General features: G+C 44.9%; 1 protein-coding gene and 1 long non-coding RNA gene across 2 annotated transcripts; one reads left to right on the forward strand and one right to left on the reverse strand.

Moving 5' to 3' along the window:
* Positions 1-2697: 2697 nt before the first annotated feature.
* Positions 2698-18816, forward strand: TMEM179 (transmembrane protein 179). Its single transcript, XM_040332704.1, has 4 exons — positions 2698-3041; positions 10382-10519; positions 12363-12441; positions 17916-18816. The coding sequence occupies exons 1-4, from the start codon at positions 2737-2739 to the stop codon at positions 18093-18095; spliced, it is 702 nt and encodes a 233-aa protein (XP_040188638.1). The 5' UTR covers positions 2698-2736; the 3' UTR covers positions 18096-18816.
* A 13514-nt stretch (positions 18817-32330) lies between these two features.
* LOC120920570 lies at positions 32331-79822 on the reverse strand. The gene is made up of 3 exons (XR_005744740.1): positions 79461-79822; positions 36827-36938; positions 32331-32855 (listed from the first exon to the last, which is right to left on the reverse strand). It is a non-coding gene; the product is annotated as an uncharacterized LOC120920570 (long non-coding RNA).
* Positions 79823-144179: the final 64357 nt, after the last annotated feature.

Below are 144179 nucleotides of genomic sequence, written 5' to 3' on the forward strand. Positions count from 1 at the left end.
GGACAGGAGAGGGGAGGTGCAGCCAGGTGGACAGGAGAGGGGAGGTGCAGCCAGGTGGACAGGATATAGCAAAGTGGATAGAAGAGGGGGGTGCACCTAGGTGGAGGGATGGAGCCAGATGGACGGAAGATAGGGGTGCAGCCAGGTGGACAGGAGAGGGGAGGTGCAGCCAGGTGGACAGGAGAGGGGAGGTGCAGCCAGGTGGACAGGAGAGGGGAGGTGCAGCCAGGTGGACAGGAGAGGGGAGGTGCAGCCAGGTGGACAGGAGAGGGGAGGTGCAGCCAGGTGGACAGGAGAGGGGAGGTACAGCCAGGTGGACAGGAGAGGGGAGGTGCAGCCAGGTGGACAGGAGAGGGGAGGTGTGGACAGGAGAGGGGAGGTGCAGCCAGGTGGACGGTAGAGGGGTGGTGCAGCCAGGTGGACGGTAGAGGGGAGGTGCAGCCAGGTGGACGGTAGAGGGGAGGTGAAGCCAGGTGGACGGTAGAGGGGAGGTGAAGCCAGGTGGACGGTAGAGGGGAGGTGCAGCCAGGTGGACGGTAGAGGGGAGGTGCAGCCAGGTGGACGGTAGAGGGGAGGTGCAGCCAGGTGGACGGTAGAGGGGAGGTGCAGCCAGGTGGACGGTAGAGGGGAGGTGCAGCCAGGTGGACGGTAGAGGGGAGGTGAAGCCAGGTGGACGGTAGAGGGGAGGTGCAGCCAGGTGGACGGTAGAGGGGAGGTGCAGCCAGGTGGACGGTAGAGGGGAGGTGCAGCCAGGTGGACGGTAGAGGGGAGGTGAAGCCAGGTGGACGGTAGAGGGGAGGTGAAGCCAGGTGGACGGTAGAGGGGAGGTGCAGCCAGGTGGACGGTAGAGGGGAGGTGCAGCCAGGTGGACGGTAGAGGGGAGGTGCAGCCAGGTGGACGGTAGAGGGGAGGTGCAGCCAGGTGGACGGTAGAGGGGAGGTGCAGCCAGGTGGACGGTAGAGGGGAGGTGCAGCCAGGTGGACGGTAGAGGGGAGGTGAAGCCAGGTGGACGGTAGAGGGGAGGTGCAGCCAGGTGGACGGTAGAGGGGAGGTGCAGCCAGGTGGACGGTAGAGGGGAGGTGCAGCCAGGTGGACGGTAGAGGGGAGGTGCAGCCAGGTGGACGGTAGAGGGGAGGTGCAGCCAGGTGGACGGTAGAGGGGAGGTGCAGCCAGGTGGACGGGAGAGGGGAGGTGCAGCCAGGTGGACGGTAGAGGGGAGGTGAAGCCAGGTGGACGGTAGAGGGGAGGTGCAGCCAGGTGGACGGTAGAGGGGAGGTGCAGCCAGGTGGACGGTAGAGGGGAGGTGCAGCCAGGTGGACGGTAGAGGGGAGGTGCAGCCAGGTGGACGGTAGAGGGGAGGTGCAGCCAGGTGGATGGTAGAGGGGAGGTGCAGCCAGGTGGATGGTAGAGGGGAGGTGCAGCCAGGTGGATGGTAGAGGGGAGGTGCAGCCAGGTGGATGGTAGAGGGGAGGTGCAGCCAGGTGGATGGTAGAGGGGAGGTGCAGCCAGGTGGATGGTAGAGGGGAGGTGCAGCCAGGTGGATGGTAGAGGGAGGTGCAGCCAGGTGGATGGTAGAGGGGAGGTGAAGCCAGGTGGATGGTAGAGGGAGGTGCAGCCAGGTGGACGGTAGAGGGGAGGTGCAGCCAGGTGGATGGTAGAGGGAGGTGCAGCCAGGTGGATGGTAGAGGGGAGGTGAAGCCAGGTGGATGGTAGAGGGGAGGTGAAGCCAGGTGGACAGGATATAGCCAGGTGGAAAGGAGGGGGGGGTGCAGCCAAGTGGAGGGGGTCATACACCAGTGATAAGGTCTGACTGGAAAGCCCTCATCCCAGCGCTCCCCCCCCCACCACCTGGCAAGTTCTTACCTTGTTGCACTTCTTTCAGCTCCATCCACATGCCAGGCAGCGGTAAGCAGTTAGTGTCAGAAGACCTCCTCCAGCTCCTCCCACGTTCAGCTGATCATTCGGTTCCACCATAGGCGGCCGCAGAACCTTGCTGGCTTTCATGTGCGGGAGGCGGGTCTCGGTAGGTGGTGGTGCACAAGGCCTCTTCCTCTGCTTCCCTGTCCCTCCTCCGTTCCTGGCGTCCTGGTTGCCAGGTGACCGTCGGCCGCGCGAACACCGACTTCCTGTTTAGTGGCGGCCTGGGTTGCCATGGATCGACTCCTCCCACCACCACCCAGCATATGCGGAAGTCAGCGGCCGGCGTTAGAACGCCAGCGCTGCATGTTAGAACTCGCGGCCGGCTCTTCATCCCCCAGACATGCAGCCCAGCAGCCCGGCGGACCCCGGCCCACCGGGCAAACGCCCGGTCTGCCCTATGGCCAGTCCGGGCCTGAGTGTGACCCCCCATACAGGACATGTAGTGTGACCCCCCATACAGGACATGTAGTGTGACCCCCATACAGGACATGTAGTGTGACCCCCCATACAGGACATGAGTGTGACCCCCCCATACAGGACATGTAGTGTGACCCCCCCCATACAGGACATGTAGTGTGACCCCCCATACAGGACATGTAGTGTGACCCCCCCCATACAGGACATGTAGTGTGACCCCCCCCATACAGGAAATGTCATGTAGTGTGACCCCCATACAGGACATGTAGTGTGATCCCCCCATACAGGAAATGTAGTGTGACCCCCCCCTCTCTCTCTCATCTCTCCCCTGCTCTTTCTCCTCTCTCTCTCCCCCGTTCTTCTCACTGCGCATGCTCGGTGTGGCTCCTGGCGGTGAAGATGGCGATGAACAATTTCCTCTTCGCTCAGTGTATTCTCTATTTCCTGGCCTTCCTCTTCAGCTTCATCGCCGTCATCCCGCTCTCCGAGAACAGCGCCGACTTCCACGGGAAATGTCTTCTCTTCACCGAGGGAGTGTGGCTGAGCGGGAACGTGTCCCTGGAGACCCGGGAACATTTCACTGTGGAGGAGTGGGGACCGGAATCCGCCTGCAGGTTCAGCGTCTTCACCGGACTCCTCTCCCTGCTGGCCGCCGCTCTGCAGGCCTGGAGGTCCCTCTTCCTCCTCTGCAAGGGACATGACGAGTGAGTACCGGGGAGGACCGGAGGGGGGCCGGGGAGAGGACCGGGGAGAGGACCGGAGGGGGGGGGGGCCGGGGAGAGGACCGGAGAGGACCGGAGGGGGGCCGGGGAGAGGACCGGAGGGGGCCGGGGAGAGGACCGGAGGGGGGCCGGGGAGAGGACCGGAGGGGGGCCGGGAAGAGGACCGGAGGGGGGCCGGGGAGAGGACCGGAGGGGGGGCCGGGGAGAGGACCGGAGGGGGGACGGGGAGAGGACCGGAGGGGGGCCGGGGAGAGGACCGGAGGGGGGCCGGGGAGAGGACCGGAGGGAGGCCGGGGAGAGGGCCGAAGGGGGGCCGGGGAGAGGGCCGAAGGGGGGCCGGGGAGGGGACGGGGAGAGGACCGGAGGGGGCCGGGGAGTGTGTGGGGAATGGATGGAGGGAAGTAGGATGGACCGTCTGAGATTTCAGCACCATGGACAGCGATCACCTCCTCCCTCCATATACAATGTATCTCCTCTCCCTTCTCTCTCCATTCACATTCAACTTACATCTCTCTCTTTTATCTCTCTTCTTTCTTCTCCCCTCCTCTCTTTTCCTTTCTCTCCTGTCTTTTACTTCCTTTCCTCCACCCCTCTCTCCTTCATCACCCTCTCCCCTCCACCCCCTCTCTCCTCCATCCCACTCTCTCCTCCCTCCACCCCCTCTCTCCTCCACCCCCACTCTCCTCCATCCCCCTCTCTCCTCCATCCCCCTCTCTCCTCCATCCCCCTCTCTTCTCCATCCCCCTCTCTCCTCCATCTCCTCTCTTCCCCACCCCCGTCTCTCCCCCTCCCCCTCTCTCCTCCATCTCCCTCTTCTCCATACCCCTCTCTCCTCCACCCCCTCCTCCATCCCCTCTCTCTCCTCTACCCCCTCTCACCTCTATCCCCTTTCTCCTCCATTCCCCTCTTTCCTCCATTCCCCTCTATCCTCCACCCCCTCTCTGCTTCACCCCCTCTCTCCTCCACCCCTTCTCTGCTCCACCCCCTCTCTCCTCCATCCCCCTCTCATCTCCATCCCCTTTCTCCTCCATTCCCCTCTCTCCTCCATCTCCTCTCACCTCCATTCCCCTCTCCTCTCCATCCCCCTCTCCCCTTCATCCCCCTCTCTCCTCTATCCCCCTCTCTCCTCCACCCACTCTCTCCTCTGTCCTCCTCTCCCCTCAACCCCCTCTCCCCTCCAGCCCCTCTCTCCTCCATCCCTCCACCCCCTCTCTCCATCCTACTTTCTCATCCACCCCTCTCTCCTCCATCCCACTCTCTCATCCCTCCCCCTCTCTCCTCCACCCCCTCTCTTCCATCCCCCTCTCTCCTCCATCCCCCTCTCTCCTCCATCCCCCTCTCCACTCTCTCCTCCATCCCTCTCTCCCCTCCACCCCCTCTTTCCTCCATCCCCCTCTCCCCTCCATCTCCCTCTTTCCTCCATCTCCCTCTTTCCTCCATCTCCCTCTTTCCTCCATCTCCCTCTCTCCTCCATCTCCCTCTCTCCTCCATCCCCCTCTCTCCTTCACCCCCTCTCTCCTCCATCCCCCTCTCTTCTCCATCCCCCTCTCTTCTCCATCCCCCTCTCTCCTCCATCTCCTCTCTTCCCCACCCCCGTCTCTCCCCCTCCACCTCTCTCCTCCATCTCCCTCTCTTCTCCATACCCCTCTCTCCTCCACCCCCTCCTCCATCCCCTCTCTCTCCTCTACCCCCTCTCACCTCTATCCCCTTTCTCCTCCATTCCCCTCTTTCCTCCATTCCCCTCTATCCTCCACCCCCTCTCTGCTTCACCCCCTCTCTCCTCCACCCCTTCTCTGCTCCACCCCCTCTCTCCTCCATCCCCCTCTCATCTCCATCCCCTTTCTCCTCCATTCCCCTCTCTCCTCCATCTCCTCTCACCTCCATTCCCCTCTCCTCTCCATCCCCCTCTCCCCTTCATCCCCCTCTCTCCTCTATCCCCCTCTGCCCTCCACCCCCTCTCTCCTCCATCCCCCTCTCTCCTCCACCCACTCTCTCCTCTGTCCTCCTCTCCCCTCAACCCCCTCTCCCCTCCAGCCCCTCTCTCCTCCATCCCTCCACCCCCTCTCTCCATCCTACTTTCTCATCCACCCCTCTCTCCTCCATCCCACTCTCTCATCCCTCCCCCTCTCTCCTCCACCCCCTCTCTTCCATCCCCCTCTCTCCTCCACCCCCCTCTCTCCTCCATCCCCCTCTCCACTCTCTCCTCCATCCCTCTCTCCCCTCCACCCCCTCTTTCCTCCATCTCCCTCTCTCCTCCATCTCCCTCTCTCCTCCATCTCCCTCTCTCCTCCATCTCCCTCTCTCCTCCATCCCCCTCTCTCCTTCACCCCCTCTCTCATCCATCCCTCTCTCTCCTCCATCCCCCTCTCCACTCTCCCCTCCAACCCCTCCTTCCCCCACCCCACGCTCTCCTCCACCCCTCTCCCCTTCATCCCACTCTCTCCTCCATCCCCCTCTCTCCTCCACCCCCTGTCCCCTCCATCCCACTCTCTCCTCCACCCCCCTCTCACTTCTACCCCCTCTCTCCACCCCATCTCTTCCCTTCACCCTCTCTCTCCTTCACCCCCCTCTCTCCTCCACTCCCTCTCTTTTCCACCCCTTCTCTCTCCTCCACCCCCTCTCTCTCCTCCACCCCCTCTCTCCTCTCTATCCCCCTCTCTCCTCCATCCCCACTCTCTCTCCTCCACTACATCCTCACATATCTGTTTCATTGTTTGTCCTGGTTCTTCTCCATAAGCCTGCCTTATATTGCAGTCCGTGTAGAACCATTGGGCTCTTGCACTGTGTTTGCATTTATTTCTATTGCCAGTCACATAGCCAGCCTTGAGCTGTGAATCTGTCAATGCGGGCCTATGTCAGAAGTGCTGATATGCCTAAGAGAATAATCTGGCTCTCACAATGATTAGCTATACTTCAACTCAAAAGATCAATAGAATTGTGGGCAGAACCACATTTTCCGTGCCACCTTGAATCTGCTCCCAAGCAACTGATATTTAATAGCCTGAGGGGTCATGTTCTTCATGTGACCTATGGCCATCCTTAAAACAGTCAGACTTTTAGTTTCAGATTAAGTATGGAATGGCTAACACCCTTAAACTCTTAGGCCCGGATTCACAAAGCACTTACGCCGTTGTATCTCGAGATACGCCGCGTAAGTGTAAATGTGCGCCGTCGTATCTATGCGCCGTGCCCACAGAACTAGATACGCCTGAAAATAGGCTTCATCCGACCTACGTAACTTTCCTACGCCGGCGTATCGTGGGCGCATATTTACGCTGGCCGCCTCATTGCAAATATGCAAATGAGGGAGATACGTCGATTCACGAACGTAGTTGCGCCCGGCGCATAATATACGCGGTTTGCGTAAGGCTTACGTCCGGCGTATAGTTATTCCCCATGTATGAGGCACAACTCAAGCAAAGGTATGGATCAGGGAACAGCCGTCGAATTTTGCGTCATTTACGTAGTACGTGAATAGGGCTGGGCGTAGGTTACGTTCACGTCGTAGGCAGTGATCCGTCGTATCTTAGGCTGCATTCACACCTCCGCGACAAAACGCCCGACGCCGGACGCTCGTGCCGCTGGAGGGGAGAATTCCCATTGCTGTCTATGAGATGGTTCACATCTCATAGACGCCGTACGCCTGCCGCCTGAAAAAAAGTCCCGGACCCTTTTTTCAGGCTACATTGGCGTTCGGCCATACAAAGCAATGGGAAAGATTTGTTAAAAAAAAAAAAAAAGTTACACCAATCGCGGCAAAATACGCCGCGTACGCGGCGTTACTTGTCGCGGAGGTCTGAATGCAGCCTTAGGGAGTAGTTTCAACGTGATTCTGAGAATGCGCACTGGGTTGCGTCCACGGGACGGCGCATGCACTTATAGGTGGCACTGATATGCATCACTGATGGGCATTCATAGGCGGCACTGGGCACTCTTTGGTGGCACTGATGGGCACTCATGGGTGGCACTGATGAGTACTTATGGGTGGCACAGATGGGCACTGATAGGTGGGCACTGGGCATAGATGGGCACTAAGAGGTGGCACTAATGGACACTGAGGGGTGGCACTGATGGCATTGCTGGGCATCATTTCAGCCAGTGCCCATGTTGCCAGTCAGTGCCCATTTGTGGGCACTGATTGGCATCGATTGTGTTCATTCTTTTTTCTATTGTTTTTTTTTTTTTTTGCTCTATTGTGCACCGGGGGGCACTCCCTGGTGGTCCAGTGTTGGCATCCGAGGGGGGCAGACGCGAGTGAGGAATCAACGGCTCTTCCTGTTTACATTGTGATCAGCCGTGGTTGGTGACTGACTCACCGATCGCCGCGCTGCGCACCCCCATGGGCGCGCGCCAGCATGAAGACCTGCAGGACGTCAATAGACGTCCAGTCAGGATTTCACAACCACTTCCCGGACGTCAATTGACTATTGACTGGGCGGGAAGTGGTTAAAGAGGAAGTAAGCACCCTTAAAAAAAATCTGAAAAAAACCCCTTCAGGAAATAGGCATAATGAGCTAGCATACTAGCTCATTATTTATTACTTACCTGAGATCATAGCCCCCGAGCGGTGCTCGTTCCTCACCTCCACCGCCACCATCTTTCCCTGGTGTCTTCCTCGTATCGCGGCTCCGGCACTGTGACTGGCCGGAGCCACGATGATGTCACTCCCACGCATGAGTGCAGGTGCCGCCACTAACAGCATGATCGCTGTTAGTAACGGCACGCTCAGTGCGCCTGCACGCCGTAGACACTGGTGCAAGTCTTTTGGAAATATGGAGATATTTCTTGCACCTACAGGTAAGCCTTAACCACTTAAGACCCGGACCATTATGCAGGTTAAGGACCTTGCCCCTTTTTGCTATTCGGCACTGTGTCGCTTTAACTGACAATTGCGTGTGACGTGGCTCCTAAACAAAATTGGCGTTCTTTTCTCCCCACAAATAGAGCTTTCTTTTGGTGGTATTTGATCACCTCTGCAGTTTTTATTTTTTGCGCTATAAACAAAACTAAAGCGACAATTTTGAAAAAAAAAATGCAATATTTTAAACTTTTTGCTATAATAAATATCCCCAAAAAAGATTAACATTTTTTTTTTCCTCAGTTTAGGCCGATACATATTCTTCTACATATTTTTGGTAAAAAAAATCGCAATAAGCGTTTATTGATTGGTTTGCGCAAAATTTATAGTGTCTACCAAATAGGGGATAGTTTTATTGCATTTTTATTAATATTTTTTTTTCTAGTAATGGCGGTGATCAGCGATTTTTATCGTGACTGCGACATTATGGCGGACACATCGGACACTTTTGACAGTTAAAATGATACTGGCAGTAAAGGGGTTAACCAGGAGGGGGGTTAAGTGTGCCCTAAGGGAGTGTTCTTACTGTGGGGGGCGTGGCTGTGCGTGTGACGTCACTGATCGTCATTCCCTATGACAGGGAACAGACGATCAGTGACAGCCACACTAGGAAGCGCGGCGATCGGGTCTGCTGTTCCCACGGGGGCAGTCACGGAGAAGAGGACCGTGTCGCGAGCGCGCCGCCGGCTGCGTGCTCGTGACCCACGGCTGGGATCTTAAAGGGGACGTACATGTACGCCCTTGTGCCCAGCTGTGCCATTTTGTCGACGTATATCGGCGTGTGGCGGTCCTCAAGCGGTTAATCTAGGCTTACCTGTAGGGTCTGTAAGGGTTTACAACCACTTTACGCCTGCAGGAAGTAATAGGACATTGTATATATGGCAGGATCAATGGGTATTTTCTAGAGGTCGACCTATATATAGGCAGGCCGATATATCAGCCGATATTTGGCCGTTTTGGAGAAATCGGCATCGGCCGATTTTTATCCAAATTAGGCCTATATTTAACATGTCCACTAGTGGTGCCACGGATCCGGAGCTAGGTCGAAACCGTGGCCTTTCCTGATGCTGTGACCGCGGCGGCAATCCGCGGATTGCTGCCGCGGTTACAGCATCAGAAAAGGCCGCGGCTTCGGCCTAGCTCCGGAGCCGCGGCCATCTTGGTACACCCAGCGCGGCGGCCCTTCTCTCTGTTTACACCCACAGAGGAGGAGGGGCCCGCGCTCGTGGGACACACACCTCTCTCTGGTGTCTGTACTACGGGGGGGCAGAGGGGGGGTCTGTACTGAGGAGGGGGGTGTCTATACTGGAGGGAGAGGGGGTCTGTACTGAGGGAGGTGACACTATTTTGTTTTGCACCAGTGCCACCTGCCAGTGCCAATTAGTGCCACTTGCCATCCAGTGCCATCTGCCAATGCCACCTGCCAGTGCCAATAACAGTGCCACCATCCAGTGCTAATTAGTGCCACCTTCCATCCAGTACCATCTGCCAATGCCACCTGCCGGTGCCAATACCAGTGCCACCATCCAGTGTCAATTAGTGCCACCTTCCATCCAGTGCCACCTACCAGTGCCAACTAAAGTCACCAGTGCCACCTGCTAATGCCAACCAGTGCCATCTGCCAGTGCTAACTATTGCCATCCAGAGCCAATTAGTGCCACCTGCCAGTCAGTGCCAACCAGTGCCACTTGCCAGTGTCACCTGTTGGTGCCACCTGCCAGTGCCATCTGCCAATCAGTGCCACCTGCCAGTGTCAATTAGTGCCACCTGCCAGTGCCACCTGCCAATCAGTGCCATCTGCTAGTACCATCTTTCAGTGCCAATTAGTGCCATGAGCCAGTGGCACAAAAAAAAAAAATCGACCTAAAATATCGGCCGCAAAAATCGGCTTTATATATCGACCAACGGCTGCCCCGATTTCTAAATATCGGCATCGGCCAGAGAAAAACCCATATCGGTCGACCTCTAGTATTTTCTGTACTTGCTGAAAATGATCTCCGCCCAAAAAATGTAAACGAATGCAGCCACCATATCTGAGGAATGGAAACTAAAATATTTAAACCTTTTTGTTCATGGCTTTAGTTGTGCTTTAAGTCTTTTTTATAGTCCTCTATAACAACATCAAAGACAAACATGTAGGACAGCTGTGTACTTTAATGACGGTAGGTAGGTGTTGAATCCTGTCTTGTACGTGTTTGTGGCTGAGTGATGGGATACATGGTTAGAAGATGGTTTAGGATTTATGATGTAGAATCTCATTAGAGTATTTAAGTGACAAGGATAATGAGGCTCGGGCAGAGTAATCTCAAGTCTTCCCGTCTCTCCTCGGTGTTATTAATTAAAACAGATGTCTTAGGAGAGCCCTTATTCCGGCTCTGCGCTGGCTGGATGCTGCGTGGAGCGTCTGCTTATGGCGTTCTTTAAGTTTCCCATGAGTTATATTGCCTTTCTTTCTTTATTACAGCTCTTTCTTTTACACCTTCCTAAATATGCTGATCAGCTCCTTTGTGGTTTTCGTTACCTTTATTGCCAGCACCATCGTCAGCGTTGGGTTTAACATGTGGTGCGACGCAATTACGGAGAAAGGAAGTATGCCCAACAGGTTGGTACAAAAGATTTATGGCTGTCCTTTTATGTAGAGTTGAAAATGGAAAATTCATTTTATAGCAAGTCCACAGTTTTTTTTCATGTTTTTGTGGACATATGTGTGATTAGAATCAAATTGAAGTAAACCCGTCCCCAGATAGCAATAATATTTTGTCTGTTCACTTGCTGCACATTTTCACCGGCAAGTTGTTTACTTGCAGAGCACTTGAAGCACAAGTTCTAGTTGACACTTTTCCAGTTTGTAGCAATTTTGCGTGGTAAGTTTCTAGCAAGTTTCTAGCAAGAGCAAAGTTGCAGTGGAAAGTCTACAGCAATAGCTCTGTAAAGTCACAGTGCCCCCTGTGGTGGGATGACTATTGCAAAACATAACTGAACCAGAACTTGCAGCAGATTTGCAGAATGTTTGCCAAGAAAGTTGATCTGGAGCCATGCAATGCGGACTTGCTGCAACTGTGCATGAAACTTGTGAAGCCTGGCAAGTCTAGCAATAGCTTAGCAAGTCATTTGCAAACTTGCAGCTCAATTGCTTGCTATCTGGGATAGTGAGGAAAATACAGGCACTGCCAGTACTGGCCTTCCTCTGGAAATGCTGGTTGATTAGACAACTAATGCCTTCAATAGTTTGTATCATTAACCTGGAATATTATGTATATCAGGAAGGTTGGAGAAAAGTCAGAAGTCTCGATCTATATTTTTTCATAGGCTAGTTAGTGCCAGGAGGTCAGCAAAGGAAGCCTCCTCCATGTATCTCTCATGACATGTCAATTTCTCTGTTTTCCCTCGCTGTGTGTCTTTGGGGGTTATTTACGAAAGGCAAAATCACTTTACACTACAAGTGCAAAGTGCACTTGAAATTGCACTGAAAGTTCAGTCGCTGTAGATCCGAGGGGGGCGTGCAAGGAAAATAAAAAACAGCATTTTAGCTTGCACATCTTTCCCTCAGATTTACAGCGACTGCACTTCCAAATGCACTTTCAGTGCAATTTCAGGTGCACTTTGCACTTGTAGTTTGCACTTGTAGTGCAAAGTGGATTTGCCTTTCGTAAATGACACCCTGAGAGTCACTGACTCAGAAACAAGTAAGAAGACAAGAACCTCCTGACTTTTCTCCAACCTTCATGATAGGCATACTTCTTCTGGCTTGGTCACTCAAACTATTAAAGCCTGTGGTTCTACAGTATAACCAGGTAACTAGTATTTTCAGAAGAAGGTAGGCAGTGACAGGTCCTTTAATTCTATTAGGAAAGGTTTGCTTTAAATCACCCTGGCATTGTTCTGTACTGTCAGCACTGCAGTCCTTATGGTTAGTATTAAGTCTTACTAATCCCAAAAGCGTATCAACGGTCACTCTCTGGCTCTTTACAATTAATTTGATTCCAATCCTTTTAAGTGAAGATTTACCGGACTATGGGGGTTATCTACGAAAGGCAAATCCACTTTGCACTACAAGTGCAAACTACAGGTGCACTTTAAATTGCACTGAAAGTGCAGTCGCTGTAAATCTGAGTGGTAGATCTGAAAGGAGGGGAAGCTCTGCTGATTTTATTATCCGATCATGTGCAAGCTAAAATGCTATTTTTTTTCCTTGCATGTCCCCCTTGGATCTACAGCGACTGCACTTCCAAGTGTACCTTCAGTGCAATTTCAAGTGCACTTTGCACTTGTAGTTTGCACTTGTAGTGCAAAGTGGATTTGGCTTAAGTAAATGACCCTATGTGATGTCAATACAAAATAAATAAAATAAAGTAGTGACCCCTAGTGGGAGTATTGCATATGACACCAAAAATATATTATATTTACTTTCTGGCTTATCTTATATGTTTTTTCATTTTCCAAAGCTGTGAAGAACTCCAGGACAGAGATCTTGAACTTAACCTGGAAAATTCCTCTTTCTATGACCAGTTTGCAATTGCCCAGGTAAGTAGCTAACAAAAAAACAAATATAACGTTTGTAAATCCTGTGGACTTTTTTTTTTTTTTTGTCTCTCCAAATACACATATATGGTATGAATTGGTAAATAGTAGAACAGAAATTACTGTATTTGCCAGCGTATACAGTAAGACAACTGGGCGTATCAGGCCCTGTACACACGATAGAACATGTCCGATGAAAACGGTCCGCAGTACACACCATCAAACCGAAATCCCCGCGGTGACGTGGCGGTGACGTTGACGCCGCCACGTCACCAAACCAGGAAGTAGTTAGGTGTACTAACCAGCGGACATGTCGGACAGACGGGTTTCCAGCAGATAAGTTTTAAAGTATGCTTTAAAACTTTTGTCTGCTGGAAACCTGTCTGCTAGGCTGTACACACGGAAGGACCTGTCCACTGAAACTGGTCTGCGGACCAGTTTCAGCAGACATGTTCAATCGTCTGTACAGGGCCTAAGACGACCCCCTAATTTTCCAGCTAAAATGTTGGTTTTGGTATATACTCACCGTATAAGATGACCCCCCCCCCCTCACTGTGCCATTGCCTCACTGTGCCATTGCCTCACTGTGCCTGTGCCTCACTGTGCCTGTGCCTCACTGTGCCTGTGCCTCACTGTGCCTGTGCCTCACTGTGCCATTGCTAAACCGTGCCTGTGCCTCACTGTGCCTGTGCCTCACTGTGCCATTGCCAAACCGTGCCTGTGCCTCACTGTGCCATTGCCAAACCGTGCCTGTGCCTCACTGCCATTGCCAAACCATGCCTGTGCCTCACTGTGCCAATGCCAAACCGTGCCTGTGCCTCACTGCCATTGCCAAACCATGCCTGTGCCTCACTGTGCCATTGCCTCACTGTGCCATTGCCAAACCGTGCCATTGCCTCACTGTGCCTTGCCAAACTGTGCCATTGCCAAACTGTGCTATTGCCAAACTGTGCCATCGCCTCACCTCAATTTGCTGATCTTCATTCCAGAAGTGAGTCAGACTGCGGGCGTCCATCTTTTAAAATCCGCTCCCCCTCCTCGTGGTGTTCCGTGATAGGCGTAACAGTCAGTTTCCCAGAAGAGCCTGTGTTCAGCGTTCCACATATCACGGACGTCCTCTCGTCCGAGGACGCGGAGGCTTTCACTTTTGGTTGGAACTCCGCTTTAACATTCTCACACCCTCCAGGAGAGCTAATATAATCTAATATATTGCTACCAGCGTTAAAAGCAGGCCTGCCTCCCAATTCTTTGCACTTGGGCTTATTAATAGTGGAATCCAATATCCACACTCTGCTGGACACTTCAGTGTACATTCCACACTGTGCCTGCATTTTGGAGCCATTCATAAAAGGAACATCACGGGCGTCCTATGGATTTCCCTATGCATGATTGACTGAGCTCTAGTCCTCCTTCTGCTTTTTTTTAAAAAGCAACAGTGTGGCTGTGGTAAGGCTATACCATACTTTATAAACAAGGCTTAATTGGGTTGATTTACTAAAACCGGAGAGTGCAAAATCTGGTGCAGCTCTGCATAGAAACCAATCAGCTTCCAGTTTTTTTTTCAAAGCTTAACTCTAGAAGCTGATTGGCTGCCATGCAGAGCTGCACCAGATTTTGCACTCTAGTTTTAGTAAATCTCCCCCTATGTGTCATAATTGGTGTAGTATAGATTCCCTGGGAGGTACCTACATTTTACTTCTGTAACCAGTTTAGTATGTTTATGTTGCTAACAGGTTATATATAACACTTCACCAGGATACTTTATCTTCACCGTGTATTTTTTCACTTCATTTTACAAATGTATGTAATTCCACTATGACACCTATAGGTTAGTAAAATATTGTTACAAGATTGAGTGACAAAGATTCTGACCTTGTGAAAGCATCATGTTCTTGAAAACCCCATCTCATTTACCCAATTTAAATGCAAATAGCTGGTATAAAAGACGCGCCATTGATTTTCTAAGGGCTCCATTCATAGATTTGCAAAGTTGCCTTTTGAGAGTATTACCTTCCAGTGGTATCTTCTGATATGACTTTCAAGATGACTTTTAAATTTCATTTAATATATAAACAAAGGCTGACAGACCTATTATTGCAAGGCTGCTTTTAATGTCCAGTCTTTCCTTACCCAACGCCTTTGTGTTTATTAATTTAACAATGGGTGAGAATCAGAAATTTCATTTAGAAATATGTGTAGTAATACACGTCACTAATACATTGAGTTGGAATTTCTCCTGACCAGACTATGGCCCAAGACAACTTGCTGTCCCAATCTGGGTTAAATCATATTCCTATGGCAGTGAGGCCAGACTATAGAGAGTAGAGCTCCACGATTCTGGTCAAAATAAGAATCACAATTTTTTTGCTTAGAATAAAGATCATGATTCTCACGGCATAAAATCTTTCACATTATACAAAAAATAAAATAAAAAAATTGGGCTAACTTTACTGTTTTTTGTTTTTTTAATTCACTAAAGTAATTTGTTCCAAAATATTGCATTTGACAGACCACTGCCCAAATACAGTGTGACATAAAATATTGCAATGACCACCATTTTATTCTCTAGGGTCTCTACAAGAAAAAAAAAAAATATATATATATATATATATATATATGTATATATATATATATATATATATATATATATAATGTTTGGGAGTTCTAAGTAATTTTCTAGCAATTTTTTTTTTATTTTAACTTGAAAACAACAAATCTCAGAAAGAGGTTTAGGCCCAGATTCTCATACATTAGCGTTGCTCCTGGGCAGCGTAATATATGAGCTCTACGTTACACCGCCGCAGGTCTACAGGTTTACAGCCTGATTCTCAGAACACTTACCTGTAAACTTGCGGCGGTGTAGCGTTAGATTGCTCAGCGCAAGCCCGCCCAATTCAAATGGGGCGGGCACCATTTAAATTAGGCGCGCTCCCGCGCCGAGCGTACTGCGCATGCTCCGTCGGGTAAATTACCCGACGTGCATTGCGCTAAATGACGTCGCCCCGACGTCATTTGCCTAGATGTATACGTAAATGGCGTCCAGCGCCATTCACGGACGTCTTACGCAAACGACGTAATTTTTATTCAATTCGACGCGGGAACGACGGCCATAGTTAACATTGGTTGCGCCTGCTAATTAGCAGGGGCAACCTTACGCGTCGGGTACGCTACGCAAACGACGTTAATTTGCTGCGTCGACCTCGCGTATGTTCGGGAATCGCCGTACTTACCTCATTTGCATAGAGGACGGGGAAAAGCGACGATGCGACACCTAGCGGCGGGAAAAAAAATTACTTTTAAGATCTGACAGCGTAACAGCCTTACGCTTGTCAGATCTAATGGGTATCTATGCGAAACTGATTCTGAGAATCGGTCGCATAGATACCCGGGGCCAGATGAGGTGTTACGATGGCGCTAATGGTGTTGCGCCGTCGTAACGCCTTTGAGAATCTGGCCCTTAGTGTTTAAGTGGTTAGACTTTTGTAATTTACATACAGAAGTCTATTCCTTTGATGTAAAACACACATTGATACAATGTTTAGACTTCATGTTCTACTGATACAGAATGTTGTCATACTTGGCAGATTGCCCAGATTTTTTTCCCTTTCCTTTGACTGCTGAGAGCAGAGAGCATTCTCTGCATACAAAAGATCGGGAAATACTTTGTCAAGATCGCAACTGGGAAAATTATCGTGATAACGATTCTTGCCGATTAATCGTGCAGCTTTAATAGAGAGTGATCATATGATCTCAGACCCTACACAAAGATACCATGTTACATATTGTAACATTTGTATTATTCTGTTTGATCAGCTGCAGATCAAAGGGATGCGTTTCATCTTCAGATGAAGTCAGGTAAAGCAGCTGACAAGTAAAAAAAAAAATATTTTTTTAATTAATCTCTTTGTTTAACCCCTTATTAACTGTTAGTTTTTGCTAAACAGCCCTAATTAACTCCTCATTCTCCTTATCCATTTCATTATTAATTTCATGCTGATTTTTTTTGCTCGTTGAGATTTTATTAACTATTAATATTTAAACTTTTTTAGTTTGTTTGCTTTGTTAATATTTTTTTTACACATGTAACATATATTTACATGTTTCATGCTTAAAAAAGGACAAAATAGAAAAAAAAAACTTTATTTTCGTTTGTAAATAATTTTAGTGTAATTTTAAACAGGATAAATTGTGAAATAAAATGCACACTTTTTATCTGCAGTAACACTTTTTATTTATTATATAACACTGGAAAAAAAATCATTGTTTTTTTTTTTCATTTTATTACATTTAAGGATTGCGAGAAAAAAAATTGTTGCAAGACATCATTTATGGAAAGCCTTGTTGGTCCTTAAAAAATATATATGTATGACCTTGTTATAGTAAAGAGATTGTAAAGGCTCGTTTTAAAAAAAAAAAAGTAGAAAAACTAACATGTTATACTTACCTCCTCTGTGCAGTTGGTTTTGCACAGAGCAGGTCAGATCCTCCTTTTCTCAGGTCCCTCTTTTGCTGCTCCTGGCTCCTCCCTCCTATTGAGTGCCCCCACAGTCAGCAGCTTCCTATTGGGGCACTGGAGCCGAGTAACACCTCTGTGTGTCCATTCTGACACGGAGCCCCGACCCGACCCAGCCCCCTCTCTCCCCTGATTGTCTTACTGAATTTGATTGACAGTCATGGGAGCCAATGGCGCTGCTGCTGTGTCTCAGCCAATCAGTAGGAGTGTATTGGAAGGCTTAGACATTTGTGGACATCGCTGGAGAGAGTTGGGGCTCAGGTAAGGTGTTTTTTTATCTTAATGCATGGAATGCATTAAGATAAAAAACCTTCTGCCTTTACAACTCCTTTTAAGTTATGACAAAGCTATCATTGAATAAACAAGTCCATAGCAGATATGTAAAAATTGCTCTGGTCCATAGGGGTGAGAAGATGTGAGAAACAAAGTGGTTAAAAAGCTTTGAAGGAAAGCTAACATTATTTGATATACGAGGTGTGTCTACAGAGTTTAGTGAATATCTCAATAGCTCAATGGCAACATAGACCAGGTGTATGCACATGCACATGGCTATGCAGAGAGCGCGGAGTACACGTGACCATCAGGGTAAACCCGCTGAGGGCAGTCGAACGTAGTCAGTGTGAGGTAGGGTCAATGGAGCAATGAGTGAACATCAAGTTCTGCCTTAAATTGGGGAAAACAGTGACAGAGACACATGAAATGTTGGTGCAAGTGTATGGGACAGATGCCGTGAGTAGAAAATGTGTTTATGAAGGAAGCGACTGAGGATGAGCCACATTCGGGTTGGCCGTCGACAAGCAGAACCCCAGACATGATCGAGCAATCGGCAACTGACTCTATGATTGATGGGGAAGGAATTGGGCATTAGCAAGGACATGCTGCGCACCACCATACGCAAATATTTGGGTAAGCGAAAGATCTGTTCCTAGTTTATGACGAACTGAAATGTTTTTTCTTTTTCTAGTTTGGTCTTTGGGCTGCCTGGCTTGCGTGGCTGGGAATTTCCATCCTTGCGTTTTTGAAGGTCTACCATAATTATAGACAGGAGGACCTGTTGGACAGTCTTATTCAAGAGAAGGAACATTTGATTGGAAAGTCGTCATCTAGACATTCTATGCATGAAGAGAAAAGTGGAGTGATATAACCCAACAAGAAAAGCCATAACACATTGCAACATTTTGAAAATGAAAGCCTACAGTGTATCCTTTAATTTGCTTTGGTTCCTCTTAATTAGTTCTCATAAAAGGGGCACAGTGTTTTTTTCCTCTTTGCAAATAAGCTACCATTATTTGGCAATGTGCAGTTGGTCCTGTTAAGAGATCATGCCGGCCACATGGCAACAAATCATATCAAGTGTTTGCTGAGATAGCTACATGCTTTCAAGTTAAAGTGTAAAAGGTTTGTCCACCTAATGGTGATATTTTACTAATAGGTGGAAATTAGTGGGCTGGGTAGTGCCCTGGCTTCTTATATGTCATAGATACTCCAACACTGAGATCTTCCTGCTATAATGTCCCTGACTCTGCTTCTACCCACTTGGGCGTTCCCACTATCCTCTGCGTGTACCAGCTCCTTCTGGAACATTCTGTGTAATATAAAATAAATGTTACAATCCAACAGGGAAAGTGGGAATCCCTTATATTGCCCACAGCAGAGCCAAGAACTCGCCACTGAGAACTCCCCAATCGAGTCCCAGAGAGATAAAAAAGATTATCAGGTGGTTTACCTCTCCAGAATCTACCCCACGACAGGAATATCAGTGTTGAGTGAACTAAGTATTTAAGTAATTCAGTTGTATACAAGTTTGATTTAAAACTTTTTTTTACACCTAAGGCCCCGTACACACGACCGAGTTTCTCAGCAGAATTCAGCCAGAAACTCGATCAGAGCTGAATTCTGCCGAGAAACCCGGGCGGGTGTACACTTTTGGCCAAGGAAGCCGACGAGGATCTCGGCGAGGAAATAGAGAACATGTTCTCTATTTCCTCGTTGTTCAATGGGAAATTTCGGCTCGCCGAGATCCTCGGCGGCTTCACAAGGAACTCGACGAGCAAAACGATGTGTTTTGCCCGTCGAGTTCCTCGGACGTGTGTACGAGGCCTCACAAGGTAAAGGCATAATGTGCTAGTATGCACCGCATACTAGCTTATTTTGTTAAACATACCTTAACCTCCCTGGCGGTATGATTATTTCAGAAAAAAGGTGCTGAAAGCGGTACCATTATTTCCAAGGAAATTTGGCGTTTTATACTGTAGGTCTGTAATTTTTAGGAATAACTCACTTAAATCTGACCAAACAAGAGTCTAGTAGGCATCCTGGGTATGACATTTTTTTTAAAACAAAATTATAATATAATAAATAATTATAAATAATTATAACAAATAATAATATAATTATAGAAAAAATTATTTAATAATGTAATCAACTCAAAATCACTGAAATTTGCTCAGTTGCAGAATTGTCGCTGTCATTACTTTTATTTTTTTATGACGAATTTCCCCACAAATCGCTATCGCACAATTCTGCAAGTGATTATAATTTATTATCGCTGTTTTCTAGCTGCTCTAAAACCATTTTTGACATAAAGGGACACTTTTGGTTGCTATGGACAATCTACAGTTTGCAGGCAGAAAGAACAGTTTTTATTATATAAAAGTACATGCAGGACACTGGGCAGACCACTAGGGACAAGGGGGTGTGTATTTTTTACATACAGTACTGTAATCTATAAGATTACAGTATACTGTATGTAATGTGTTTGTTTACGTTTTTGAATTTGGCGCCGTTTTCCGCTCCCATGCGTCGTAACGTCACAGGGAACGGAGATCGGCGGCACAGGAGGACACTGTGTGAATCGAGCGAGGTCCTGCTCGCTCGCACAGCGCGGTGGCATCGCTGGATCCAGGGACAAGGAAAGTAACTTTGTCTGCTTCTGCAGCGAGGCAAGCCCGAGTCTGACTCGGGGTTACCGCTTTTGGTATGAAAATCTCACCCCGAGTCAGACTCGGGAATACCGCTAGGAGGGTTAAAACAAAGCCCTCCCACGCTGAGATCTCAGAGCTGCAGTGGGCTTCCATCTATACCTGTCTTGCTTCTGGGTTCGTGGGCTCCGGCTATGTGACTGGCTGGAGCATGTGCATGGGAATCGCCGATTACGGCATGGGGCTTGGAAGGAATGGCACAACTGTCCGTTACTTCAGAACACAAATGCGCCAGTGATGTTCTCTTTCTAAGTCCGTCGGAATTTCTGACTGAAAAAGTCAGATGGGGCCCACACAGGGTCGGAATATCCGATGAAAAAATTCCGTCTGACTTTTTTCATCGGAAATTCAGATTTGTGTGTACGAGGCATTGGAGATGTATGTAATTCTTAATATATCCAGCAACCTGAATGTGCTAGTATTATAACAATGTAAGATGTTTATGATGCGTTTCATTCGAAAGAAGCAGCAATTTTGTGCGCTAGATCAAATCTTACACATCAGGCCCCGTACTCACGACCAAACATGTCTGCTGAAACTGGTCCGCAGACCAGTTTCAGCAGACATGTTTGGCCGTGTGTTGGCCCGAGCGGACCATTTTGGGACGGATCGGACAGGTTTCCAGCGGACAACTGTTTCCCGGACTTGTTTTAAAACAGTCCGCTGGAAACCTGTCCGCCCGGACATGTACGGTCGTCTGTACAGACCTACCGTACATGTCCTGCCGCCCGCATCCCTCGCATGCGTCGAATGACTTCGACGCATGCGTGGAAGCATATTTAAGGCGGCCCGCCCACGTCGCCGCGTCATTGTCGCGGCGACACCGCGTCATCGACGCGGCGACACCGCGGACACGCCCCGCGTAATGTTTACGCGCGGGCTTCTGTTCGATGGTGTGTATAGCCATCGAACAGAAGTCCCCGGGCAGTCCCCGGCCAGACATGTCCGATGGAAACGGTCTGCAGACCGTTTTCATCGGACATGTCCTGCCGTGAGTACAAGGCCTAAGAGTACAATGCCAAATTCTCATGAATGTTGGCTCACAAAACAGAATAGCTGCTTATTGATGAGCTTTAAAGTAGGCGAGTTTGTGTTTAATGTGCAGCTACAAGCACTTTAAGATGTATAGATGAATTTACTATAACAACTTGAAAATATGTATTAGCTTGAAATATTCTGTTACTTTTACAAAAAAAAACTTCAACAAACTGCCAACAGGTCAAGCCAACAAACAAGAGCAGGTTTCTGCACCAGCTTTTAGTGCCAATGATCTGCTACTATCCAATGGTTCACATCAGCTCAAGCTTTGGCACTTTCCGGTAGTGTGGGAGCTTACAAGCTTTCTCCTGCCCACCACGCTGGAGATGGGGAGGGTTAAGGCTGTACTTCAAGAAGCTTTGCTTTCAAGTGATCCAGTCACCAATCTCAAATAAAACATATTCTGTAGAGAAATATGTAAATACATAATTCTTCTGCTGCCCATACTACCAAACCCTGCTCCATTAATGAGGAATCGTTGGGTGGAGTTTCTTCTTAAAGCGGAGGTCCACCCGAAATTCGTTTTTTTAAATACTGCAGCTGCTGACTTTTAATAAATGGACACTTACCTGTCCAGCGCACCCGCAATGTCGGCGGCCGAGCAATCGCTCATCTCTCGGCTTCCCCTGCCCCCATCCTCGGTGAGGGAATCAGGAAGTGAAGCGTTGCAGCTTCACTGCCCGGTTCCCTACTGCGCATGCGTGAGCCGTGCGGCGCGCCCTCACTGATCCCCGCTGTCTCCTGGGACCAGTGTGTTTCCCAGAAGACAGCGGGGGGTGACACGAAGGGGGGTGACTCCTGTGGGAGTCTATTCCCGGAAGTGGGTGCAAATACCTTGTTCAGTTTCTATTGCGGTCTATGTCCCTGTTAAGGCGATTCACCCTCTCTATTTGTCCTGTTTACTATTATCATTGTAAGTGAAAATAAAAAAAATCCCAAATTGGGTTGTCCCCAGAAAAGTAATGGAGGGGGGATCTCCCAATGGGCACACTAGTTTTGGTGATCTGGGGGTCACCAAGGAATTCCATTAATTTTCAGGGATTTCCTCTGACTTCCTGTTTGGCCATGGGACAGGAAGTGAAGGTAAATCTCCCCAAATGGAACACAGATGGCCAAATAAATATCTGATGGGGGTTATGACCCTCCCTCGCTCCATCCAAAATGAAAAAAATAGTTTTGCCTATGGTTATACTTTAACATGAATGTCTTCTGCTGCACTCTGGATAATTGGTTGATTATGGTCATGGGACAGTCTAGAAAACATAGAATCATTTGTCAATCACAGCACAGGTTAATTGGAAGGGCATGGGCAAAGAAAAGGGTCACTTTAAAGCAGAAGTTTACCTATAACAACTTGATAAAAAAAATTATGAAACATTAGTTCTACGTTAATAAATTTGCTACCATAATTAGTGTGTGCGGTAAATAGCCTCCAGAATTGCTTCCGTTTTGTCTCGTTGGAGGCTGCCATTTTGTTGAAGCCTAGAGCAGTCACTTCTTTATTGAAAACTCTCCACGTCTCTTTAGTTTAAAAAAATATATATCACTTTCTACAATTAAAATGTGTCTTTTTCCAGCCTTGATTGTTCTTGGCTCAGATAGATGGGAAGGCTGCTGTAGCTGACCGTGCTAAAGGAGAGAATATTAGGGAGATCCTTCTAAGCTTAACACTTTTCTGTCTCCCTGGCAGCAGAGTTTGTCCTGTCACTTCTCCTACTTTTTTGTTTTTCCTCCCTTATCTGTCCTCCATCGGCACAGTCTTGTATTCCCCCCCCAACTCAGTAAATCTTAAAACTGTCAGCAGATTGGCCTCTAGTGACTCACTGATTGTAGGCACAGTGCAAAGAATAGGGAGCAACTGAGACAGACAGGGACTGCCCCCTGCCAGGACACACTAATTAGCGCTTGTTAAAATGGCCGTTACTCAGCCCGTGTGTACCAGCCTTTTTTGTTTTCTTAAGATTCATACTTACCTCTGTGGATGGAGCATCAGACCGAGGCTGCAGCTGTCCCCCAGCGTCTCTGCACTGAGAACTGAGCCACCGAACACTGCCGATGGCTCGGTTTTCACTCCTCCCCAAGCAGAGAGATTCTGACTCTCAGTCAGCATCTCTCCTGCTCTGATCCACTGCGCTCATTGGAGCAATGAGCTGTGGAGGGGCGGGAAGTGGCTCGCTGAGACTGCCTGTGACAAACCCTCGTCCTCAACAGGGCCATTAATCAAGGCAGCTGGCGGATTCTGACTTGGGAAGTCGGGATGACACGGTGCCTCGACTGATGGCAGTGATATCAGGGGAGAGCGGACATCAGACCACTCTCCGCTGAAAACGGGTCACAGGAGTGCAAAGCATTGCACTCCTGTGACCCAAAGGAGAAGCCCAGCCTAAAAGGCTCAGGCTGGACTTCTCCAGGGTTCCGCGTTAAGGAATTCTTTATTGCGGAGAACACTTTGTTATTAGATTAAACAATGGGCGGCTACATTATGCATGCTAGTTCCTTGGTTTCAAGAGCCTTGCACCAAAAAACAGCCAGCACCAGGCTCCCGATACTGAGAACAAATGTAATGCAGCCACACGCCTTGCCATTTGCAAAACCAGTTATATGGCATTGATGTACATAACCCTATTAACAGTGCATGCAAAAATAACTATACCGTTTAGGTGGCTTGGTGCAACAGCTCTGCAATTATGCGTGTGTGCCCCCCCCCCCCCCCCAAACCTGTCTATAAAATGTAAATATTTTTTATGTATTGCTATTTGCTGCCAAAAATGATTTGTATGGCTTACACGAAGAAATATATATATATATATATATATATATTGCATATCTTATAATTATCTAAAACTCAGTGATTCCAGTCTTTAGAAACGTGTGCAAAAATGATTGCAAAAAAACTTTAAGGTGAAGGTTATGAAGACAAGTACTGCTGGTGGCCCATAAAGACAGCTGGAGCAGAATATGAAAATCTGTTTCACTTGTGCTCCAGTCAGGTGGCACATTTTTGAATGTAAAAGTGTGTAATTGTTCAGTTTGGGCTACGACTTCCTTTCATTCCATTTTTATTTGCTCCATTTTTCACCAATCAGCCTATTCTATCTATCTATCTATCTATCTATCTATCTATCTATCTATCTATCTATCTATCTATCTTTACTTTTGCCGTGTACACACGATCGGTTAAACCAATGAGAATGGTCTGATGGACCGTTTTCATTGGTCAAAACCGATCGTGTGTGGGCGCCATCGGTTAGTTAACCATCTGTTAAAAAAAAAGGCAACTTGTTTTAAAATTAACCGGTGGATTCCTAACCGATAGGACAAAACCGATCGTTTGTAGGCACGACCATCGGTTAAAAATCCACGCATGCTCAGAATCAAGTCGACACATGCTTGGAAGCATTGAACTTCGTTTTTTTCAGCACGTCGTTGTGTTTTACGTCACCGCGTTCTGACACGATCGTTTTTTTAACCGATGGTGTGTAGGCGCGACGAACCATCAGTTAGCTTCATCGGTTAACCGATGAAAACGGTCCATCGGTCCGTTCTCATCGGATGGACTGATCGTGTGTATGCGGCATTTTATTGTTGTGTTGAACTTGAATTGTTTTGCATAGTGTTATACAAAATTATATACTTTGAATGACATTTGCAGTTTAATAACCATTGCTTCTAAATTTGGATCTAATGCCGCGTACACACGATCATTTTTCGGGTTGTAAAAAACAAAGTTTTTCAGGCTCTAGAAAAAACAATGTTTTTTTCAACTTGATCATTAAAACGGCCTTGCATACACACGATCGTGAAAAGAAAATGCTCTAGCAAAGCGCGGTGACGTACAACACGTACGACGGCACTATAAAGGGGAAGTTCCATGCGGATGACGCCACCCCTTGGGCTGCTTTAGCTGATTTTGTGTTAGTAAAAGACGATTTGCGATTTTCTGTCTGTTACAGCGTGATGAATGTGCTTACTCCGTTAGGTAAGGTAGTTTTACCAGAATGAGCGCTCCCGTCTCATAACTTCTGAGCATGCGCGGATTTTTCACGTCGTTAAAGCCCACACACGACTATTTTTTATAACCCGAAAAACGACAACGTTAAAAACGTCGTTAAAAAATAGAGCATGTTCGATTTTTTTTTTTTGCCCGTTTTTCAGAACCCTAAAAATGCTCTGAAGCCCACACACGATAGTTTTTAATGACATTAAAAAAAAAAACATAATTTTTTACAACCCGAAAAATGATCGTGTGTACGCGGCATAAGGCTGACCTGTTTGGTAAATGTATGTTTCTGGTTTTGAATAGAGTAGGGAAAATCCCTATCAGATTATTTTTGTTGTCTGCGTCCTTCTGGGGAAATTTCACTTTGATTCTTATGCTAGAGACACAACAAGAGGTGTGTCTGGATTGGGATCTGAATCCACAGCCTTGTCTCTTGTTTCTGGTGAACCTTTAAATCTTTACTCCTCCTATGAACTTCCTATTTAAGTCATGTCTCTGCAACTTCCTGTTTGCCAGATTGTTGTGCTCTCTCCAGCCAATATCTTGCCCCTTTGTGTACTTGCAGCTGTCCTTATTTCCACTACCACTTGTTACCGACCTTTGGCTTGTTTCCTGACTATGCTTCTGCTTGATTACTACTTACTATATTTGCTACTGGACTGCCTGGTGGGTTGACCCCCTGAAGACCGCAAACTGGCACTAACGGGCAGCAAAGCCCTTCTCCACTATCGGGAGCACTAGTGAACACAGGTTAGTGCTTAGACCTTGCAACTTGGGTGAGCTTGCATCATCTGCCAGGGTGACCTGTTTGTTTACTTATCCTGATGGTCGATGGGAGCTTCTCAACTGCTATAGCTAATGGTCCCATAGCCAGACCCCGGACCGTGAAAAAGTCAGAGGAAATCTTCCCAAAGTGAAGTAAATTACCATCTTGGGCCCCATGCACACTGGGAGTTTAGTAGTGGGCAGAGGGGCACAAGTGCACCATCCAGATCCCATGTTAGCAGCCTGTAAAAGGCTAGCAACTGCTGTGGCTATACAGGGATGGGTGGTGCACTGAGCTGTACGTTGGTTTAGTGCAATGTGTACCCTGCGTGCACCACTGAGTACACAGTCCAGCCCTATTTAGCCACAACAGCTATCAGGCTCTCAAAGAGTTTTACAGGCTGGTGACAGTGGGACTGGATGGCACATCCATGCCTCTCAGGCCGAGGATAAATACCGGGCCCCCATAAACTGGGATAATCGCCCAGTGTGCATGGGGCCTAAGTCATCACCAAACTATTTGTCCTCATTAAAGCCGGCCATAGATGGATCGAATTTCGGCCAGTTTAGCAGGATTCGGCTGAGATTCCATCCATCTACAGTATGGACAGGCTGGTTGTACTAAAGTCGATCATTCAGCCGCTAGCAGCAATCATTGTGTTCTGCCAGTAGGGAAAGCTCCCCGCCGGTGGAACACAATAGCGCAGCTATTCCCCATCAACACTGACTCAAGCTATTTTTCTTTCTTGCATCCATGTTGGAAGGAAATAAAATTGTATAAATGATTAAATGATTTCCACTTCCACACCTGCCTACTCTCATTGCACATCTAGATTTCTCTTACTTTCCTCTATCAGTGACTGGTCACTAAGATGGATAGAGGGGTGACATCCCCAGTGGGGACTCAGACAACAACAAAAACTTTTCAGAGGGTCTAACCCCTTAACACTCTACCCACAATTAAGAAAAAAAGGCTGTCTCTTTACATACATTTGAAGATTCCTATATACAGGGGATCAGGTAAAAGATGGGTTGACAACATATAGCAGCAATGGTGACCAATGTACAGGCGCTTTTGCTGCGCTCTACTAATGCAGCCCTATAAAAAAAAAATATTATTGTGCGTGTGACATAATAAATTTATGACATGTTTTTTTTTTTTAACGAACTTTCAAGCATGTTTTGTTAAATAGCACATATGATTGTACCGCTGCTATATTCTGCTACAGGCTTATTCCTGCTCTCAAAAGAATGCATTGCTTCAAGACAACCGTTTCCTATGATGATATTTTGAACTTGTATTGACCAATAGTATTTATTTTTGCCTGTACAAAAGCTGGATGTAAAGTATTCTACATGATGATTTATATTTAGGAATAAATAATGACTAATAATAATGGCTGTTTTGTGTTGATTTTTACTTATCAGTATTGTTAATCATTAATTAATTTGGTGGAATTTTATATTTCAAAGGGTTTTTGCACATTAGAAATGAAAAGAAGCTTCAATGGGAGTTCCACCTTTTTGCAAAAGCAAAAACAAACAAAAAAACAAACAATAAATGCACCCATTTTGCAAAACACAAAAATGGGCATTTGGTATTTTTTTGCATTTGAGGCCCTGTACACACGGCCAGGAATCCCGTCTTTTGAATGGCAAGAACGTGGTGATGTCACTACGATGAGCCGGCACTCTTCACATTCGATGCCGTCGCCACCATCTTGCTACACCCCACACTAAACTTGTATGCTACCGCGCATGCGTCGAACTCTTATCGAGCATGCGCGGGTTTACCTGGGACAGGTAAGCATACAGACGACCGGTTTTCTCGGCAGGAAACACTCTGCCGGGAAACCCGACGAGAAAATAGAGAGCAGGGTTCTCTATTTTCCCATCGGGATTCTCGGCTGTTTTCCTGTCGGGAAAACTGCTAGGGAGCATACACACGGCTGGGATTCCCTGCCAAATGCTCTCCTGGCAGTTTTCCTGCCAGGAAAACCGGTCGTGTGTATGAGCCTTGAGACTGCAAAGCATTGAAGTGCAACCAGTGGATTATGGTGCAATACTCTTTCAGAGTCTTCCTCTAGCTTGGGTCTCTATCATAGTAAACACTTTGCGGTTACGGAGTGGAGGAAGTATCAACAAACTAGTCCTTTGGACTACAGGAGAGTCAGGACACTCTCTACGTTGCAGATAGAGAAAGGAGCTGTGTGTTAGTGGGTGTCCTGACTCTCCTGTAGTCCAAGGGAGGGGGCGAGCACTACACTCCACACCAGGGCGAAAGCCTCGCATTACTGTGTGGAGTTACAGACAGGAAGTGAGGATTTCTCAGAAGAAATAAGGACATTTAAAAGCAAAATCTAAGGATGAGGTATCCGACCGTTTGTATGCTCCATCGGACATTTGTTGTCGGAGTTTCCGCAGACAAATGTGGGATAGCATGCTTTAAAATTGTCCGGCAACAATTGTGCTATTTATTATAGCAACAAGTCAAAAAATTTTTTTCAAAATTGTCGCTCTTTTTTTGTTTATAGCGCAAAAAAATTAAAACCGCAGAGGTGATCAAATACCACCAAAAGAAAGCTCTATTTGTGGGAAAAAAGGACTTAAATTTTGTTTGGGAGCCACGTCGCACGACTGCGCAATTTGTTAGTTAAAGCGACGCAGTGCCGGAAGCTGAAATTTTACCTGGGCAGAAGGGGGGTATATGTACCCAGTAAGCAAGTGGTTAAATGCCACGGCCTACCTGAGTATTGTTGGTGACCATGTCCATCCCTTTATGACTACAGTGTACCCATTTTCTGACGGCTCCTTCTAGCAGGAAAATGCACCATGTCACAAAGATCCAATCATCTCACCACTGGAAAATGAGGTCTCTGCACTCCAATGGCTTCCACAGTCACCAGATCTCCATACAATAGAGCACCTTTGGAATGTGGTGGAACGGAGGATTTGCATCATGGATGTGCAGCTGACAAATCTGCAGCAACTGTGTGATGCTATCATGTCACTATGGAGCAAACGTTCTGAGTAATGTTTCCAACGCCTTGTTGAATCTATGCCACAAAGAATTAAGGCACTTCTGAAGGAAAAAGGGGGTTCATCCTGGTACTAGCAAAGTATCCTTAATATAGTTCCGGTGAGTGTATATGTATAAGAGAACTTAAAGTGGTTATAAACGCTTACCTATACCCAGTGGTGTGACTAGCCTCTGGTGATACACAGAGATTTTAACAAATCCTCCTACATAAGTTGTACCTGTTTATCCTCAGCCATCTCTCCTCTACAGCCTCCGAAAGCACACAGTTTACACAGCATTCCTGAGCTTCCAGAGGTAGGAGGTGTGGATCTGATGTGACAAACTGTACAGCATAGAGCTATGAGCTTAGTGTAATCTGAAACACGAGTGGAGGGAAAGCCCGCCCCTCCCCACACACAGAGTCTCAAAGGGAAACGTTCACAGCTGAGGCTGTCAATCACCTTCTGTGTGCTGAGGGGGGACGGGACCATCCCCCGAATTTGTCGGGTTTGACATAACCTGTCCAAAGTGACTCATGCAGATAGCAGAGAAAAGAAAGAGAGAGCATAGAACAAACTAGGCTTTTTTTGAATGAGACAAGTACACACTATTCCTACATCTTTAGTCACATTGCTTACAGGTAATGAAATATGTCTTATGTTGTCTTCAGTGCCTGTCCTCATCCTGGCTCCGAGTTTCCAGTGATGCAATGTTAATAGCTTCAAACATACAGATTTAGTAACTCTCCCCAACCCCCCGGTTCACAAGTCACAAGGTATGCCAACCTCCTGAACCTTACTATTGGCCCATTGATTATTTATTTGAATGGATTAACCATTTTCGAGCCGGGAAGGGGGGGGGGGGGAAGACCATTGTCAGCGCAGTGGTACCACGTGACCCCCACAGTCCTTCTATTTATACTTCTTGGCGTTCCTCTTTAATGTACAACAGAAGCCTATGGACTAACCCGAGACTGCCTAGGAAGCAACAGACTGAAGCATTATGTTGAATCGAAATAGCTACTGAATAAAAAAAGTGCCAGATAAACATTTTCAGGACTGTCGATTTAATGAAATAATTACATCATAAATTGCGGAGTGAAAACTTGCCGGGTTTATGTTCCGATTAAACTTTATGGATTTTCAAAGAAGCAGCTTTCTAATTTATTTATGTGCAGGATTGTCTCAGCTACTTTGCGTTCTGCATTCAAATGTAATATGATGTAATGTGATGCAGGAACGGATTCTTTGGTTTGGTGGCTGAATTTGGAAAAATAAAGCAGCTGTAGAAGACTTACCTTCGATTAGTGCCCATGGGTATGGTACGGCAGGATGTCTACCTCCCAGAACCTTATAACGAATAACAACAGAAATTGACCCCCCAAAAGGTCAAAACAGGCAGCTTAAGAGCCGGTTCACACTGCGGCGGCACGACTTCGGGGGCGACTCTGCAAGTTGTCCTGAAGATGACTTCAGAGGCGATTAGCAAAATGACTTCTGTATAGAAGTCAATGCAAATCGCCCCGAGCCGCCCCCGAAGTCGTACAAGAACCTTTTTCTAAGTCGGAGCGACTTCTGTCCCTCCTAGAACGGTTCTATTGCATAGGCTGAGCCGCCTGACGAGTCGCCCCAGTGTGAACCGTGGCACCCCCTGCTTCTCAATTCGCGGCAGCCCCCCCCCCCCCAGGGGGCCCATGCCTGAAGCTATGTATGGGGCCCCATAATTCCTAATAAGACTGGTAAGAGTCTTATCTCTGCAGCAGCTTTCCAACAAATAACAAAGTTAAAAGACTTTGGAAGTATTAAAGCCAAAGCATCAACAAGTTCATATTCTCCATATTCTTACCAGGAATGTTTTATTTTAAAGTGAAGCTTTATTGTCAAAAAGCAATTAAAGTGTAAGTATGATGTATATTAATTAACAGTTTTTAAGGTATTTTCTGTAATGTTAAAAATAATTTCTGATGCGACATTTACATCATACATGCACTGCATACCCATATTATCATGTTAAATAGAGATTTATAGATTAGCCACTACATAGATTCTGCCTAATGGTGGCCATGCACAGCAATACTTCATATACAATTGTATTGTCAATCGATTTACTGACCAGGAGAAAAATATGATCAGAAAGTCGAAAGATCGTTTGATACACCATACCCGTCTTATCTGTCTATCTAGTTTCCTATGATCTGATTCTCCTTCCAGACTGATCAGAATCATTTTGATTAGGTTGATCAATATTCTCCAAGTCGATTGATGACACGTTGGGGGGGGGGGGTACTAAAACTGGTGCACACAGAATCTGGCTGTGCACAGTAACCAATCTGCTTCTAACTTCAACTTGTTCTATTAAAGGAGTTGTAAAGGCATTCTATGAACCTTCTGTGTGTAGCAGCCACCTTTAGCACCCCCTAATTACTTACCTGCACCCCATCTCTCTACAGCGATGTCCACGAATGTCTAAGCCAGTGGTCTCCAAACTGCGTCCCTGGGGCCCAATGATGGGGTGCTATTCCTCCCACTGACACCAATGATGGGGTGCTATTCCTCCCACTGACACCAATGATGGGGTGCTTTTCCTACCACTGATACCAATGATGGGGCACTATTTCTCCCACTGATACCAATGGTGGGGCACTATTTCTCCCATTGATGGGGCACTATTTCTCCCACTGATGGGGCACTATTTCTCCCACTGATGGGGCACTATTTCTCCCACTGATGGGGCACTATTTCTCCCACTGATACCAATGGGCAGCACAGTGGTGCAGTGAGTAGCACTTTCGCCTAGCAGCAAAAGGGTCGCTGGTTCGAATTCCGACCACGACACCATCTGCCTGGAGTTTGCATGTTCTCCCTGTGCCTGCGTGGGTTTCCTCCGGGTACTCCGGTTTCCTCCCACACTCCAAAGACATGCTGATAGGTAAAATTGAATCTTGTCAAAATTGGCCCAGTATATATATATCTGTGTGTATGACTGTGTTTCCCAAGCGTGTCACGATCCTACGGGGTAAAATGACCGCACCAGCCAATCAGACTCTGGCTGGAAAAAGCGCCCAGAGGTGATTCACTTTGCATGAGTTGCACTATACAAGTCATTCATTCACCAATGATAGGGCACTATTCCTCAAACTGACACCAATGATGGGACACTATTCTTCCAACTGACACCAATGACGAGACAGTATTTCCCCCACGGATATCAAAAATAGGGTACTATTCCTCCCTCTGACACCAATGATGGGGTATTTTCTACTCCCACTGGCCACAGTCCAGCCCCCAAGTCTGAAGGACAGTAAACTGGCCCTTTGTTTAGAACACAGGTGTCAAACACAAGGCCCATGGGCCAAATCCAGCCCTCCAGGCCATTTCATGTGGCCCTCGCACCTCTCCTGCAAATGCAGGAGAGCTCCAGCCCTCCTCTGGTCCTCCTCCAGACCCTTACTTTCTGCTTTCAAGCCATGCTTTCAGCTTCTTCCAACACAATAAGGAAAGGGGGGTGCACTGTGATGTAAGGGAGAGTGGGGGACTTAATTTCTGATGGTGGGGTGGCTCTTGACATCTAATGTAAAGGGAAGGGGAGTATAACCTTTTTATTTTACACAAAAAAATATAAATAAAAATGATGTCCCTTAGTAACACTTTAATCTCTCAGGAGAAAAGAGACAGAATTGTCCATATAGCAGTGGAATGAAACAGGATTGTCCTCATCCTTATCCACCATTGATCGGGTGTAGTCCATTCTGCTGCAGAAATGATCCCTATCACTATTAGAGTGATTACGTCCTCTGTTATATTTCTTGGATTTGTTTCTATTTTGTAAAGAATTTCGAGAAAGATGCGTTTTTTGTTGTTGATACAATCGCTCAGTTTTTTCCAGGTTACAAGATGTGGAAATATTATTGTTGCTTCCTCAACAGATTCCAACAGATTGCAGCATTGTGTTTTAGGCGGAGAATGAAGATTACGAATCTCGATTTGAAGACGCCGAAGCCCAGCTGCACGTGGTGACAATACAGAAGAGCGATCATGATCAGCAAAACACAAACGGCGATTATCAGGAGCGACAATACGCCGCCGGAACAATGGTGGCTGGCTGCAAATAAAAGCAGAAAACAATCCTTAGAAACAAGGCGAAATTACAATGTAATCAGGAAAACAAAAATGTAAAATCATTTGATAGAAATGCAATTCTCAGAGTACAAGTCTTGATTTTGTGTAGGGAGTTTTAAAATGTAACTCCACCCGTGAGCAAGATTTCTATAACTGCTTTCTGATTGTGTAACTGATTTCCCCATGTGTCCCTTGTGTTGTAAGTACAGTGGTACCTTGGATTACGAGCATTATTTGTTCCAGAAGAATGCTTGTAATCCAAAGCACTCGTATATCAAAGCAAGTTTCCCCATAGGGATCAATGAAAACTCAGATAATTTGTTCCAGTGTCAATGCTAGTATATGCAGTACCGCATGCGGCCAGAGGTGGGGACGTGTTTCTGAGGTCTCCGAGCAGCTCCAAGTGTCTCCGAGCGCCACCGGTGCCCCTGTACCTCTAACCACTTTTGGTACTGCACACCCCGGAGGCTTGGATCCTGCTCGTCTTGCTAGACAGTGCTTGGAAACCGAGTTAGGATTTTAAAAACAAGCTTGTATTGTAAACCGCGTTACTCGCAATCTGAGCTTTTACTTTACATATTTACAAAATATTCTATACACACAAACCAGGTTTTTTGAAGGTCTCTTTAACCACTTACCTCCCGACCTACAGCAAAATGACGGGCGGGCGGTGGTTTAGTTAACCTGACTGGATCCTGTCAGGATGCACCGATTGTGTGCATGCAGGGCTGCGCACTGGCACGATCTGTCACCCGCCATGTCCATGGGACACAGCCGATGACCAATCCGAGTACCGGCTTACTGCTAGTATCATGTGACTGTGAATCTATTTATTATTTGTTTTTGGTTTTGTTTGACTAATTGTGTATTATTATATACTATTATGGTATGTTTTGTCTTTTGAATCGTGACAAAAATAAATCCCCTGAGGAAGCCTGTAGTGGCGAAACTTGTCGGGATAGAGACTATACCGTCACCACTTTTGTAAAAGGAAAAAATAAAAAAACTCCCTGTGTGACACAACCTAAAAGACAAGTTGCTTTTTTTAAAAATAATTTTAAACTTTGTTTGAATAAAAATGTGTTTTTATACATAGATTCCATTGGGGCAGATTCACGTAGATCTGCGGCGGCGTAACGTATCGCATTTACGTTACGCCGCCGCAAGTTTTACGGGCAAGTGCTTGATTCACAAAGCACTTGCCTGTAAAGTTGCGGCGGCGTAACGTAAATCCTCCGGCGCAAGCCCGCCTAATTCAAATGATCCGGGTAGGGGGCGTGGATCATTTAAATTAGGCGCGTTCCCGCGCCGAACGTATTGCGCAGGCGCCGTCCCTAAAATTTCCCGATGTGCATTGCGGTAAATGACGTCGCAAGGACGTTATTGGTTTCGACGTGAACGTAAATGGCGTCCAGCGCCATTCACGGACGACTTACGCAAACGACGTAAAATTTTCAAATTGCGACGCGGGAACGACGGCCATACTTAACATTGGATACGCAACCTAGGGGGCATGTTTATCTTTACGCCGCGTATCTCTTACGGAAACGGCGTAAATTTACTGCGACGGGCAAGCGTACGTTCGTGAATCGGCGTAGCGACTCATTTGCATATTCTACGCCGACCGCAATGGAAGCGCCACCTAGCGGCCAGCGTAAAAATTGCACCCTAAGATACGACGGCGCAGGCCGTCGTATCTTAGGCATGTTTAAGTGTATCTCAGTTTGAGAATACATTTAGACATACGACGAGCTTAGATTCGGAGTTACGTCGGCGTATCTACTGATACGCCGGCGTAACTCGTTGTGAATCTGGCCCATTGTGTCTATGGCACAGTTAAAATCCCATAAAAAAACCTTCCTGTATATATTCCCTATGCAGGGATGTTGGTGCCTTTATGAGTTTGTCACTAATCCATACCACAACCCATCATGTGACAGCCATGACGAACCACAGCAGGTCACATGACAGTTGGATGGCTTCCTTTAAAGCTAGCTGTGATTGGTCAATTCGTTCACATGGTACAGACAGGACCAATCACGGCCCATCTGTACCATGTGATTAGCTTTGACCAATCACAGTCAATCACAACAAAACAGACAGACTGAATCAGTTTCATTCAGTAAAATTCTTGCGTATGACTCTCTGCTTAGTGCCGGCCAGGGTGATGATGGATCATTTACAGTCAAAGTAATAGGTGGCAGACTTGTGTTCTTGTGAATAACAGTGCTTATCGTGGAGGCAAGCATCATCATTCACACATTCACAACAACACAAGCCACCAGCTATCACCCTGCCTGTAACAGATCCATCAGAGACTCTCATATATAAGTGATACAAGGAACGTGTGCTGGTATATATCAACTCTGATATACAGTACAGACCAAAAGTTTGGACACACTTTCTCATTCAAAGAGTTTTCTTTATTTTCATGACTATGAAAATTGTAGATTCACACTGAAGGCATCAACACTATGAATGAACACATGTGGAATTATACATAACAAAAAATTGTGAAACAACTGAAAATATATTTCATATTCTAGGTTCTTCCACCTTTTGCAGCAGACACATCTCTAGAACTGGTAAGAGGAGACTGTGTGAATCCGGCCTTCATGGTAGAATATCTGCTAGGAAACCACTGCTAAAGAAAGGCAACAAGCAGAAGAGACTTGTTTGGGCTAAAGAACACAAGGAATGGACATTAGACCAGTGGAAATCTGTGCTTTGGTATGATGAGTCCAAACTTGAGATCTTTGGTTCCAACCCCCGTGTCTTTGTGCGACGCAGAAAAGGTGAACGGATGGACTCTACATGCCTGGTTCCCACTGTGAAGCATGGAGGAGGAGGTGTGATGGTGTGGGGGTGCTTTGCTGGTGACACTGTTGGGGATTTAATCAAAATTGTAGGCATACTGAACCAGCATGGCTACCACAGCATCTTGCAGCGGCATGCGATTCCATCCGGTTTGCATTTAGTTGGACCATCATTTATTTTTCAACAGGACAATGACCCCAAACACACCTCCAGGCGGGGGAAGGGCTATTTGACCAAGAAGGAGAGTGATGGGGTGCTGCGCCAGGTGACTACCTCTTGAAGCTCATCAAGAGAATGCCAAGAGTGTGCAAAGCAGTAATCAAAGCAAAAGGTGGCTACTTTGAAGAACCTAGAATATGAAATATATTTTCAGTTGTTTCACACTTTTTTGTTATGTATAATTCCACATGTGTTACTTCATAGTTTTGATGCCTTCAGTGTGAATCTACAACTTTCATAGTCATGAAAATAAAGAAAACTCTTTGAATGAGAAGGTGTGTCCAAACTTTTGGTCTGTACTGTATATAGGTGATAAAAAGAACACAGGCTGAGATATAAAGACTCGGATGCAGACCTGGACTGGCTATAGGGCACATCAGGCATTTGCCCAGTGGACTAGGGCCACATGGCTGTATTCTCTATGGAGGGCTGGCAGCTGGCACATGGCTCTTTGGGCAGATGTCATATAACACACACTACAGAGAACATGTGAGTGCAATTATTGCTGTTTTTATTTTTGTCAATTAAGAAGTTAACTGCGCTAGGAATAGGATTGTGCTTCCCTGTCCTTTGTTGTATACACAGATTACTCATAGACCTTGTCCAAATCTTAAAGGGACAGCTACACCATGGCTGGAAGCTTTTGGATTGCACATTGCTGGTTCTTTGAGCAGTATCACACAGAAATACCCGACACACACACAGTGATAGGGGATCACAATGCTGAACTCTATGAACTACGGTAAATATGTTTTTGATTTACATAGAAGAACAATTACCAAGGACTGAAAACTACATTTTATCTAGGTAGGGGGAAACGGCTATGCACGTTTCAGTAAGCTCTATATTGCCACCTGCTGGGTACAATTAGATATACGTGAAGATACACTAACACATTGCTATGTATTGTTTCCTTACCATGCAAGTAGATTACCTCTGGATCTCTAAAACGCACCCTCCTTTCCGGTTTCTGATGGCCATTAACTTCTGCTTTATCTAGAGGCTTCCTTCGTAAAATTGATGACGGCATCTGCAAAAGAGCATCACAGCCAGGGGATTCAACCTCTTACAGACTCAATGATATCCTACAACTAAACATTTGTCATCTGCTGTATATGTAACCTTTGCCATAAAGCATGCTGATTGAAAGGATTTAAAGGGAACCTGTCATGAGAGAGTCATGGAGGTTGCCATTGCTGGCCTCTGCTGTAAATGCCAGCACATTGGCCATCACTCTGACCCCTATGCTTCAAGACTTTGAGTAACTGACAAGTACAGCTGTCGCCAAAAGTTTTGAGAATGACACAGATATTAATTTTCACAAAGTCTGCTGCCTCAGTTTTTATGATGGCATTTTGCATATAATGTTATGAAGAGTAATCTTATGAATTGCATCATGTGTAGCCGGAAGTGCGGGTTGGAACGCAGTAAACACCAGCACTTCCGGGTTACAGGATGGGCGCGATAGGAGAGCCAGGGGCACCTTACCAACACAGATCAGATGATAGCGATTGCCCGACCCCCAGGAACAGGGACCTGGAGGGAGAGATACGATGGTAGGTTTTTTGGCCTGAACTTGTCTTTGTCTCTTTCTGGGGTGACCTGGACACTCTCTGGCTTGATGATGTATATGCATAGGCGTGCACACAGGGTGTGCCAGGTGTGCCTGGGCACACCCTAATCACACTGTGCTGCACAGATTCTCTGTCTTAAAAGTGAGACATCAGGGGTCTGTTTAGACCTCTGATATCTCACCAAAGCCCCCACATGGAGCTTCTAAAAAATTGTACATAAAAAAAATAATAATAATAATATATTATTAAATAAAATTGTGAAAAATAATAAAAAAAGTTATGATAAAAAAATAAACTACATCAATTTCTTCCCTACTGACACCATCCACTGAGATTATATATATATATTTATATATATATATATATATATATATATATATATATACACATACACACACACACACATGTGTTTGAGCTTTGGGTGCACACCCTAATGCCATGGTCTGCGCACACCTATGTGTATATGTATGAATATATATTTGTAACCTTTACCAGAGGGAAGAAAAAAGAGAGAGGAGGGGGGGGGGGGGTGCCATATTGATTCTAACACAATATGTATTAAAGTGGAGGTTCACCCAAAAAGTTAATTTTTAATCTTAGATTGATGCTCATTTTTTCAAGGGGAATCGGGTAGTTTTTTAAAAAACAAAGCCGTACTTACCGTTTTAGAGAGCGATCTTCTCCGCCGCTTCTGGGTATGGGCTGCGGGACTGGGCGTTCCTATTTGATTGACAGTCTTCCGACAGGCTTCCGACGGTCGCATCAATCGCATCACGATTTTCCGAAAGTAGCCGAACGTCGGTGCGCAGGCGCCGTATAGAGCCGCACCGACGTTCGGCTTCTTTCGACTACTCGTGACGCGATGTATGCGACCGTCGGAAGCCTGTCGGAAGACTGTCAATCAAATAGGAACACCCAGTCCCGAAGACCCGGAAGCGGCGGAGAAGAACGCTCTCTAAAACGGTAAGTACTTTTTCATTTTTAAAAAAACTACCCGATTCCCCTAGACAAAATGAGCATGAATCTAATGTTAAAATTTTTTTTTCAGGTGAACTCCCGCTTTAAGCTATTAACACTCCTATGAGCTATAATAGATTGTACAATATGCTGCACTATGTGTAGGACAATTTGCTCGGTCTGCTGGTTGGCCACTTTCTACTGGGATGTGAACGTGGGAGTTCCGTCCCTCTGGGTGTAGCAAGCAACATCAGATGTTTTTTCACCTTAATGCATAGATTGCATTAAGGTGACAAAAAAAAATCATTTACAACTCCTTTAATTTTAGCGTGTGCCACCTCACCCCCCTATTTATAATGTAGAAAGCTTAATGTAAAAGCCTTTGACACTTATGAAATGCTTGTAATTATACTTCAGTATCCCATAGTAACATCTGACAAAAATATCTAAAAACACTGAAGCAGCAGACTTTGTGAAAATGTATATTTGTGTAATTCTCAAAACTTTTGGCCTTGACTGTAAGCAGAAAAGTTTGACCTTTTTCAATCTACATATTTGTTCTAGATCAGTGACCTGCAGAATAATAAAGCCAGAGGGTCCGGGCTACAGCCAGACAACCATGGGCTCATAGGGTTAAGGGGGGGGCGAGTGACCCCCCCTGGAATCGGCAAGGGTCTGCCATGCTCGCATCTGTAGCTGTGCTGACTCTCTCTGTGTTTGTGCAGTCGGCTCCACAGCTGTTGCAAGATCAGTGTCACGGAGCTTACAGAGCTCTTTACTGCCACCTCTGGCTGCTTCCTGTATGTGCGCCCTCGTGTTTGCTTTTCTGCCTGTAATGTATTTTCAAAGGGACATGTGGAAACAGGACTTGGGAGAAGGAAGACCACCGTGACCTTACAAGTGGGGGCTGTGAGTACAAGTGAAGGGAGGAGGCTGTTTGTGTACAGGGGGGGGGGGCTGACATATATACAGATGAGCGGGGCAGCTGAGTGCATACAGGTATGATCAGTGAAGGGGGGTGCCAGATATAGGAAAGATCATATCATCTGCCCTGTCCTGTATACAGCTATATACACCCATCTTCCTTCCTGTATTCCTCCATCATCACTGACTGCAGATATACATCATCTGTCCTGTATATAGAGCTGTATACACCCACCTTCCTTCCTCTATAAACCAATATCATCCACCCCTTCTATATACACTTCGGGCTAGATTCACATAGAGTTAGGCCGGCGTATCTAACTCAGAATCTGCGCCAACCTAAGTTTAAGTGTATTCTCAAACAGAGATACACTTAAACCTATCTAAGATACGACGGCTTGCGGTCGGCGTAGAATATGTAAATCACTAGATACGCCTATTCACGAACGTACGCCCGGCCAACGCAGTACAGATACGCCGTTTACGTAATGCATTATCAGGCCTAAAGATATTCCATCAAATAGCTGGAATAGTAATGTTAAGTATGGCCGCCGTTCCCGCGTCAAAATTAGAAAATTTTACATCGTTTGCGTAAGTCGTCCGTGAATAGGGATTTACGTCCACGTCGAAACCAATAGGCCCGTGCGGCGTACGTTGCCGCAATGCACACTGGGATATGTAGGAGGACGGCGCATGCGCCGTTCCAAAAAAACGTCAATCACGTCAGGTCAAACAAAATTAACATTAAACACACCCCCTCAGCCTATTTTGAATTTGGCGCCCTTACGCCCGCCCGCTTTAGGCTACACCGCCGTAACTTAGCAGGCAAGTACTATGTGAATCATGTACTTGCCTTGCTAACTTACGGTGGCGTAGTGTAAAGACGATACACTACGCCACCGCAAAGTTAGGGCGGGCTATGTGAATCTAGCCCATACTGTACACCCTCTGTATTGTACATTTGATCAGCACAGTGAGGCTGCATATCATGGGCACATGCCTGCGCTTTATGGGATAATGACTAAGCCCCTCCCCTCCCCTTCATGACATTGTCAAAGAAGCGGAGCATAGGTGACCGTAAAATTATGCCCCCCCCCCTGGAAAAAGTTCTGCGGACGCCCATGCAGACAACTAGCATTTTCAGAAGGAGGCCAACCCCTGCGCTTCTCCCATGATAGCCTGACATTAGATGTGTTTATTGTCACAGTCGCACACTGCCCCCCGTAGATCCAGTTTTAGCATTTCATTGCGATGTTAACTGTAACCTTTTATTACATTGGAATAGAACGTTTTCCTTCCTTTTTATTGTCCTCTAAGATGCAATAAATTTAACATTTGCTTTCAAATGGCTTAAAAGCGTACGCTCTGGATCACAGTGCTAATATCGTACTGTCAGAGCCATTTCCAAGTCTCATTTGCTGAGATGGAAAACATGCATAAAAGTAATTCAGCCCAGACAGAGTTCCCTTTAAGGAGATTACCTTTGCTGCAGGACATTTGGTTCGGTTCAGTGCATTTTCTGCATATTTTTCACCTCTTTTTCCCAGTTTCATTTCTCTTTTTTAATATTCTTTTTTGCCCTCAAGGACCTTCACATGTCTCTTCTGCTATTTTTTTATATTAAGAATTCTTACGATTCCGCTTTAGCTTAAGCAATACCTTTAAACAATTCCATTTTTAATTTCTGTGATTTTTTTTTTCCATTTTCATTTTCTAGCCTATTCTTGGCAGTCAGATTCAAGTGCTTGTGGCTGTAGATTCATATTCAGGATAGGTGGTATAATTAAATCAGGGTACGCTTGTATGGCACTGGCTATCTCTATTGCTATCATGAGCAGTGGACAGCCAGTTATTATAGGATGTAAGGAAAAGGAACCTTGGGGCAGATTCACGTACCTCGGCGCATCTTTCCGCCGGGCGCAGCGTATCTAAAATACACTACGCCGCCGTAACTTTTTTTTTTTTCGAATCCTCAAAGAATTCGCGCCGTAAGTTACGGCGGCGTAGTGTATCTTTGGCAGCGTAAGGGCGCGGAATTCAAATGGATGTAATGGGGGCGTGTTTTATGTAAATACGCTGTGACCCGACGTAAACAACGTTTTTTTTTAACGGCGCATGCGCCGTCTGTGGGGTTATCCCAGTGCGCATTCTCAAAATGAAACCGGAACAAGCCAATGTTTAAGACGGTTACGTCATTCTATGCAAATCCCTATTCGCGAACGACTTACGCAAACGACGTAAAAAATTCAAAACGCGAGGCAGAAACGACGGCCATACTTAACATTGAGTACGCCTCATAATAGCAGGGGTAACTATACGGCGGAAAAAGCCAAACGCAAACGACGTAAAAAAATGCGCCGGCCAGACGTACGTTCGTTGATCGCCGTAACAAGCTAATTTGCATACACTACGCGGAATTAGACGGAAACGCCACCTAGCGGCCGCCGAAAAATTGCACCTAAGATCCGACGGTGTACTAAGACATACGCCTGTCGGATCAATCCGAGATGCAGTCGTATCTTGTTTTGTAGATACAAAACAAAGATACGACGCGCAAAATTTGAAATTACGTGCCGTATCAAGAGATACGCCGGCGTAATTCTTTCGTGGATCTGGCCGCTTGTTTACAAAGGCTTAAAGTGATCAACTTGTAAAACAACCCATTCAGTTTAAAATAGAAAAGAAAGGCAAACCATTTTTGTATAAAAAAAAACAAAAACATTATACATACCTTCCCCCCCTTTTGTTTTTGATAAGTGATCACATTCCCTCTGTTCTCAGCTGCATAAGAGCTGGGGAAGGAGAAGCAGCAGTACACTGAGCTTTCCAGTGAATGGCTGTGCAGTGGGGGCGAGTCAGGGCAAGTCTAATCATTGGAGGAGAGTACACTTAAGCTCCCAGCATAGCTAGAGAACTGATCACGGTGTTCTCTCCTGCCTAGTGTGGTCAGTTTTTAATAGGAAAGCAGAGGGCCTGACAGGAACACCAAGAGGGATTGTACATAAAGTAAGCAATACAAAGAGAACAGGATACTTTATCATACAAGTACATGATACAGCAGCCACATATCAGGAATATGAAGTGTTGGGGTATTGTGATAAAAAAGTAAGCCAACCAGTGTGTAAGCAGTAAGTGAGCGAATGCCGGCAACCTGCTCTGAGAGTTGACATTTAATGTGCTAGGCCAGCGTTCTCCAAACTGCGGCCCAGGGGACACATGCAGCCATTGCTTGCATTTATCAGGCCCTTGGGGCACCATTTCATCCACTGGCTCCATCAACAGGGCACTATTCCTCCCACTGACACCAACAATGGGGCGCTATTCCTCCCACTGACACCAACAATGGGGCGCTATTCCTCCTACTGACACTGATGGAGCACTTTTCCTTCTGCTGACACCAACAATGGGGCGCTATTCCTCCCACTGACACCAACAATGGGGCACTCTTCCTTCCACTTACACCAATGATGGAGCACTATTTCTACTACTGACACCAACAATGGGGCTCTATTCTTCCCACTAATACTAATGATGGAGCACTATTCCTCCCACTGATAGGAATGATGGGCCCTATTCCTCCTACAGACACCAACGATGGGGCAATATTCCTTCCACTAATACAAATGATGGAGCGCTATTCCTCCCACTGACACCAATGATGGCGCACTATTCCTCCAACGGACACCAACAATGGGGCACTATTCCTTCCACTGATACAAATGAGGAAGCACTATTCTTCCCACGGACACCAACAATGGGACACTATTTCTCCCATATTACCAAAGATGAGGCATTTTATACACTCACTGGCCACAGTGTATGCACAGTATAACGGCGCTCGTAGCGCCGTTAGTTTGGATTTTTGCCATGACAACAGGCGGCGACGGAGGAAAGTCCCGCCCCGTTGTCATGACAATGTTATGCCAGAACACAGGGCTTTCTTCCCTATTGTAAAATGGCGATGTGGTCCGCCTTAATCGCGCCATTTCCTGTATGGAAATAACATGATTTTTAGGCACAGTAATGCTTAGAGACTCCTGGGAAATGAGTGTCATCATTTCCCAGGAGGCAATGGGGTCTTAGGACAGGAAGTTTTGAACCACCGCGGACTAGGAACTAGGAAGATTACGAAATCTGCCTAGTAACAGTCATATACAAGTGAGTAAAAAAAAAAAATTTAAGATTTTTTTTTTTTTACATTAAAGGCAAGCTGTTAATAAAAAGTTTCTTTTTAGGGTGGAACTCCGCTTTAATGCCTGAAGCTGGGTTAACACTGCAGCACGGATCGACTCACAGCAGAGGTCCGGTGCATCCTATTTCACTGTTTCAGGTTCGATTTCGGTCCAAAGTTTTGGCTGAATTTGGAGATGTGTGAACCGGCTCCATTGAGAGACGGTCACTGACATGCAAATTAGATGTGTGGAAACCCGCATCCAATTCCCAATAATGTGAATGCAGCCTAAAGTAAACTGGCCCTTTGTTTAGTAAGTTTGGAGGCCCCTCTGCTAGACATTTATTTGTACCCCATACTTCTAGTATATAATGAGCTAGTAAAGGGGTCCAAACCTTAAGCCCTGTACACACGACCCAGATTCTGGTCAGGAAAAAAAACGTTGTTTTTCCTGACGAGATTCCTGGCAAGAATCTCTTGCTGGCCGAGTGTACAGATGTACGATTCAAAAGAACCGCCGTTCTTTTGAATGGCACGAACGAGGTGACGTCATCGACTACGACGAGCATGCGCTCGTCACATTTGATGCTGTCGCCACCATCTTGCTTCACCCTACCTATGCCTTGGAAGCTACCGCGCACGCGTCAAAGTCATTTCGAGCATGCGCGGGTTTCCATGGAGAGGTAAGTATACACACACTCGGGTTTCTCGGCAGGAAAACACTGCCGAGAATCTCACGACGAGAAAATAGAGAACATGTTCTCTATTTTTCTCATCTAGATTCTGGGCAGTTTTCTTGGCGAGAAACCTGAAAGCCTCGTACACACGCTCGGTATACTCGGCAAGAAAGCTCTGACAGCTGTTTTCTTGCTGGTTCTTGCCGAGAAAACCGAGCGTGTGTACGAGGCTTGAGTGTTTTCATTTGTTCACATATGTTATCATTTCAATTTTCAGCGTGGCATTACACACAAATAGCTAGATTCAGGTAGGGGCGCGCAACTTTAAGGCGGCGTAGCGTATCGTATTTAAGCTACGCCGCCTTAAGTCAGAGAGGCAAGTACTGTATTCACAAAGTACTTGCCTCCTAACTTACGGTGGCGTAGCGTAAATAGGGCCGGCGTAAGCGCGCCTAATTCATGTTAGGATGAGGGGGCGTGTTTTATGTTAATGGGGGGTGACCTGACGTGATTGACGTTTTTTACGAACGGCGCATGCGCCGTCCGTGTACATATCCCAGTGTGCATTGCGCCAACGTACGCCGCAAGGACGTATTGGTTTCGACGTGAACGTAAATTACGTCCAGCCCTATTCACGGACAACTTACGCAAACGACGTAAAATTTTCAAATTTCGACGCGGGAACGACGGCCATACTTAACAGTGACTAGTCCAGCTATTTGATGGAATAACTTTACGCCTGAAAACGCCTTACGTAAACGGCGTATCTTTACTGCGACGGGCGCACGTACGTTCGTGAATAGGCGTATTTATTCATTTACATATTCTACGCCGAACTCAACGGAAGCGCCACCTAGCGGCCAGCCTAAATATTGCACCCTAAGATACGACGGCGCAGGCTGTCGTATCTTAGCTAGGTTTAAGTGTATCTCAGTTTGAGAATACACTTAAACTTAGGACGGCGCAGATTCCGAGTTAGGTCGGCGTATCTACTGATACGCCGGCCTAACTCTCTCTGAATCCACCTAAAAGTTTAGATAGGTTTGTATATTTTTTTTATGCCAGCTGGTAGTAGGTTGTCTTTTTCTAGTACTGACTTTTTCACCTTTTGAGTTCACATCTAAGGCAGGTCATAGACGAGTCCAGTCATCATTACTGTGCCAGCTGCGACATACCATTTCTATGCCACAATCAAAAGTGCCTGATCCATCATGCTGGATTTTGTTTAGAAGAATAAAAAATACAAATGATGGCACAATTGTATGCAGCATTTTCATTTTTTTGATTGTCAGAACAATCGTTTTTTGACTCATCTATGGCCTGCCTAAAAATTGGTTAGCCACAAACAGATACTTCCATATACAGTCCTCACCTGCCCATTACTGGTAAAAGTTCCTTGGACAAACTAAAGTGTTAGGCCTCGTACACACGATAGCTTAAACAGAGGACAACAGTCTGATGGACCGTTTTCATCGGTCAAAACCGATCGTGTGTGGGCCCCATACTGTAGGTTATTTAACCATCGGTTTAAATTTAACCGATGGATTCTTAACCGATAGGTCAAAACCGATCGTTAGTAGGCACAACCATCGGTTAAAAATACACGCATGCTCAGAATCAAGTCGACGCATGCTTGGAAGTAGGCATGTGCATTTTGTTTCGTTCCGAATCGAAAAATTCGGACAAATTTTTCATTATTCGGACATTCGGGTGCATACGAATTCCCGAATTGTAATATTAACGAATTTAACCGAATCCGAACGAACGTTTTTGAATCGAAAACCCGCGGACGAAATTCGATCGAATTCGAAAACAAATTCTATTCGAATCGAATTCGAAAACAAATTCTATTCGAAAACAAAAAATTTGAATGAAAATTTAAAGCAAATTTGAATCAAAATCTAAAAAATATAAATCGATTTCTAAAAAAGAATACAATAAAATAGAATATAAAATGTTATAAAATGTAATCAAATACAATAGAATATGAACTGTCTTCTTCTATCTATCTTCCATTTTCTGAAATTCGAAATTCATATAGAATGAACTCAAATTCGAATAGAAAAATATTAGAATAGAGTAGAATAAAATAAATAAATAAATAAATAAATAAATACGGTATATATATATATTTTATTATTCTACTCTTCTGATATTTTTCTATTCGAATTTGAGTTCATTCTATTTGAATTTCAGAAAATGGAAGATAGATAGAAGATAGATAGAAGAAGCCAGGTCATATTCTATTGTATTTGATTACATTCTATTAAATTCCATTCTGTTCTTTACTATTCTTTGATTTTCATTCTATTGTTTTATTATTTTATATTCTATTTTATTGTATTCTTTTTTAGAAATCGATTTATATTTTTTAGATTTTGATTCAAATTTGCTTTCAATTTTCATTCAAATTTGTTTTCGAATCGAATTGTTTTCGAATTCGATTCGAATAGAATTTGTTTTCGAATCCGATCGAAATATTATCGAATCCGGTCGAAATATTTTCGAATTCGACCGGAATTTTCGAATTCGGTCGAAAACGAACGAATTTAACACATGTAATGAATCTAACTTAACGAAATTAATTAAATAACGAATTAAAACGAAACAAAACAAATTTTTCCCTTTTGCACATGCCTACTTGAAAGCATTGAACTTCGTTTTTTTCAGCACGTCGTTGTGTTTTACGTCACCGTGTTCTGACACGATCGTTTTTTTAACCGATGGTGTGTAGGCGCGACCGACCATCAGTCAGCTTCATCGGTTAACCGAAAAAAATGGTCCATCGGTCCGTTCTCATCGGATGGACTGATCGCGTGTACTGCCAAACTACATCAGACAGTATCATTTAAGGATTTTAAATCCCTTAAACAGACTTTTTCCTAATTACGTTTTAAGTAGGTATTATTTCACTGTTCATTCATGTGCTGAAAGGACATGTCTCAGTGCTGATCGAAATCAGACTTCAGGGAAAATCCATTTTACTTGAGTGGCATGTAAAAATGAACATTTTTTTTTAAAGTAATAAAGTTTAATTACTTTCGAGAGTGTAGTTACCCTTCAAGGTAAAAATGATCAATTTATCTGTTAAAGTGGGCGTTAGAGCCCAATGAAGGAGATTTAAGTAAAGACAATGCAAGTGTCAAGATCTGATGCCAGTATAAAAGAAATGCTCAGTATTGATAATGAGATAATGAGACATATTATATATTTCATTGCAACCAATCGCATTTCAGTTTACTGATGTTAAAGCGGGAATTCACCCGAAAACTTTTTTTTAACATTAGATTCATGCTCATTTTGTCAAGGGGAATCGGGTAGTTTTTTTAAAAACGAAGCAGTACTTACCGTTGTAGAGAGCGATCTTCTCCGCCGCTTCCGGGTATGGTCTCCGGGACTGGGCGTTCCTATTTGATTGACAGTCTTCCGACAAGCTTCCGAACGTCGGTGTGGCTCTATACTGCGCCGGCCCACCGACGTTCGGCTACTTTCGGAAAATCGTGACGCGATAAATGCGACCGTCGGAAGCCTGTCGGAAGACTGTCAATCAAATAGGAACGCCCAGTCCCGCAGCCCATACCCGGAAGCGTCGGAGAAGATCGCTCTCTAAAACGGTAAGTACTGCTTAGATTTAAAAAAAACTACCCGATTCCCCTTGACAAAATGAGCATCAATCTAAGGTTAAAAATGTACATTTCCGGGTGAACCTCCACTTTAAGGTAAAGGAAAGATCAGTTCTGAATGGTTGATGAAGGATGGTACACTTTGTACACGTTGCTCTTCGTTTTTTTGTTTAGAAACCTGAATGGGCAAGGTTAAATGGTATGTCAGTTCTAAGGATGAACTTTTCTTATTTGCTCTCTTTTTGATTTGTTAAATATACCATTAAAGACATTTAAAATCTTCCTATCTGGACTACAATTTTCACCTATATAAGATGTTACATGGTTACATAGTTAGTCAGGCTGAAAAAAGACACAAGTCCATCTAGTTCAACCAAGGAAAGAAAAAAAAATCATACAATACCATATACACAATCCTATACCCACAGTCAGTGGCGGACTGACCATTCGGGCCACATGCCACTAGGGGGCCCCATCAGGGTTGCCAGCCTCAGTAAAACCAGGGACAGTATGTAAAAATCTGTGTTTTTTTTAAAATCCCAAGATTATAGCTGCCCCGCCTCTCCGGTATGTTTTCAGTGTGTGTATGTGTATTCTGTGTGTATATATACTGTGGCCCAGATTCACAAAGCACTTACTCCGACGTATAACAAGATACGCCGACGTAAATGCAAATGTGCGCCGTCGTATCTGTGTGCCAGACCCACAAACAGATATGCGCCTAAAACCAGGCTACACCCCGCCGACGTATCTTGCTTACACCGGTGTAGGGTGGGCGCACATTTAGGCTGGGAGTATGGTGCCGCTCCCATTGATTAGCCATTCAAACATGCAAATGAGGGAAAAACGGCGATTCACGAACCTGCGTGCGCCCAACACCGGTCGAGGTGCGCGTAAGTTGTACGTCCGGCGTAAAGTTATTCCCCATAAAGGAGGTGCAACCCAGCAGCAGACATGCAAAGGTCTGCACCAGGGAACACAAGCTGGCGTATTTTACGTTGGACGTGTGTCTGGCTTGGCGTAGGTTACGTTCATGCCGTACGCAGTGATCCGGCGTAGTTTAGGCAGTTGTTCCGACGTGGTTGTGAGCATGCGCAGGGGGACGCGTCCACGTCGCGGTGCATGCGCAGTTCGTGATAGGTATCTGTCTGGCGCTCAGCCCATCATTTGCATAGGGTCACGCTTCATTTGCATGGGTCACGCCCACTTCCACCTATGCCGGTATACGCTTTCGAATCCTACGCTACGCTGGCGCAGCGTTGGGAGCAAAAGCTTGCTCAATGCATTGCTTGCCTCTCTGCGCTGTGTTGGCGTAGCGTACATTGGTTACTCTACGGCGGCGTAATGTGCGCCTGATCTCTGTGAATCTGGGCCTGTGTGTCTATATTGTGTGTCTGTGTGTGTATACTGTGTATGTATACTGTATGTGTGTGTGTATTGTGTGGCCCCATAATCTATTGCCTAGGGGCCCCATAATCTCCAATTGCCCGGGCCCCCATGAGTTGGCAGTCCGCCCCTGCCCACAGTTGATCCAGAGGAAGGCGAAAAATCCCAGCAAAGCATGATCCAATTTGCTACAACAGGGGAATAAAATCCTTCCTGATTCCAGAAAGGCAATTGGGTATTCCCCGGATCAACTTTACCTATAAATGTTAGTACCCAGTTATATTATGTACATTTAGGAAAGAATCCAGGCCTTTTTAAAAGCAATCTACTGAGCTGGCCAGAACCACCTCTGGAGGGAGTCTATTCCACATTTTCACATCTCTTACTGTGAACAAATCTTTCTGTATTTGAATATGAAATCTCTTTTCCTCTAAATGTAAAGAGTGCCCCCTTGTCCTCTGTGATGACCCTAAAGTGAATAATTCAACACCAAGTTCACTATATGGACCCCTTATGTTCCCCCTTAGTTCCTATAATCTTTCCTCATAGCTGATTTCCTCCATGCCTCTTATCAGTTTGGCTGCCCTTCTTTGCACTTTCTCCAGTTCCCTGATATCCTTTTTGTGAACTGGTGCCCAAAACTGAACTGCATATTCTAGATGAGTTCTTACTAATGATTTGTACATCGGCACAATAATATCTCTCTCTCTGGACTCCATACCTCTCTTAATAAAGAACAGATTTTGCTTGCTTTTGAAACTGCAGCTTGGCATTGCACTGTGAACCCAGCCTTACAAATCAAAGGGATGAACTTCTCTCTGGAAATGAAGTCAGTTTAAAGCAACCTGTCAAGTAAGCTATTAAATTGTTCCTCTGTTTAACCCCCTATTAACCCTTAATTTACTCTAACCAGCCCTATTAAGTCCTTATTCTCTTTCTCCAATTAATTATTATTTTGATGCTAATTTTATTTTTCTGTTCACTTCTATTTTATAAACTATTTATAATTCAAACTTTTTGTCGTTAATATTTTTACACCTTTATCATATTTTTACATGTTTCACATTGAAAAGAGTGCAAAATTGAAAAAATGCTTTGTAAATATTTTTTCAATGCTTTGTATCATTTCTGAAGTGTAATCAAAAAAGTTATCGACGAGTACTAAAAAAAAAAAAAAAGTACCGGTACTCGATGCATCCCTAAATGTGATGTAACCCAAAGTTCGGTGGTTGATTCTTTTGTTTTGTAGATTTTTGTGGTTAATGTTAGAGTTATGTTACATTAGGATTATGTCCTAGGAGGTTAAATTGCATCCCCTGCCCACATTTTTTACCTTTTGGATAGAGTGGGCAAGGGTTAGACTCTGAATTAAGGACTCCATTAGAGAGATTTTCCCTGCACTTTCTACCCCGGTGACAACTTGTTTTTGTCTGTGTCCCAATTGGAGAGAGCTCCCATCACTTCCTGTCAGAAAACCTCCAACAATGACACAGAAAGCAAGACAAAAATTGCAAATTAGGTGAATGCTTGTGTTGTTATTGGTATTCCCTTAGCAATTTTTCCCTGTACACACGGGCAGAATGTTGGAGGACATTTTCCAGTACTAAAAAAAAAAAGGTACCGGTACTCGTACTTGTAGAAAAAATGGTATCGGTGCATCCCTAACTGTGACACAACCCAAAGTTTGGTTGGTTGATTCCTGAGTGACCATTGCCAAATTGACATAAGAGCTTTCTGAATCCGGTGTTAAGCCTCGTACACACGGGCCAGAATCTCGTTGTTGTGTCTCTAGGATAAGAATCAAAGTGAAATCTCCTCAGAAGGACCCAGACAACAAAAATAATCTGATAGGGGTTTTCCCTACTCTATTCAAAATCAGAAACGTTTAGCTATACATACATTTACCAAACAGGTCAGCCTTAAACCTCGTACACACGACCGAGGAACTTGACGGGCGAAACACATCGCTTTTCTTGTCGAGTTCCTTGTTAGGCTGTCGAAGAACAAGGCAAGTTTCTCCATTCCAGTCGAGGAAATAGAGAACATGCTCTCTTTTTGGCTCGTCGAGTTTCTCAACAGTTTCCTCAACGAAAATGTACACACGGCCGGTTTCCTTGGCAAAAAAAATATCTCCCAGCAAGCTTCTTGCTGTTTTTTGCCGAGAAACTCGGTCGTGTGTACGAGGCTTAAAGCCTCGTACACACGGGCCAGAATCTTGTCAGGAAAAAAACATTGTTTTTCCTGACGAGATTCTTGGCAAGAATCTCTTGCCGCCCGAGTGTACAGACGCTCCTTTCAAAAGAACTGCGGTTCTGCATGTGCTCGTCACATTCGATGCCGTTGCCGCCATCTTGCTGCACCCTACCTATGCCTAGGAAGCTACCGTGCGTGCGTCAAAGTAATTTCGAGCATACGCTCGGGTTTCTTGTTGGGGAACAGGCCGACAAGAATCTCAATGAGAAAATAGAGAGCAGGATCTTTGGGCCAGATTCAGAGAAGAAGTACGCCGGAGTATCTGCTGATACTCCAGCGTATTTTCAAATTTGCAGCGTCGTATCTTTATTTGTAATTCACAAACAAAGATACGACGGCATTTGGCTAAGATCCGACAGGCTTACGGCTTCGTATGCCTTCGGATCTTAGGATGCAATACTTCGGCCGCCGCTGGGTGGAGTTCGCGTCGTTTTCCAGCGTCGAGTATGCAAATTAGCTTTTACGGCGATCCACGAAGGTACGCGCGTTCGTTACGTCGTCGCTAGTCGGTTTTTCCCGTCGCAAAGTTAGGCCTGCTTTTTCATGGCTTAACTTTAGACGAGCCATGTTAAAGTATGGCCGTCGTTCCCGCGTTGAATATCAATATTTTTTTTTTTTGCGTAAGACGTCCGGGAATACGAAAGTACGTTACGCACGTCGCCATTCAAAACATTACGACGGGCGACGTCGTTTCGCGCAATGCACGTCGGGAAATTTTACCCCGGAGCATGCGCAGAACGTTCGGCGCGGCAGTTCTTTATGAATCTGGCCCTTTATTTTTCTCATCGGGCAGATTTCCAGACGAGAAACCTCAAAGCCTCGTACACACGCACGGTTTACTCGGCAAAAACGAGCGTGTGTACGAGGCTTAGGATTCAAACTTCTAAAACTTATAGAGGAATTTGAGGGTGCTCTATCAGTGAATTGGAGGAGTGTAGGTAAGGAAAATTAAGGGTGCTTATTGTACAATGAATAAAGTGCAATAAATCATACTCAATGATCAGAAGTGATCGTTTACCTGATCTGACCTGGTTGGTTAGTATGAGCTACCGTACTTCTTGATTTAACATTAGTGAACAAGCCTGATCAAGTGAATATAAACCTTTGTGTTTACCACTATTGCGTCCTGAGACCTGCATTGCTGTGAAGAGGTTAACCTCTGTTTTACAGCCTCCTTCTAAGTGAAAGCCATTAAAAAGTAGAACTAACACTATATGATTCAGTGTCGGCGAGTCCTTGTATGACATTGCTGACTTAAATTAATCCCACCATCGCAGTAAATAACCGCATGTTGCCTGACACAAGACTAAATAAAATGACCCATATATTACAGCTTGCGATGGACATTCTTTCTAAAGTATTACAGAAAAAGACATCTAGAACACCATAAAACATAAAAAAAAAAAGATCTGCTACATAATAGTGTAACTGTTTGATCCAGCTACCAGTCTACAGCCAAATAAAAAATCTGACATGTGAACCACTTACTAAATGATATTACTCTTGAGATTTTCCTGTTTTTGTGTTGCTGCCCAAGCTGCTTTCAATTATTTCCCAACCTAGCAATTTTCCTATATCGAAGGATCTCGTTTTATTGCAAATAGAGTCGTATAAAAAGAGAACATCTATTGTGATTATATATACTTAGTTTATCTTTATTATCAACGTTTTCAGCCCTTCAAGGCGACACATACATATTTATGTAGCAAATCATTACCCAAGGGTACCGTGCTATGGCTGCATTCGGTCTGCGCTTGGAATTTGGGGACCATAAATTTTATGGCGGAGATTTCCAATTTGTAAAACGGAGGCCTCTTATCGATGTTTTGTTTAGTGAGTGTTATGAATGATACAGGCGAATGGCATATTATTTTATGGCCTTGTTGGTGCTCTAGAATTTTTTTTATGCTTTGAGAAATTTACAAACCTATTGGCAGCAGTGGACCCCCAAGTAAAAGGCACCCTTCTCCACTTGCACTCTTGTTAAACACTCTATGGCCACAATTTTTTTTATTTTTTTCAAATTATTAACTTCAGGAGTTTTGAGTCAAAGGTGCTGCTAATCCTACAGTAAATGAAAACATTTTAGACAATTGTGCAATTCCAACCGTGTGACAACAGTTTGGGGAGGCCCTTTTCTGTTCCATCAGGACTGTGCCTAAAGCCATCCCCATAAAGACTAGGGGGCAGATCCTCAAAGATCTGCACCGGCGCAGAGTATCTGAGATACGCTACGCCGCCGTAACTTACCTGGCTTTGGTTTGAAACCAGAAAGAATTTGCGCCGTAAGTTACGGCGGCGTAGTGTATTTCTCGCGGCGTAGGAGCGCAGAATTCAAATGCGGCGAGAAGGGGGCGTGTTTCATTTAAATGAAGCACGTCCCCGCGCCGAACGAACTGCGTCAAAACTCCCAGGGTGCATTGCTCCAAATGACGTCGCAAGGACGTCATTGTTTTCATCGTGAACGTAAATGGCATCCAGCCCCATTCACGGACGACTTACGCAAACGACGTAATATTCTCAAAATTAGACGCGGGAAAGACGGCCGTACTTAAAGCGGTGGTTCACCCTTAGAGGGCACTTTTTATCCTTAGATTCCTGCTCGTTTTTACTAGGGGAATCGGCTATTTGTTTTAAAATATGAGCATTACTTACCCGTTTACGAGATGCATCCTCTTCGTCGCTTCCGGGTATGGGCTGCGGGAATGGGCGTTCCTTCTTGATTGACAGTCTTCCGAGAGGCTTCCGACGGTCGCATCCATCGCGTCACGATTTTCCGAAAGAAGCCGAACGTCGGTGCGCAGGCGCAGTATAGAGCCGCACCGACGTTCGGCTTCTTTCGGCTACGAGTGACGCGATGGATGCGACCGTCGGAAGCCTCTCGGAAGACTGTCAATCAAGAAGGAACGCCCGCTCCCGAAGACCCATACCCGGAAGCGACGGAAGAAGATGCATCTCGAAAACGGGTAAGTACAGCTCATATTTTAATACAAATAGCCGATTCCCCTAGACCGAACGAGCAGGAAGCTAAGGAAAAAAAAAAAAAAAAAAAAAGAAATGGTTGAACTCCCGCTTTAACATCGAGTACACCACCATATAGCAGCTTTAACTATACGCCGGAAAAAGCCGAACGGAAATGACGTAAACAAATGCGACGGCCGCGCGTACGTTCGTGGATCGTCGGAAATAGCTAATTTGCATACTCAGCGCAGATTACGACGGGAACGCCACCTAGCGGAGGCCGAAAAATTGCATCTAAGATCCGAAGGCGTACGAAGACGTACGCCTGTCGGATCTAACCCAGATGCCGTTGTATCTTGTTTTGAGGATTCAAAACAAAGATACGACGCAGGAATTTTGAAAATACGCCGGCGTATCCATACGCCGGCGTAATTTCTTTGTGGATCTGCCCCAAGGTTTGTACCGGAGGAACTTAAATAGCTTAAAAGCACTGATGTTAGCCCTTTTAAATGTCGTTGGAATGAACTGGAGTGCCAATTGCAAGCCAGATCTATTCTCATCCAACGTTTGTACCTGCTCTTACCAATGTTCCTTTGGCTGAATGGGTACACATTCCCACAGACCCACATCAAAAATCCTGTGGAAAGCTTTCATAGAAAAGGGGAGGCTGTTGTAGCCCCAAAGGGAATTAGAGGGCAACTCTATGTTAGCGTCCATGTTTTTTTATGGGACGTTCAACAAGGTGTGATTGGCCAGATGTCTTCAAACCTATGGTCATGTAGTGTAATTGTTAACACAATCAAAGGAGGAGATTCAGTATTAAAAGGCTCCCTTAATAGATTTAAGATGCTTAACTTTATTTTGGCACCAAGAGGGCTGTATTGTTTAAAATGGTTGCAAAGCTCAGTCATGAGATCTGAATAAAGCACATATATGTGTAGTGATTGCTTGTCTCACTCTAAAGCTTCAATTGTTGTTTCTCTCTTGTACTTCATTCCTTTGTTATCAGCATAAGCCACTTCTTAAAGTTTTCCTGACACATGAGATACAATTTGTGGAGGGTCTATTTACAACACAGTTCTTCTGCTGTGAATGGGGGGGGGGGGGGGTCCTTTCCTCCAATAAGCTCTCATACAGTGTCTCAGACCTCTAACTGCAGCTCTCCACTCCCTCCTCTGTAATACTGAAAAATGCAGAAAGATTTATTCTAAAATCAGCATTTTTGAAGGGATGTACAAAAGTAAAGACTGCAAAGTAAAGACTGCAGATAAACAAGGCTAGTTACTTCACTGGGTATATGAATGGGTTTACAACCACTTTAACAGTGGGGGAATGTTTTTTTTTAAAACAATGAGTAAATATGGTATTTTGTGGTTAATGTTAGAGCTGTGTTACATTAGGGTTGTGTCCTAGGAGGGTAAATTGCATCCCCTGCCCACATTTTTTCCCTTTTGGATAGAGTGGGCAAGGGTTAGACTCTGAGTTAAGGACTCCATTAGAGAGATTTTCCCTGCACTTTCTACCCCGGTGACAACTTGTTTTTGTCCCCATTGGAGAGATCACCCATCACCTCCTGTCTGGAAACCCGAGCAGCACTCTCAGCCAATGGTAGAGCGCTCTGATCGGTGTGTTCCGGTGGGTGGGCTGTCCCCCTGTCAGAAAACAATAGCTCAGCGTGGGAGATCGCTGGACTAATTTTGCATGGTTAGTACAGCGGCTTCCAACTAGACACGTCAGTTTTTTTTGTGCAACCGGCAGGGTTAGTGTGCATCCGGCTTTACTTTCTGTCTGGTGATAACATTGTCACCAGAATAGGAAGGAGTAAAGCTACACACATAGATTTCTCTCATCCAACAGGCCAAATAATAGAAACCCAACAGATTCATCTATCTCTGTTAAACAATGTGAATGAAGAAACCTTCCTTACCAGCTATTGTATTTTGGCAACCAGCAGATGTAGCTATCCGAATACCCAAACAGTGACTGCATCTGATTGGATGTATTAACTGTTCAAGCAACAATTATTCACCCAGCTCCTTTGACAAAAGTTGATTTAAAAATCAAGATTTGTTGAGTCAGGTGGTGCCAACAGTGCCACCCACAGCTCGAATTTTGGCAGGCTACAATAAAAACCTAACAGGTGATAACTCTTCCCTACACTACCCAAAGCTAAATTAAACTGGTTAGAGTCTATGTAAAAAATCTAACTGAAATATATTGCTTAGCATGGTCCATTAAAGTGGATATGCTGGAAAACAACTGCCAAAAAAAGCATGTCTACTTTCTGGAGGTGCCGTGACATCAGGATGTCTTGCTGGTGGCTCCTGGGAAAGCTAGGTACTAGAAATCCCTCAAGAGTTAGTGGATAAATTAATAGGTTAGGGCAGTGATGGCAAACCTTGGCACCCCAGATGTTTTGGAACTACATTTCCCATGATGCTCAACTACACTGCAGAGTGCATGAGCATCATGGGAAATGAAGTTCCAAAACAACTGGTGTGTCAAGGTTTATCAACACTGGGTTAGGGTATTCGTTAGGATTCAAGTGAAGTTGGGGGCAAGTATAGACTATAGAGCTCATCATGTTTTTGGCCAATTATATAATATACACTTGTACTTGGCACTCAAAACTCCTGTAATAATAATTACTTGCTTCTGGCAAGTAAAATTATACCATAACAGAACAAAACAGCATCCAAGTTTAAAACGGCTGGATTTATACTAAAAAAAGTACATTATACAAACATTCCAATGGGGAAAAAAATTGCATGCACAGTCCCACAATTTTCTGCTTTAATGCAAAGAATAAGAACAAGAAAATAGGTCAAAACATAAATAAAAACATCAGTGTTTTCTCCTACCCTTAGAGTACAAATCAAAAGATGAATAAGGGTCCGGCTGTGAGAGGACGCAGTCTAAATATTGTATGCTAATAAAAAAGTCGAATACAGTACATTATATATACAAGGGTTGATGAGTTAATTTTAGCCTTCAATATTGTACACCATGTGGCTCATATCACCGTGAAGTGTTATTTATTTCAACAATGCATGATGATAAATTGAATGGCATTATACACCTAGGATTTAGGAAAATGCATGTTTTATACACATACGTAATAAATTGCGAACGGAAAAGTACATAGATATACGAGACCATAATGCAGAGCTGGAGGGCATGCTGTAAAACATACCACAAGGAAAAAGGGAGATATGAAACAATGCATTGAATTTTCCATTTATTTCCAAAATACACCAGCCGGGGAGCTTGATGTCATGTCCATACTACGGTTGTTTGCCTTAAATTTTCTTTTAGGCTGAGAACATTCAAATCACTGGCCTAAACAAAGACTTTTTATTTATTACTTTGTACTAGGTATAACTAGAAAGGTTATGATGGGGTGGTGTAAAAGGAGCCCCACTATTAAACCAGTGTGGATCAAATTAAAGTATCTTAAAGCGGGAGTTCACCCTAAAAAAAAATGTAAGATTAGATTCATGCTCGTTTTGTGAAGGGGAATCGGGTCGTTTTTTAAAAAACAAAGCAGTACTTACCGTTTTAGAGAGCGATCTTTTCCGCCGCTTCCGGGTATGGTCTTTGGGACTGGGCGTTCCTTCTTGATTGACAGTCTTCCGGCGGTCGCATCTATCGTGTCACGAGTAGCCGAAAGAAGCCGAACGTCGGTGCGGCTCTATACGGCGCCTGCGCACCGAAAATCGTGACGCGATAGATGTGACCGTCGGAAGCCTGTCAATCAAGAAGGAACGCCCAGTCCCGAAGACCATACCCGGAAGCAGCGAAGAAGATGTATCTCTAAAACGGTAAGTACGGCTTCGATTTAAAAAAAACTACCCGATTCCCCTAGACAAAATGAGCATCAATCTAATGTTAGAAATTGTGAACCTCCACTTTAAGTCAAGCTGACAGGTTTCTGCTAAAACTGCAGTAATCTTACCTTTAAAACTGCAGTAACTTTACGTACCTTGTTCTGGATTTAGTGCTGAAAGTGGGTGAATGTTCACATTTCACATATTCCTGAACCTGACCTTACTTTGCATGACCAAGAACAGTCATTCTCAACTAGGGTTCCTCCAGAGGTTGCTAGGAGTTTATTGTTCTGTGGTTGATTGAACTCCTACTTGATGCATAGTTTAAAGGCCAAAGCCACTTGGCAGAGTCAGCAGCACATTTTTCCCCTGACCCCTGATTAATTTATATTAACAAGAGTTTCTCGAGACCTACATTTTTTTTCAAGAACCTAGAAGGTTGCATTCAAGCCACAGCAGACCATAGATATACGGTATATTGGTTCAACAGCTGGTAGAGAACCTCCATCTGAAATGCTGCCTTCAGCTGCACCGCTGGTGTGAATTGGGCCTAAGGTCTTGACCTTGCAGTCGCAGTTTGAACAATTTAAGGTAGTTTTTCTCTATAAGACTGAGCTAGCTTTTGAACAAATTTACTAATTTATCTACAGTATTATAACTTATCAACAGTGTTTCTCAAAGAACAACTGGACTCCGAACAGGTTTTTATGATTTCGGATTGGTTTGGTTATAGTTTGGTCACCTACTTGATTTTTAAATCACGCTAGTAGGAGCAGTTCTCTGGTTTTCATTGAACACAAGGACAAATGTCCCATCCCTAACCTTAAGCCCCATACACACGGTCGGACTTCTTGACAACAAACTTTAAAATGAGCAGGTTTTCAAAAAAATCCGACCATGTGTATACGCTCCATCGGACAAACTTTTTTGGGTTTCATCGGACAAAAGTTCACTCTGCAAACGGACAAACTTTCAGCAACAAAAGTCCTACGGTGCAAAGTCCTATCGTGTGTACAGAAATCCATCGGACTTTAGTCCAAAGTACAAAACAGGTATGCTCAGAACCAATGTTAAAGGAGTTCTCTGAGCTAAAACTTTTAACCCCCGCTGTGCCCGGGCTGTAAAACTATACAAAATAAACTTTCACTTACCTGCCTACGATCCCCCGTTGTTCCGTTATTGCCGCCCGTGCTCCGGTTCCTGTCAGCTTCCTCTTCCTGCGGGTCGGTGACTCACCGTGCGCTCAGCCTATCAGCGGCCGCAGCAATGTCCCGCCGCGGCTGCTGATAGGCTGAGCGCACGGTGAGTCACCGACCCGCAGGAAGAGGAAGCTGACAGGAACCGGAGCACGGGCGGCGATAACGGAACAACGGGGGATCGTAGGCAGGTAAGTGAAAGTTTATTTTGTATAGTTTTACAGCCCGGGCACAGCGGGGGTTAAAAGTTTTAGCTTAGAAAACTCCTTTAAAGTCAACCAACAATAGCAGAAGTTGACCAAAGGGTGGCGGTAAAGAGCTGAAAAAACACGTGATTTTGGGAAAGTTTGCTGAAAAAGTCCTGCCGTGTGTATGCGTACCAAGTTCACAGCCAACACCCTTCAAACAAAAATCCACGGAAAAGTTTGTTTGAAGTCCGACCGTGTGTATGAGGCTTAACCCTAAAATATAACTATCCTATTACCCTAAAATTTAATGCAGCTTCTCCAATTCACCCAACTCCAGTATGAAAGATTTTTGAGTGGAGTGAGGTTTGAACCTTTAACTTGACCCTAATAGCCGGTTCACACAGGGGCGGCACGACTTTGGGGGCGACTCCGCAAGGCCATCTCAAGATGACTTGAGAGGCAACTTGCAAAATGACTTCTGTATTTAAGTCAATGCAGGTCGCCCCGAGTCGCCCCCAAAGTCGTACAGGAACCTTTTTCTAAGTCGGAACGACTTGTGCCGCTTCTATTAGAACAGTTCCATTGAATAGAGCCAACTGCGACTTGTCAGGCGGCTGAGTCGCCTCACAGGTCGCCCCTGTGTAAACCGCTCTTACACAGAGCATATTGAAAGCCAAAACATTTTTGATTTTGATAGAGTAGGGGAGGGTTACAACTGTTATCAGATGTTTTTTTTTTGGGAAATTCATCCAAGACTTGTCACAGGAACAAGTATCCCAATGGAAAAATTCCTTTTTCAATTGGCAACTCAAAGGCCTTGTACACACGACCGGATCTATCCGCTGGGATTTATCCGCAGATCAGTTCCAGCGGATAGATCCAGTCGTGTGTACGGCCTAGCGGACATTTATCGGCGGATAAAAATCCAGCCGACGGATTTCAAGCGGATAAAAATTTCTTAGCATGCTAAGAAATCTATCCGCTTGAATCCTGTCCAGCGGATTGATCCGGTGGTCTGTACAGACTCACCGGATCAATCTGTCCGCTCCCCTCCCTCGCATGCGTCGCAATGATTCGACGCATGCGTGGAAGTCTTTACCTTCCAGCGTCGCGCACGTCGCCGCGTCCTCGTCGCCGCGACGGCGCGACACGTCACCGCGGATGGATTCCGCGCGGATTTCGATCTGATGGTGAGTACAGTCATCAGATCCAAATCCGCCAGAGGATTTACCCGCTGGAAACGGTCCATCGGACCGTTTCCAGCGGATATCCTCCGGTGTGTACGGGGCCAAAATGTTGGATTTACCATTACTTTTCTACCCATGACACTTGTGATGAAGAGAATTGTAGAAAGTGAATTTCCCCAACGTCTAACCTGTCACCACTCTAGCCATAAAAGCACATCCATTTCAGCCTGCCTGTCTTCCAATGATCACACTTCTGGTGAAACCCCCCCCCCCCCCCCCTCCTCCTTGCACAGCCATTCACTGCAAAGATCAGTGTACTGCTGCTTCTCCACCCCTAGTTCTCTAAGGCCCTTATGCATCTGAGAGCAGAGATCATGGGATCATTGATAAAAAAATAAATAAAGTTATTGATGCTGTTTTTATATATACAACCAACCAGGGCCTCAAATGCTTCTCACACTGATCCCAAAAGAAATGCACAGCCTGGGAATATTAAATGTATGGAGGAGGGAGGGGAGAGAGGAGATTCAGCGATGCTGAGGATTAAGGCGTATGACATGAATGGAGGCGGCCTCTCAAACCTTGTATTTAGCAGGTAGTGGAAACTGCCCCTCAGTTGGACATAGATACCGAGATACCGAGTGTCAGCCAGCTTAAAGGGGTTGTAAAGGAAAACATTTTTTTTCATAATAAGCATCCTTTACCCGCAGACATTCCTCTTTTTACTTCCTCATTGTTCGTTTTTGCTCAGAAGTTGCTCTATTTCTTCTCTGTTCTGTTCACTTCCTGCTTGTCTGATTTTACTGACCACCGTGAAGGGAGGCTTTACTGCGGTGGTCAGTAACGTGCTCACCCCCTCCTGGGAACTACATCTGTGCGGCAGGACGCTCTCTACATGTTAGAGACTTCAAGGAGGTGTGAATTACTGGGCGTGCCGCAATGCATACTGGGAAATGTAGTTCTTACATGAACGAGCGCCGCAAACCAGGAAGTGAATGAGAGAACAGAAACTAGAATGCCGGAGGTGATATAGATGAAGGAATTTAATAGGTATTTACTTGTTTTTTAACAGAATCATTACACTATTCTGTCTGTCTACCTTGCAGACATTAAAGCGGAGCTCCACCCTAAAGTGGAACTCACGCTGATCGGAACCCTCCCCCCCTCCGGTGTCACATTTGACACCTTTCAGGGGGGAGGGGGGTGCAGATACCTGTCTAAAGACAGGTATTTGCACCCACTTCCGGCCACACAGTTTCGGGAAAACTGCGGGCATGACGTCACCTCCCATCCTGCTCTGGGAACACTCGGCTCCCAGAGCACAGCGGGAGCCAATCAGCGGCGCAGCGCAACTCGCAAATGCGCCGTAGGGAACCTGGTAGTGAAGCCGGAGCGTTTCACTTCCTGGTTCCCTCACCGAGGATGGCGGGGGGAGCAGCAGAGTGACGAACGATCGCTTGTCCTCTGCTGCGGACAGCGCTGGACTCCAGGACAGGTAAGTGTCCTAATATTAAAAGTCAGCAGCTGCAGTATTTGTAGCTGCTGGCTTTTAATATATTTTTTTTTCATGGCACATCCGCTTTAATTTTAGGCAAAAAATGTTTTTCCTTTACAACTCCTTTAAAACTTTCCCCCTGTTCAGAAGTTTCCTGTAATAAAGACCACTCACTGCTGCTCCCTTGCCTTGTGCAGGGTAACTGGTCTTGTCTCCGCCCCCTTCGTTTTCTACAACCAGCCTGCTGGCCCCTCCCACAGCTCTGCTTTCTGCAACGGATATTTACAGCACAGTGATGATGTCACGGTTACCTTTATATCTTAATACCTGGCTTTGCAAAAGTGTTTGGTGCACACAATGTGGATTTATATGCTCTCTAGCTATTGGGGAACATATTTAAATGGAATCTGTTGTGCCCTTTTGTGCTTTAACCACTTGAGACCCGTGCTATTGACAAAAGACGTCAACAGCGCGGTTCTCAGGTGCCAACTGGACGTCTTTGGACGTCATTTAAAGTGCATTACCCGCGCGCGCCTCTGGGGGGCACGCAGCGGGTAAACACTGTCCCGGCGCATCGCTGGGAAGCCGATGCGTGTACCTGGCGGCCGCGATGTCCGCCGGGTACACGCGACACCCCTTCCTCACCCCCTAGTGTTAACCCCTTCACTGCCAGTCACATTTATACAGTAATTAGTGCATTTTTATAGCACTGATCGCTGTATAAATGTGAATGGTCCCAAATTTGTGTCAAAAGTGTCCGATACGTCTGTCGCAATATCGCAGTCCCAATAAAAATCGCAGATCGCCGCCATTACTAGTAAAAAAAAAAATAATAAAAAAAAATCATAATTCTCTCCCCTATTTTGTAGGCGCTATAACTTTTGCGCAAACCAGTCGCTTATTGCGATTTTTTTTTTTTTTTTACAAAAATACGTCGAAAAATACGTATCGGCCTTAACTGAGAAAAAAAATAGTTTTTTTTTAAAAAAAATTGGGATATTTATTATAGCAACAAGTAAAAAAAAATATATATTTTTTAAATTGTTGTTTATAGCGCAAAAAATAAAAACCGCAGAGGTGATCAAATACCACCAAAATAAAGCGTAAATTTTGTTTGGGAGCCACGTCGCACGACCGCGCAAATGTCAGTTAAAGCGACGCAGTGCCGGAAGCTGAAATTTCGCCTGGGAACGAAGGGGGTTTATGTGCCCAGTAAGCAAGTGGTTAAAAGCAATCTAAACACTATTGGCAGTGTGGGCTTTATCTTTGTACCCATTCCAGGAAGTATCCTCAAATGCTATGAAAACAACAACTTCTAAAACCACATATTCTTAAAAAAAAGCTGTTGAATATTTAATTGCATCCATCCCCTCTGCACAGAACACAATGTTTCTTGGACTTTACTGCTGCATTCTGTCATCATAAAGCAGTTACATAAACAGTCGGGACGTTAAATAGCTTCATTTAGACCATCTTATATGGGGAACAGGAATGTGTGAAAGTCCTTTATTCTACTGTTATATACATTACCTGCCAAGAGCCATGTGTAAAATGTGACGGGGTCTCTACATTAATGCCGGGGGACTTATGAAAAATGAATACCATGGGGCAGTGGGGGATCCCTGTAGGATGAATTTTTTATAAGGCTCTTAGATTAAAGTCTGCATCCTGATCACCTTAATGTAAGAAGTGTAATAAAATATTGACATTGTATAGTTATGATTGTATTGCTGGCCTAGAATGTACACGTGATGCAAGAGGGAAAGTCTGTTTTTTTTTGTGTGTTGAAGCTGATCCCCATCCAGATATAAAAAAAGACACCTCTGGATGCAGTTATGTATTTATAAAAAATAAATAAATGCAATTAAAATGCAACTTTTTAAAATAATATAATTTGACTTAAAGTGGTTGTAAAGGCTGTTACTTTTTTTTCTTGTCAGGCTCCATTCACATCAAGGCGTTTTCACGCCAGACGCCCGACGCTCGTGCCGCTGGAGGGGAGATTTCACATTGGTGTCTATGGAGATGGTTCACATCTCACGCCGAACGCCGAAACGCCGTACGCCTACCGCCTGAAAAAAAGTCCCGGACCCTTTTTTCAGGCGGCATTGGCGTTCGGCCATAGACAACAATGTGTTGTCAAAAAAAAAAAATCGCGGGTTAAATACGCCGCAATTTGTCACGCCAAAATACGCTGAAATACGCCGCGTTACAGTGTGAATGCGGCCTAACATAGGGCCAGATTCACAGTGGAGATACGCCGTCGTATCTCTGTTTCTATCTATGCGACTGATTCATAGAATCAGTTACGCATAGATATCCATAAGATCCGACAGGTGTTATTGTTTTACACTGTCGGATCTTAGGATGCAATACCGCGGCCGCCGCTGGGGGGAGTTTGCGTCGTAAACCAGCGGCGGGTATGCAAATTAGGAGTTACGGCGATCCACAACGGATTTTCGCGTTCGCTACGTCGCCGCTAGTCTAGTTTTCTGTCGCAAAGTTAGTCATCGTTTTGGGTGCCTTAACTTTAGTCAGCAATCGTATTGCTGTATAAAGTATGGCCGTCGTTCCCGCGTCCAAATTTAAAAATTCACGTCGTTTGCGTAAGCCGTCCGGGAATACGGAATTACGCTACGCGCGTCGCCGTTCGAAAAAATGACGTCACTTCGCGCAAAGCACGGCGGGAGTTACGAAACGGAGCATGCGCAGTAGGTCCGGCGCGGGAGCGCGCCATATTTAAATGGCACACGCCCATTTAAATTACGCGGGCTTACGCGGGAGGCCGCCGGCGTAGTTTTCATCGCAAGTGCTTTGTGAATCAGGCACTTGCGATGAAAACTTGCGGCGGTGTAACGTATCTACGATACGTTACGCCGCCGCACTTCTACCTGAATCTGGCCCATTGCTCCCAACTGTCCCGGATTTTGAGGGACTGTCCTTGATTTAGAGCAATGTCCCTCTGTCCCTCATTCCTCCTCATTTGTCCCTCATTTTGGTCTGATTTTATATAAAATTCACTTTTTATTTATCAAAAAAGTGTTTCCCAGTGCTAAACCTTTCATCTAATTTCTAAATTGCTGCCATTGTACATTCCAAAAGCCAATATAAAGGAATAGTAGTGGTAAAAAAAAAACTTGTGGGTTTAACCAATCTTGTTTTTTGTACAATTTTCCTTTAAGGGGGCGTGGCAAGGGGTGTGTCCTAAGCCTGCATACGTTTGCTGATAGGTGTCCCTCATTCCCGTCTCAAAAAGTTAAGAGGGATGTTGTAATATTAAACATGTTATACTTACCTGCTCAGTACAATAGTTTTGCATAGAGTGGCCCCCAAACCCTGCCTTCTGTGGCCCCCCCAGGGTGATCTTGGATCTTTCTCTTGTGTCTGCTCCATAGTAAACTGCTTGCTATGTGGGCTGATGTGCAGGCTCAATCCCCAGCCAGGCTGTGTGTGTCCATAGACACACACAGCCCGCGACCCGGTCCGAAGCTCCGTGACGTGACAGCGGGACCCGCCGACCTGATCGCCACTGGAGTCCCGCGATCGGTCCCCAGAGCTGAAAAATGGGGAGAGCCGTGTGTAAACACAGCTTCCCCGTTCTTCACTGTGGCGCCGTCATTGATCGTGTGTTCCCTTATATAGGGAACCACAATCAATGATGTCACACCTACAGCCACACCCCCCTACAGTTAGAAACACAGATGAGGTCATACATACATGGTGAGCATTGCTTCTGAGCATGCGTGTTTGTACTTTGGAGTTTTGTCTGACGGACTTGTGTACACACGATTGGATAATCCGCCAACACACATTTGTTGGCGGACAATTTCAACCACTTAAAGCGGAGTTCCGGCCACAATTTCACTTTTTAAATATAAATACCCCTGTAATACACAAGCTTAATGTATTCTAGTACAGTTAGTCTGTAAACTAAGGTCCATTTTGTTAGGTTGTTACAGCATTTAGACACTTTATAAAATAGAAATTGACTGGGGCCATCTTAAATGTGGGCATCATGAAGCCAGACTGTATGACTTCCTGGATTTCAGCCTTGCAGATCTCGCACATGCTCAGTGCTGCACAAGCAGTGTCAGATCAGGTTTCAGCACCTATGCTGTCCAAGTCACATGATTCTTTGAAACTGGGAAGTGCACAGACTCCTGGAAAGTTACACCCACTACATTCCCAGGAGTCTGTGCGGTGTAGGTTAGGAAGCATTAGGCACCTAGGTGCAGGAAGTGGGAAGATTAACTATTCTGCCTAGCAACAACACTTTGAAGGCATCTAAAAAAAAAATGTTTTTCTTAAAGGACTAATGACATTTTTTAAAAACTACTGATGTAATGTTATATTTATGGGTGGAACTCCACTTTAAGACCCGGACCTTTAGGCAGCTTAAGGACCCGGCCAGTTTTTGCGATTCGGCACTGCGTCGCTTTAACTGACAATTGTGCAGTCGTGCGACGTGGCTCCCAAAAAAAATTACGTCCTTTTTTTCCCACAAATAGAGCTTTCTTTTGGTGGTATTTGATCACCTCTGCGGTTTTTATTTTTTGCGCTATAAACAAAAATAGAGCGACAATTTTGAAAACAATTCAATATTTTTTTACTTTTTGCTATAATAAATATCCCCCAAAAATATATAAAAAACATTTTTTTTCCACAGTTAAGGCCGATATGTATTTTTCTACATATTTTTGGCAAAAAAAAAAAAATCGCAATAAGCGTTTATTGATTGGTTTGCGCAAAAGTTATAGCGTCTACAAAATAGGGGACTGTTTTATGGCATTTTTATTAATATTTTTTTTTACTAGTTATGGCGGCGATCAGTGATTTTTATTGTGACTTTATAGCGGACACGTCGGACACTTTTGACACCATTTTGGGACCATTGTCATTTTTACAGCGATCAGTGCTATAAAAATGCACTGATTAATGTAAAAATGACACTGGCAGTGAAGGGGTTAACCACTAGGTGGCGCTGCAGGTGTTAAGTGTTTCCTAGGAAGTGATTCTTACTGTTAGGGGGCGTGGCTACACAGGACATGTCACTGATGACCGTTCCCGCTGGGCGGCAGATTTAAAGGGACGTACCTGTACGCCAATCTCCCGTGCCAGTGGGCCAGATTCACGTAGATCAGCGGATCTTTAGATCCGCTCGATCTACCTGATTTAAGATCCGCTCCGCAAGTTTGGGAGGCAAGTGGGTAATTCACAAACCACTTACCTCCAAACTTGCGGCGGCGGATCGCAAATCCCCCGGCGGAATTCAAATTCCGCGGCTAGGGGGAGTGTACTTTTTAAATCAGGCGTGTTCCCGCGCCGATTTAAATGTGCATGCGCCGTCCGCGAAATTTCCCGGCGTGCATTGCTCCCACTGACGTCGCTAGGACGTCAGTGGTTTTGCACTTATGTAAACGACATCCGTCCGTATTCGAGAACGACTTACGCAAACGACGTTAAAAAATTCAAATTCGACGCGGGAACGCCGGCTATACTTAACATTGGCTGCGCCTCATCGAAGCAGGGGTAAGTATACGCCGGGAAAGCCGCTACGGAAACGTAAGAACACTGCGTCGGGTCCGCGTACGTTCGTGAATTTGCGTATCTCGCTGATTTACATATTATTCAACGTAAATCAGCGGGAACGCCCCCGGCGCCATTTTCAAATTGAAAATAAGATCCGACAGTGTAACACAGTGTAACACTGTCGGATCTTAGCCCTATCTATGCGTATGTGATTCTATGAATCAGGCGCATAGATAGGACCAGTGTAAGTCAGAGATACGATGGTGTATCTGGAGATACACCGTCGTATCTCTTTGTGAATCTGGCCCATTGTGTCTACGTAAATAGTCGTGCAGCGGTCGGCAGTGGTTAAAACCCAGTGTGCATAAGGATTTAGTATACGATACTCTTAGACTGCATTCACACCTAAGCGTCAAAACGCCCTGACGCGGGACGCTTCTGCCGCTAGAGGGAAGAATTCCCATTGCTGTCTATGGAGATGGTTCACATCTCATAGACGCGCAACGCCTGTCGCCTGAAAAAAAGTCCCGGACCCTTTTTTTCACGCGACAGGCGCGTTTTCCCATAGACAGCAATGGGAATACTTTTAGGAAAAAAAAAAAAAAATTGAAACATTTGTACTCGCGGCAAATCTGCCGCTACACGCGAACGCGGCTGTCGCTTAGGTGTGAATGCAGCCTTACTGACATCATCGTTGTCCCTAGATCTTCACTATGTGGCCAACCCAGTGTTAACCACTTCCTTACTGGGCACTTAAACCCCTTCCTGACCAGAGGACTTTTTGCGATTCGGCACTGCGTCGCTTTAACTGACAATTGCGTGGTCGTGCGACGTGGCTCGAAAACAAAATTAACGTCCTTTTTTCCCCACAAATAGAGCTTTCTTTTGGTGGTATTTGATCACCTCTGCGGTTTTTATTTTTTGCGCTATAAACAAAAATAGAGCGACATTTTTGAAAAAAAAAAAATATTTTTACTTGTTGCTATAATAAATAGCTCAAATTTTTTTTTTTACGTTTTTTTTTTATCCTCAGTCTAGGCCGATACGTATTCTACATATTTTTAGTAAAAAAAAAAAAAAAAAATCGCAATAAGCGACTGGTTTGCGCAAAAGTTATAGCGCCTACAAAATAAGGGACAGAATTATTATTATTATTTTTTTTTTTTTACTAGAAATGGCGGCGATCTGCGATTTTTATTGGGACTGAGACGTTATGGCGGACACATCGGACACTTTTGACACGTTTTTGGCGCCATTCACATTTATACTGCAATCAGTGCTATAAATATGCACTAATTACTGTATAAATTTTTTTTTTACTAGAAATGGCGGCGATCTGCGATTTTTATTGGGACTGCAACGTTATGGCGGACACATCGGACACTTTTGACACATTTTTGGCGCCATTCACATTTATACTGCAATCAGTGCTATAAATATGCACTAATTACTGTATAAAATGTTTTTTTTACTAGAAATGGCGGCGATCTGCGATTTTTATTGGGACTGCGACGTTATGGCGGACACATCGGACACTTTTGACACATTTTTGGCGCCATTCACATTTATACTGCAATCAGTGCTATAAATATGCACTAATTACTGTATAAATGTGACTGGCAGGGAAGGGGTTAACACTAGGGGGTGAGGAAGGGGTTAAATGTGTATCCTAATTAGTGTTCTAACTGTGGGGGAGGGGGGGTGACTGGGGGAGGTGACCGATCTGTGTCCCTATGTACAAGAGACACAGATCCGTCTCCTCTCTCCCCTGACAGCACCGCTGTCTGCGAGAGCCGGGAATGAGAGATGATCTCATATGTAAACATATGAGATCATCTCTCATTGGCCGCACAGATCGCCTAGGAAACGGCCGCTCCGATTGGCCGTTCACAGCGATCTGTGACTGGCTGTGTCCAAGGGACACGGCCAGCACAGCAGTTCCCCGCTGCGCGCTCGGGAGCGCGCGCGGGGAACGCAAAAAGGGGCGGCCGTAAAAACACGGCCTCCCAGAGAAGTAGAGCCACCCGGCGGCCGTATATAGTCGTACGGCCGTCGGGAAGTGGTTAAAAAGGCTCCTAATCTAATAGGTAGATTCAGTAAGAGTTAGGCCGACTTATCAGTAGATAAACCGACCTAACTCAGAATCTACGCCGACTTATGTTTAAGCGTATGCTCAAACAGAGATACGCTTAAACATATCTAAGATACGACGGCTTGCGCCGTCCTATCTTAGATTGCAATATTTCGGATGGCCGCTAGGTGGCGCTTCCATTGCGTTAGGCGTAGAATATGTAAATGAGTAGATACGCCTGATTCACGAACGTACGCCCGGCCGACGCAGTACTTTTACGCCGTTTACGTAAGAGATAGGCCGCGTAAAGTTAGAGCTAGGCCCTAGTTGGAATAGTAATGTCAAGTATGGCCGAAATTCGAATTTTTTACATCGTTTGCGTAAGTCGTCCGTGAATCGGGATTTACGTCCACGTCGAAATCAATAGGCCCGTGCGGCGTACTTAGCCGCAATGCACACTGGGAAATGTAGGCGCCCGGCGCATGCGCAGTTCGCAAAAAAACGTAAAAAACGTAAGGTCAAGCCCCATTGACATACAACACGCCCCCCTCAAACACATTTGAATTAGGCGCCCTTACGCCCGCCGATTTAGGCTACGCCGCCGTAACTTAGCAGGTAAGTACATTGTGAATCATGTACTTGCCTCGCTAACTTACGGCGGCGTAGCTTAACTACTTGCCGACCGCGCACCGTCATTATACGGTGGCAGGTCGGCTCTCCTGGGCGAGAGCCCGTAGCTATACGTCCGCTCTTCGAGCGGCCACCTATTTTGTAAACGCTATAACTTTTGCGCAAACCAATCAATAAACGCTTATTGCGATTTTTTTTTACGAAAAATATGTACAAGAATACGTATCGGCCTAAACTGAAGAAAAAAAATGTTTTTTATATATTTTTGGGGGATATTTATTACAGCAAAAAGTAAAAAAATATTCATTTTTTTCAAAATTGTCGCTCTATTTTTGTTTATAGCGCAAAAAATAAAAACCGCAGAGGTGATCAAATACCACCAAAAGAAAGCTCTATTTGTGGGAAAAAAAGGACGCCAATTTTGTTTGGGAGCCACGTCGCACAACCGCGCAATTGTCAGTTAAAGCGGCGCAGTCCCGAATCGCAAAAAGTGCTCTGGTCTTTGGGCAGCAATATGGTCCGGGGGTTAAGTGGTTAAATTCCTAAAGCTATGCCGCCGCAAAGTTGCGCAAATGTACCTGAATCTAGCTAAAAGTCTTCAGGAAACATCTTAGCTGGTACATCAGACATTACACCAGCACTGCCTACTGGAGCTTTCAAGGGTCTCAAACTAGTGGCCATCCAGCTGTACTACAAGTCCCATCATGCCTCTGCCTGCGGGAATCATGCTTGTAACAGTCAGCCTTGCAATGCCTCATGGGACTTGTAGTTTCGCAACAGCTGGAGGGCCAGCAGTTTGAGAACCCTGCGTTAAATAGCCAACATCAAGGGGCACTGAAGGAGCAAACTGGAACTTCAATATGGCCTTTGTGCTCCTCTCCTTTTTGTACTGACTTTTAATATGAGCCATGAATTGTTTCAGTTAAAACTTTTTTCTTTACCGGCATTTTTACTTTATTTTTATCCCTTATGAACTCACTTATTTATCTCAAGTCGCAGGTTCTAGATAAAAATCCAATTTAAAGCAATTTGCATCATGCCGCATAATAAACCGTGAGCACTTTTACTGGCTTATTATATTTGACACGAGAAAATTTGCTGCACTTTCTATTCATTTTTGCACCGTTATCGTCAGGAGGCAATAGATATTTTGCTGTACATCAGCCCATTAGATCTAACAAGCATTTAAATTGCTTTTTGCAGAGTCACAAAGATTTATTAATCCCTGGATAAGATGCAGTGATTTGTTTGCGTAGAATGGCACCGTCACTATGGTGATAATCTCTATTGATGGGAAACCTCCGTGCCCATTGGGAGGACATCTGCTGTTTCCCTGCCAAGGTCAAGCTAGATGATACGGCCAATTAGGTTACCGGTATAAAAAAAATGGTAAAAAGTTACAATTTATTTCTCAAAACCAGCTAAACACCAAAAGGACGTTTATTGTAAAATTTATAGACTTATTTGATATTAAATTTTCCTTTTGTAAATGGTGACAGTAATAGGTTTAATGAAAGGAAAATCTGAAATGCTTTATATATATATATATATATATATATATATATATATATATATATATATATATATAAATAATGTAGCGCTACCCCCGGAGGTGCCGCTGGTTAGATTTGGGATCGGCGTTGGTTGACGTTTTCAAATGCTTTATTTCTCCGGTCAACGCGACCAACATGTCAACTTGAGGTAGACAGGTTGGTGAAAGAAGAATGAACTTCGCAGAATCAGGCTATGGATAAGTAAAAACAGTCCTGCTTTTACAGCAACTCTTTCCTCGTCGCCACTTCAGCCGAAGTGGGTAAAGTGCCCCTGGACAGGTCCCTCTCAGGAACCTGGCAGCCAGAGCGCCACTTAGAACTTTTGGGAAGGAGCAAGTCTCTGCCACAGACTTGGCTCTAATGGACTTTTGGGTTTAAAGATGAGACCTCTGCCACAGGCCTAGTACTTGAAAGTTTGAACGGTAGAGCGAATCCTCCCAGTATGTCATTTGGGGTCACCGACTAACAGCCTGAATGCAACCTGTCAGTGTCTGGTGCCCAGATCCCCGGTGCCCAGATCCCTGATGGTTCGTTCAAGTCCTATTGGATCACCTGCCTCCGGGTTCTCCTCAGACCGATCCCCCACCGAACAGCACCCAGCTTGGGATCTTCTCAATAAGGATGGGAACCGAGTAAGCCACTGGGGTCACCTGGCAGCATCAGTTGCTCGCATGAAGGTGGAAAGCTCTTGCGGGGGGAGACGAGACAGCCGCCGAGGGACCCCAGAAGACGTGGATCGGGGCCACTCTGTGCAAAAGGAGCTGCACAGTGAAGGCAAGTATAACATGTTTGTTATTAAAAAATATATTTTTTTTACTTTAGTGATCTTTTAAGAACAACGGATATCTGCGTGGATGTTGAAAAGCACACAAGGAAAATGAACATATGTGGACCACATTGGCAGATCTTTTCTGCTTTTAATGAGAGTTCCTGTTGTCCCTGAACAGTGTGGGTGGTCAGCACCCATCCAGCCTGCCAGTGTCTTTAAAGGACTTGTAAATCCTAAGGGAATTACATTTTGTTTGCTAAAGTGCTGTATATTATAAAGACCACCATTACATTTTTTTAGTTTTTTTGTTAAAATGTTTGTTTTCACCTGTTTTTTATACCTGTTGCATGTCAGTGGTGCGGAACTCCTGCTATTTCTTTGAAGGAACTTCCTATATACATGCAGCCATAATTGTATAGCATTTGTCAGGGTGGTGTTCCTGATGGTGACACACGTGGACCATGCATGCAGAATGCAGTCTGTATCCCATGTGACAGGGTGACAACACAGGAGCACAGATGGGAAACAATAACACCGTATAACAGGAAGGACCTTTATGTTAGCCCCCATTCACACCTAGGCGTTTTGTCGCCTGTAGTGTGACGCCGCTGCCGCCAGAGGAATGAAAACACATTTCCCTCTATGGAGATGGTTCACATCTCCACGCCGAACGCCGGACGCCTGCCGCCTGAAAAAAGGTCCCGGACCTTTTTTTCCAGGCGGCTTTCGGCGTTCGGCTAGGAGATGGGAACCATCTCCATAGAGGGTGTAATCTTGGGGCACATCTAGGCGGACAATACCGGTGTTTTGTCGCCGCAAATCGCGGTACAAAACGCCGCTATTTGTACCGCGATTTGCGGCGACAAAACGCCGCGAATTTGTCTGCCTAGGTGTGAATGGGCCCTTAGAGTTACCAGGCATTATTTTAAAGGATAAGTTCACTTTATATTATATTTTTTATTTAATATATATATATATATATATATATATATATATATATATATATATATATATATATATATATATATATATATATATATATATATATATATATACACACACACACACACATACACACTTTTTTTTTTTAAGGTAAAAAAAAAAATGTGCATTTACAATTTTTTTATTTGTTTTGTAGGAGCCTGGTAAGCATTGCACCCGCACTCAGCAGATCGCAAGTGTCATGCAGGACCTCCTACAGACTGTCAATGTAAGCGGTCTGGCCATACATCGTAAGGGCAGGCAGTTTCACACTGACAGGAAGACCACAGCACTCAACAGCTGCAAAGACTGTCGGCATTTGTAGTTTTTACATTCACAGAATTCTGTGAATGAATGATGTGGCCGGGTTGGTGGAGCTACATTAACATGTTACATAAAGAAGCACTGAAATTTCGGCGGCCGAAACATATCGGCAGAAAATGGTGTTATGGTCAGTTTGCAGATAAGAGAAAAAGGTGCTGATAATGGCACCAAAAATACACTGAATTTTACCGCGATTTTGCTTATGGTTTGTCTTTTATGGATCATGTGACTAAAAACTGCATCAAAAACGTAACACGGGTGCGTTATTGGTTGTGAGTGGTTGTACTGGCGCAAATAAATATTAAATATTACGTGTTAATATAAATTTAATTATTTGGTCTGCTGCAGTTGTTGTGTACTCCACCAGGTGGTGCAGTTGTGCAAAATATTAAAGTGTATTCGTACAGTTTGTACTCCTGCGCTGACAGCAAATTTCCTGCACGATTGCACTGGACTATTTAGTGTATTTATAGTTCCGTATTTTGATTAATAGCGCAGACGCGCTTAAGAGTTTGCAGGGGAGAAGGGGTCCATATATTTTGTGTTTTATATAATTTTTACATTTTGTTTCTATATATGTGAATGTATCACAGATTTAGAGATAACGATTCACAAGAGCTGGTGTATGAATGTCACGGATATATACATATTCATTTATATTTTAAGGTCAGCGCAGGAGTACAAACTGTACGAATATACTTTAATATTTAACGGGTGCGTTATTGATGCGTTCATACTTCGTTTTCAATGCATTTCAGCGGGGAGGGGCCATTTTTTTAACTGACCAAAAATGCAGCAAGCAGGATTTTTAACACCACAATGGAAGCGCAACAGACCAGTTTGAAGACATACATAGAATTTAAAGGATTGCATTTTTCTTGAGCTTTTCTTGTGTTAAAAGTGCCATATTTAATTTTATATATATATATATATATATATATATATATATATATATATATATTTTTTAAACTGTCATTTTTGGTTTCAGTTTTGGCCAAGTGCATCCTGCATTTGCGGTTTTGGTTTCGGCACCAAAATTTCCATTCAGTGCACCTCTAATGTTACGCCCTGAATAAGGGTATAACATGTTAGGAAAGGTGAACTTATTCTTCAACCTCCCTGGCGGTATGATTAATTCAGATTTTAGGCGCTGAAAGCGGTACCATTATTTTGCATGGAAATTTGGCGTTTTACATTGTAGGCCTGTAATTCTTAGGCCTCGTACACACGACCAAGTTTCTCGGCAAAAACCAGCAAGAAACTTGCTGGGAGATATTTTTTTGCCGAGGAAACCGGTCATGTGTACATTTTCGTTGAGGAAACTGTCGAGAAACTCGACGAGCCAAAAAGAGAGCATGTTCTCTATTTCCTTGACGGGAATGGAGAAAATTGGCTTGTCGAGTTTCTCGACAGCCTAACAAGGAACTCGACGAGCAAAACGATGTGTTTCCCCCGTCGAGTTCCTCGGTCGTGTGTACGAGGCTTCAGAAATAACTCACTTAAATCTGTCCAAACAAGAGTCTAGTAGACATGCCGGGTATGATAAAATTTTAAACACAAAATAATAAATTATAATACAATAAATAAATAATTATAATAATATAATAATAATAATAATAATAATAATAATAATAAAAAATATTACTTTTTTTGATGACGAATTTCCCCACAAATCACTATCGCTTAATTCTGCAAGTGATTCTAATTCATTATCGCTGTTTTCTAGCTGGTCTAAAACCACTTTTGACATAAAGGGACACTTTTGGTTGCTATGGACAATCTCCAGTTTCCAGGCAGAAAGAACAGTTTTTATTATATAAAAGTGCATGCAGGACACTGGACAGACCACTAGGGACAAGGGGGGTGTGTATTTTTTACATACAGTACTGTAATCTATAAGATTACAGTATACTGTATATATTGTGTTTATTAACTTTTTTTAATTTGGCGCCGATCTCCACCCCCGTGCGTCGTAACGTTGCAGGGAACGGAGCTCGGCGGCACTCGGCACTGTGAATCGAGCGAGGAGAAAACCGCTTGATCACACAGCGTGGCGGCATCGCAGGATCCAGGGACAAGGTAAGTAACTTGTGCATGTGGACTCTGCGAGGCCGTCCCGAGTCTGGCTCGGGGTTAACGCTTTTGGTCCTGAAATTCCCCCCCTGATCCAGACTCGGGAATACGGCCAGGGGGGTTAAAGCTGAACTCTGAGCAAAAGAAAAATAAGTTTTCCTATGCAGTGTAGCTGTTCCCGCACTGCAAGGGTCAACTGCTCATTTTCTAGGCGATTGGAGAATGGAGATATACTTACCTAATCCTCCGATCCACCCAGCACAAGACCGTTTCCTGTGTCTCACGTCTCTCCCCCCCCACATGGTCTAGCGGTCTTGTGTGGTGGACTGTTCCTGACATCATCATGTCCACAGCTGGTCTATGGGTGTGATGGTGTCAGGAACAGTCTACCACTAGACGGTAGGGGAGCTCTTCCATTGGAGCAGAGCAGGCATGTACTGGTCATTGGGACTACCGGGAATTTCCCGGTGGGCCAATGGCTCAGTGGGCCTGTCAGGTGCAGTCCTGGAGCCGCTCCTCTCTGACAGTGAGTGATCGCGATTTCACTCCTGTTAGGAGGAGCAGCTCCCAACACTTGCTGGGGAGAGAATTAGGCTATCTGCTCCCTCCAGCCGGCAGGGGCAGATAGACAGCCGGCAGGCTTTCCTTCCTCTCTCCTTATCACTTGTCACCTATCACATGATTGGAGAGAGGAAGAAGAGAAGCTGCCTTCAGAACTGTGAGTACATGTGGGAGGAGGGACACTCTGCTGTAACGAGGCTGGTGATGGGGACACTCTGCTGTAACGAGGCTGGTGATGGGGACACTCTGCTGTAACGAGGCTGGTGATGGGGACACTCTGCTGTAACGAGGCTGGTGATGGGGACACTCTGCTGTAACGAGGCTGGTGATGGGGACACTCTGCTGTAACAAGGCTGGTGATGGGGACACTCTGCTGTAACAAGGCTGGTGATGGGGACACTCTGCTGTAACGAGGGTGGTGATGGGGACACTCTGCTGTAACGAGGGTGGTGATGGGGACACTTTGCTGTAACGAGGGTGGTGATGGGGACACTCTGCTGTAACGAGGGTGGTGATGGGGACACTCTGCTGTAACGAGGGTGGTAATGGGGACACTCTGCTGTAACGAGGGTGGTAATGGGGACACTCTGCTGTAACAAGGGTGGTAATGGGGACACTCTGCTGTAAGGAGGGTGGTGATGGGGACACTCTGATGTAACGAGGCTGGTTTTGGGGACACTCTGCTGTAAGGAGGGTGGTGATGGGGACACTCTGCTGTAACGAGGCTGGTGATGGGGACACTCTGCTGTAACGAGGCTGGTGATGGGGACACTCTGCTGTAACGAGGCTGGTGATGGGGACACTCTGATGTAACAAGGCTGGTGATGGGGACACTCTGCTGTAACGAGGCTGGTGATGGGGACACTCTGCTGTAACGAGGCTGGTGATGGGGACACTCTGATGTAACAAGGCTGGTGATGGGGACACTCTGATGTAACAAGGCTGGTTTTGGGGACACTCTGCTGTAAGGAGGGTGGTGATGGGGACACTCTGCTGTAACGAGGCTGGTGGATGGGGACACTCTGCTGTAACGAGGCTGGTGGATGGGGACACTCTGCTGTAAGGAGGGTGGTGATGGGGACACTCTGCTGTAACGAGGCTGGTGATGGGGACACTCTGCTGTAACGAGGCTGGTGATGGGGACACTCTGCTGTAAGGAGGGTGGTGATGGGGACACTCTGCTGTAACGAGGCTGGTGATGGGGACACTCTGCTGTAAGGAGGCTGGTGATGGGGACACTCTGCTGTAACGAGGCTGGTGATGGGGACACTCAAAATTTAAGTGGACCAGTCTGGATGAAGTCCAGGGCCAAATTGTTGTCCCAGTCCAGCCCTGGAGCAGAGGATCAGGTGAAGCTTTGCCGATCCTTTGGAAAAAAATAAACAGTTGACAGCCCCACTACATGGGAAAACTTTTTTTTTTTTGCCCAGGGTTTAACTTTTATGAATGTTTAAAAGTTTAAAACACTGAAAATCTCATTTGAAATGACATGAAAATATGAAGCTCATATAAGATATTTTTTAGGTTTACATACACTTTAGGATCTGTCTGGTATTGTTGCTAGTTGAGCCTTTTGCATATGGAGAAAGGGACAGCCCAGTCTGCACATTGATTTACTAAAGGCAAATGGACTGTGCACACGTTGCAAAGTGCAGTTGCTCCAGACCTTTGTAAATGAGCAGATGCTCTGCTGATTTCCATCGTCCAATCATGTGCAAGCAAAAATGCTTTTTAGTAATTTTCCTTGCACCTGATTGGGTACTCTTTGCAAAGTGAAGCTTTGAATTTACTAAGCTCTGGAGCAGGGATCCTCAAACTACGGCCCTCCAGCTGTTGTAGAACTACACACTGACATTCACAGACATGACTAGGCCTGATGGAGGACCCTAGTTTGAGGACCTATGCTCTGGAACAACTGCACTGCACAAACTATTTACCGTATTTATCGGGGTATAGCGCGCTCCCGCGTATAGCGCGCACCCCTAAAGTTGCCCCGAATTCCTATGGAAAAATGTTTTTTGCACACACAGTTTTGGTGTCTTGCGCGGCATCCATCGGCGGCCTTGTCGGGTCCGGCGTCCGTCTGCGGCTTCGGGTGTCCTCTTCGTCGGGTCCGGCGTCCTTCTGCGGCGTCCTCGCGTCCTCCCCGCTCGTTTCCCGTGCCGAGTTTGAATACTGCGCCGATATATACCGAGCGCAGTACACTCGTGTATCGTCGGGCAGGCTCGGCTACTCTCGCGCTGACGTCCTGTACGTCCAGGACGTCAGCGCGAGAGGCGCCGAGACTGCACGAAGATACACGAGTGTACTGCGCTCGGTATATGCCGGCGCAGTATTCAAACTCGGCGCGGGAAAGCGGGTATCGGCGTATACCGCGCACCCACGATTTTGCCCTGATTTTATACACCGATAAATACGGTACCTTTAGTAAATCAACCCCAATGAGTCTAGATTCACATCTGTAGGGGTGGTACTGCTAGCATATGCACAGGCACAGCACAACTGCAAAAGATGCCCGTGGGTGCGATTTACATGCTGTCCCGCACAGTATGAACCTAGGCTTACGACCAGCTTTGATCATTCTTCTAAGCGACAACGGCAAACATTTGAACACAGTGTAAATAACTCAGAAATAAACTTACAGCGAGCTTCTGAAGTCTCCTAAGGTCGTGTCTTGGTTACCCAACAAGGTCCAGTGTTGATGTTCAGATCAAAAATAACTAGAAGATCAAAAATAAAAAAGCAAACCATCAAATAAGCCAGAAGAATACGGACAGCACAAGAAAACGCTGGATCTTCGCAGGAAGGGTGTATGCCATCCCAGCTGGAGAATAAAATTAGATTCCCAGTCTGTCGCTGAGAAACGGTTCGGACAAATATTTATCACGTGGGAATCTGCGTTTTCCCAAAGTGAAATATGGCGACCTCCCTCTCGCTGTATGGGGCCTAGAACGAGGATCTTTGTTCATGTGAAATCTGTTTATACTCAGTGGTGACATTGATGGAGCATTTATTTGAATGTTGTTCTGCGCTAATCTGCACGTCTTTCCTGATCTATGTATCACCCTGACATGTTGACTTGCCGGGACTTCGCCAGTCCTATTAATAGTTCTTTGCGTCATTTCTTAAAGGAATGCTGTAATAAGTGAACCATGAAAGCTGCCATTGCTTCTGAGTCTGAAAATGCTAGTTCTCTGACTGTCAGGGAAACAGCATTTTCAGAAGGAGGTCAGCATTGGCAACACGGATTTTTATCTCAGTACAGGTTTCCTTTAACCACTTAAGGACCGGACCAATATGCTGCCTAAAGACCCAAGGTGTTTTTACAGTTCGGCACTGCGTCGCTTTAACAGACAATTGCGCGGTCGTGCAACATGGCTCCCAAACAAAATTGGCGTCCTTTTTTCCCCACAAATAGAGCTTTCTTTTGGTGGTATTTGATGACCTCTGCGGTTTTTATTTTTTGCGCTATAAACAAAAATAGAGCGACAATTTTGAAAAAAATGCAATATTTTTTACTTTTTGCTATAATAAATATCCCCCAAAAACATATATAAAATTTTTTTTTTCATCAGTTTAGGCCGATACGAATTCTTCTACCTATTTTTGGTAAAAAAAAAAAATCGCAATAAGCGTTTATCGATTGGTTTGCGCAAAATTTATAGCGTTTACAAAATAGGGGATAGTTTTATTGCATTTTTATTTTAATTTTTTCACTACTAATGGCGGCGATCAGCGATTTTTTTCGTGACTGCGACATTATGGCGGACACTTCGGACAATTTTGACACATTTTTGGGACCATTGTCATTTTCACAGCAAAAAATGCATTTAAATTGCATTGTTTATTGTGAAAATGACAGTTGCAGTTTGGGAGTTAACCACAGGTGGCGCTGTAGGATTTGGTGTACACTGTGTGTGTGTTTACAACTGTAGGGGGGTGTGGCTGTAGGAATGACGTCATTGATCGAGTCTCCCTATATACGGGATCACTCGATCGATGCAGCGCCATAGTGAAGCACGGGGAAGCCGTGTTTACACACGGCTCTCCCCGTTCTTCAGCTCCGGGGAGCGATCGCGACGGAGCGGCTATAAACAAATAGCCGCGCCGTCGTCCCGGATCGCTCCCCGAGGGGACCCGACCGCCGCAAGTCGCGGGGGGGGTCCCGATCGGACCCCCGACCCACGTCTAGGCAGTCACGTACAGGTACGCCAATGTGCCTATACGTGCCATTCTGCCGACGTATATCTACATGCGGCGGTCGGGAAGTGGTTAAAGAGGAATATAATGCAAAATGATCAGGATTACCACACTGAAAGGATATCTGAACTAGAGCTGCACGATTCTGGCTAAAATGAGAATCACGATTTTTTGGCTTAGAATAAAGATCACGATTCTCGCGGTGTAACAACTTCTTTCACATTATACAAAAAAAATGTGCTAACTTTGCCGTTTCATTTTTTTTAATTCATTAAAGTGTATTTTTTTTTTAAATTGCATTTGAAAAAAATCGCTACGCAAATACGGTGTGACAAAAAATATTGCAACAACCACCATTGTATTCTCTAGGGTCTCTGCTAAATATATATATATATATATATATATATATATATATATATATATATATATATATATATATATATATATATATATATATCATGTTTGGGTGTTCCAAGTCATTTTCTAGCAGAAAATAATGATTTTTTTTACTTGTAGCAACAAATATCAGAAAAGGTTTTGGTCTTTAACCACTTGCTTACTGGGCACATAAACCCCCTTCGTTCCCAGTTCGAAATTTCAGCTTCCGGCACTGCGTCGCTTTAACTGACATTTGCGTGGTCGTGCGACGTGGCTCCCAAACAAAATTGACGTCCTTTTTTCCCCACAAATAGAGCTTTCTTTTGGTGGTATTTGATCACCTCTGCGGTTTTTATTTTTTGCGCTATAAACAAAAAAAGAGCGACAATTTAAAAAATATATATATATATTTTTTACTTGTTGCTATAATAAATATACCAATTTTTTTTCTCAGTTACATTTTTCGACGTATTTTTGTAAAAAATAAATAAAAAAATCGCAATAAGCGACTGGTTTGCGCAAAAGTTATAGCGCCTACAAAATGGGGAACAGAATTATGATTTTTTTTTATTATTTTTTTTTTTACTAGTAATGGCGGCGATCTGCGATTTTTATTGGGACTGCGATATTGCGGCGGACGTATCGGACACTTTCGACACAAATTTGGGACCATTCACATTTATACAGCGTTCAGTGCTATAAAAATGCACTAATTACTGTATAAATGTGACTGGCAGTGAAGGGGTTAACACTAGGGGGTGAGGAAGGGGTTAAATGTGTAGCCTGGGTGTGTTCTAACTGTGTGGGGGGAGGGGGGTGACTGGGGGAGGTGACCGATGCTGTGTCTCTATGTACAAGGGACAAGGATCGGTCTCCTCTCCTCTGACAGCACGTGGAGCTCTGTGTTTACACACAGAGCTCCACGTCCCTGCTGTGTTACCGACGATCGCGTGTTCCCTGGCGGACATCGCGGCCGCCAGGTACACGCATCGGCTCCCCAGCGATGCGCCGGGACAGTGTTTACCCGATGCGCGCCCCCCAGCGGCGCGCGCCGGTAATGCTTTTAAAAAGACATCCAAAAGACGTCCAGTTGGCACCTGAGAGCCGCGCTGTTGACGTCTTTTGTCAATAGCGCGGGTCTCAAGTGGTTAAATGGTTAAACTTCCTTCATCTACACCAGAGTTCTTTCCTTTGATAAAAGAACAAAAACATACCTTTTTTCCACTTATTCGCCTGTTGTAATAAAACTTGGCAGGCTGCCTGGATTTTGTTTTTCCAGCTGTGAGAACTCTCTGCACTTGTTAGATAGATCGTGACATCCAACCAAAAATGCTATTTAACCACTTGCCGACCTCCTCATGTAAATATACGTCAGCAGAATGGCACGGACAGGCACATGTACGTACCTGTACGTCCTCTGCTTGACGTGGGTCGGGGGTCCAATCGGGACCCCCCCCGGTACATGCGGCGGTCAGTAACCCGCGGGGAGCGATCCGGGACGACGGCGCGGCTATTCGTTTCTAGCCGCCCCCTCGCGATCGCTCCCCGGAGCTGAAGAACGGGGAGAGCCGTATGTAAACACGGCTTCCCCGTGCTTCACTGTGGCGGCTGCATCGATCGAGTGATCCCCTTTATTAGGGAGACTCGATCGATGATGTCAGTCCTACAGCCACACCCCCCATAAGTTGTAAACACACACCAAGTGAACACTAAATGTTACAGCGCCCCCTGTGGTTAACTCCCAAACTGCAACTGTCATTTTCACAATAAACAATGCAATTTAAATGCATTTTTTGCTGTGAAAATTACAATGGTCCCAAAAATGTGTCAAAATTGTCCGAAGTGTCCGCCATAATGTCGCAGTCACGAAAAAAATCGCTGATCGCCGCCATTTGTAGTAAAAAAAATAAAAATGCAATAAAACTATCCCCTATTTTGTAAACGCTATAAATTTTGCGCAAACCAACCGATAAACGATTATTGTGATTTTTTTTACCAAAAATATGTAGAAGAATACGTATCAGCCTAAACTGAGGAAAAAAAAAATTTTCATATATGTTTTTGGGGGATATTTATTATAGCAAAAAGTAAAAAATATTGAATTTTTTTCAAAATTGTCGCTCTATTTTTGTTTATAGCGCAAAAACTAAAAACCGCAGAGGTGATCAAATACCACCAAAAGAAAGCTCTATTTGTGGGGAAAAAAAGGACGCCAATTTTGTTTGGGAGCCACATCGCACGACCGCGCAATTGTCTGTTAAAGCGACGTAGTCCCGAACTGTAAAAACACCTTGGGTCTTTAGGCAGCATATTGGTCCGGGGCTTAAGTGGTTAATTAATTTTTAGTATTCAAAGCAAACTAACCCTACCATCCATGTCTCTATGCTTTACTTTGCTGAGACCATGTTGAGTAAGGGCAGATGATTAATTTACTTCCTGGAATCCACCTGGAATCCATGTCCTCTTAGCTCCGGCATGCAGGCAGGAGGGTGTGCTTAGCTGAGAAAGCCCCTCCTCCCCTCCTGAAGACTCCTGGGATGTATGACATCATTTTCCTAGGCATGGAAACCAGGAAGTGACTGAGGAAATGTAAAAAAAAAGTTTTATACAATACACTTTTCTATCGATTTACTAATGATAGAAGCATGAGGATTAAAAATAGTCAATGTTGATTGAAAGAGTGAAGTTCCACTTTAATGAGCTATATGGGGTCTAATTTTAAAATAAGAACACCATATTGATACCAGATAATAAGAATAAATGATACTTTCATAGCACATGACATCATCTTTGTTCAGTGATTATGCATATAGTCAATCTCTTCTTGTGCAAAATAATAAAAAAAAACTTGTAGAATCTAATCTTCTGCTCAGTAAATCAATTGTTGAAGGGGATTTGTACTGGTGACACCAGTATATAGCCATTACTGGATTTACAACCCTTTCTTCCAGTATACTAACTTACTGTTCAAGGCTACGGTAAGCTCCGGTAATTGAATATAAGCTTGTAAAGTTCACCTCTATATTTTCAAGCCTGACCTTTGCTTGCTCCATCATTGTACATAATATAGTTTGGAAAACATCCACAAATTCATGTTTTTCATTATAAATGGCCCATGAAATATACAGTTTAAGATTAATGTTCAGCTCGTGTTGTTAAAAAAAACAAAACAGAAAGACAAATACATTTTAAACCTGCAAGCAAACCACCTATCGCATTTTTTGAAAGGCATGAATTTTGGGTATAAAAAAACAGGGTAAAATGTTATAAATATAGAACACTGAGGGAAATTAAAACCTTCTTCTTATACATGCTATATACCCTTAGATGTCACATATGTCAAACACAAGGCCACCAGGCCTTTTCATGTGGCCCTCCTACCTCTACTAGCAGCTGCGGCACCCCCTTTTATCTCTGCCCCCACCTTGTCCCAGTTGGCAGCGGAGAGGAGGACAGAACTCTTTCACCAAATCCTGCGCTTCTCCATGCAGCTGCCTAGAGGCTTGTCTCCACCCCCATCCCATCTCAGCAGTTGGAAGCAGATAAGAGGACAGAACTCCTGCTACAGATCCTGCACCTCTCTGTGCAGCCGCAGCACCCTCTTGTCTCCACCTCCCCTGGTTTTATCATTCAACAGACTCAAGCAGCTGACTCCAGCCCTCCTCCTTACCCTGCTCCCCACCTCCACCCCCAGCAGCAGCACAAGGTAAGGGGGGGGGGGGGTGAACTGTGATGTAAGGGATGGTGGGGGACTCTTGACTTCTGAGGATGGGGGGAGCTCTTAACATCTGATGAAGGGTGGTGGGTGCTCTGGACATCGTGGCCCAGATTCTCGTAGATTGGCGTATCTCCTGCGTCGGCGTAACGTATCCGATTTACGTTATGCCGCCGCAACTTACACGGGCAAGTGCTGTATTCTCAAAGCACCTGCTCCGTAAGTTGCGGCGGCGTAGCGTAAATCACCCGGCGGAATTCAAATACGGCGGGTAGGGGGCGTGTAGCGCCGAACGAAATGTGCATGCGCCATCCGTAAAATCTCCCAGTGTGCATTGCTCTAAATGACGTCGCAAGGACGTCATTGGTTTCGACATGAACGTAAATGACGTCCAGCCCCATTCACGGATGACTTACGCAAACAACGTAACTTTTTAAATTTTCGACGCGGGAACGACGGCCATACTTAACATTGGCTGCGCCTCATAGACCCAGGGGCAACTTTACGCCGGGAAAAGCCTAACGTAAACGTCGTAACTTTACTGCGTCGGCCGCGCGTACGTTTGGGAATTCGCGTATCTAGCTAATTTGCATACTCAACGCGGAAATTGCAGTTTAGATCCGACAGCATAAGAGACTTACGCCTGTTGGATTCAATGGTTATCTATGCGTAACTGATTCTAAGAATCAGTCGCATAGATACGACGGGCCAGATTAGGACTTACGACGGCGTACATGGCGCTGCGCCGTCGTAAGTCCTTTAAGAATCTGGGCCCTAGTCTCATAGATAAAACTGGCCCTTTGAGGTCAACTATAATGCTGAAATGGCCCGCAATGAAATTGAGTTTGACACCCTTTCTATAAACTATAGAGCAGGTGTGTCAAACTTAATTTCATTGTGGGCCGCATCAGCATTATGATTGTTCTCAAAAGGGCCGGTTGTATGTGTAAGATTAGATGTCCAGCGCATCCTCTTCCCTTACATTAGATGTCAAGAGCCCCCCCACCATCAGAAGTTGAGTCCCCCACTCTCCCTTACATCACAGTGCACCCCCCTTTCCTTATGCTGCTGCTGGAAAGAAGCTGAATGCATTGCTTGAAAGCAGAAAGTAGGGGTCTGGAGGAGGACCAGAGGAGGACTTCTTTAATATCTTTGTGTTCCAACATATGATTTTGGCCTTGGTGCTGGTATATAGGATGCTTTCTAGGTAAGAAACAGGTTTCCAACTGGTAAGGCATTTAAAATACTTCAAAGATGCCCAGGGATCACCGGAGCCAGGATTCACAACGTGCACCCCTGGCCAGGCAGGCGGGCGGACAACAGACCCCGCACCAATGGCGTCTGTCCCTTAAAGGAGTTGTAAAGGAAAACATTTTTTTTGCTGAAATGACTGTATACAGGGTATAGAAACATAATAGTTAACTGATTCTTTTTAAAAATGATTACAAATAGATAAAAATCAATCATATAATGTACCAGCAGTTTCTAGTTTCGTTTTGCATGTTGTTTCCTGCTCTGTGATGTACAGATCCACAGAGCCAATACAGGGCAGTGATGGTTTGGAAAACTAAACTGATTGGTGCTGTGGGGTTTTAGACACACAGTAATCACACCACCTTGATTAGTGACCACAGAGAGAAAGCTCCCAGCACTGTGGTGATCAGGAAACAGACAACCAGGAAGTGTGGAGATCAGAGAAGAATTACAGCAAAAACGAACAATGAGGACATGAAAACAGCACTGCATTAAGGTAAAGGAAGCTATTAAGATAAAAAAAAAAATCCTTTACAAACCCTTTAAGTACCCCTCCACAGCATGCACAGCGGGGCAACCACTCCCACTGATTCGCTGCTGAGGGGGAACACTCAAAACACCATGACCTGGCTGCTGCCACCCTTGGCCAGGGGTGGTAACAACAATGGTGGATACTCCCAGCACAGCCATGGCTGGAACAGAGGCTAAATTGCCCTCAATCATTCTGGTCTGAGCCAAATAACAGCTCAGACCCCTATTAAATTTAGAGCAGCGCCTGTTCTTCAGAAGCAGGGCACTATGGGCCAGATTCACAGTGGAGATACGCCGTCGTATCTCTCAGAGTATCTATGCGACTGATTCATAGAATCAGTTACGCATAGATATCCCTAAGATCCGACAGGTGTAATTGTTTTACACTGTCGGATCTTAGGATGCAGTACCGCGGCCGCCGCTGGGGGGAGTTTGCGTCGTAAACCAGCGTCGGGTATGCAAATAAGGAGTTACGGCGATCCACGATGGTTTTTCGCGTTCGCTACGTCGCTGCTAGTCTAGTTTCCCGTCGCAAAGTTAGTCGTCGTTTTGGGTGCCTTAACTTTACACAGCAATCGTATGTGCTGTATAAAGCATGGCCGTCGTTCCCGCGTCGAAATTTAAAAATTCACGTCGTTTGCCTAAGACGCCCGGGAATACGGAATTACGCTACGCACGTCGCCGTTCGAAAAAATGACGTCACTTCGCGCTAAGCACGGCGGGAATTTCGAAATGGAGCATGCGCAGTAGGTCCGGCGCGGGAGCGCGCCTAATTTAAATGGCACACGCCCGTTTAAATTACGCGGGCTTACGCCGGAGGCCGCCGGCGTAGGTTTTTATTGCAAGTGCTCAGGCACTTGCGATGAAAACTTGCGGCGGTGTAACGTATCTACGATACGTCACGCTGCCGCACTTCTACCTGAATCTGGCCCTACATCTATAATACAAAATTGGAAAAAAATCCAGCAGGGAGAATTGGAGCCCCTCATAATGGGCACAGAAGGAGAGCGGACCTGGGAACTCAAGTGTAGATCTCAATAGAGTCCCAAGAGATATAAGAAACTGGCAGATGGTTTAGCTCTCCATCATCCCCACAAACCCTAAAATATTAGTTCTGGATGGGCTGACCTTTTAAGTTAACACAGTTACAGCTCACTTATGCATGACTGTTAATTTAATCATACCAGTTACAGCAAATAAACACCACAAAGGATCCTGTTCATCTAACACCTGACAACAGTCAATCTACGAAACATTAACTCACGTCCAGTGATACACAAATAAGATCAGCCAAGAGGTTAATGAATCAGAAACATTGTGACAGTTTTGGGCCTTTGTCATCCTCTTAAAATGGTTTATCTGATTTGCATAGGCTTAAAAATCATACATATTCATGTTTTGATGGCTTAAGCACGAAGGCTCCAAAAAGAAATCTTGTCTGCAGGGATTGTCACTGTTTTTATAATGTCATTTTGTGTTGTTTTTTCCTTTCTTATAATCATCCCCACAGCATTTGGCCTTATCAAACACAACGTGGCGTCGAAGGGATGATGATGGATGACTCCAAGAATTTGACATTTATGTTCCCAAAGAGTCAAGAGCTGTTCTGGCGTGAATCAGACCCTTCCACTTCTCGTGAAATTAATTCCTAACCCTTGATGACTCCGCTTGGTTTTATGTGTCCTGTGTAAACCTCAGTTTTCTTTCACATCTCAGGGACCAGTTACAAATCAGGTTCATCCCTGCACATCAAAAAATAAATAAAACAATTAAAAAGGAAAGAAAAGGTGCCCCATTTCATTGATGCAAATGTTTAATATGTCCTCTCCTGACTTGTCCATCAAGATCAGTAATATAACTATCCTAACCTCCCTTCATATCAGGGTGCTAAGTGTAATACTGAACTTTGACCTCTCATTTTAGCTCCGCATCCGATCACTGCCCAAATCTTGCCACCTTCACTTAGTACAGGGGTGCCCAACCTTTTGAAGAGCAAGGGCCACTTAAGCGACTTGGTAACCGGTCACGGGCCACAATGAGTGGAGTGGTTGGATGGCAACCCACTCGGCACTATAGAGCCCACTCTACTCTCAGCACACCAATAGAAGTAATAGAAGTTCTCCAGTTACGCCGCCATAATTTAAAATCTGCGTCGGCGTATCATTATGCCAATTCTCCAAGGCATATACATCTAAAAAATAGGCTTCCTCCGCCGACGTAACTTGAATGCGGCGGCGTATAATTGTGTGCAATATTACGTTGGCCGCTAGGGGCGCTTCCATTGTTTTCAGGTAAGAATATACAAATTACCTAGTTACGTCGATTCACGAACGTACGTGCGCCCGGCGGTAGTTTTTTACGTCGTTTGCATAAGGCTTTTTCGGCGTAAGGTTGCTCCTGCTATTAGGAGGCGCAGCCAATGTTAAGTATGGACGTTGTTCCCGCTTCGAAATTTAAATTTTTTACTTTGTTTGCGTAAGTCGTTCGCGAATAGGGCTGGACGTCATTTACGTTCACGTCGAAACCAATACGTTGTTGCGCCGTACTTGGGAGCATTGCACACTGGGATATGTACACGGACGGCGCATGCCGTGTCAATCACGTCAGGTCGTCATATATTTACATAAAACACGCCCCCCTTCCACATTTGAATTATGCGCGCTTACGCCGTCCCCATTTACGCTACGCCGCCGCAACTTACGGAGCAAGTGCTTTGTGAATACTGCACTTGCTCCTGTAAGTTGCGTCGGCGTAGCCTAAATACAATACGCTGCGCCGCCGTAACTATGCGCGCCCCTACCTGAATCTAGCCCACTGTGATTTTAGTAATACAAACTTACCTTTAATAACAGTATTCTATTCTATTTTATTCCATCCCAGAGCAGGAGGTCGTGGGCCACATCAGAGGGCTCCGTGGGCCACGTGTGGCCCCCGGGCCACTGGTTGGGCACACCTGACTTAGTAGCATCTCGAAAATATGCCCCGTCTTCAGCAATAAAACCACTAAGCTACTTATTCACTCTCTTGTTATCGTTCAACTTGACTATTACAGCTCCCTCTTTATTGGCCTACTATGAATGTTACTGCCAGACTCATCCATCTTAAAGCGGGAGTTCACCCAATGTTGTTTTTCTTTATCTTTTCCCCTTAGATGGATGCTCGTTTTTCCTAGGGGAATCGGCTAGTTGTTTTAAAATATGAGCCGTACTTACCGTTTTCGAGATGCATCTTCTCCGTCGCTTCCGGGTATGGGTCTTCGGAAGCGGGCGTTCCTTCTTGATTGACAGTCTTCCGAGAGGCTTCCGACGGTCGCATCCATCGCGTCACTAGTAGCCGAAAGAAGCCGAACGTCAGTGCGGCTCTATACTGCGCCTGCGCACCGACGTTCGGCTTCTTTCAGAAAATCGTGACGCGATGGATGCGACCGTCGGAAGCCTCTCGGAAGACTGTCAATCAAAATAGGAACGCCCAGTCCCGCAGCCCATACCCGGAAGCGGCGGAGAAGATGCATCTCGTAAACGGTAAGTACAGCTCATATTTTAAAACAACTAGCTGATTCCCCTAGACAAAACAAGCAGGAATCTAAGGGGAAAAAGTGTTATGTGCGGGTGAACCCCCGCTTTAACAACCACTGAGTGTCTGGAACCCTTCTTGGCCAATCCCTACACTGGCTCCTGAACACCCAACAAATAAAATTCAACATACTAATGTACAAAGCCATTCACAACTCTGCCCCCAGCTATATCACTCACCAATTACATCTCAAAATATCACCCGAACTGTCTTTTCTGCTCTTCCCGCTTTTTAGATCCCTCATCACCTCCTCCAGGACTTCTACAGAGCATCTCCCATCCTCAGGAAATCCCCAGATCAACCTACCAATATATCTCCTGCATCTCTTCAAGGAAGAGCCTATTGCACCTCTACCCAACAACAGATTTTTTTTTTCTTTTCAACAACTCACACATCTATTACCTTTTGTGCTCATTGACCTTCCCTCTTAGGGCTTCTTCACATGGACATACTACATTGTATGCTTGTGCAAGAGCCATGTTTATGAACATGGGGATGCAAAAGTGTTCCATGCATCCCTGTTCAAGCGGTCATGTCAATTGGGATGCAGCTACTGCACTGATTCTCCCAATCAGACACCAGTGCACGTGTCAGTGCACAGCCCTGAACGCACACTTTCTGGCACTAATAATCCCCCCTTACCTATGCATTAGAATACCCTATTTACTTAACTCGCAATGGAAAAGTAACACATTTAAGTCCCCCCTTCCTGCTTAGAAAAAGTATATTGCTCCTTCTTGCAGGGGGGTGGGATAGCATATGGTAATACTCACCTTACTCCAAGGTCCCTTGAGAGCCTGCGGGCCGATCCTTTGCACTTCAGAAATGGAATGTAGGCAGTTTCTCCTATTAGTGGCCACGTCTTATTTATTTAGCACCCTTCTGACACCCAAAAGGCAGGGGCAGGCTAGCATTTAACTCCCAGGTCTAGGTCCATGGTTAAAATGGGACAAGAAAGGATAAGAAAAAGGATATTGGGCACCAGTCAATTTTGTCTTTTAAAAGCTTTATTGCAGAATGGTGGATACCATAGTAGTTCACTTACAGACTCAACAGATCCAGATCAATATCCAGCTTCACAGTGTCAATCTTAAGCCAAAATGGCAACACTGTAAGCCCATTCCCAAATTTCAGGTTCAACCTCCAAGTTGTGTCACCAGGCCATTCCGAGAGACCAGCCCTTTTCCTGGCCTCTCCTGGATCTTCTCCTTGGCACATCTTCCTCTAAACACCAAGCAGGATAGCGTCAGCACCACTTCAGCACTCATTAGGCCCCAAACAGGCTATTGTGCCTAACAGCAGAACTCCATCCAGCAACACCTCTTCAGGCCTCAGCCTGAGGCAAGAGAGCAGGCACATGGCCTATCCCTAATATTTATATCCACCCCAGCATGCACCAGTGTCATAAATCTCCTACTGGATTGGCTGAAGGAAAAAAAATATATTCATAACTTATTTTTGTTTGTGAAATCTCATACTATGACCAGTGATACAGTGACATCCACTGGCAACTGTGAAGATTACAAGCCAACTTAAAGTGGTTGTAAACCCAACCACACATCTTGCACCTACAGGTAAGTCTAGATTGAGGCCTTGTACACACGACCGAACATGTCCGCTGAAACTGGTCCGTCGGACCAGTTTCCGCGGACATGTCCGACCGTGTGTAGGGCCTACCGGACAGTTTCCCTGCCTAGCGGACAGGTTTCCAGCGGACAAAAGTTTCTTAGCATGCTAAGAATCTTGTCCGCTGGAAGCCTGTCCGTCGGACATGTCCGATGGTTAGTACGAATCATCGGACATGTCCGCTGGCACGAAATCCCGCGCATGATTAGACGCATGCGTGGAAGCATTGACCTTCCATGTCAGAGAACGTCGGTGTCGTCTACGTCACCGCGTTCTCTGTCTGCGGGGATTCTGGTCTGATAGTGTGTACACACATCAGACCAAAACCTCCCAGCAGACATGTCCGATGAAAACGGTCCGTGGACCGTTTTCATCGGACATGTCTGCTCGTCTGTACAAGGCCTAAGGCTTACCTGTAGGTGCAAGAAATATCTCCTAAACCTACACGGTTTAGGAGATATTTACACTAATTGCAGGCACCGATGTCTACGGCGCATGCGCGCCATAGACAACGGCGCAGGCGCACTGAAAGTGACGTTTTTCCTAATGGCATAAACAGGGTAATGCTGTATTCCCGCACATGCGTGGGGATCTCCCACTCCCGTGCAAATGAGCGGGAGTGACATCATCGCCACTCCGAATAATCACAGTGAAGTATGTGCGAGGGGACATGGCGGCGGTGAACGGGGAGAACTTCAGGGGCTTAGATCTCAGGTAAGTGCAACATAATGAGCTAGTATGCTATGCATACTAGCTCATTATGCCTTTCTCTTTCAGTTTTTTCCCCCCTGTTTTTCTGGGGGGGGGGGGGGTTACTTCCTCTTTAAGCTCAGGTAAAAACCAGGTGAAATATTATACAAGGAGCCCAGCCAAAAACTTAAATTACATAGTATGTCCTGTTTAGGACAAGGGGGGGAGGCTACATATACATTGTTGAGGAAAGATTAGTCAGAGACCAACATGCAGAGTAGACTCAGCTGACTGGTCTTCACTACTGTCACCGACGGAGAGAGATATTGCAGGATGTGGGATAAGATGAACATTACTGCGTGCAATCCCATCCCTTTGCAAAAACAAGCAATATATTCTTTATGGAAGGGAAAGGCAAATCTGTCACTTTTAATAATAATACTGGAGGGAGGCTTTGAAGCTGAACTCTGGGAACTACACGAAACACATCCTTGCAGTGCGCCCCACACTGCAAGGGTTAAATGCCCAGTATGTCTGGGGAGAGAAGAATAAGATAAAATACTTACCTTATTCTTCTCTCTGGCAGACTTCCAGTGATCTCCTCTTTTCTCCACCACCCCAGGTTGTGGGCAGGCTTATGTCATCCTCAAGAACACGGCAGGACTATAGGACTTGCATTATACCTGATGTCAGAATGTGAACGCCGGCTGTAGTATCTTTTGCCGCGTACACACGACCGTTTTCCGCAATGTGAATTTTTTTTTTTTAATGTCATTAACCACTTAAGCCCCGGACCAATATGCAGCCTAAAGACCCAAGGTGTTTTTACAGTTCGGGACTGCGTCGCTTTAACAGACAATTGCGCGGTCGTGCGACGTGGCTCCCAAACAAAATTGGCGTCCTTTTTTCCCCACAAATAGAGCTTTCTTTTGGTGGTATTTGATCACATCTGCGGTTTTTAGTTTTTGCGCTATAAACAAAAATAGAGCGACAATTTTGAAAAAAATTCAATATTTTTTACTTTTTGTTATAATAAATATCCCCCAAAAACATATATAAAAACATTTTTTTTCCTCAGTTTAGGCCGATACGTATTCTACCTATTTTTAGTAAAAAAAATCGCAATAAGCGTTTATCGGTTGGTTTGCGCAAAATTTATAGCGTTTACAAAATAGGGGATAGTTTTATTGCATTTTTATTAATTTTTTTTTTTTTTACTACTAATGGCGGCGATCAGCAATTTTTTTCGTGACTGCGACATTATGGCGGACACTTCGGACAATTTTGACACATTTTTGGGACCATTGTCATTTTCACAGCAAAAAATGCATTTAAAATGCATTCTTTATTGTGAAAATGACAGTTGCAGTTTGGGAGTTAACCACAGGTGGCGCTGTAAGAGTTAGGGTGCACCTAGTGTGTGTTTACAACTGTAGGGGGGTGTGGCTGTAGGACTGACGTCATCGATTGCGTCTCCCCTATAAAGGGGATGACACGATCGATGCGCCGCCATAGTGAAGCACGGGGAAGCCGTGTTTACATACGGCTCTCCCCGTTCTTCAGCTCCGGGGAGCGATCGCGACGGAGCGGCTATAAACAAATAGCCGCGCCGTGGTCCCGGATCGCTCCCCGAGCGGACCCGACCTCCGCATGTAGCGGGGGGGGGTCCCGATCGGACCCCCCACCCGCTAATAGGCAAGGATGTACAATGACGCCCATGTGCCTGTACGTGCCATATTGTGGACGTACATTTACATGCGGAGGTCGGGAAGTGGTTAAAAACGATCGTGTGTGGGCTCCAGAGCATTTTTCGCAATGTTAAAAATGGGCATTAAAAGTTTAGAACATGCTCTAAATTTTCGCGTAGTTTTTCACATTGTTGTTTTTAACGTCGTAAAAAAAATGGTCGTGTTTATAAATAACGCGCATGCTCAGAAGCAAGTTATGAGACTGGAGCGCTCGTTCTGGTAAAACTAGCGTTCGTAATGGAGATAGCACATTCATCACGCTGTAACAGAATGAAAAGCACCAAACTTTTACTAACACAAAATCAGCAAAAGCAGCCCCAAGGGTGGCGCCATCCGAATGGAACTTCCCCTTTAAGCCTTATGCATACTGGACGTTAAAATAACGTTATAAAAACGCCAGTAGCTTTGCAGTGAGTTTTTCAACTTTTTTCAACGTTTTTACAATAGCGTTTTTTAGCGTTTATTAGCGTATTATAGCTTTTTTTGGTTGAAGATTTTTTTTTCAATGGATCAAAAGCGTTAAAAAATGCTGGTGAGTGACGTTTTTGAGCGTTTATCAGAGTTTATTGACGTTTATCAGCGTTAGAGCGTTTTTACAGCTGAAAAACGTCTCTCTGGACCCACTATTTTTTTTTTTTTTTTACTGCTCAAAAACGCCACTGCACAAAACTGCTGATAACAGCCTATGTGTGTTATGGACACATAGGATAACATGATGGAGAGTTTATTGACTGTAGAAAAAACCATCTACTGCCAAAAACAGCTGCTGTAAAAACGTCCAAAAACGTCCAGTGTGCATGAGGCCTAAGGCTCCATGCACACTGAAGCTGATAAACTGCAGTTTATTGGCGTTTTGGCTTTTTTTTTTTTAAAGCCCATAAACTGAACTGTATGTTAGCCTATGTGCCCATGCACACCTGGGCGTTTCTTAGTGTTAATGAGCTTTGAAGTTTATTGTTTTTTTTTCTGAACGCCAGAAATTTGCGTTTAAAGTGCAGTTTTTCGGCGGGAAAAAGTTTTAAAAACGCAGAAAAACGCTCTAAAGCGCTCATAAACGCACAAAAACGCAGGCACCAGCGTTTTTTTTAATCCATTGAAAAAAAAAAAAAGGCAAAAAAAAAGTTAAAAAAAAAGCTACACTGAAAAACGATGATTAAAGCTATTGCAAAAACGCTAAAAAACGTTGAAAGGCTCCCTGCAAAGCTACTGGCATTTTTTATAGTTTTTTTTAGCTTCAGTGTGCATGGAGCCTTATAGTGCGAATGTATTAATTGAAAAAAAATAGACAATATTTTCTGAAAGATGGATGTGCCAAGCGAGCGACCTCCTGTGTTCAGTATGCAGAAGGTAAGTCACTCAAGCAGCACTCAAGAGAGAGCAGCACTAACTTTATGTAGCATAGGTACAACACTGAGTTCCTGCATCCCGGGTGTGAGATATGAAGAATTAGATGTAATTGAGCTGGACCATTGCAAGGTAAAAAAAAATAAAAAAGATAAATCCTGGAGGGCAGCTTTAATTTTACCTGGCTCCGCCTCTTAGTAAGCACCTGAGAGCCTGAGCCAGACGCTCCCACCACCTCCACAGCCCAGGGCTTCAATGAATGAGAGACAGAGCAGAGAGCCAGAGACTGACAGTCACCAGCTCTCTGCTCACAGAGCTCTGAGAACCGAGTGATCGTAGAGATGGGGGGCAGACCACAGATGCAGCATTCACCTAGGTAAGAAAAAAAAATGCAGAACTTCTCTTTTAATGCAGAGTAACAATGCCGTGAAACAATAAAGTAAGTAAATCCAGTCACTGTTGTGTAGAGTAGACTAACCCATTAGAGTTATAGATTGGTGCCAATAAATGAATATTTAAACAGCCAGCTAAGCATTTAATCAGCTTGAAATCAAACCAAGAGCTAATAAACAACCTTTCTTCACTTGTGGGGAATTTGTAACAATTACTTCTAAATGAGAAGGTAAATACCAGGGGATAGCAATAGGAGAAAGAGGCCATCAGTGCAAGGGATCCAAATATTGCTGTTCTTTCCCTTTATAGAATAAAGCAGCATTTCGCATCCATCACCTCTCATTTCTTCGATTGCTTGGGCCTCAGCCATGCCAACTTACTCTGAAATCCAGGATGTCATCCTGTTTCTTTATCCTGTCACCTTGCAAGATGTATAAATCCCCCTGTGTTCCTCTCACTCACCAATGACTTGTTTCGGGGCTTTTCCCTGCATAGTTACTGGGTGACCCGTACTTTACAGCTCATGACCCACACCTGGGGTACCGATCACATATGATCCAGCCGATGGTCTCCCCAAATATAAGGACAAAGAAAGGACAATCTAGTGCTCTCCGTTTTACAGGTTTCCTAATAGCCACAACATTATGACCATCCACCATAACCCACGAAGCATTGATGTCACTAGATCTCTGAAGGTACACTGTGGTATCTGGCACCAAACTGTCAGTAGCAGATCCTTTAAGTCCTGTAAGGTGCGAGGTGGGGCCTCCATGGACTGGACTTATTTTTCCAGCACATCCCATCGATGCTCGATTAGGTTGAAATCTGGAGGATTCGGAGGCCAAGTCAACATCTCAAATTTGTTCCTGTGATCCTCACACCATTTTTGCAGTGTGGCAGGGCACATTATCCTGCAGAAAGAGGCCACTGCTATCAGGGAATACCATTTCCATAAAGGGGTGTGTTTGATCAGCAACAATGTTTAGGTAGATGATTTGTGTCAAAGTAATATCCACATAAATGGCGGGACTTAAAATTTCCCAGCAGAACATTGGCCGAAGCATCACACTGCCTCAGTGGGTTTGCCTTCTTTCCATACTGCATCCTGGTGCTATCTTTTCCCCAGGAAAGTGACACACGCCTGAAGAAGTCCCGCCAACGGACGTAACGCGTACGGGGGAGGAGGAGGAGTCACATTTGACGTCACCCACGGCCATCTTTCTGGTTGGAAACCAACACTGTTGTAACATGCTCGTTTGCCTGCACTCGATTGGAGTGTCATGTTTGTAAGTAGATTTTCCCCTTTTTTATCGTGAAAGAAACCTGTAAAACGGAGAGCACTAGATTGTCCTTTCTTTGTCCTTATATTTGGGGAGACCATCGGCTGGATCGTATGTGATCGGTACCCCAGGTGTGGGTCATGAGCTGTGTGACCAGTTGCAGGTCGAGTCTGGGAGGTGAGAGGCTTGATTATCTGTGGTGGATGGGCTACAATCACCGCTTTACCGTCTTTTCTATTATTGCACCTAAGGAGGCTTCTCATCAAGTATTTCTTCCATGCAATGCATGAGTCTATCCATTATACACAGTTGGGGGTGGCTGGAGAGAGGGGGCGACGCCTGTGTGCCCTTAATGGACGCACCGCCACTAGTCCTACATACAGTGATACCATGGAGAATGAAGGTAGTCACCCTTTAAGAGGTGTGTTGCTGGTGCATTGAGGTGTCATTGAAAATGATATGTTATGCAATAGCGTGAAACTGGCCTATTGTATTTTTTTCAAATGCAAGCCTGTGTTTGCATAGATAAAGTCCCTGTGCAGCAGATTGGAACTGATAAAGGGAGAAGCATAACAAGGAGACAATTGGTTGTGCTACAGGGCAAGGAGAAGGCTAATGGGAGGAGAGAGCAGAATGACAGAGAGATGAGCTCACCAATCTGCTGCTTCTCCTTTCACTGTCCAGTCACATGCTGGAGGACAGACAAGACCTGTAATGCCGCGTACACACCATCAGTTTTTCAGATGAAAAATGTCCGATGGACTTTTTTAATCGGAAAAAACGATCGTGTGTGGGCCCCATCAGACTTTTTTCCATCGGTGAAAAAAAATAGAACATGCTTTCAATTTTTCAGATGAAAAAAAAAAAATTATAGGAAATTACGATTGTCTGTGTGGAACTCTATCAGAGAAAAATCCACGCATGCTCAGAATGAAGTCGATGCATGCTCGGAAGCATTGAACTTCATTTTTCTCGGCTCGTAGTAGTGTTTTACGTCACCGCATTTTGGACGGTCGGAATTTTGTCTGATAGTGTGTAGGCAAGGCTGATGAAAGTCAGCTTCATCGGAATCGAAAAATTCCATCGGATTGTATTCCATCAGAAATCAGATCGTGTGTGCGCGGCATCAGTGTTACTTAAAGCGGTGTGTTTTTTTTTTGCAGCCTACAAGGTCAAGTTTTTTTTGCAACCTGCAAGGTGAAGTCATAATGTGCATACTAGCAAATTATGTAAAACTTACCTTAGAACTAAGCCCTTCCAGCGGCACGCTGTCCTTGCTGACAGGGCTTCCATCTTCACCAGGTCTTCCTTTTGGGTTTGTGGACCTGATGGCGCCACTCCTACGCATGTGCACAGGAGCCGCCGTTTACAGCACAGGACTCTGAAAGGAGTTGTAAAGGAAAAAAAATGTTGGGCTAAAATTAATGGGCCGGATTCAAATAGCCCGGCATAAATTTGTGCGGGCATATGGTATCTCAGATACGCTACGCCGCCGTAACTTAGTGAGGCAGGTTCTGTATTCAGAAAGCCTGCGGAATTCAAATTCTCCATGTAGTGGGCGTGTTGTATGGTAATGAAGGCTGACCCCACGTAATTGACATTTTGGACAAACGGCGCATGCGCCGTCCATGAACGTAACCCAGTGTGCATGCTCCAAATTAACCCGCAAAAAGCCAATGCTTTTGACGTGAATGTAAATTACGCACAGCCCTATTTGCGAACGACTTACGCAAACGACGTAATCGACGGAAAATTCAACGCTGGCCCGACGTCCATACTTAACATAGGATACGCCTCATATAGCAGGGGTAACTTTACGCCTGAAAAAGCCTAACGTAAACGACGTAAAAAAATGCGCCGGGCGGACGTACGTTTCTGAATCGGCGTATCTACCTAATTTGCATATTCCTTGCGTAAATCGACGGAAGCTCCACCTAGCGGCCAGCGTAAATATGCAACTAAGATATGACGGCGTAAGAGACTTACGCCAGTCGGATCTTAGCAAAATTCTGGCGTATCTTGTTTTCTGAATACAGAAAAAAGATACGCCGGAGCATCCTAGAAGTTACGCGGCGGCGGCGTATCAATAGATATGCCAGCGTAACTTCTTTCTGAATCTGGCCCAATGTCTGCAAAGTAGACAGACAGAATAGTGTAATGCCGGGTACACACGATAGGATTGATCCGCGGACACGGTCCTCCGGACCGTATCCGCGGATAAATCCTCTGGCGGATTTGGATCCGTTGGCATGTACTCACCATCGGATCCAAATCTGCGCGGAATTTAACCGTGGTGACGTGTCGCGCCGTCACCGAGATGATGACGCGGCGACATGCGCGACGCTGTCATATAAGGAAATCCACGCATGCGTCGAATCATTACGACGCATGCGAGGGACGGGTTCGGACGGATCGATCCGGTGAGTCTGTACAGACCACCGGATCGATCCGCTGGAGCCGATTCCAGCGGATAGATTTGTTAGCATGCTAACAAATTTTTATCTGCTGGAAATCGGAAATATCCGCGGATAAATATCCGCTGGAACGTACACACCAGGGGATCTATCCGCTGAAACCGATCCGCTGAGATTTTTCAGCGGATGGATCCTCTCGTGTGTACGGGGCCTAATGATTCTGTTAAAAAACGAGTAAATACCTATTAAATTCCTTCACCTATATCACCTCCGGCGTTCTAGTTTCTGTTCTCTCATTCACTTCCTGGTTTGCGGCGCTCGTTCATGTAAGAACTACATTTCCCAGTATGCATTGCGGCACGCCCAGTAATTCACACCTCCTTGAAGTCTCTAACACGTAGAGAGCGTCCTGCCGCACAGATGTAGTTCCCAGGAGGGGGTGAGCACGTCACTGACCACCGCAGTAAAGCCTCCCTTCACTGTGTTGAGTTACAATCAGACAAGCAGGAAGTGAACAGAACAGAGAAGAAATAGAGCAACTTCTGAGCAAAAACAAACAATGAGGAAGTGAAAAGAGGAATGTCTGCAGGTAAAGGATGCTTATTATGAAAACATTTTTTTTTCCTTTACATCCCCTTGAAGGAATGGCCGTTCAGAGCGAATGCGCTGGTGACGTCACTGGCTGCATCTAAACTGCGTTTAGGAGATATTTACAGTACCATTAAATAAGCTTTATTATAGGCTTACCTATAGCTAAAAATTATGCATAGGAGTTTACTTCCACTTTAACTGCAGCAGAGAAAACCAGGGGCCAGATTCAGGTACCTGCGCTGCGGCGTAACGTATACCATTTACGTTACACCACCGCAAGTTTACAGCGTAAGTGCCTGGTTCACAAAGCACTTTCCTGTAAACTTGCGGCGGTGTAACGTAAATCCGCTCGGCGCAAGCCCGCCTAATTCAAATGGGGCGGGCACTATTTAAATTAGGCGCGTTCCCGCGCCGAACGTACTGCGCATGCTCCGTTTTGAAATTTCCCGCCGTGCTTTGCACGAAATGACGTTGCCCGACGTAATGTTTTGAATGGCGACGTGCGTAACGTACTTTCGTATTCCCGGACGTCTTACGCAAAAAATAAATACATTTGAAATTCGACACAGGAACGACGGCCATACTTTAACATGGCTCGTCTAAATTTAAGCCCTGAAAAAGCAGGCTTAACTTTGCGACGGGAAAAAAAACGACTAGCGACGACGTAACGAACGCGCGTACCTTCGTGGATCGCCGTAAAAGCTAATTTGCATACCCGACGCTGGAAAACGACGCAAACTCCACCCACTGGCGGCCGAAGTATTGCATCCTAAGATCCGAAGGCGTACGAAGCCGTAAGCCTGTCGGATCTTAGCCAAATGCCGTTGTATCTTGTTTGTGAATTACAAATTAAGGTACGACGCGGCAAATTTGAAAGTACGCCGGAGTATCAGCAGATACTCCGGCGTACTTCTTCTGTGAATCTGGCCCCAGGTCTCCAGTCCTGCCAGATAGGGCTCTGCTGGGTGGCAGATCTGTGTAAATCTCAAATCTGGCCGGATATAAAGACAAATCCTTTGGCAAATAAAACAGCTCCCATATGTGTATTTATTCTGTGTACGTATTTAGCTGTTTGCCTGGAGTTCAGTTTTAAATAAGTGTGTTGGCATACAATGGATGTGAACTCTTCATCTGATCCAGTATATTACTAGAGGGGGCAGTCTTGCTCTTCTAAAACTGAACCATCGGTCAGCTCGCTGCGAAAAATATTACAACGCTTAATCTGAGTGATTACGGCAAATGTACATAGCCACGCTTATGTAGGACCAGTTCTGTTACTCATTCTAATGACCATGATGCAAAGCAATTACAGCATACATGCAAATGAGACCCAGATCATTATGATAATGATAACAATAACTTCACACCAAAGGTTTGCAGCCTGTATTAAAAAATAGCGTTCTATTTGTTTTCCTCGTACGCTTCCCCTCTACAATTTGTTACGCAGTCTTTTTTTTTGCAGGAACAGATTTTATTTATCACGACCATCAAACACTTGGGAACCCAGGATCACCAATTACGTTTATTTTACCTGTCTCACCAGTCCCAAGTAAAATCACAATAACCTCCGTGATAGGAATGGCGATTGCAGGTTGAACGGCTCCAGGAAAGAATTGTTTAGTTCAATTCTCTGTGTCTCCGATAATTGCAAATGTCGTTCCTGGGGCTGTAGCTAAAATTTCTGTCCTGATGTTTTTGACAGCGAAATTATTTTGAAAGCTGAAAAAAGGCACCGCTCCTCTCGGCATCAATATTTCAGGACCTCTTCCGTCAAGTTTGGCCTGCTGGCAAATTCAAGGTGGAACACGGGCGTAGTGAGCTCAAACAAAAGTTGGGAACGTGATGGAAGGTGACAGCATGTAACAACCACTTAACTATCAAAACCTGTTAGAGTGGATCATATTGAAGGACAGGCAAAGTAAAATGCCTCCATTTTTATGGGGATACGTGGGCACAATGTAAAAACACTGTCAGCAGATTTCTAAGGTTTACACTACACCAGGTATGTGTGATAATTTGTACATTGTTATTAAAGTGGTTGTAAACCCACATTTTTGACTTTTGCCTACAGGTAAGCCTATAATAAGGTTTACCTGTAGGTATAAAGAATATCTCCTAAACCTGTACTGTTTAGGAGATATTCCCCTCGCAATGCGCCGCTGATTGCAGTGGCGCATTGCGCAGGGGGATCCTCGGCTGAAGGGCTGGCCGCCGCCGGCCCTTGCCGGAATGAAATCTCCCACGCGCATGCGCGGGAGTGACGTCATCGCCGCTCCAGCCAATCACAGCGCTGGAGCGGCGATACCCGGAAGACACGCTCGGCTCGGCTCAGGGTGGACCAGGTAAGTTCCCTACACCTCGTTCCAAGGTAAGTATTTCATAATGAGCTAATATGCGGTGCATACTAGCTCATTATGGCTTTTGCCTTGCAGGTGTAAAAAAAAAAAAAAAAAAATGTATATGCGGGTTTACAACTTTTAGGAAAAAAGATTTTAGCTGAGCAACTGAAAATCTAAATAGCACCACATCCCTAAATACGTAATAGCATATAAAGAAAGATTTTTGTGGGACTTTTAGTCCCCTTTCACACGTTTTTCAGGCGCTTTGGCATTAAAAAAAGCGCCTGTAAAGCGCCTGAAAGAAGCCTGAAAGAAGCCTCATCAGCAATCCCAATGTGAAAGCCCGAGTGCTTTCAGGGTACTTTCACACTGAGGCGCTTGGTGCAGTGTTTTACCGTCGTGTTTGCCGCGATTTTCGGGCGCTAGCAAGAGATTTAACCCCCCGCTAGCGGCTGAAATAGTTTTAAACCCGCCTGCAAAAACACCACTTTGCAGCGTTTTGCGGGCGGTTTGGAGGCACTTACCCCATTGATTTCATTGAGGACTGGAGTTGAGAAACACTGACCTAGAGAAGAAGATCTGAGTAGACAATGTGCATGACGGAAAATAATTGTTTTGCTTTGTTTCGTTTAGATTGATTAATCTAGTTATTTGGTTTAGTTAAATTTGCTTGATTCGTTCAATTCTTTTCCGGGATTCCTATTTGAAATTCATATTCTTAATTCATTTTGTCTTTTTTCAAATTTTCTTTGAATTTACTGATTTTTTCTATTTAAAACGTTCAAAGCGATAAATTTCGAATCGGTTAAAGTGAAAATGTTAAAAAAAAAATTGATTCGAATGCGGCATAGTGAAAAACAAAATAAAAATCTTCACCAAATGATTTCTATGACTTGTTAAATCACCTTTGGCTTAACAAAAACAGCATTATTTTGAAATAGTACTCTAATAACACACACAGTCTTTGATATGTTTACAGTTCAAATTCGAATGGAATTCGATGTATAATCTGAATTTTGGAAATTCGGATGAATTTTGTTTCGTTATTCGGAGAATCTGTGAACTTCAATTATAATGTAATTCGGGCATTCGGATATATCCGAATCTCCTGGTAGCGAAAAATGTGTCTGAATATTAATTCAGAACTAAATGAAGCGCATGTCTAGATCTGAGAGGGCACAAAACACATTGTTCAGTTTTCATACTCTCTTTATCCTTTGTTCCTAATGTGCAGTGAACCTCCTTTCTTGATCCTAAATTCCCACTGCCCAGTATTCCTCTTATCACTGCCAGCCAAGCCTTGATGAAGGGTTGCCGTGAGTCCTCAAATTGTATTGGCTTTTAACTACTAGTAATAGATCTATACTAGATGGGTGGTTCCTCCTTTCTTTACCCTGTGTTCTCATTGTCCAATGTTCCTCTTCTCCTTATCCTCTGTAAGGGAAAATATTTTATGGGGGGGGGGGGTTTGTGCTAGTAGGGAGAATTGGGGGGTATTTGTGCTAGGAGGGGGACATTGTGGTATGATGGGGGATTGGGGGGGAGGTATTCTGTGCTGGATGGGTGGGATTTGGCGTGGGGGGGGGGGGAGGATTTGTGCTTGGAGAAGAAATTTGAGGGGTAGAGGATTTGTGCTGTGAGGGGGAAATTGTTTGGGGGAGGGTGGGGGGATATCGTGCTGGGCCATATGGGGAGAAAGAGGATTGGAGTTGGAGAGGATGGTGGGAAAAATATTTGGGTTAGGAGGGGCGATTTCAGCAGGGGGGGGGGCAAATGTTCACTGGGAGGATGGGAAATTTATACTTCGGGAGTGAGCAATTTTTTAAGGGGGAGAAGTGGGATTTTCACTGACACATAATGCTTGTACATCATGAGGGAAAGGGGGGCGCAATTTGGCATGTTCACCCTGGGTTCTAGATGACCTTGTCCCAGCACTAGTTCCTCTTCTCTTTATTCTTTATTCTCACTTCCTCATTTCTTAACCCTCTGTTCTCATTGTCCAATGTTGCTCTTCTCTTTATCCTCTGTTCTTATTTTCCAGTGTTCCTCCTCTATCCTCTGTTCTAATTGTCCAATGTTCCTCCTCTATCCCCTTTCCTTTTTTTCCAATGTTCCTCCTCTATCCTCTGTTCCAATTCTCCAACGTTCCTCCTCTATCCTCTGTTCTAATTGTCCAATGTTCCTCCTTTATCCTCTGTTCTCATTGTCCAATGTTCCTCCTCTATCCTCTGTTCTCATTGTCCAATGTTCCTCCTCTATCCTCTGTTCTAATTGTCCAATGTTCCTCCTTTATCCTCTGTTCTCATTGTCCAGTGTTCCTCCTCTATCCTCTGTTCTCATTGTCCAATGTTCCTCCTCTATCCTCTGTTCTAATTCTCCAAAGTTTCTCCTCTATCCTCTGTTCTAATTGTCCAATGTTCCTCCTCTATCCTCTGTTCTAATTGTCCAATGTTCCTCCTTTATCCTCTGCTCTAATTGTCCAATGTTCCTCCTCTATCCTCTGCTCTAATTGTCCAATGTTCCTTTCTTTATCCTCTATTCTAATTGTCCAATGTTCCTCCTTTATCCTCTGTTCTAATTCTCCAATGTTCTTCCTCTATCCTCTGCTCTAATTGTCCAATGTTCCTCCTCTATCCTCTGCTCTAATTGTCCAATGTTCCTCCTTTATCCTCTGTTCTCATTGTCCAATGTTCCTCCTCTATCCTCTGTTCTCATTGTCCAATGTTCCTCCTCTATCCTCTGTTCTCATTGTCCAATGTTCCTCCTCTATCCTCTGTTCTCATTGTCCAATGTTCCTCCTCTATCCTCTGTTCTAATTCTCCAATGTTCCTCCTCTATCCTCTGTTCTCATTGTCCAATGTTCCTCCTCTATCCTCTGTTCTCATTGTCCAATGTTCCTCCTTTATCCTCTGTTCTCATTGTCCAATGTTCCTCCTCTATCCTCTGTTCTAACTGTCCAATGTCCCCCCTCCTCTTTTCTCATGTTCCAGTGTCCTTCCCCTCTTTATACTCTGATCTCATTTTCCAATGTTCGTCTTATAGTTATCCTTCATTCGCATTGCCCAGCTTTCCTCCTTTTTAACTTCTGTGCTCATGTTCCAATGTTCCTCTTCTCTTTATCCTTCATTCTCATTCTCCAGCTTTACTCCTTTTTAAACTTCTGTTCTCATTGTCCAGTGTTCAGGGGTCAAGTCCTGGGGAAAAAAGTGTGGAAACTCCCACCCAAGATCCACTCCCCCACCAAAAAAAAAAAAAATGATACTCTCATATGCATAATTACTAAACCACATGTTTTTTTTCTTTTTCGATCCACTGTACCTTAGTAAACCTTTATGTTACTGGCCGCTTCCTGTATATGGATTCATCGGGTAGTGCGCTCCTGGGAACAATGACAAAAGCTCCCAGGAGACATTGCGGCATCGAAAGAAGTGACGGAATACCCGCACACTACCCGATGAATCCATATACAGGGAGCAGCCAGTAACATAATGCATTACTAAGGTTCGCCTGCCCCTGACAGTGACTCGAGCTGGGCATCGCCACTTAGTGAAGGATTGGCTCGGCTGCTCATGTCCTGCAAAGGGAACTGCGTTCCTGCTGTGAAAAAAGAGCAGGAACTCCGTTCCCACGCGTTCCCGCAGGACTTCAGCCCTGCCAGTGTTCCTCTTCTTTCCTATAACTCAGTTCTCATTGTTCAGTTTTATTTCTCTCTGTATCCTTTCTTCTCGATGTCTAGTGTTCCTTCTGTCTTGATCCTCCATTCTCATTGTCCAGTATTCCTCCTAGCACTAACAGCCAAGCCTTGATGAAGGGGTGCTGTGAGTCCTCGAATTGTGTTGGCTTTTACCTACTGATCTTTCATCCAGATTAATAAATCTATACTGGATGGTCTTATCTCTCACACCTTTTTATACATATACTTTGATGTTTTACCAATGACCACAGTTTTGTTCATCGTTTATCTGTCAAGTAGCACGTCTAAACAGTAGGGCTGTGTCGCACAACTGAGGGCCAGGGTAAGCGCCACACACCAGAGATTGCGGCCCTCATCCTGCACCATCTCTGCTAACATCTGGGCAAAACTACTTTCCAGAAATGTTAGTAGCTGCAGCTGTTTCATGTAAGAGCCGCTGCTGGATCAGAGAAAACAGTTGAATGTATTACAGATAGGCCCACCTCCTGCTGCGTGCATTTGTGTGCATTTAATGAACAGTAGCGATCTCTCCCGAAGCAATGACAATTTGGTTCACGCTGGTTCCTCATCTGAAAGCCTGCTATGGTTATGAAAACTCACAGAGCCGTGCACCAACATGTCTGCAGGTCTCTCAAAGCAGCTAAAATCTTACCTTAAAATAGCTAATGGGCCATGTGTTTTCCTGAGTCCTGAGTGGGTACTATGCTATGAAATTGCTAAAAGGGACATTAAACACAGAGGGGGGAATAGAGCATTTACTTTGAAACAGACAGAGATTGTTGGGTTCTTGTATATATATTTAAAAAAAAAATACAGAGCTAACTCTTTGTAAGCATTTTACTGTGAAAAAATATAGTTTGTTGCAGGAATTGTTTCAGTTTCAAAGAAATTTTGATATATGTTGTTTAGAAACTTTTTCAGAAAGTGATGATCCTTGCAAAAGGGTGTTTTTTATATAGATTGGGATGCTGAAAAGATATCTGATTGCCTGTCTGTTTAGGAAATGCTTAATGAATCTCAGGGAAGCAATGAACATGTCCGACAGGCATGGATGAGCCCAACTTCCCCACATTGGAGCAACCCCACCAGGTCCCGTGCTGGGCAGCTTTCCTTATGCAAAGTTATCATAAAAAGCATGCAAAAATGGAAGCCAAAGAATAAAAGGGTCAAATCCATTTATTAGCTAGTACTACAAAGCATCCAACACGTTTCCAGGGTCAAATTTTTTTTTCCCCTTCATAAGGGCTTTAGTTAAAGTGGTTGTAAACTCTTACAGACCACTTTACCTACAGGTAAGCCTAGATTAAGGCTTACCTGTAGGTGCAACAAATATGTCCTAAACCTATACGGTTTAGGAGATATTTGCAAAAGAAAGACACAGATGTCCAGGGTGCATGATTCCCAGATAGTAGCTAATGTTCCCTAGCTCTTTAATTAAAAAATCATATTTCAGCTTGTAAACTATCTGATTGTAATCTCCTTCTTGTTCAAAACTAGTTACAATGTCATCAACATAGATAGGAATGTATATCCATCTGTCTTCTTGATTCTTGGAGTAGAGACAGGGATCTGCTTTACTTCTTGAGAATCTCTCTCTGGTAAGTACTTAGTTCACTTTCTCATTCCACATCCTTGCAGATTGCTTAAAGGGGTGTTCCAGCCTTTTTTTAAGTTTATTAAAAGTCAGCAGCTACAAAAAGTGTAGCTGCTGGCTTTTAATAAACAGACACTTACCTGCTCCACGGTTCCAGCGACGCGCCGGCCGGGGCTCCGCTACTCACCCCCCCCCTCGCCGGCCAGCGTCTTCATTCCTAGCGTGGGCACCCGGCAGTGACAGCTTTCGGCTTCACGGCCGGGCACTCACTGCGCATGCACGATCGGCACTGCGCATGCGCGAGCGGCGCGGCGCCATCCGATTGGACAGGCGCTCGCCTACAGGAAGGGGCTGCAATAAGGCGATTAAGCTATTCGCCTTACCAGCCCCTCGGCGGAAGGAGGAAGTGGGACAGGAAGTTCCACTCCTCCTGACCCCCCCACTCCCCCTCCCAAAAAAGTTACATGCCAAATGTGGCATGTAAGGGGGGGAAGGAGTGGATTAAGCGGAAGTTCAATTTTTAGGTGGAACTCCTCTTTAAGACCATAGATGCTCTTCTGAAGTTTACACACAAAGTTGTCTCCTTGCTCAAACCCTGGTGGTTGCTCCATGTAGAGGTCTTCTTTAAAGAAGTTTTAACATCTAGGTGTTTGCCATTCCGGCTGCAACACTTTTTGGAAGCTGGTGGGGGGATCCTTTTTTTGTGTTTTTGGGTGGAATTTTTGTAGCTAAACAACCCTTATACAATACATCTACAGCCTAATTAGTGTAAAAAAAATGAAAATTAATTTACTAATATTTTCTTCTATTCAAAATTAGAGTGAATTGCCATTGCACAACATTGCATTCGCCATAATGTATCCAGGTATTGTACCGATGATAAATTCAGTCAAGTGCAGTTTAACTGTCACAATACAGAACGGCTACTCTACATATTCAGAGAGTGGTTATAGCCGCAGGCAGATCTTTGTTCTCAATCTCCGATGTGTAACATAGTGACACTCTACTCTACATGAATGCGTCGGTCTGTACATTTGCTTTGCTTTGTTGTGGGAGCAGTCCATGCTGTCATTCATTACATCTAATCATTTATCAATAGCCAAGTCAAAAAAAAAAGATTGGCTTGAATATCCACCTCAGGACCTGGCAACCTACAGTCCTCCTGCCACTAAAGGACTACAAGTCTCATCACATCCTGACAGCATGGCGATACCGAATTACCCAAAGAAAACAGATTTAATCTGCTGATATAGATTTATGGAACAAGCTGGATAAATGAATGCCGTTTTAATTAGAGCAGAGTTTCCAGTGGTGAAATTATTTATGATGAGCTGAACAGAACATCATTAAAGGCCCCCCTGGCTTTTTTCAGTCGCCATCTTAATCAAAATCTTTGCTAAGCACTATTTAGAATGATAATTTAAAAAAATGATCAACCATCCCTGTGAAAGCAGATTACCATGGTGAATGAACAGCCTGAACTAACATGAACTAGCATTCAAGCATTTGAATTTCTGCTATTGTGTATGTCCAGTCCTCCAGATCTTTGTAGATTGAAGGAAAACCCAAAAATATGGATTATATATAGATCAGGTCAAATATTGCTGTGTGTCGTCATCCCTTAAAGCGGTGGTTCACCCTAAAAACTACTTTTTCTAATTCCACTGCCCCCCCACATTACAATCCGATTAAGGCTCTTATTATTTTTTCCATGCTGTACATACCTTAGTACAGCATATTCACCCGTGCATCCGGGTTGCGAGTCCCGCGGGAGTGGGCGTTCCTCACATGTGTGTGATTGACGTTTTGCCCAAAAACGAGCTCCCCCCCGTCCCGTAAGCCGCGTCACGATTGGCGAAAGGAGCCGAACGGCGATGCGCATGCGCAGTATAGCGCCGACTCGCCGTTCGGCTCCTTTCGCCAACCGTGACGCGGCTTACGCGACGGGGGGAGCTCGTTTTTGGGCAAAACGTCAATCACCAGCATGTGAGGAATGCCCACTCCCGCGGGACTCGCAACCCGGATGCACGGGTGAATATGCTGTACTAAGGTATGTACAGCATGGTAAAAATAATAAGAGCCTTAATCGGATTGGAATGTGGGGGGACAGTGGAATTAGAAAAAGTAGTTTTTAAGGGTGAACCACCCCTTTAAATACATGCATAGAACAGATACCCCTCCTAGGAATGGGACTATAAAGGCACAAACTAAAGAGTATTAAAAACAAAAGGTTTTAGTCATTTATTGGTACAAAAAGTAAAAAAACATCCTAGAATAGATATTGTTCACAGTGATGGATATATATATATATATATATATATATATATATATAGTTACATAGTTACATAGTCAGGTTGAAAAAAGACACAAAGCTAATCCAGTTTAACCATAAAAAATTAAATAAAAATAATAATATCATACAATCCCATATACCCAATTCTATACCCACAGTTGATCTAGAGGATGGCAAAACAAAACAGCAGAGCATGATCCAATTTGCTACAGCAGGGGAAAAATGTTCTTCCTGATCCCCCGAGAGGCAATTGGATATTCCCTCATAGTTGAGCTCCTCCATGCCTCTTATCAGTTTGGTTGCCCTTCTCTGCACTTTCTCCAGTTTCCTAATATCCTTTTTGAGAACTGGAGCCCAAAACTGAACTGCATATTCCAGATGAGGTCTTACTAATGATTTGTACAGGGGCAAAATAATATTTCTCTCTGGAGTCCATACCTCCCTTAATACAAGAAAGGACTTTGCTCACTTTGGAAACCGCAGCTTGGCATTGCATGCCATTATTGAGCTTATGATCTGCCAAAACCCCCAGATCCTTCTTCATTATGGATCCCCCCAGTGGAGTTCCCCATAGAAGTCAATGGAAACGAAAATAATTTATTCCGCATTGACTTTTATGGCATGCAATATTGCATGTGGCCAGAGGTGGGGGGTGCCAGAGAGCCTCAGAAATACTCAGGGACAGCACGGCTGAACTTTGGAAAGCTCCAGGAAGGCTTGGAAATGCAGTATTTGCGAGTGTTTTTCCGAGTATTTCTGAGTATTTCTGAACGGCTCCGATCAGCTCCGGCGTCCACTCACCACTGGTCAAATGTGGTACTGCACACTGCAGAGGCTTGAATCCTGCTCGTTTTGCGAGGCAACACTCACAAACCATGTCAGGATTTAAAAAAAAAATGCTTGTATTGCAAAATGCTCGTATTGCGAAACGCTCGTTAGCCACGTTACTCGCAATCCACGATATATATATATATATATATATATATACAGAGCTTTTTTTCTCAGAAAATAGGTGCAGGAACTCAACCACGACCCCGTTCAGATTTCAAAAACAGTAGACGGGTCTTAAAGGGGCATTAAATACCAGGATTGCATTACATACAGAGTGCAGCGTTCAGGGGGTTACACACAGAATGCAGAGCTGTCACTTGTAAACTCAGAAACCAGACTTCTGTGTTTACAAGTGATTGTGGTGAGCAGGCACCAAAGGGTCTGAGCCAGAGGTGGTGGAACTGAGTTCCCCCAAGTTCCCCCTGAAAAAAAGCCCTGTATATATATATGAAATAGGTAAAAATTGCGCTATAAAGAGATAAATTAAAGTCCATGTGTGTATCAAACAAATGATACATATGAAAGGTAGTCCATATTAACGTGACAAAGGAAATAGTTCCATATCCGTGTCCATCACCAAATATACCAGTGAATCCACCACCAGCTATGGAAAGGCTTACCAGCTCCAGTAGACCCCTTGTCATAGGGGGTCAAAAAAACGCCTGTGGCTTAAACCCAGCCAGGGCCTTTCTACACACTTCAGGAACACTCCACACTCCAGATGGTGTCAATGGAAATGAATAGAGGGTTGCCACTGAAAAAGAAACCAAAACGGCTCCACATAGTGTAAAATATTGTTTAGGTTTATTAGAGATCTCACTCACGGTAATACACAATGAGCCGACATCCAAAATAGCCTTAAGTTTAGTGTGGTGGTCAGCACACATCTAAACAAGCATGATCGTCAGGACAAGAGAAGACAGATAGTGATGTCAGCATGTCGCTCCACCCTATGCGTTTTGTCACAACTGACGTTGTTCTGGGGTACGCTGGCGCAATTTTTACCTATTTCTTATACAATGTTTGTGATTGTGTTGCACAATATAATTGCTGCTTATTATACTTTTGTAGAGATAGTTGTTTTAGCGCAGTTTTCATATATACATAATACAAAAATTAGATAAAAGAACAGAGATTATATGGGAACAATCCCAAAGGGATATAGATGAAGGCACTGACGCGTTTCGAGGACTCTTCAGAAAAAACTGTAGCAGGAAAACACATCTAATGCTGCATATAAAATCAGGGATAGTTGTTAATGCCACCACCATGAACAATTCCGCTATCAGAGAGAAGCGAAAGCCACAGGGGCCCACCTGCTGAGATCTCCCATCAAGGCCATAAAAGCTTAATTGATATTGGTGTAATATAAGAAAATGGATGAATGCCAATAGAAGGCTATGAGGGTCTGAGAAGAAGCCAGCAGGTCAGGACACCCTCTCAGATAATGAGTCAGGTCATATATGAATAGAAGACCTCCCGAGTAGCAGGGGAGGGCTGGCAGCCTTAGGCCTGGGGGGCAAGTCCAGTCAAGTGGCCCATTGAACTGCCAAATGAGCTCACCATCCATGGCCCATATGGTTATTCAATGCAGCCTCACCAGGGCCCATCAGTGCAGCCAACTCCAGCACCCATCAATGCACCCTGATCACTGGGGTAGGTTACATGGGGTGTATGGGGGGGAGATGGGGGGTCAGCTAGGCGTGTCAGGGTCTCTCAGCTCAGCAGATCCTTGCACGCCGCAGCCTCCTGGGGGAGTAAGGCTCCTGGTCCTGGAGTCAAGTTGCTGCCAGCGCGCAGCCCTGCTTCCCAACTCCCTCACTGCCTCTGCCTGCTTTCAAGAATCCGGTCCCAGGGAGTTGTAGTTTCCTCTGCGCTGCTCTGTTTTCCACCCACCGGGAGCTTGAGCGTGGACTACAACCCCCGGCCCGACTTCCTAGTGCAGAATAAAAAACAAAAATGGTAGCGGGCAGCGGCTGCCGGCCATTTTGAACATAAATTAGAGTGGCTTGGGAGGCAATTGCCACCCTGCCCCCTGGCCCAGCCCTCCCCTGCCGAGTAGATATCTTCAGGCTTATGGGAGATCCTTTAGGTAGACGAGGCGTCTGCAGCCTCCTTTTATTCAACTTCCATTTTTGTTACATTACAAGCCAAGGAGATCATGGAGATCCTCTGGGGTGTAGAAGCCGCCTATCCGGGAACCAGATTATCCACATCAACATCAGTCCTTTAAGATAGAAATACCAATAAGGTAACCTTATTAGTTCAGAAGCTATTTTACCAATTTCCTACAGAAGTGGCTTTGTTTGAAGCTTCAGTAAGACAAAGGCAGCCAAAAGGCAAACCGTTAGTCATTTTTACGTTTGCCAGTGCAACAGGCGTCTTCAAATTGATGGAAGCTGAAGAAATGAAGTCCATAAAGCACTTTTATTTTACAAAGCATCACCCATATCAGTTAAGCCAGTAGGGATTCACGAAATACACAGCATTCTTGCGAAAGGCGAAGGGGGACACCATGAAAAGGGGGAGACCGAAAAAAACTCAGAAGTTCTCCAGTCTATAAGACCAGCAACTCTCGTATTAGATGTACAAAGGAGCTGTACAATGCAGCAAAAAGAAAATATTGATTTTTAAACTACTATGCAGTGATCCAGCCATGAATTACAACCCAGGAGTATTACAGTTCAGGTAGTATTTTTCACACACCAAGTTTTGCAAATATCTCTGTGCCTGGAGTTCACCGTTAAGATCATATGGAGATATGAGGCTAGGCATGGACAGACACAACTCCTAATCCTTGGAATCCATCTACATGAGGTTGTAAAAACACCCCAAAATACCTAAAATAAGGCGCACATATTAATCTGCATTTGTTCACAGATATGTATAGGTCAGAGTGATTAACTGACAAAGAATGATGTGCCTTAGAACTGCTGATGTCGATGTATTTTCCTGCTCGGTATCTAATAAATGCATACATTACAGTTATAATTAAAATAATTAAAATGCCAGACTTCATCTTCTCAAGCTAGCAATAAAAAAACTGATGCTAAGAATTCTGTATACAGACAATGGATGACCTTGAACCACCAGTTTGTAATCTGCCTGCAATACTTAGCATGTAGAACCCGATACACAATATTGCAACTAGGACGAATAGGCACAATTTTGTGTGAAATGCCAAAGAAGCATAATTGCTGGAAATGTTTTGAAAGGAGACCTAATTGCTCTTTCTGAAAATGCCATCTGCCTGGCTGGCATGCTGATGTAAGGTGTTTGATAATTGTATGTTACGGCATGCTATAACACAAGTGCATTACCTTTTTTTTAAAAGGTAACTTTATTGTTTACAAATAAACAAAAAGAGTAGTACAAACATACAGAAACAGCGATCAGAACAGGCGAGCAACATATACGCTCAAAGGCCCGGATTCACGTAGCACTTACGCTGGCGTATCTCGAGATACGCCGCGTAAGTGTCAATGTGCGCCGTCGTATCTATGCGCCGTGCCCATAGAACTAGATACGCCTGAAAATAGGCTTCATCCGACCGACGTAAGTTTCCTACGCCGTCGTATCGTGGGCGCATATTTACGCTGGACGCAAGGGGCGCTTCCATTGATTTACGAATCGAATATGCAAATGAGGGAGATGCGCCGATTCACGAACGTACTTGCGCCCGGCGCATTCATATACGCGGTTTACGTAAGTCGTACGTCCGGCGTAAAGTTAAGCCTCATAAAGCAGGGGTAAGTTATGTTAAGGTATTGATGCGTCCTGTTTTTTGGAAATAAGACATTGATTGTTTCAGATTTTTTTAAATTTTTTGTTTTTTCATTGGGACTCATTGAAATATACATTGTGATTGGGGCAACCCATTCGCTTCTAGTGATTTCTATCTATCAATTGCACAATGTCATAATTTTGCATGCTAGTTGATTCAATTATCACGTCATTTGCGTGGCTTGTTTTTACTTTACATTGGTCCTATTTGTGTGTGTCTCACATTTTAAGCTGCTTACATATTTGTTTTCTGTTTATATACTTGATAACGCAGTATTACCATATTTTTCCATGTTAAGGTATGGACCAGGGAACAGCCGTCGGATTTTACGTCGTTGACGTAGTAGTACGTGAATAGGGCTGGGCGTAGGTTACGTCACGTCATAGGCAGTGATTCGACGTATCTAATGGAGTATTTTAGACGTGATTCTGAGCATGCGCACTGGGATGCGTCCACAGTTTGGCGCATGTGCCGTTCGGCCCATCATTTGCATGGGGTCACGCTTCATTTAAATGGATCACGCCCACCTTCCACCTATTTTGAATTAGGCGGGCTTACGCCGAGGAATTTACGTTACGCTGGCGCAACGTTGGGAGCGATTGCTTTGTGAATACTCTGCTTACCTCTCTGTGTTACGTCGGCGTAGCGCATATGAGATGCGCTACGCCGGCAGAAATATGCGCCGATCTACATGAATCCGGGCCAAAGTGTCCATTCAATATATCGGTGTCTGATATGGAAAAGATCACATCCTCAATAAAAATAAAGAAAAGGGGGGGTCAAAATTATGCACATTGTACGTTAAGAATTTTAAGGTCAAAGAGTTAGAAGAGTACAATCACAATAATATCCAAAAGTTATAAATTACAGAAACAGGATGTGTAACTGAAATAATTAAGGTGAGAACAAGAATGTTTTGACCGAGATACAGAATTTATTCATCAGATGACACAGTTTGTTCAGAATCTACCCAGAGGGACCAGACTTTGTGGAATTTCTTAGGACAACCCCTAGCTTTGTAGGTCAATTTATACATTGGGATGGACTGATTTACCAAGGCAATCCAAGAAGTGATAGTGGGGGAGGAATGTGATTTCCATTTCATGGATATAGATTTCTTGGCATAAAAAACTAACTAAGCACATAAAAAGCTGTATGCTCCAAGGACAACTGTCATCATCAATATAGCGGCTATATCTCAGGAACCATGGACTCAAAATGGCCACCATCTTTGGCAGCGCCTATGTCTGTAAACAGACTTTTTCACAAATGAAACATCTGAAAACTCCAATCAGATCTAGACTAACTGATGCACACTTGTGTAGCACTACCCCCGAAGGAGCTGCTGGTTAGTTTTGGGTCTACGCTCTGGCTATCAACCCCTGAAACTGGCTCGAACGATCCCTTGGCACAACTGGTATCAGTAAGGATGGTAGACCCCTCTGGTTGCAAGAGGACACAATAATAACACACAGTAAAATTTACAGATAAGTTGTTACCTTGTGTTGCACGGGATAATAGATGGACTGCACACAGGTTTGCACTTAACCAAGGAAACTTTACTTGGTAAGATAATAAAGTAAATGAACAAAAATAAACAGGTAGAGGACTATTTACAGGGCCCTGCAAGAGTCAATGGGTATAATAAATAAATACAGGTTTGATTATAGCACGTAAGACAGACCTGTGTAAGCACACAGCAAAGGGATTCCTTCAGTAAGGTATGTCTAATACTGAAGCACCCCTTCACCAGGCCTCACCCAGCTCTCACTAACAGCAACACTGTGCAACCTAATATAACCAAATACTTTAGATAATAGAGTATATGTATATCAGCAACTGACTCTTCCTAACAGACAGTTTTTAAAACATGTGTCTCACTAGGAAGGTTTGGTTGATCAGACCAAACCTCAATACAATCGTTCTCAACAGTTCCTGGGTATCTTCGCTAGCATGCCTTGGCGCGCAATGAGTAGTTTGTAATCCAAAGATTTTTGGGCTGGTGCCCGTCTCACCCAACCAGGCCTGGCCCTTCTGGACTGCTCCGCCAGCGAAAACTCCTTTCCGTCACTAACAGTTCCCGGTCTTCCACACTGCTGATCAAAAAGGTCACCAGCTGCTCTTGGACACGGTCCAGTCACGTCAGGAATCCCCCTCACAGGATGGGCGACTTGCATAGGCGAGTGTAGGTACAGGCTTCTCAGGCCTAGGCTCCAGGAGACAAGCCTCAACACAGGCCTCCTTCTTGCTTGGAGAGGCGGTCCAGAGAGAGTGAGCCAAAGACGTCCCCCTCCTTAAATTCCTTCTCCCAGCAGGCTGTGCGGGGTGCAAAGCACTTTGGGATCGCACAGTTGCACTCTGGATATTGTAGTCTGTCAATTGACCAGGGCAATGGAGTCTTTATCTCCCTGTACTTCATTTCCCAACATTCATTGCTGTACAAGGGTAAAACAAACAGGAGGTGGCTATAATACAATTGGCCACCGGAGGGAGCTGAGTTCCTTCTTTATCTACCGACGGTAGTCTTTTACCCATATCGAAAGTGACACCTTGCTACACTTGCATCACTTGTCCCAACTACCAGTGACAAATATGGAACCGGACATTGACCATCTCATTAGCCAAAAGCAGGCCCATACTTCCCATTGAAATACTAATAAGTTTATGTTGGTTAAAATTGTTCTTCATTTATAACATTGTATTGTTTTTTCCTGTTTTTTTGCGCACTACAAATAAAATATGTGCAGTGTACATAGAAATTCGTTCTGAGGAACAGTGAACTGGCCCCCTGTTTAAAAAGTTTAGGGACCCCAAGCCCAAGAGACACCTTAGGGCAGTGATGGCAAACCTTGGCACCCCAGATGTTTTGGAAATACATTTTCCACAATGCTTATGCCCTCTATGTAGATGAGTATCATGGAAAATGCAGCGCCAAAACATCTGGGGTGCCAATTTTCACCATCACTGCCTTAGGGGGTTACAAATATTAGACTGCTGTGTAATTGATCTTAGGAAGGCTGTAAGGCCCCGTACACACGGCCGAGAAACTCGACGAGCAAAACACATCATTTTGCTCGTAGAGTTCCTTGTGAAGCCACCGAGGATCTCAGCGAGCCACGTTTCCCCGTTGACTAACGAGGAAATAGAGAACAAGTTCTCTATTTGGCCCGACGAGATCCTCGTCGGTTTCCTCGGCCGAAAGTGTACACACGGCCAGGTTTCTCAGCAGAATACGGCTCCGATCGAGTTTCTGGCTGAATTCTGCCGAGAAACTCGGTCATGTGTATGGGGCCTAACTTCTGACCAAAAGGCCTTAATAGGTAGGCATTCCCAAACCTTATAGAAGAATGTACCATCCACAGCTGAGCACTTAGTGCAAACAGCGGAGGGTAGTTTACCAAGGTAGAAAAGAAGGCAAGCAGTATAGTATGATCGATACAAAAATGTAGTTTGTATAACCTTATGCCTAGATGAGATGACTGTAGGACAGAGGCATTACCTTAGCGCATTGGGACGCTATTTAAAATAAATGGTTCCTCAACATAGCAACACATTATGTGCATTACTTCCTTTTTTGCGGAATTGTGAATCCGGCCTTATAGACAATAGACTGTACTTTCTTTTTATATTCATTTAAATGTGCATTCGTTCTTTTTCTCTTTCCCTATAAATGATTAATAATTTTTTCATCTTAAGAGCTGTGGAACAACTGCCTTCATTCTCTGCACAACGTCTGACATTTTAAATGAGGCTCACAATGTAAGGGCTGCATTGGCTCTCAATCACAGTCAGTGCTGGAAGGGTTGCAAGGCCATGCCTCCCAAGGCTCGTGCCCTGGGTCTTCGACTGAGTGCCTCTGGGGTTCTTTGCAGTCAGTGTTGCTGTCATGACAAACATACATTAATCTTTGCTCAACTTTGGTTGTGAAATGTTTTATAATCCATTATCACATCCTTAAATTTTTCGCCCCCAATTCTTTAAAATCATGTTGGGTAGATCATTTAGTGAATTAGAGAATCTGACATTTTATCATTAATTGCTATGTTTCCATATTAAAAATACTTGCAGCGTGCCAACCCTGGTGATCTTAGGCCTCGTACACACGACCGGGTTTCTCTGCGAAAACCATCAAGAAAACTGCTTCTTGCCGAGATTCCCGTTCATGTGTACGAGGCATTCAAAAAAGAGAACCTGCTCTCTTTTTTCTCGTTGAGATTCTTGTCGACCTGTTTCCCGACGAGAAACCCAAAAGTGTGTATACTTACCTGTCGCCGTGGAAACCCGCGCATGCTCGAAAAGACTTTGACGCATGTGCGGTAGCTTCGACAGCATAGGTAGGGTGAAGCAAGATGGCGGCGACGGCATTGAATGTGACGAGCGCATGCTCGTCGTACGCGATGACGTCACCGCGTTCTTTCCTTTCAAGAGAACCGCGGTTCTTTTGAAACGAAAGTCTGTATACTCCGGCGGCAAGAGTTTCTTGCCAAGAATCTCTTCAGGGAAAACAACAGGTTTTTCCTGACGAGATTCTCGGAACATGTGTACGAGGCCTTACTGGCTGCCACAATGCCTATGCAAAACTGTAGCGCGTCTTGCTGTCAGTAAAAGTATCCTGTTAGCTTCCTGTTCACTCATCACAACTCATTCTGCCCTGTCTAGTGAGATCCAAGAGAAAAGCAAAGCCTTAGGCCCCGTACACATGACCGAACATGTCTGCTGAAACTGGTCCGCAGACCAGTTTCAGCGGACATATTCGGTTGTCTGTACGTCCGACCGGACAATTTTCCGGCGGATCGGACAGGTTTCCAGCGGACAAATGTTTCTTAGCATGCTAAGAAACATGTCCGCTGGAAGCCTGTCCGTCGGACATGTTCGGTCGTCTGTACAGACTCACCGGACATGTCCGCTCGGCTGAAAGCCCTCGCATGCGTCGAAGTGATTCAACGCATGCGTGGAAGCATTGACCTTCCAGGGCCGCGCACGTCGCCGCGTCATTGTCGCCGTGTATCGTGTCCGTGCGGATTTCTGTTTGATGGTGTGTACAACCATCAGACAGAAATCCGGCAGCGGACATGTCCGATGAAAATGGTCCGGCAGACCGTTTTCATCGGACAGTCCGTCCATGTGTACGGGGCCTCAAACATCAGAACAGCCTTTTTTTTGCCCACATTGTTAAGTAGTATGTGTGTGTGTATATATACATATATATTGGTACTTGGCATACCGGACCGAGCAGCAGGGTCCCAATCTTGAGGCCCGCTGTGGAGATGCCAGACCCTCCTAAGGACTGGGTCTCCAACCACATCTGTGCAAGGCCTTGCGTTTAAAGTGGGGTGGCTTTACTCCTTGCTGTCAGGGCTGAACATGAGTAAGGAGTAAAATATGTTGTAAAGAGCTGGTGGAGGATAGTCAGCACTCCGTGCTAATTCCTTCAAAATGTCTCCATAGTCAGTACCAGGACAGTTGTTACTTCTGTGTGTCAGGCCCAGTAAAGTAATTTCACCTACAGCCATCAGGTGGCGTTAACCACAAAAGAAGTTCCCTATGTTAACAGATATATACACCAGTCAGCCATAACTTTATGACCACTGACAGGTAAAGTGACTAACATTGATTATCTTCTTAGAATGGCACCTGAAAGTAGTATATATTAGGCAGCAAGTGAAAATGTTGTCCCTGAAGTTGATGTGTTTAAAAGCAGAAAAAAATTAGAAAACAAGGATTTGAACGACTTTGACAAGGTCCCAATTGTAATGGCTTGATGAGTGGCCCGGATCTTCTCCAAAACGGCAGCTCTTGTAGGATGTTCCTAGTCTGCAGTGGTCAAGACCTCTCAAAACTGGTACAGAAAAGGAAAACTGTTGAACCGGTGACAGGGTCATGGGTGGCCAAGGTTCATTGAATGCTTATGGGGAACGAAGGCTGGGCAGTATAGTCTGATCCATGGGAAGAACTACTGTAGCTCAGATTGGTGAAAAAGTTATTGCTGGTTCCGATAGAAAGGTGTCAAAACACACAGTGCATCGCAGTTTTTTGCATATGGGGATGCATAGCCACAGACTGGTCACGGTACTTATGCCATGTCCGTAGCCACAATGGGCACGTAAGCATCAAAACTAGACCACGGGGAAATGGAAGATGGTAACCTGGTCTGATGAGTTCAAGAATGGTGTGAGGAACGCAACAAAAAGTTTGGGCTGTAGACTCCAAATTCTACAGATCTCATTGAGCATCTGTGGGATGTGCTGAAAGAAAAACTCTGATCCATGGAGGCTCCACCTTGCAACTTAGAGGTCTTAAAGGATCTGCTACTGATGGTTTGGTGCCAGATACCACAGCATCCCTTCAGAGGTTTAGTTGAGTCCATGACTGGTTATGGTCAGGCCCGGATTTCCCACAAGGCCACCAAGGCCAGGCCTCGAAGCGGCAGGGCACCATAGGGCGGCAACGGCATGGAGTCCCCCGTTGGCCCAAACATACAGTTAAGGGCGGTAGGTTGCTTTCTAGCAGAACTAAATGTAGTGTGTGGGGAATCCGCTCGCTCGTTGTGATTGCGGCGCCAAAATCACTTGTAAAATGTGTGCTGCCATCCGTCCTCCCCTCTCTCTCCCCCCCACATACCTCTCTCTGCTGGCTCTGTCTTCGGGACTCCGTCCTCCCCTCTCTCTCCCCCCCACATACCTCTCTCTGCTGGCTCTGTCTTCGGGACTCCGTCCTCCCCCCCGGCCGCCGAGTTTGTCTCCTGTCCCTGCCGCTGCTGTACACAGTGAGAGGGGTGAGCTGTGCTCTTCCCATCTCAGCTGTGACAGGAGTTCTAGCACAGTGCTAGGACTCCTGTTTTGGAGCTGACAGGGTCAATAAAGAGAACATGTCACCTCCCATTGCTATTACACAGGTAATTGTTTTCTCCCGTGTGATAACAATAAAGTTAAGTAGAAAAAAAATTTGATAAAAAAATAAAAATAATAATTAAATTATTAAAATAAAAAAGTAATTAAAAAGTAAATAAGAAAATGATATAACAATTAAAAAAGTAAACCACAAGCTACAAATGAAAAAAAAAAGTGATAAAAAAGTAAAAAAAATATATATATATATTTGAACTAACCGTGCCGCCCCTGCCACCCGGTTGCCATTCTCAATTGATTTGGGAGGGTGGTTCGGTTGGCGGGGAGGAGGTACATTGCAGAACCTGGCCTTGGGGTGGCAGGGAAAGCAAATCCGGCCCTGGTTATGGTGGATGTCATAATGTTATATACTGTATATACACTCACACACTAGAAGGTAAGGGAGAGATAAATATGGTGTAGTACCCACCTACAAGAAGGTTGAAAAACTTGCTTGGCCTTTCTTTTCAAACCCAAACTCCAGCTAAGAGTTTTTACACTTTCAGATTTTTCTTTTATTACAAGGAACCATCATGTGTCACTGAATCTATACTTACACATTCTATACATTTATTTAGGATTAAACTCTAATCTAATTGGCATTAATTGTTTTGCAGTATCATCTGCTCCTAGCTTTTCCCCGCCATGCATAAATGATAACATGTCATGTTCTTGGTGGGTCACTAAGAAATATATGAATCAGGGTGAAAATACATTATCTTCCAAATACCCATCTTGTGATTTCCCCTTGAATGGCTGATCACAAGCACCCTCTAGTCATCCAACACAAAGGCATTATCTCTGCTGGATAAATACACTAGCTCATTAATCTGATGCAACCTGTCAAAAACAGGGCGCTTCATTAAAAATGTGCATCTATTTGAGCTCTAGGTTAGTTAGTTGGTATTTCACATTTTTAATCATTTTCATTTATATTACAAAAGGAAGCAGTAATATATTAGCAGCTAGCTTCAGACAATGTGACTGTACAGGATGGAAAATTTACTGAGCTTTTAATCTTTTTGGGCATGTAAGCCAGTTTTTAGGGATGTGTGTGAAAAAAAACATATCTATACATGCAGTACATGGAATTCTGTCAGGGTAACAGGTATTTTTTACAGGGATCTAAAGAGACAAAACAAGAAATGTGCATGTATGAGGCCTCGTACACACGACCGAACATGTCCGCGGACCAGTTTCCGCGGACATGTCCGACCGTGTGTAGGGCCTAGCGGACCGGATTCCTGGCCGAGCGGACAGGTTTCCAGCGGACAAAAGTTTCTTAGCATGCTAAGAAACATGTCCGCTGGAAAGCTGTCCGTCGGACATGTCCGATGGTCAGTACGACTCATCGGACATGTCCGCTGGCCTGAAATCCCGTGCATGCGTCGAAGTGATTCAACGCATGCGTGGAAGCAAGGTTGTTAGGATGAGTTATCCAGCCCTGAGTCACTGAACCCTGACCCAGATTTTTAGCTCAGGCTCAGCCCTAAGCTAAAATAACGTTTTCTACACTAACAACTCTAGCACACTAGAGGGTGCTACACTGCATTTAATAAAATAAGGTAAAACAATTCTGCGTGCAGCTCCCCCCCGCAGCCCCCCTAAATACATACCTGAGTCTGATATTGATCCAGCGATATATATGAGAGGAGCAGCTCTCTCACTCCTCATTGGCTCAGATACAGCAGCAGGAGTCATTAGTTTATACTGCTGTCAATCAAAGCCAGTGAGGAGGAAGGGGGGCCGAGTCCAGCTCTGTGTGTCATATGTCATAAGAGCAGGATCAGAGCAGGTAAGTATGACATGTTTGTTATTCTAATAAAAAAACAAAGCACTTTTAGTTACACTTATATAAAGGAAGTATTGTAGTCACACAGCACCATTTAAAATTGACTTCAGCATTTAGTCAGCGGGTACAATTATGGATTTAATAGAAGTTTTCACATTTGCTTGAAGTTCTTTCCTATGACTTTTGTCTTCAAAGATATACAAAATTTGTTTTTCTAATGTACTATAAATCTTTATCTTATTCAAGTTGTTAGAAGTCAGTTGCTTGTAATCTATAATCTACAGTAAAGTCTTTAAACGCTAAACTTTTTTTTTTGTTTAAAACATGTAAAACCAATTTGCTTTCATTAGTTTCCACTTCTAGCACTAATTGAGCACCCTGCCGCGATAAACCAGCATGCAGAATCAATGATTATCGCAGCAATGTAGTTGGATATTTGAAAAGAAGTTAAAGAAAAATCAATGAGCGGCATACAGACCAGCTTTTAGCAAGGCCTGCTTCTGGCTGACTCTCTGCAGAGCAGGGGTGAACAAATATGCCCAGGCTTGGTTCACAAGGCATTCATTGAATCCTGCATTATGATGGACGCTCACTCACCAGGGCTATGGTGTACAGACAGCTACATCAGCAGCATGGGCCATTGTGGCCTCTATGTGCAGCAGGGTCCAGAAGAGTGGTCAGGAGTTATTTGGAGTTAGTTTGCCTTTTCATGTTTCAAGAAAAGGTAAACCTACCAAATAAATACAGCAGCAGCAGCAGCACACTAATCTGATTAATTTAAGCTTGAAAAAAAGTCTTTAAAAAAAAAAAAAAAAAAAAGTATTTTTATGTTATTGTTTAACCACTTAAGGACCGGACCAATATGCTGCTAAATGACCCAAGGGGTTTTTACAATTCGGCACTGCGTCGCTTTAACAGACAATTGCGTGGTCGTGCGACGTGGCTCCCAAACAAAATTGGCGTCCTTTTCCCCCCACAAATAGAGCTTTCTTTTGGTGGTATTTGATCACCTCTGCGTTTTTTATTTTTTACGCTATAAACAAAAATAGAGCGACAATTTTGAAAAAAATGCAATATTTTTTACTTTTTGCTATAATAAATATCCCCCAAAAACATATATAACATTTTTTTCCCTCAGTTTAGGCCAATACGTATCCTTCTACCTATTTTTGGTAAAAAAATCTCAATAAGCGTTTATCGATTGGTTTGCGCAAAATTTATAGCGTTTACAAAATAGGGGATAGTTTTATTGCATTTTTATTAATTCTTTTTTTTTTACTACTAATGGCGGCGATCAACGACATTATGGCGGACACTTCGGACAATTTTGACACATTTTTGGGACCATTGTCATTTTCACAGCAAAAAATGCATTTAAATTGCATTGTTTATTGTGAAAATGACAGTTGCAGTTTGGGAGTTAACCACAGGGGGCGCTGTTGGAGTTAGGGTTCACCTAGTGTGTGTTTACAACTGTAGGGGGGTGTGGCTGTAGGACTGACGTCATCGATCGAGTTTCCCTATAAAAGGGATGACTCGATCGATGCAGCCGCCACAGTGAAGCACGGGGAAGCCGTGTTTACATACGGCTCTCCCCGTTCTTCAGCTCCGGGGCGGGTATAAACGAATAGCCGCGCCGTCGTCCCGGATCGCTCCTAAAACCACCGGAACCGCCGCATGTACCGGGGGGGGGGGTCCCGATCGGACCCCCGACCCACGTCTAGGCAGGCACGTACAGGTACGTGGATGTGCCTGTTCCTGTCATTCTGCCAACGTAAATGTACATGCGGCGGTCCGGAAGTGGTTAAGGTTTTGGCTGCAACGCTTGATTTTATTAGTCAGAGGAAATAGGCCTGGTGTCACGCTTACCCCAAACGCAGGCAGTCAGACACTATAGCTGGCTACTGTAATATTCACCTATAACAGCTCCCTTTCCCATAAGGCAAACAGGCCTACCTGTACAATGCCTTAAACTTTTCATACCCCTTGACATTTTCCACATTTTGTCAGGTTACAACTGAAAACATAAATGTATTTTATTGTGATTTTATGTGATAGACCAACACAGAGTGGCACACAATTGTGAAGTGGAAGGAAAGGGATAAATGGTTTGCAAAATATTTTACAAACAGTGGCGTTGCTATGGGGGTGCGGGGGGAGCGGCCCGCACCCAGGTGACACCCGCCAGAGGATGTCACCAGGCTCAGACTAGCACCAGAACGGCATTGAGAGGTGCGCCGCGGCTCCTTCCTACCCTTCCATAATCTCAGCTCCGCGATGTGCGGACAGAATGGGGGAGGAGGGAGGGAGTGAGGCAGAGACAGAGGAGCCCAGGGTCCGACTGTCCTACACACGCCAAGGCTGCAATCACATCTCTGTCCCCACAGGCTGCACGCACTGCCGCTTCCTCCTCGGCTCTGACCTGTACACAGGCTGGGAGGAAGAGCCAAGGAGGAGAAGGAGTGACACCATCCACGCCACCTGCCCTGAAGTATGTAAAAGGAGTACTGCAGAGGAGGGAGACATGGTGATTAGAGAGGGGGGCATTGGCAGGTAACAACTATGCTGCCAGAAGTGATTTTGGGAGGGGGGGGGGTTAGAGGATAGGTGCTAGGGGGTGCTTTGTTTTGGGTTATAGAGGACTTGCACTAGAAGTAGAAGGAGGGGGACAGATTTGAAGTTTGACCCCTCCCTCCCCAATCCCATCCTGGCTCCATCCACCCCCCCCCCATCCCATTCCGGCTTTATTGTGGCAGGTTAAGGGGGGAGCCGCACCGACGAACTAGCCTGCTAAATAGGGGGGTGGCACCATGTTTTACCGCACCAGGTGACACCAACCCTAGTGACGCCACTGTTTACAAATAAATATCAGAAAAGTGTGGTGTGCATTTGTATTCAGCCCCCTTTACTCTGATACCCCCTAACTAAAATATAGTGGAACCAATTGCCTTCAGAAGTCACCTAATTAGAAAATAGAGTCCACCTGTGTGAAATTAAATCTCAGTATAAATACAGTGAGGACATCTTTAAATGGACACTTAGTGCACCAACGCAGTGCCCTGTGAAGATACAGGACATTTCCATTGCAAGGACTCTCCTGTTCCTTCTTTATATAGCAGGGACTCAGGGCCTAATCCTCAAAAACCCTGCGCAACGTAACTTTTTCAATTTAAGTTACACCGCCGGAAAATTTCTACCTAAGTGCCCGATCCACAAAGCACTTACCTAGAAATTTTCGGCTGTGTAACTTAAATTCGTCCGGCGCAAGGCGTTCCTAATTTAATGGGGTGAGTCCCATTTAAATTAGGCGCGCTCCCGCGCCAGACGTACTGCGCATGCTCCCGACGTCATTTTCCCAACGTGCTTTGCGCGGTTTTACGTTGCGCCGGGTTTTGAGAATCGCGACGGGTGTAAAAAAAAAAATACGAGTTGCGACGGGAAAAAAAAATTTGAAAAAAAAAATACAGCGACGCGGGATAGAAGGGTCTACTTTTACAAGGCCTAAACAGTTTAGGCCTTGTAAAAGCAGCCCTAATATTGCGACGGCAAACTAATACTTACGGAGAAAAAACGAAGCGCAAAAGCTTCATGGATCTCCGTAAGTGCTAATTTGCATACCCGAAGCGGCATTCCGACGAGAAATGCCCCCAGCGGCGGCTGCGGTACTGCATCCTAAGATCCGACGGTGTAAGTCCCTTACACATGTCGGATCTTCTCCCTATCTATGTGAAACTGATTCTGTGGATCAGTTCCATAGATAGAAACAGGGATACGACGGCGTATTAGTAGATACGCCGTCGTATCCCTTTTGAGAATCAGGCCCTCAGTGTTTATGGTCATACTCATTAAGGAGGAACTCTAATGTTAAGCCTAAAGTTGAAAATTCATAATTTTGCCTGTTGCATCACATGTTTATCGCCTGGACTTGTGATTTCAGGATTTAAGGGGAATAGGCTGATCGTTAACAAGTCAGTGCTGTTTCTCTTTATGCCTGAACATGTAGGCCACATTAGAGCTATTTAAGTTGTTTCAGCTGTGCTATTTTTGCGCTCCAGCTAAAAAAAAAAAAAAACATGGACAGGCGTTTTTAAGCTGTAAAAAAGGCTAAAAAAAGTGGCTGTAAAAACGTCCATGGAAATGAAGCCTTATAAATATACTGGATTACCCCTTACTGTTTTTTGATGGTGAAAGTTTCCCAGTAAACATACTTTCTGGTTCAACACAGTTTGTTTGGTTTGTTGTTTGAAAGGGGGTCTAACACAAACCTTTTCAGGGTGGCCTTGTTTCTCAACTTCTGATTGCACACTTCACTGCTCTATACAAAACTAAAAAAACTAAAAAAACAAACATTTTTATTTTGATTTAACAAAAATATGGACAAACAAGAAGGCAAAAAATGTCAGTCACGTAAAAAAAACAAAAAAACATTACTGCTCGCTGAAAACACATATTTTCCCTTTAATATTACTGACTAGCAGGCAGTTTTTCTTCTTTTTTTTGTAAACAGTACATTACAAGACACAATAATGGGAGGTAATAATAAAACCATAACATAATCATGCTTGCTTTCATAAGGTCACCATTATGTAGCAATCATGTTTTTATACAATGCATTAATTCCACAGTTGGGATTCTATTAAATGCTCTGCATCGGCTTGTAGAGAATCATACGCCGTATGTTAATTGTCCTTTCCTGAAAATGCGCTATTTGGCTGAATCAACAGCCTGCCTGGAATATCAAAGTGTCTGCTACTTAATGCGGAGTCATTCCGTAATGCTCTGCGGAAAGAGGCTTTACAGTCAAAAACATTTGAGGCTCTTAATGGATTGTGCAATTAATCTTATTAATAAGTGATTGTCAGTAACGCTACGCTTTCAGAGATTGTTACAGCTTGTAATTATTAGTCGTGATAATAGGCAATGTTAAAGCTGAACTCCGGGCAGATATAAAAGACACACATTAGCACAGCTTTTTATGAATTAATTCATCATTAGATGTCTTTTTTTGTAAAGCAAACAGGTAGGTACCTGAATTTTACTTGGCATGAGACTATAGCGGTTTCTGTACAGCAGAATTCAGATTGGGAGAGGGAGGGGCAGCAAAAGGAGCCAATCAGCTGGGCTGGAGTACTCATATACTAACAAGGGACATGCTAATAGGAGGAAAATGCAGAATGATAGCTAGACACACATATCAGCTGGCTGCTACTCCTTTCACTGTCCAGTCACAGGCTGGGGAAGGGACAAGACCTGTAAAGCCTCGTACACACGATCGGGCCATCCGATGAAAACGGTCTGAAGGACCGTTGTCTTAGGTTAACCTATGAAGCTGACTGATGGTCCATCGTGCGTACACACCATAGGTTAAATAACCGATCATGTCAGAACGCGGTGACGTAAACCACAACGACGTGCTGAAAAAAACGAAGTTCAATGCTTCCAAGCATGCGTCGACTTGATTCTGAGCATGCCCAGGTTTTTAACCGATGGTTTTGCATACTAACGATCGGTTTTAACCTATCGGTTAGCAATCCATAGGTTAAATTTTAAAGCAAGTTGCCATTTTTTAACCTAAGGTTAAATAACCTATGGGGCCCACACACGATCGGTTTGGACTGATGGTTTAACCTATCGTGTGTACGAGCCTTCAGTCTTACTTAAAGTAGTAGTTAAAGGGGTCGTATCTCTTTTGTGAATCTGGCCCAAATTAAATAACTAATAATAACTAACATATTAAATTATATGTATTGGAATCGCCTTTCAAATTTGGCTGTTTGTCAACATATGTAACGAAAGTTACAAATTATCCAAAATAACGAATGCTGCATATAAACAAATGGAATGGAACAAATGAATAATTAATAATAATAAAAAGTTATTATTATTATAAATTTGTTACATTCCATTCGTTTAGATACAGCATTAGTTATTTAGGATAATTCGTAACTTCAGATAAATTTGTATTCATTACGTACATTCACTAACAGCCAAATTTTAAAGGAAGTTCCAATACCTATAATTTACTAGTTAGTAATAGTTAAGTTATTATTAGTAATTATTTCAGATTTTCAAATTTTCGGATTTTCTAATTTTTAAATTGAAAATTTCCGACTTTATGAGTTTACAAATTTTCGAATATTCAAATTTACGAAAATCCGGAAAAATTTGTTAAACGGGTTTTGTCGTAATTCGGAAAAAAATGAATTTGGAACGAAACGAAACGCACATGTCTACGCGATAGATAATATTAATGTAGTGCACCCCCTAAGGAGCCACATGTATACTGGGATCCCCCACACTGTACAGCCAGGCACATCACATTTTCACAGGCTCAGTCCTTGACTTTGCTTTTTTTGTTTTATTGAGGGTAATAACTTGGATAGGGGTGGGAGATTATGGGGTCCCCATTTGACTTTAACAACAACTTTAGGGACAATTCTCCTCTTCTTCACACTTGCTTGCAGAACCCAGTTGGAACACTCACTTAGTCACTTAGTCAGATGAAGATGAAGAAATGGCCGATTACAGGCAGGAACCCGAGGTCCCTTAGGTGTGTAGTAGAATTTCAGTGTCCAGCTTGCATCAATACTAGAGGCCCCAACTCCCCCCGAGACTAGGGGACACCCGTAAGGGCTACCAACAGCCTCCAATGGTGGCGATCAGCAGCTTCTAGTGGGACTTCGATATTGCGGCGGACATTCTGACACTGATACCTTTGACACTTTTTTAGGAATCAGTGACACCAATCAGTGCTTAAACTGATTAAACTGAAGGGGTTAACATCAGGGGTGATCAAAAGGTTCACTGTATGCCTAGCCAGTGTTTATGTGATAGCGTCTACAAACTATGGGATATTTTTATGAAATTTGTATTTATTTTTACTAGTAATGGCGGCAATCAGCGACTTATGGTGGGACTGCGACATTGCGATGGATACAAAGTGACCCTTTCTGGGGACCAGTAATCAGTGCTAAAAAACGTAGCGTCACTGTATAAATGAAACTGGAAGGGAATTGGGTTAACTACTGGGGTGATCAAGGGGTTAAATGTGTTCCCTGGGAGGTGTTTCTAACTGTGGGGGAGGGGAATCACTGGAGGAAAAGAGAGATCGTGATTCAGCTTAGCTGAAACACGATCTCTCTCTTTTTCTCCCTGACAGAGCAGTGGTGTGCATTTTTTACATTGGCTCACCGCTGCTTCGTCTCTCCTGTGAACGATCGGCGGGTCGGGTGCCCCCTAAACCTCGTGCACAAAATCACATAGAGTTACATTACGTACATTTACCTAACCGAGCCCCTTCTCTCTCCAGCGATGTCCACGATCCCCTCAGCCATCCAGGACAGGCCTCCTGATTGGCTGAGACAGAGCAGCGGTGCCATTGGCTCCCACAGCTGTCAATCAAAGCCAGCCAGCCAATCAGGGGAGAGGGGGGGCAGGGCCAAGTCTGGTCTTGGCTTGGGTGCCCTCTGTAGCAAGCTGTTGGCTGAGGGGCACTCAAAGAAGAGAGGGGCTAGGAGCAGCAAAGAGGGGCCCGAGAAGAGGAGGATCGTGGCTGCTCTGTGCAAACCCAACTGCACAGAGGAGGTAAGTATAATGTATGTTATTTACAAAAAAATTACTTTACAACCACTTTAACTTTCCAACTCTATCCAAAACGAAAGACATTTAAACAAAACAGTTTTATTATTTTAAGTGTTTTTTTTATGTTCTGAAGTCTTACTATTCCAATGAACTGAGCCGAGGAAGGGGAACATTCCACAAGGACACCATCCAGAGGTAACTGTATTCGCCAAGTCTCATTTATCTCGTTGCTGTCATCCCTGTGTGCAGCTTTCACACAAACCCCAGATTACAATGTCATTATGTCTGCACAGAGAAAACACTCTGCTTGACTGGAATGAGGGGGTGATTTTTCAGCGAAAAGCTTTCGAGTCGAAGGTTAAAGCATACTGGGCTTTCTGTGGTATAAGCCAAATGCTAAACTGGAGCTTTATGATGGGAAAACAGGCTGTTAAAGGCTTGTTGGTAATTCCAGTCTAGTATTTTGAGAAAATAAATTGCCGCAATAGTGATTACATGGATACTGAGGCATTACAGAGCTCCAAATAAGAGTTGACAGTCCAGAGCTCTTTTTTGTGTTTAATTTAAAGGAAACTATAAAGTTTTATTCTATTGGTTTAAAGTCCGGTCTAAGCTTAAACCTGCTCCCAACACAATTCTAAGCCTTATGCTAACTACCCTGTAAAGGAAAGATGCTTACACTTACCTACATTGGGGGTTCTCCAGTCCGGTCACGTGATTGGGTATCAGCGTCAGCTTCAGTGCTCAGAGGGACAGTTGCACAGTGAGTATAACAAGCATGCTTTACTGCATATATATAGCTAGATTCAGAGAGAGTTACGGCGGCGTATCAGTAGATACGCCGTCGTAACTCTGAATCCACGCCGTCGTAAATTTAAGCGTATTCTGGAAACCAGATACGCTTAAATTAGGCTAAGATACGAGCGGCGTCGTATCTTAGGGTGCATATTTACGCTGGCCGCTAGGTGGCGCTTCCGTTGTTTTCCGCGTCGAATATGCAAATGAGCAAGATACGCCGATGAACGTACGTGCGCCCGTTGCAATTAGTTATGCCGTTTACGTAAGAGATACGCCGGCGTAAAGATAAAGCTGCTCCCTAGGTGGCGCAGCCCATGCAAAGTATGGACGTCGGAACAAGCCTATCTTTTTACGTCGTTTGCGTAAGTCGTACGCGAATAGGGCTATGCGTAGGCAGTGTTCGACGTATCTTAGGCATTCTATCCGACGCATGTGCACTGGGATACGTCCACGAACGGTGCATGCGCCGTTCGTTGATAACGTCATTTACGTGGGGTCATGCTTAATTTCCCTAAAACACGCCCACCTCTTCCTCATTTGAATTAGGCGTGCTTACGCTGGCACATTTACGCTACGCCGCCGTAACTTAGGACGCAAGTGCTTTGTGAATACAGCACTTGCCTCTCTAACTTGCGGCAGCGTAGCGAAAATACCATACGCTACGCCCGCACAAAGTTACGCTGCCCTACCTGAATCTGGCCAATAGTCTGATTTTACTGTTGTGGGTTTAGTAACACTTTAAGTTTATATGTTTTAAAACTAACGTTTTATATATATTTTTTTACAATATATAAAATGTGTTATATAAATATACATTTAAAACATGATAAAGAATTACCAAAGCGCTATTGGTTAGCTAAGAAGGCAGCTTGACACAAGTTCTTCCCTTGCAGTCACACTGTCTCTTGCTGAAACCTTAAAAAAGTGGATGTAAACCCTCCATACACCCAGTGAAGTGAACAGCCTCAGATGATACACAGAGATGAAACCAATCTCCCTATATAGGTTTTACATCCATATCTGCTGTCTTCACATTTATATACTGTTTAGAAAGTTCAGATCGTGTTAGGAAATTTTCTCTTCCTGTTTAACACAGCGTGTCTGGGCATACAGCCAAGGTGGCTAAAATTGCTGATTGGAGGAAAGGCACACACCCCCTCTCCATATAGGCAGAGACTCTCAGGCCACGTACACACGGTGGTTCCAAACCGATGAGAATGGTCCGACGGGCCATTTCCATCAGTTCACCGCTGAAGTGGCCTGATGGTCTGATTGCGCGTACACACCATCGTTCCAAAAACCGATCGGGTCCGAACGCGGTGACGTCAAACACACGACGTGCTGAATAAAACGAAGTTCAATGCTTCTAAGCATGCGTCGATTTGATTCTGAGCATGTGTGGGTTTTGAACCAATGCTTTCTGTACTAACCATCTGTTTGGACCGAACGGGCAGCGGGCCATGGGTTCGATTTTAAAGCATGTTTTAAAATTTTGGACCGAAGGACAACAGACCGATGGGCTATACACACCGTTAATTTGGACCGATGAAACTGAACCTCGGTCCATTCTCATCGGTTTTGTCCGACCGTGTGTACGCGGCCTCAGAGTTGTTTTGTAACAGGGCCAGCTCCCTGCTAATCTATTTATAGCAACCTCCCCTGACAGAAATGTCAGGCTGCTTTTATCTGATGTGTCCGAGAATTTGTCAAGAGTTATCAGGCTGATAACAGAGGAACGGTTCAGGAGAGAGCTATGGGACTGCAGATATATGTGCCCAGCAGGGCCACTATCAGGAATTATGGGGCCCCTTACCCAGCTTCAGGCATGGGCCCCCTGGAGCAGAGAACCGGTGGGGGGTGCTGCTGCCTCAAATTGAGAAGCGGGGGGGGCTGCCGCGAATTGAGAAGCGGGGGGTGCCGACGCTAATTGAGAAGTGGGGGGGGGGGGGCGTAAATTGAGGTCGGAGGGCTTTGGGTACTGACGAACAAAAAATATAAAAAAAGGAGGGGGTTGCCCTGGGGACCTCTGGGCCCCTTACAAAAAAGAAATACAAAAATATATAAAAAAAAGGGGGTAGCCATCCGGGGCCCTGGGGACCTCTGGGCCCTTTAATAAAAAGGAAAAAAAAAAAGAAATAAAAAAAATATATTAAAAAAATGTTTTTTAAACAAGAGGGGGGTTGCCATCTGGGGACCTCTGGGGCCTTTAATAATATATATATATATATATATATATATATATATATATATATATATATAAAAAAATTGGGGGGTTGCCATCTGGGGGCCCCTGGGGACCTCTGGGCCCTTTAATAAAAACAAACAAAAAAAATATATAAAAAAAAAGAAAAAAGGGGGGTTGCCATCCGGGGCCCTGGGGACCTCTGGGCCCTTTCACAAAAAAAAAAAAAAAAGATTAAAAAAAAAAAAAAATGTTTTTATAAAAAAAAAAGGGGGGGTTGCCATCCGGGGGCACTTACAAAAAAAAAAAAAAAGGGGGTTGCCATCTGGGCCCCTTACAGGTGTACTGCCTGTACCACCCTGATGGCGGCCCTGGTGCCCAGCTCAAATTTCATGAATTGGGTTTAGATCCGCTTTAAATGCAGACATCCAAAAAGAGAAGAGTCATGGCTGTGACTCATTCACGTGTGTGTGTGTGTGTGTGTGTGTGTGTGTGTAACTTGTAGCTTGAGCTACTGAGCTCTGTAAACATGAGGTAAAGAGAAACAGGAAAATGTGAATAGATGCCTAAAAATTCACTTGATAATGGCATATAAAAATACTAATTATTATTATGCATCATTATTTACCAGAATAAAATATTGAAATATATATATTTAGCACTGCTCAAATTAAAAAACAAAATAAAGAAAATATATTAAGTCCCTCTGTAAACTCTGTTTAAACAGATTCTGCCTTTTTGCTCATTCAGGGAAACTAATAGGTTCTCTTGTAAGAAGAAACTCCCACCCACTGACACTCACATTCACAACACTACCGCCACTGTGCCTCATTGAGCCTTTGGTAATTGTCGGGTCCTTCCCGATATAACATGTAGCTTCCTCCAAGGATGCAGTATTTGGGCCTCAACAGCCAATCAGGATGTGGCTACTTTGTAAAGAAAACAAACTAGATGAATTTTCTCACCTTTGGTTTTAATGGATCTGGAATAAATTTACATGGTTTAAGTTGGGTATTCACACCCACACACACACGCTGTTATGCCGCGTACACACGACCAGTTTTTCATGACGTGAAAAATAAAAAAAAATTAATTTGTGTGTAGGCTCCAGAGCATTTTTTGCGACGTGAAATGGGTGTTAAAAATTTAGAACTTTGGTGAGACGATTCACTAAGGTAAAGGAAGCTATTTATGGAAAAAAAAATGGTACCTTTACAACCCCTTTAAGAACAAGATCTATGTGATGGCTCAAAAATCCAGGTTTCATTCTTTTAGCTGCCATTGTTTTATAAAAAGTTCATAAATTCATTTTCATCTGTTGCCCGGAGTTTTTTTCAACAAAAAATGAATTATTAGAACATATGTGATATTTTCCCTTTAAATGCCATCCAGCTGCTTGAATCTCAAGCAAAGAAAATGAGTGCAGGCAACCGCACAAAATAAACCATCTGATGGCACAAACACAATTCCGTATTGATGAAATGAGCGATATTATCTGTAATTTCGTATTAATCATCCCTGGGGAAGGTTCTCCTAGCTATGAGTTATTGAGACACTGATAAATCTGCTTTATGGAATAACAGGAAGTGATCTAATCTCCTGGGTGATGGTATCGCTGGTTTGATGAATATACCCCAATAAATACAGCAATCATGGTCATACATCATCAAGAAGGGAATGTGTGCTAAAGCACCCAGAGCTCTGTTAAACTCATCTTACTGACAGTACATGGCTAGGAAATTCTGAGGTTCCACAACATGCTCAGTCCTTCCCAGTGGCGGCTGGTGCTCAAAACTGTGCCATGCCATCAAACGCAGTCACTGTGCCATGCCATCAAACGCAGTCACTGTGCCATGCCATCAAACGCAGTCACTGTGCCATGCCATCAAACGCAGCCACTGTGCCATGCCATCAAACACAGTTACTGTGCCATTAATTGTCGCCACTGTGCCACTGTGCCCCACAATTGTCGCCACTGTGCCAATTGTCACCACTGTGCCAATTGTCACCACTGTGCCCTTTAATTGTCACCACTGTGCCCATTGTTGCCACTGTGCATGTCACTGTGCCCTTTAAATGTTGCCACAGTGCCCATTGTCACCACTGTGCCTTTTGTCACCACTGTGCCCATTGATGCCACTGTGCTCTTTGTCACCACTGTGCCCATTAATGCTACTGTGCCCTTTGTCGCCTCTGTGCCCATTGTCGCCGCTGTGCCCTGTAAAATGCACTTACCTTACTCCTTCCACGTCCCTCGATGTCTTCTCCCGCCTTGGTGACGCTTCAGCCAATCAGGTTACCGATAACCAGAATCGGGGAACCTGATTGGCTGAGACGGCCGTCAGTCTTATCCAAGGAACGCACCCCCCGTACGTTTCCGAGGATAAGACATCCGGGAGCCGAGGGCTGTACTCGGAAAGCCTATCAGAGCCAGCACAGCCAACCAGCTGCCGTTATTCAGGTGGCCGGCGCTCAAGTTCCGGCCATCTCTGAATAGACCAGCGGCGGCTGGCAACAATAACATACATTCATGCAATGCATGAATGTATGTTATTAGACTCAGTGGCGGGCGAGAGCCAGAGGGGGCGGCGCTGCAGCGCCCTCTATGGATGAACCGCCACTGGTCCTTCCTTCTCTGACTCTTGCTTTTCAAGAAAGTTAGGATTCATTGGAGGCAAAGCCGCCAAAAGTAACAAAAAGACTGCAAGAGTGGATCCAAATATTTTTGGATAATGGTATTAAAGTGGCCTGGAACTAAAGAATTTCAAATTTTACTATATTATAGAGAACATCTAGAAATGCCAAGAAGTCAAAACTGTATCTTTCCCCTTGAATTCCTCCTGAAAAATAACAGCGTACTTCTTGTATCTACAACCTCATATATCTTCAGAACAAGATCATCTAAGACACTTCTGCTTCTGACTTCTAGTCTCGTGAGATTTGGAGTAAAACTTGACAAGGTCACCAGTGAGCTGTTAACTGTTTTCTTTTCTGGGGAGAAAGCTGTACCTGGGAACCTGCAGTGCAAGGACAAAATCCTGTATTCAGCTACATCTGTTTCATAAATCTGGGATACACCATCTCATTTTAAGCTTCATGGTCAATAACGCACCGGTTATTAGATTGCCAGCCTACAGGGCAGCAGCTCTTATAATATGCCCTATGCTTTTTTTGGGGCATGACTTTCATAGTTTCAGTCATCTTCCAAAGGTCAGTCTACCCAAAACTTATATTTGAGTTTTTGGTAGCTGCTGAAGAGTTAAATAACCTGACAGTTTCCCATACATCACAATTCCCAGTGGACATGAAAAGAGCTGGGATTTATGATGGAGAGATCTTTATGCTGGGGATCTACGTGTAGCACCCTCCTAGATATGTGCTAGGTTAAGCAAATTTAGTAACTGGCTCACTGTAATCAGTTGAGCTTCATGTGATTATTTTTATCTGTTCTGGGTTTCACTGGCTGCAGAGTTTACTACTTTCCCCCGTCTGTCTGTAAATGTTCTGGAAGATAGTGGGCTGGGATAGTCAAATCAGCAGCTGCATATTTCTGCATCCTTGTCTAAACTCTAGGGCGGGGATATGCAATTAGCGGACCTCCAGCTGTTGCAGAACTACAAATCCCATGAGGCATAGCAAGGCTCTGACAGCCACGAGCATGACACCCAGAGGCAGAGGCATGATGGGATTTGTAGTTTTGCAACATCTGGAGGTCCACTAATTGCATATCCCTGCCCTAGGGGTAACGAGAGAACTGAGCGATCAAACAACACTGATCGCTTAGTTCTCCTTCCGTTCTCAGCCATGACTGCCAGTCTCCAGCTCTCTGCTCTTCCCTACAGTGCTCACTGGAGCAATGGGCTGTGAGGGGGCGGAGGGGCTGGCTCAGGTTCTCAGCAAATCACTGAGAGGTTGAGCCCGGTGCAGGCATATGGATGGATCCTGACCACATGGTTGGGATCATTCCCAAGCCTGGAACGAGTTGGTGACATCATATGTGATCCATAGGAGAAGTATGGCCAAAAAAGCTTTGGCCATACTTTTGCTTTAAGTTTGTGCGGTGAAGTGGGAAATTGCCTTTCCAAGCAAAGAACCTTCTGAGATTGTGTTTCCATGCTTCTGTTCTAGTGTCTGATCAGTGGCGGCCCGTCCATAGGGGGCGCCCGGGAGCCGTCCCCCCCCCCTCCTGTAGTCATAAAAAAAATGGGCCCTTTAAGGCTTTTAAAATGTCGTTCTGCAGCGCCACGCAAATAACATACATTCATGCATTGGTCTATTCAGATGGCCGGATATAGGGCGCCGGCTAACTGAATAACGGCAGCTGGTTAGCTGTGCGGAAGTGCCTATCAGAGCCAGCGGCTGATAGGCTTTCCGAGTACAGCCCTTCGGCTCCTGGATGTCTTATCCTCGGAACGTACCGTATCAGCCAATCAGATTCACCGATTCTGGTTATAGGTAACCTGATTGGCTGAAGCGTCATCGAGGGCGGCAGAAGACATCGAGGGACCTTGGAAGGAGGATGGCTAACCCCAGAAAGGTAAGTGCCGGGCAGGGGGGGGGGGGGGCAATCTGACTGGCAGCATTTTACAGGGCACAGTGGTGACAATTGATGTGGGAACAGTGGCTACAATTGATGTGGGCACAGTGGGGACAATTGATGTGGTCACAGTGGGGACAATTGATGTGGGCACAGTGGGGACAATTGATGTGGGCACAGTGGGGACAATTGATGTGGGCACAGTGGCTACAATTGATGTGGGCACAGTGGCTACAATTGATGTGGGCATAGTGGCTACAATTGATGTGGGCACAATTGATGTGGGTACAGTGGCGACAATTGATGTGGGCACAGTGGCGACAATTGATGTGGGCACAGTGGTGACAATTGATGTGGGCACAGTGGTAACAATTGATGGCATGGCACAGTGGCTGTGTTTGATGGCACAGTGGCTGCGTTTGATGGCACAGTGGCTGCGTTTGGCATGGCACAGTGGTGACAATTGATGGGAACAGTGGTGACTATTGATGGCACAGTGGCGACAGTTGATGGCACAGTGGCTGCGTTTGATGGCACAGTGGCGACAATTGATGGCATGGCACAGTGGCTGCATTTGATGGGCACAGTGGCTGCATTTGATGGGCACAGTGGCTGTCTTTGATGGGCACAGTGGCTGCCTTTGATGGGCACAGTGAGGCTGCAATTGTCTTTTTTTTTATTTGTTTGCGCCCCCCCAAAAATGTTGAGCACCAGCCGCCACTGTGTCTGATACCCATTTACAACCTTTGCCTGTTTTTCAACAATTCTGCTTTGTCACCATCCGTCTTGCTTGTTTGACCTCAATTTACCTCACAATTCTGTACCTCTCCTTATTTTTTTGGGGAAGTCTTAATATATTTATTTACAATAAGTATCCGACAAATGCATCAAAAAAATTACACAGTGTATTTGGAGATCTTCCCATCATCTTCATGAAAAACTGGATGCCCAGCTCTTCATTTGTCCATTTAGAAGGGCCAGGATAAGAAAAGTGGCCAAAAACATCAAGTGGCTTGTTCCAAAAATGCCATAGGATCCAAAACCACACAAATCTACTTAGGAGCTCTGCCATGATAATTGGTCTTTTGACCAGATCACTCATGTGTCTGTACCAAGCTTCTACATGGCCCCAGTCTGCTTCCTCGCCACAGCCCCAAGCAGGCATCCTCTGGCCATCAGAGCTCCCCCGAGCCAGACCAGTGATGCCATGAGACCAAATCAATGTCTCTCCTTATTTTTGCCAGCTTTTGCCATTCTGGGTGTATTCAAAAGCCGCAACCTAGGAGCCATCTGCTGCAAATCCCATCACTGTTTGTGAGGTCTGCTAGTAAACATCGGATGGATCCCTTGATTTTGAATCTCAGCCCTCTGCGGGGCCTATATTTGTCTGGTGCAGAAGATTACCCACTCTGCTTAGACCATACACAGGGCTGAGGTCTTCCTCCCAGGGATGGACTGGCCATTGGGACTACCGGGAGTTTCCCGGTGGGCCGATGGCTCAGTGGGCCGGCTTCAGTGACAGCGGACCACCGCCCCCCCTCTCCGCTCCTCTGTCTCTCCCTACCCGCGTCACTGACCTGGAGGGGAACAGAAAAGCAGGGGCATGGGGGGGGGGCAGAAGGAGCCTAATCTTGTCCCATGGGGGGGGGGCACCGAACTGGTTATTTGCCTCCGGGTGAAATAATGTCTAGCTTCCCCACTGGTACTGCCTATAAGAGTACCAGGACCAGCCGTTCTACTCTAATAAAGTAGAACGGGTAGTGGCTAGTGAAGGGGGAGGGGGGGCTTGGGTGGGCTGGAGTTGTCCGGCCGCCATAGGAGAAACCTGTCAAAGTGGGCCAGTCTGGATGAAGTCCAGGGCCAAATTTTTGTCCCAGTCCAGCCCTGCTTCCTCCCTGCCCCAGCCTGGTCATTAGTCTGTCAGGCACCCAGTACTTTATTGTGGAAGAAAGGGGAGAAGGTCACATGCTCCCCATAACGGGCAGTGCCCAGTATTTCTCTTTGACCCAGGTGGAGAAGCAAAGGTCAGGTGGGTATAGTCAGCATGGGAAAAAAGGGGCACTCATTCAAACTAGTAGCATGGGCAAAGCACAGATTCACTTTAGGCATTTTTTAACTTGACCAGCCAATCAATCATCATTTGGCCTACACCCAGTAATAAATGACTTTGAAGACTGTAATAAGAACACATTTCAAAGTTCCACCTCCTAACCTAATTTGTTAACGCTGGTTATGAAAGAGGCTAAGCAACTGATTATCTCAGTTCCAAAAGAAGAGCTAAGACCTGAAATTTCTCTGGTGTGATCAGATATAACTACGCCAGGATGCACATGAGATAAAAATGTCAGATCATACTGACAAAGGATCCCAAAATTCATCATTATTTTTCCACTTCATCAAACCAACTCAAAAATTACCAATCGCCCCACACAAAAGGAAGCACAGCTGCAAAGTGACGTGTACACCATTAGCAAGAAAAATGAATTTTTTTTTTCTTTCTCTACATACAAAAAAAAAAGCAAAAAATAAATAAATAATAGAATATAAGACTGCAGGTGCAACTTATTAATATGGGGATCCAGCCTGGGAGCAGAGGATACATTTGGCCTGTGAATCAGGGCTTTGTTTGGGCACCATTATACATGAACGCCAAGGCCCCCGTTTAATGGAGACACGGTTCCGTAGCCTTGAAATCGACATGAGAAATTATGTGCGGCACAAAAGACGTGACATTAATTATTGAAGCCAATTGACTGTTTTGCAGCAGCAAGGGAAGAAATAGCAGGCAATGGCGATCTTCCGTTGAAATTCTCATGCAGTGTCTTAAAATGAAGTTAATTAACAAACTTTTGAGGAATACTGCACTATATAATAAAAACTGATACATATAATTGTTACACAGGTTGTTTTGTAATTTAAAGCTCCCGTCTGGGATGCGCCCACTGACACACACTCTTTATCCCCTCTTAAAAAATCACTCTAAAAAAAAATAAAAAAACCTTACCTAAATGCCCCTTTTACTCATCTAAATCCATGGTCACGTGACCTTCTGGTTCTGCGTCTTCTATTTTCTTTTGTGTAGAGGGGGCGAGGTCTTTCTGTTGCTGCCTACGAGGCCAGGGACATGGGGTGGGCAGAAGGGGAAGCTGCCCTGGACAATGTGGTATCATGTGAGGTGGGGGGCACCACAAGGAGATTGGTATGGAGGGGATTTGTGTTGGAAGGGAGAATTTGGGGGGCAGCAGGGGGTTAATGTTGTTCTAGGAGGGGACATTTGGGGAGGGTGCTAAGAGTGGTAGTCTAGGGGTATTTGTGTTGGGAGGGAGAAGATTTATGCTGGGAGAAAGGGATTTTAAGTGGGGGGAGAAGATGTGTACTAAGGAGGGGACATTTTAGGGGTAGAGGATTTTAAAAAAATTTGGAGGGGGGGGGGGTTAAAGATTTGTTCTGAGAGGGGGATCTCAGCAGGGAGGCAGATTTGTACTGGGAGGAGAGGAGATTTTTGCTTAGGGGATAAGCATGCAGATAAGTTCTCAGTGTTTTTGTGGGGGGGGGGGGTGGTTTTGCTGACACATAATGCTCATACATCTTGGGGGCACGGTTTGGCATGTTTGCCCTGGGCTCTAGATGACCTTGTCCCACCACTGGGGCCCATGTCAATGTCTGCTGAACATAGAAACTTTGGGCTAGATTCAGCATTGAATTATGTCGGCGTATCTATAGATACGCCGCGTAAATTCAAACCTGCGCCGGCGTATCTTCTTTCTGTATTCAAAAAGCAAGATACGCCGGAATTAGGCTAAGATCCGACTGGCGTAAGTCTCTTACACCGTCGTATCTTAGGGTGTATACTTACGCTGGCCGCTAGGTGGCGCTTCCGTCGTTTTCGGTGTAGAATATGTAAATGACCTAGATACGCCGATTCACAAACGTACGTGCGCCCAGCGGAATTTTTTTACGTCGTTTGCGTAAGGCTTTCCCGGCGTAACGTTGCTTCCTCCCCTTCCTCTTACACAATTTCACATTTCTTTTTTTTAATGAAATGTAAATACCTGGGGTTTAGTCAGGGAGCTCCTCACACATTTACTTGCCAGGAATAGTTACCCTGGTCAGTTGCTAGAGATCCATTGATTCCTCCCTAAGTTTGGCCTTGTTGGACTTTTCTCTTCTACCGCTAGGTGTCCAGGTACTTGGTGGTACTAGCTACGAGAAGGGCAACCCAAGGTCAGGTTATGGGTATATGGGGTATCTCAGCCAATAGGCAGGGGTTTTCTTGAATCCCTTGGCCTGCTGGGAGAACCTATATATTTGGGTCAGGTGATCTGTGTTCTATGCCACTTGGACGACTGTCTGGGTGGACGTGTGTTGTACGCCCTGGGCTGCTAGGCTGGAGATTGGTCCTATCCTGGGGGCATCTGGCTGTTAGGCTGTGTGAGGACCTATCCGAAAGTAAGAGGTTGGGATTGCGGCTTGCAGTCCAACCATAAGTGACCATTCTGCCGGCCAGAGAGCCTGTCTTGATCGGAGGTAGAACAAAAGTTGTCACCACAAAGGGACCAACCCTACCTTTACCAGGGACCACAGTGAGTAACTGAAGCAAGTCCCAGAGTAGCATTCTCACTGAACGGGCACGGTGGAGACTTCAGGCGGTAATCAAATCTGTTTATTATCTTAATGGTGCCACTTTCTGATTCCTTGCCTGTGTAGCGCCTGGCTACTTTCATAGCTGGTGCTGCTGTAAATTTAGAGGGTGGTCAGAGAGTTAGTTGCCTCTGACCATGTTTATTTGGCCAAATTTAGGGCCTCTGATCCAGCTTTGGCTGTACTGTGTGTGTACACTGTCGTTGCCAGGGGAGTTGGTCCCACCCCAGACTGACAGGTGGCAACATTAGAGTCAGGGTAGTGTGGATATTTCTCCTCAGCAGCCAATCAGGAGGGTTGATCACCTCGCTGTGCATGCTGGGGAGGGGTATTTAGGGGCGGACCCCATTGGTTCGGGGTCGTCTTCGCCAACATTCACTTGGGCAGTCATCCCACCACCCCCGTGTGTGGCCCTCCTGGCCGGGGTGTGTGTTGAAGTGTTCCTGCCTCCGTGACCACGTTGGTCCGGAGCAAATAATCTACCTTGTAGACTCAGTGGGTAGACTAGGTCTGCAATTTAAAGAGTGGTCCTGTGCTGTCCGTCCCAAGGGAGGAAGCTGACCGATGAAGAACCTGTCTGGGGGAATACCGAGCACGAGGCTGGTATCTCAAGATAGGCCTACTGCTTCATCGAAGGACACATCGTTTCTGAGAGGCTAAATGATGGTCGC

Source organism: Rana temporaria, chromosome 13 (genome assembly GCF_905171775.1).
Source record: "Rana temporaria chromosome 13, aRanTem1.1, whole genome shotgun sequence".
Taxonomy (NCBI): domain Eukaryota; kingdom Metazoa; phylum Chordata; class Amphibia; order Anura; family Ranidae; genus Rana; species Rana temporaria.

Coding starts and splice junctions, on each gene's coding strand:
- TMEM179 (XM_040332704.1), top strand. CDS start 2,737: ATGGCGATGAACAATTTCCTCTTCGCTCAGTGTATTCTCTATTTCCTG. Junction 10,520..12,362: donor AAAGGAAGTATGCCCAACAG/GTTGGTACAAAA, acceptor CATTTTCCAAAG/CTGTGAAGAACTCCAGGACA. Junction 12,442..17,915: donor ACCAGTTTGCAATTGCCCAG/GTAAGTAGCTAA, acceptor TTCTTTTTCTAG/TTTGGTCTTTGGGCTGCCTG.